The sequence below is a fragment of the Hemitrygon akajei genome, chromosome 4 (assembly GCF_048418815.1).
Source record: "Hemitrygon akajei chromosome 4, sHemAka1.3, whole genome shotgun sequence".
NCBI classification, from domain to species: Eukaryota; Metazoa; Chordata; class Chondrichthyes; order Myliobatiformes; family Dasyatidae; genus Hemitrygon; species Hemitrygon akajei.
Genome location: NC_133127.1, coordinates 28,640,359 through 28,758,207, shown reverse-complemented (window position 1 = coordinate 28,758,207; position 117,849 = coordinate 28,640,359). Strand labels below are relative to the sequence as shown.

At 41.3% G+C, this 117,849-nt stretch overlaps 1 protein-coding gene across 3 annotated transcripts; it reads left to right on the top strand.

Moving 5' to 3' along the window:
- Nucleotides 1-16,733: 16,733 nt before the first annotated feature.
- LOC140726180 (E3 ubiquitin-protein ligase RMND5A) lies at nt 16,734-91,093 on the top strand. 3 transcript variants are annotated; one of them, XM_073042191.1, is made up of 10 exons: nt 16,738-17,102; nt 36,173-36,315; nt 53,726-53,821; nt 57,737-57,871; nt 66,788-66,888; nt 67,336-67,502; nt 69,920-70,085; nt 78,058-78,160; nt 79,095-79,249; nt 90,264-91,093. In XM_073042191.1, the coding sequence occupies exons 1-10, from the start codon at nt 16,961-16,963 to the stop codon at nt 90,325-90,327; spliced, it is 1,272 nt and encodes a 423-aa protein (XP_072898292.1). In that variant the 5' UTR covers nt 16,738-16,960; the 3' UTR covers nt 90,328-91,093. The 3 variants fall into 3 exon arrangements, with proteins under 3 accessions (XP_072898294.1, XP_072898292.1, XP_072898293.1); XM_073042192.1 differs by lacking the exon at nt 53,726-53,821; XM_073042193.1 differs by lacking the exons at nt 78,058-78,160; nt 79,095-79,249; nt 90,264-91,093 and adding an exon at nt 77,574-78,017 and having other exon boundaries at nt 16,734-17,102.
- The last annotated feature ends 26,756 nt before the right edge of the window (nt 91,094-117,849 follow it).

The window sequence follows — 117,849 nt, the reverse complement described above, 5'->3', positions numbered from 1 at the left end:
ACCGGTAGTAGCTGGGGGCCGAAGGAGGTCGTATCTTTTGCTGATCACTGAATTCCACTTAGCTTACACTTCAATACGCTTAAATGTTATCGCTTCAAGATTGTACATTTGCTAATTGCTAATAAAGGATCGGAATACACATCCATGACTTTTGGAGCAATCATTACAGGAGTGAGGGTGCGTCATGCACGTATAACAAATCCATAGGGTCGCTGGTAGGGCAATTGTTTTGGCTTGGTTTTGTCACTAAATTCCATCAGCAAACCTTTTCAACAGTTATACGAAAAGAACATCAGCAAATGGAGTGTCTGTGAAACTAAAAGCACTGTAGCCTAGAGCAGCTGTGACAAGTAACAACTTTTTGTTGTTCATGCTGTGTGTTTGGGTTAGAAACTCAGTTTTAAATGGCCGGCACTGCCTGTCTAACTGGGTACTGAAAGCTGTATTTGTGTTTGCCTGAGTAGTTCAACCCTTGGTTCTGTTGAAATGCTGAATTGAAAAAATGTGGAAGGTGCGGAATAGCTGCAGACCAAAAACAAAGAAATACTCAGATAGCAAAATAGTTCAATCGTGGCTGACAAGGGAAGTCAAAGCTATTGTAAAAGCAAGAGAGGGCATACAACAAAGCAAAATTTAGCAGGAAGACAGGGGATTGGGAAGCTTTAAAAAAAACTTACAGAGAGCAACTAATCATTAGAAGGGAAAAGATGAAATATGAAAGCTGAATCAAAATCAGAATCAGGTTTATTATCACCAGTATGTGACATGAAATTTGTTAACTTAGCAGTAGCAGTTCAATGCAATACATAATCTAGCAAACAACATCAAAGTAGATAGCAAAGCTTTTTCAAGTTTTTGCTGACATTGGTTAGGGTTTAGAGGAGGTCCACAAGGATGATTCTGGGAATGAGAGGGTTATTTTATGAGGAACGTTTGATAGCTCTGGGTCTGTACTCGCTGGAATTTAGAAGGATGGGGGGGGGATTGTGGTGAACTACATATACCTGTCTGGACACGCCCCCCCCCCCCCCCGCTGACTGCTCCTGTGGCTCCTCCCACAGACCCCTGTATAAAGGCGATTGGAGGCACTGCTCCTCCCTCAGTCTCCAGGATGTTGTGTGGTGGTCTCTTGCTGCTGACGGTGCTTTCTTCCAGCCAATAAAAGCCTACCTTGACTCACATCTCCGAGAGTTATTGATGGTGCATCAGGGATCTCATTGAAACCTTTTGAATATTGAAAGGCCTAGACAGGTAGATATGGAAAGGATGTTTCCCATGGTGGGTGAGTCTAGGACAAGAGGACACAGCCTCAGGATAGAGGGGCGTCCATTTAAAGATGAAGAGAAATTTCTTTAGCCTGAGTGTGATGAACTTGTGGAATTTATTACTATAGGCAGCTGTTGAGGCCAGATCATTGGGTGTATTTATGGCAGAAATTGACAGGTTCTTGATTGGATATGGCATCAAAGGTTACAGGGAGAAGGCTGGGGAGTGGGGCTGAGGAGGGGGGAAAGGATCAGCTATGATGGTATGGTGGAACAGACTTGATGGGCCAAATGGCCTAATTCTGCTCATTATCATGCAATATTGAAGGTCAAATTGCTGGAGGAAATTAAAATATTTATTAAGCCACAGAACAGGCTTGTTTAGCATGCGTGGAGCATGTTCTATTGCTAACAGAGTGACCCATACATTAGAATGAAGGCTGATTCAGCTGAATTATATGCAAGACAACAAACATTGAGGGAGAAACACGCATTGGAAGAACAGGAAGAGCAACTTTGGAGGAAGATGGAGGAAGAAATTGCAGCCAAGATGACCAAAGTTAAAGTGCAGTGGTTGCTAAACTTGCTCCAGCTGAATGGTTCTCTGGTGAGAGTTCCTATGTTGAGATGGAACATAAAAAGTACAGTGTACTCATTGTCAATGTGGATACATTTGAGGAACAAATGTCTATGAGCTATGAGTCTGAACCCCAAGGGGTAGTTCAGCATGTTCACACCCAGCCTGCACCATGGAGGTACTCTGAACTTATGCCTCATCCAATAGCACAAGGTGCTTCTAAGTATATATGATGACACTCGTGTTTCAGATAAGATGTAAATACAGCATTGGAGGCACATAAGGACATGAAAGGAAGTAACAAGCATAGTGATACAACACCAACATCTCTGCCAAAAAGAGATTTTCAAATATTCAATGGCGATCCATTGCAGTATCATTCATTTATGAATGCTTTCAAGAATAGCATTGAAGGCAGACTGATAATTTGCTTTACTTTACTTTACTTTGTTGTCACCAAACAATTGATACTAGAGCGTACAATCATCACTGCGATATTTGATTCTGTGCTTCGCGCTCCCTGAAATACAAATCGAAGTAAATATAATAAAAATTTTAATTATAAATCATAATTAGAAAATAGAAAAGGGAAAGTAAAGTAGTGCAAGTCAGGTCCGGATATTTGGAAGGTACGGCTCAGATCCAGGTCAGGATCCGTTCAGCAGTCTTATCACAGTTGGAAAGAAGCTGTTCCCAAATCTGGCCGTACGAATCTTCAAACTCCTGAACCTTCTCCCGGAAGGAAGAGGGTCAAAAAGTGTGTTGGCTGGGTGAGTCATGTCCTTGATTATCCTGGCAACACTGCTCCGACAGCATGCGGTGTAAAGTGAGTCCAAGGATGGAAGATTGGTTTGTGTGATGTGCTGGGCTATGTTCACAATCTTCTGCAGCTTCTTCCGGTCTTGGACAGAACAACTTCCATACCAGGTTGTGATGCACCCTAGAAGAATGCTTTCTATGGTGCATCTATAAAAATTAGTGAGGATTTTAGGAGACAGGCCAAATTTCTTCAGCTTTCTCAGGAAGTAAAGGTGCTGGTGGGCCTTCTTGGCAGTGGACTCTGCTTGGTTAGACAAAGTCAGGTCATTTGTGATATTCACCCTGAGGAACTTAAAGCTTTTGACCTGTTCCACCTGCGCACCACTGATGTAGATGGGGTCGTGCGGTCTGCTACTCCTTCTGAAGTCAACAACCAATTCCTTCGTCTTGCTGACGTTGAGGGATAGGTTATTGTCTTCGCACCATGCCACCAGGTTCTTAATTTCCTCTCTGTACTCAGACATATAATTATGGTGACTGTCTCTATTTTCTTGAACAGTTCACTGGAGGTTACCCTAAAGAGCTTGTCAAAAGTTGCCTGCGGGCCAGCCGAGAGCAAGGTTATCTAAAGGCCCAAGCTTTGCTACAGGAACATTTTGGTGATGAGCACCAAACTGTTGCAGCCTAAATGGTGAAGGCTCTTTCTTAGCCACACATTAAATCTTTGAGATTACAGTCTTTTTCTTAGAGGCTGTTGAAGACATGGAAAACATACAGGATGTGTGTGAGTTGGACATGCCAGCTAATATGAGGATTGTCGTAAATAAATTGCCTGATAAACTTTGGGAAAATGGAGATCAGTGTTCTATAAACTGCAAAAAAAGGCACAAGTGTAAGGTTACTTTCACTGTCATTGATTTTATTGAAAGGCAAGTAAAGATTGCTACACACCCAGTGTTTGGAAAGAAAAATACAGTGCTACAACACCAACAGTAAGTAAAGGTATGAACACTACTGGATCACAAATTTGTCTTCAAGCTAAAGGAAGCAGCTTTGCCACTGCTGTGGCTACTGTGGAAAGAGAAGCTAAAACTGAGACCAGAACTGATGAAAAGAGTGCAGATTCGAAACCAACCATGAGTGAAGCAAATGAGTACTTCTTTCTTTCATAGATCAAGGCTTTACAGCAGTATTCTGCATTGTGAGCCTCATGAACAAGCTCAACATGCAAGATAAGGAACATGCATTCTCTCATGCATGATGGTTCATGACAAGGTTGTGAGTAGCTATGTTGCTTCAGGATTGTAAGTGGCTAGCTTAGATAGTGAAAACTATTGTGAACTGCCAAACATCTATATGCAGGAGAGTAAACCTGTCTACAAAAGGAACATTCCTTGTCAAAGATTTTTAGGAATGGTCACACCTGAAGCATCTTCATTTGCCAGAAATCGAGCTGCTGATCGGGGTGAATGTGTCTAAGGCCTTGGGGCCATTGCAAGTGATTTGCAGTGTTAATGATAGACCCTAAGCGATCAGAACAGTGCTGGGTTGGACTGTCATTGGACCATTGAAAGGAGACCATGATGGTGGAAGAGACAATGCTCAGCCAGAGCTGACAGTTAATGGGACTTCAGTTTTGTGCTTGGATGAGCTTTGGCTGCAGCAATTCAAGGCAGATTTTCATGAATGCAGTGAAGAGGAACCATGTGATTTGTCAGGAGAGGATCACAATCTAGGATAGACCGCTTACCAGAAGAGGACATTTGTGTAGTTGTTGAGATTTCATGTCTCCTGTGTCCTGTAAGCATGTAATTGTAATTATTCTAGTATAATAATTAGGTACTTGTTCCCTATCTACATTAAATTCCGTGTTGCACGTTTATTATATTAATTAGTCATGAGTGGGGACGTGGTAAAAGCAAAGGAAATATGTTACGTCTTCATGCTTTGTTCATGGCAGTTTGTAGTAGCTGGGGACCGGTGGATATTATATCTTTTGCTGACCACTCAGTAATGCTCAATTATGCTTAGCTTACACTTGAGTATGCTTAATTTTCATCACCTCAAGATTGTACGTTTGCTAATTCCTAATAAAGGATCAGAATCGTTACAGGAGTGAGGCTGTGTCTTACACGTATAAGAAATCCGCCAGCAGTGGCAAATATTTTGGCTTGGTTTTGGTCTGGCTTTGCTGCTACACAGCACCATCTGGCACAAAATGGCTATCAGATGTTGTTGAATTCTGTGCTGAGCCTAGAGGGCTGTTAATATGCCTGCCCAAAAAAGACAAGTGCTGCTTATTGAGCTTATGTTGGACTTTGCTGAAATGATGTAAAAGGCCAAAGACAAATTGGTCAGAGTGGAGTAGGATACAGAATGAAAATGACAGAGAATTATGCTCAGGATAACTCTGCAGACAGAATGACAGTGTTCTGTAAGGCAGTCACCTAATTTGCATCGGTTTCTCCAATGCAGAAGCCACAATGGCAGCACTGAATGGAGTACACTAAAATGAATCACTGCTGAGTGTTTGGTGGGAAGGGAAGAGGTCTGTGCAATGGGGAGTGGGTGATAGTTGAAAAAGAGTCAAAGAGTCTTGGAAGGGATAGGTGCTTTGGAATGCTGAAATGGGAGAGGAGGGTAAAATATGGTGGCATCATATTGAAGGGTGCAGAAATTTACAAGGATTGTAAAGGCCACTGGGATAGAAGTTGAGGGCAAGGAGAACCCTATATTTGCTCTGAGTGGGGAGAAGATGGGCAAGAGCAGGTGTGTGAAATAGAGATAGTTCAGAACCCCGTCAACTATAGAAGAGAGAAACCTGTAAAAGAAAATGAAAGTCATCTCAGAAGTACTGTTCTGAGAAGTGTCATCATCAAAACAAAGGACTCTTAGCAAGTGGCAGTCCTTTACAGGAAGCAGGGAGGAACGAAAAATAGTTCATATAACTGTGAGAAACTAGGGGGTGATAATAAATATTTTATGCATTTACATAGTGGCTTTCACTGCTTCCAGATGCACCATAGCATTTAAAACCAGCTTTTGAAGTGCTTTTTAAAATTGGGGGACAGATATAGTAAAAATTATCCTGCTACCTTAGGACTACTCCAATTAGTACTCCAACATATTTTAAGGTGTTATATAAGTTTTACAAAATAAATCAAATCTGGTAAATTTAAAGGGAGACAGAGAAATAGAATCAGGCAGGTTTGAACTTAGAGGAGAAAATCTGCAGATGCTGGAAATCCAAGCACCACACACAAAATGCTAACAGTTCAGCAGGCCAGGCAGCATCTATGGAAAAGAGAAAACAGTTGATGTTTCAGCCCAAGACCCTTCATCAGGACTGGAAAAAAAAGATGATAACTTATAAGTTTAAAGAGTGCAGGAACCAGGTGTTGAGGCATCAGCATTGGGTGAGTCAAATGCCAAACCTTCACGATTTCTGAGCATTTGGACATCAGAATTATCAGAATTTCACCTACCTTTACATAAACTTAGTAAGACCCCACAGCACTGAGCTAATGGCTAAATAATATGATTCTGTGGTGTTTGCTCTGAGATATATATTATTCAGGATACAATAGAAACTTCCATGCATTTCTTCCAAAAGTATAATGAGATCTTTTACACCCATTTGAAACAATGACACCTTATCTGTTCATTGTTTAGATAGATAGATAGATACTTTATTCATCCCCATGGGGAAATTCAACTTTTTTTCCAATGTCCCATACACTTATTGTAGCAAAACTAATTACACACAATACTTAACTCAGTAAAAAATATGATATGCATCTAAATCACTATCTCAAAAAGCATTAATAATAGCTTTTAAAAAGTTCTTAAGTCCTGGCGGTAGAATTGTAAAGCCTAATGGCATTGGGGAGTATTGACCTCTTCATCCTGTCTGAGGAGCATTGCATCGATAGTAACCTGTCGCTGAAACTGAAAAAATAGATTATCTTGTTATTCTCTGGTAGTGCTTAAATGTGTGCAAATTATCAAAATGTTTTCTACATTTAAAGGGGGAGAAGACAATACATGGAGTAAATGAAAATCAGAAAACCTGCAGATACTGGAAATGTTAGAAACACGTCAGGTCAGGCAGTGGGATTGTATATTCGTGGTGAAGATTAATGGTTTGGAACTTGCTGAATGTTTCCAATATTTTCTGTTCTTATATTATTATTGTACAGAATTATCTTTCTCCTGTGTTATAACATTAATTTATTTTGAATGTGCCAATATTGTTGCTGGCTGCTCATAGTGCAGAACCTACTGTCTCCCGGACATTATGGGGCCTGCAAAGAAAAGAGCTATCAGGATTGTCACAGAGGCTGCTGAGCAAGCTATGGATCAAGAGGCGTGACCCATGGAGCAGTGCTGCTGGGACACAAGCCAGGGCCTGATGGGAATTGTTGCAGAGGGCAAGATTTCAGATTTCTGGATCATTAGGATCTCTTCTGGGGAAGGTATAAACTAAACAAAAATTATGGGTTACACCTGAGAACAAAAGGGGCCCAATATCCTTTTGGATATGTTTCCTAGAGCTGTTGGGGAGGGTTTAAACTAATTTGACAGGGGATGGGAACCAGAGTGATAGAGCTAAAGATGAGGAGTTGGAATACAACAAGATGCAGTATGTAGTGAGACTCTGAGGAAGGACAGGCAGATAGGTTTCAGTGAAATCCCCCTCATTTTGCCCAATCGAACATTGAAAGGCCTCGATAGAGTGGATTTAGACAGGATGTTTCCTTTGATGAGGGAGTCTAGGACCAGAGGATACAGCCTCAAAATATAGGGATGTCCATTTATAATGGTGATGAGGAGGAATTTCGTTAGCCAGAGAGTGGTGAATCTGTGGAATTCATTGCTACAGGCAGCTGTGGAGGCCAAGTCATTTGGTGCATTTAAGGCAGAGGTTGATAGATTCTTGATTAGTCAGGGCAAGAAGGGATATGGGAGAGAAGGCAGGGGATTGGGGCTGAAAGGGGAAAGGGATTCGGCAATGATGAAATGGCAGAGCAGACTCAATGTGCCAAATGGAGTTAGTAGGATGAGTTAAAGTGTAACAGTGGGCCAAAATTGAAAGGGTGATGAATACAGGACTGGAAGAATAACGAAATGAGGGAAAAGATAAAGGGTGAATAAAGATTGCAAGGTGTAACTAAGAGTTGACATGTTAAGATTTCTAAGAAGTGCCATAATTTATATTGGTTATGTCATAAATGTAATGTTTGAGAAGTTACTATAGAAGGGAAAAATGCAATGAAATGGAGCACATCAGATGATTACAGAATAAATGCAAGAAAATCACAAAGTTTTATATATTAATCTTTTTTAAGGTTTAAGTGAGGATGGCTATGGAGTAAAATGTAGGACAGTTCAAAGTAAATTTACTATCAAAGTACATATATGCCACCATTTATAACCGAGATTCACCTTCTTGCAGGTATCATCAATAAATCCAATAAGCGTAATAATCAATGAAAGAATGCACCAACAGGGCAAATAATCAGTATGCAAAGACAACACGAAAGACCAAAAAGATAGAACCAAGCTAATTTCATACCTCATAGTAGGGAAGACTTCAGAAACCTTAATTAACTTGAAATTATCAAGTGATTGATGGAGAAAGAGCACTGAAAATATCCTGATGCTGATAGGTGGGCTTGTTTTAATTAGCACTGAGAACTTGTAATATGAGGGACAAAGCTTTGGAAAATATAAGAGTGGGACTAAATGCAGTTAAGTTGCCACCCAACAGCTGGTACCCAAGGGTTTTACAAGACATGAATCCCTTAGTTAAAAGTTCAAGTTGAATTGTCATTTGACCATTCACATGTATACAGCTAAATGTAAGTGTTCCTCCAGGGCCAAGCTGCAAAACACAGTACATACAGTCACACATAGCACAGAGAGTTACCATAGCACAGATAATCAGAAATAACATTAGTACAAGACCCTGAGTGGCATGGCCTGAAGATTGATGGTGCATGGGATGTTGTCCTGGAGCCACGTTTCTGCAAGAACAAGCACGTAGCAGTTGCTCTTGGCCTGCAGCCACAAATGAAGGCAATCCAGTTTATCTTTCAGGGAGTGAACACTAGAAAGCAGAACCAATGGGAGAGCCAGCCTGCAGAGGCTAGTCCCCAAAGCAGTATGGATCAAAGATAGTAAAGCCATTAATTGAAGTTTTTCTGAATTCATCAAGCTCTAGGAGGGTATCTTCAGACTGGAAAATTGCAAATCATGACTCCTTGTTCAAGAGAAAGATAGACAATAGGTGGGAAATTGCAGGCACCCGGCTTAATGTCAGTTAATGGCAAGAATCAAGTGCATATAATCAAGGAAGAAATAGCTAGTCATTCATAGAAACTTTATGTAATTGAACTGTCAACATGGCTGGAATTCTTCAAGGTTTTAACACATAGCTTTGATAGAGGGAACATGTAGATGAAATGCATTTAAACTTTTAAAAGGCATTTGACAAGCTGCAGCAAAATAGCTAGTATGCAACAGCTCACTGTAAGGCGCTGGGATGTGTGGTTGTATGAAAACAGAAGTAAAGAAAAGAAGTAAAGAAGTAAAGTAAAGGTAAAGAAGGAAAATGACATGCTTGTCTCAAAGGTCAGGGTATAACAGTCAAAAAGTTATGTTGCAACTTTAGTTAGGCTGCAGTTGGAGTGCTGTGTGCAGTTTTGGTCACCCATTTACAGGAAGAATGTAGAGGCGATGCAGAAGGTACAGAGGTTCACCAGGATGCTGCACCTTACGCACGAATTCAACTGTTAAGGAGAGACTGGAGATAAAATATTTCCTCTGAAGTGTCATAAGCTGAGGTCAAAATGTTCAAAATTAAGGGTAAGATCAGGAAAGTTCAAAGATCCGCAGATCAGGTTTTTTTTATACAGAGGGACATAGGCTCCTCAAAAACACTGCCAGCAGTGGTGATGGAGGCAGATACAATAGTGGAATTTAGGAGGCATTTAGCTAGGCATGAAAATGCAAGAAATGATGGAATAAGGTTCATGTGAAGGAAGATGGGATTAGTTTGGCTATACTGTTGTATGTTCTATGGACTGCTTTCCATAAAGATATAGTCTGAATACAGGGGTCTTTTTCAGGCTGAAAGAATGTAATGAATGGGTTGTCCAAATAATATTATAGGGCCCCAAACAGTCTTTCTAGGTGAGGCAACACTTCATCTGAGAGTCTGTTGGGATCATCTACTGTATCCAGTGCATCCAGTGTAGCCTCCTGTATATTAGTGAGACCCCATGTAGATTGGGAGATCACTTAGTTGAGCACCTTCACTCCGTCCACCACAAAAAACAGGATTTCCTGGAGGCCACCCATTTCAATTCATCTTCCCATTCCCATATGTCAGTCCATGGCCTCCTTTTCAGCCATGATGAGGCCATACTCAGGTTGGAGGAACATCTTATATTCTATCTGGGAAGCCTCCAATCTGATGGCAAAAACATTCATTTCTCAAACTTCTGGTAATTGCCCCCCTCCTCTCCATCATTCCCCATTTTTGCTTCCTTCTCACACCTTCTCTTTTTACCTGCCCATGACCTCCCTCTGTTGCTCCACCCCTTCCCTTTCTTCCATGGTCTTATCAGATTTCCCCATCTCCAGTCCTTCATCTCTTCCACCAATCAACTTTCCAGCTCTGTACTTCACCCTTCCCCATTTCACCAATCTCCTACCACCATGTTTTTATTCCTCTGCTCCCCCCCCCACCTTCTTATTGACTTCTTCCTCTTTCCTTTCCAGTCCTGATGAAGGGTCTCAGCCCAAAACGTCAACTGCTTATTCCCATTCATAGATGCTGCCTGACCTGCTGAGCTCCTCCAGCACATTGTGTGTATTGCTCTAGATTTCCAGCATTCACAGTACCTTGTGTCTATGATTCACTGTTCCACTGTGGTCTCTTCGAGGTATACCTACCCTTAAAGAAGTTTAAATCTTCTCTTTAATGGGAGTTCAGTAAGACACTTTCTCATTGCTACCTCACTGTGATCTCTGCTGCTGACTCCTCAACCGTTTGCTCACTCAGACTTGCTATCACAGCTACATACCCTTTCTGGGGACTTATCTCCACCACCATCTTATATCATGTGGCTTCTAGCTCTGTTTCCAAGCTTCCCAGTTTGAACCCAATGAGGATCCAAGGTACCTGCATTTGATTGACTTTCTCCTGTCACTGCACCCTCCAGATTTACACATCACCCTTGCTGCGATGCGAAGATACCTGCAAACACTGTCTCATTCTTTACCACAGCTCCGAGCCTCACTCTTTACCATCATCCACTGCATCTGTCCTCAGGATGTGGCTTTTTATTCCAGAATAACTGAGATGTCCTCCTTCTTCAAAGGAAGGGGCTTCCCTTCCTTCACCATCAACACTGCCCTCACCCGCATCTCTTCCATTTTGTACATATATGCCCTCATCCCATCTTCCCACCACACCAGGCATAGGGTTCTTCTTGTCCTCAACTACCACCCCACAAGCCTCAGCATCCAGAATGAGAATCAGGTTTATTATCACTGGCATGTGACATGAAATAATTCTCCACCACTTCCACCATCTCCAATGGGATCCCACCACCAAGCACATCTTCCCTTCCCCCCAACTTTTTGCTTTCCGCAGGGATCACTCCCTACACGACTCCCTTGTCCACTTATCCTTCCCCAGTGATCTTCTTCCCGGCAGTTGCAAGCGGAACAAGTGCCACACCTGCCTCTACACCCCCTCCCTCACTACCATTTAGTGCCCCAAACAGTCCTTCCAGGTGAGGCAACACTTCACCAGTGAGCATGTTGGGGTCATCTACTGTGTTCCTAGTGTGGCATCCTGTACATCAGTGAGACCCGTCATAAATTGGGAGACTGCTGCAGTATTAAGCACCTTCGCTCAGTCCGCCACAGAAACAGGACTTCCCGGTGGCCACCCCACTTCAGTTCTACTTCCCGGTGGCCACCCCACTTCAGTTCTACTTCCCATTCCCATTCTGACATGCCATACTTGCCCATCACCTTCCTCTAGTGCTTCTCCCCTTTCCTTTCTTCCATGGTCTTCTGTCCTTTTCTATCAGATTACCCCTCCTCAAGCCCATTAGCTCTTCCACCTATCAATTTCTCAGCTCTTTACTTCACCCCTCCCCCAGCTTCACCTATCACCTGCCACTTCGTACTTCTTCCTCCCTCCCACATCCTATTATTCTCACTTCTACACCCCCCCCTTCCTTTCCAGTCCTGATAAAGGGTCTCAGCCCGAAACGACAAATGCTTATTCCTGTACAAAACTGCTGCCTGACCTACTGAGCCGCTCCAGCACGTTCTGTGTACTGTTCTGGATTTTCAGCATCTGCATTAGGTCTTGAGTCCATTATTTGTTTATACAACTGACCAACTGTATCCAAGAGTGCCAGCAATAGTAAAATAGGCCAAAAGGCAGTGAGAATAGTTAGATTCCATGGAATAGATCAAAGTTGATTAGGTGGGTGAAAACCTGGCACAAGGGAAATTTTCAAGCTCATGCATTTCAGTCAGTGGAAAAGCTATTATTATTTAAATGTAGATTGATTGTTAAATAATGGAGTACAGAGGGACCTAGGCGGTCTTGTGCCAGTATCACAAAACGATAGCAAGTGGGTGAGTAAGTAGTTTGGATTGCGAGGGGAATCAAGTTTAAATATAGAGAAATATTGTTACAATTGCATAGCCTGTTGCTGAAGCTATACCTACCTGGAGTACTGGATACAGTTTTATTTGAGAAACTATTAGCAGCATTGCAGGAAATCTAGAAGAGATTCACCAGGCCATTTTCCTTACAATGAGAGGGGTGGTCTTGTTACTAACAGCTAAATTGGATTTCTACTGTTTGGAGATTAAAACAATGTGTGTGATCTTAATGAAATATACGAGACTTTAAGGGGGTATGACAGGCAAATCTCACTAGTGGCAGAGTCTTGAATAAGAGAACATAGTTACAAAAGAAGGAAACAGTCATTTACAGTTGATATATGTGGGAATTTCTTAACCTAGTGCACAGAGAAAATCTACTATTCTCTACCCTGGGTGGTATTGGAGGCTAGATAAAGAGGTAAACTTTTGAAAGATTAGGGAATTGAGGGCTAATGAGGAAGTAGCACAGTAAGTTTAGGGCTGGGGCTGGTTATACTGAATGGTGGGGGCAGGCTTGGGGGTTCAGCTTTAAAACGGCATATATAAAAACTGGCATTTAGACCGTTAGATAATAGGAGCAGAATTAGGCATTTGGCTCATTGAGCTTGCTCCACTATTTCATCATGGCTAATCCAATTTTCCTCTTAGCCCCCATGTCCTGCTTCTTTCCCTGACCTCTGCCTTAAATATACATAAAGACTTGGCCCCCACAGCTACCTGTGGCACAGAATTCCAGATTCATCATTATCTGGCTAAAGAAATTTCTCCTCCTCTCCATTCTCAAAGGATGCCCCTCTATTCTGAGGCTCTGTCCTCTGGTCTTAGACTCTCCCAGAATAGGAAACATCGTCTCTACATCCACTCTACCAAGGCTTTTCACCATTCGATAGGTTTCAAGAAGTCACCCCTCATTCTTCTGACTTCCAGTCAATATAGGGCTAGAGCCACCTGACTTTAGGTTCTCCTTCTCGAATTTCAGAGTGAATTCAATCATATTATGATCACTTGGCCCTAAGGGTTCTTTTACCTTAAGCTCTCTAATCCATGCTGGTTCATTGCACAACACCCAATCCAGAATAGTTGATCCTCTAGTGGGCTCAACATTAGCTCCTCCAAAAATCTATCTCTTAGGCACTCTTGAAATTTCTCCTCTTGGAATCTAGCACCTTATTTTCCCAATCTACCTGCATATTGAAGTCCCTCATAACTATTGTAACATTGCCCTTATTTAGCATGCGTTTCCTATCTCCTATTGTAATTTGTAGGCCACATCCTACAAAGGATGTTTGAGGGTCTGTATGCAACTCCCATCAGGGTCTTTTTACCCTTGCAGTTGCTTACCTCTATCCACAATGATTCAACAACTTCCAACCTCATGTCACCCCTTTCTAATGATTTGATTTCGTTTCTTTTCACTAACAGAGCAATGCCATCCCCTCTGCCTTCCTGCCTATCCTTTCGATAGAATGTGTATCCTTGGACATTAAGCTCCCAGCTATAAACTTTCAGCCATGATTATGGGATGCTCACAACATCATACCTGTCAATCTGCAACTGTGCTGTAAGTTTGTCTACCTTATTCAGTATACTGTGTGCATTCAGATACATCCTGTATTCACCCTTTTTGATTTTGTCCACCTTTTACGTTGGAACTCATCCTGTTGTCTTTAATTTTGCCTTATCAACAGCCTCTCCACATTACACATTGTCTCTATTTGTAAACCAGCTACCTCATCTTCAGCACTATTATCCACCTTTCCTACAATACTTCTCGCATTTAAACATAGGCAGCTCAGGACACTAGTCACACCACGATCAACCTTTTGATTCCTAACTTTGTCTGAAGTCTTACCAACATCTGCCTCCACAATCTCTCTACTCACTGTTCTGACACTCCAGTTTCCATCCCCCTGTAACTCTAGTTTAAATCCCACTGTGCAGCATTAACAAACCTTCCCACTAGGATATTAGTCCCCCTCCAGTTCAGGTGTAAACCAGTCCAGCTTCCCTGGAAGAGAGCCCACTGATCAAAAAATTTTATGCCCTCCCTCTTACACCAACTCCTTGATCACGTATTAAACTGTATAATCTGCAGTTCTGGCCTCACTAGCATGTGGCAAGGGTAGCAATCCTGAGATCACAACCCTGGAGGTTCTGCCTTTTAACTTAGCACCTAACTCCCTACGTAGAACCTTGTCACTCATCCTACCCTTGTCATGGTTACCTACGTGGACCACCACTTCTGGCTGTTCACACTACCACGCAAGAATGTCGAGGACTCATTCCGAGATATCCTGGACCCTTGCACCCAGAAGGCAACATACCATCCGGGAATCTCGTTCTTGCCCACAGAACCTCCTGTCCTTTCCCCCAACCAATGAATCCCTTATCATCATAGCGTGCCTCTTCTCCCGCTTCCCTTCTGAGTCACAGAGGCAGACTCAATGCCAGAGACCCGACCGCTGTGACTTTATTCAAAGTGATATACCTGTTGTTGAGGGGGATGCCACAGGGGTAATCTGCACTGGCTCCTTTTGTCACCTGTTTTCCTGTGTCCTGCTCCTTAGGTCTAAGTACCTCTCTATATGTCCTATCTATCATCACTTCAGCCTCCAGTTTCAGCACATCCTTTCTAAGGGGCCCAAAACTGCTCACAAGAATCCAAGCGAGGCTTCACCAGTGCTTTATTACGGCTCAATATTACATCACTGCTTTTATATTTTAGTCCTTTTGAAATGAATGCTAACATCGCATTTGCCTTCCTCACCACAGACACAACCTGCAAATTAATCTTTAGGGAATCCTGCACAAGGACTCCCAGGTCCCTTTGTGATTCAGATGTTTGCATTTTCTCTCTATTTAGTACAAAGTCAACCCTTTCATTTCTTCTGCCAAAATGCATGACCATACATTAAATACAGCTGTGTATAAGAAAACCACATGGACATAACAGGAGAATTGGATAATCACTGACCATGCCAGGACTAACACAAAATCATCTACCTAGTTGGTGGATTTAAAAGGCAAACACGAGGAAATCTGCAGATGCTGGAAATTTAAGCAACACACACAAAATGCTGATGGAACGCAGCAGGTCAGGCAGCATCTACAGGGAGAAGCGCCGTCGACGTTTCGGGCCTGGCCTGCTGCATTCCACCAGCATTTTGTGTGTGTTGCCTAGTTGGTGGACCAGGATTGGTAAAATTTAATATTTAAAATGCTGGCATCTTTCTATGAAAGAAACTGAATTACAGATTGCAAAACAATAATTGATAAACTGCATCTATCTTCTACCACACTGCAAAATTAATCATAAATTAATTAATGAAATTAATGAAAATGGAGCTGTTATCGATTAATACAATTACATAGTCAAATTTTATTAAATAAAGGCTTTGACAGACTTGCTTCTAATGCTTGCTATTTACATTTTTCTTTCTCACAAGCTGTAAAGAAGCACGTGAACTAGCACCTGTAGTTTTGGACTACTGATTTTGATAAACGAGCTTGAAACCCATTGTAGCAGCTGAGGAACTAAAATGCAAATATACTGGGGATTTTAAAAGTACCGCTTTTTAAACAGCAACTACGAAACCAGCACTGATGCAGAACTTTTACTAGTTCACTAATGACCTATACGGAGGGACACCTGCCACGTTTATCTAGTTAACGAGAGGCTTATCACTCGTACATTCACTACCAGCCTCTATTCCAAATACCCCCCACCCCTTACACAGCTATATCCTGGCAAACTTTCGTTTACCCTTTCAGCCCTTTTGTCTCCACGAATGCCGACTAACCCGCTGACCTCTTCCAGTGATCTGTATTTTTGTCTGACCTCCCAATGTGGTTCACTAACTGACCTCTTTAGTTCAGGGACACTCTTAGCATTGCCAATCCGAACGTGAAGGAATAATTAAAAACATTTGAGACAAAATTTAAAATAGCACCAGACTCCAAGAGCACTGACCAAAGCTGCAACGCCCCTACAGAGATAAATCTGCGAAACCAGGTCAAAGGTTAAAGGAGGCCTGCCATCTAAACAAGCGCAACTGCTGCTTTAAACGAATATTCCAAAATCTATAACAGACTAAAACGATCTAATCGACCCTCGGTTCGCTGTTAATTTAATGTTTTATCGTCCCTTCAATAAACCTAATCACTGACCAATGTCGTGCGCAATTTCCGGTCCTATCCACTAGTGGAGGGGAAAACTAGGGGGAAGGTTCGGTGGGCGGTTATAAATTGAAACGTGTCATTAGGTCTACATAGTTCCTTCATATGTTATCCACACATAGAAAAATAGTTGAAACAAGGGTTGTTGTTAACCTGTCCGATATTCAGTGGAGTTTAGGGGTTTGTTTCGTTCCTTGCATGTATACCCACCCCTCCGGTTTGGTGCCGTTGCTGGGTTCCACCTGTTGCGCGAGGTCGCCGCTGCCGCTTCGAGAAAAACAAAAACAGTCGCGAGCGTCGGGGCGCGCGGCGCCGCTCGGACCGGATCGCGGTAACGGCGCAGGCGCAGCCAGGCTGGTCCGGGCCGGGGGAGGGGGTGTAGTCAGGGCCGGGACCCAGTGACCGGTCAGCCATCGAGCTTCGGTTGCCTCTCGTTTCCTCTCCCTTACTCCTCCCTCCTCCCTTCCCTTTCGCTCGCCTTATAATGGAGCAATGTCTCAACGTGGAGAGGGAGCTCGATAAAGTTCTGCAGAAATTCACCTCGTACGGGCAGCATTGCGACCGGACTCTGGAGGAGCTGATCGAATACACGAGCGGTCTGAGGCAAGAGCTGAGCCAGACCGGTGGTGAGTCAACGTCGCCACGGCGGTAACCTCACTGAGCACGGGCCTGTACATGTAACATGTATATACTGTCTGTTTACTTTGCTATTACTCTGAGGAACATAGTGCTGGGACCGATCTGTTTGTCACCTCGACTCCACGATGTATACTTGACCCCAGTGCATTACCGCTGGCAGCCCTGGGTTCTCATCAGAGCTTCACTCAGTGTGTGAACTTTACACTACGTGATATGTATTGCACTACAACACAGTACGAAATTTAATGGCTGGACTAACGACTACAGCTGGAGATAACTGCGTGATGTTATAAAATACAAACATCAGACCTTTACGCGCCGGTGTTTTTTTACTGGGCACTATCCGCAGATCAAATAGCACAGAGTGTTATACAGCTGCTTTACATCATATTCCATTGAAGTGATACTGTAGTTTTGGAGATATTACCATGCACATTATCTGATCTAAAATTTCACTCGTGCGAGGGTGAGTGTGGTCCCATGTATGCACACTGATTATACGTTGGCGCACCTATTGGAAAAGGTGTGTTTATTACAAGATGGCTTTTACAGGCTTGGCAAGTCATCTGTTTCAGTGTGCAGACTAGTCTACAGGTTGTAAAAACTTGAATTGTAACTTTAATCTCTGCAATAACAGTATTAAGATCTTCATAGGAAGTATAACAGATTAGAATTTTTCATACCAGCTAAAATGTTTTCACTTTGAAATAGCACACTGAATGAATTTTTTAGTAGTATGTAGTTAACTTTATATTAACTTTTTTTTGACATTTTGATTTTAGACACCAGAGTCAGGGTTATTATCACTGTCATATTTTGCAAAATTTGATGATTTGCAGCAGCAGTACTGTGCCAGGTATACAATTACTGTAAATTACAAGAATAAATTAGTTCAGAAATCAAATAATGAAATAGTGTGAATAGACCACTTCAAAATCTGATGGCGGAGGGAAAGAAGCTGTTGAGAAGAGGATATGCCCCAGATGATGACGTTCTTTAATAATTATTGCCACCTTCTTGATACAAAGTCTAGTGATTTGAGTTAAGGTTTTGCAATAATATTGCACTATGTTTTCAAAACTGTGTTATAAGAAAGCTCCCACTGCCTATTAAATGTTGCAAATGGTATGTGTCTCAAGTAGCCTCTGACAACCAAGTTCAGTTCTTGGTCTTTACATGTGCGTTAGCTACTAAGCCTGGTGGAACCATTTCTACTGACAGAAGGGGAAAGGCAGGTTACTGGCACCTTTGAGCAGATGGATCTCGTCAGCTGTGGTTTTCACCTCATCTAGGAGAAGGAAAACCTCTGCTGCCTTGGGGCTATACCCTCTCGTGGTGAAGGCCTTGGGAGTAAAACCTGAGGAAAAATCTGGAGCTGGAGTCCCTAAGACAGTCCTACATTGAGTTCAATGTTGACTGACAACTCCTGTGACGCTGCTGATACCAAACTGTATTGGTCTCTGCCATTCCTTTGGATTTATCAGCTGCATGGGAAGCCTGCTACATGGGCAATATTATAAACGGGAAGAAAGTTGTACTGAAGAGAAATGGAACTGATCAAAGAATAAAAGGGAAGCTTATTCATGGCGACTGAGATTCTCAATGAGTACTTTATATCAAGAAAGAAAATGCTTCTGGAGTGTCAGCAAAATATATAATCGATAAAGAATGCATTAGTAAGATTTACTGCATCTTAAGTGGACCTTGTTATTTTAACTTTGCCTTCTGTTTTCCCTTTATTTCATTCTTTGCTGATCCTAAAATGCTTTTGTAAGATAGATTTACACTCAGTGGCCACTTTATTGGGTATACCTGTACTCCTTGTTAATGCAAGTATTCAGTCAGCCAATCATGTGGCAGCATCTCAATGAATAAAGCATGTAGACATAGTTGTTGTTCAGACCAAGCATCAGAATGTAGAAGAATATGATCCAAGTGATTTTGACTGTGGAATGAATGCCAGATGGGGTGATTTGAGTACTTCAGAAACTGCTGATCTCCTGGCATTTTCATGCACAACAGTCTCTAGAGTTTACAGAGAATGGTGCGAGATTCAAAAAAAATTCCAGTGGGAGAAAACGTCTTGTTAATGAGAGAGGTCAGAGAAGAATGGCCAGGCTGGCTCAAACTGACAGGAAGGCAACAGTAACTCATTATAACAGTGGTATGCAAAAGAGCGTCTCTGAACACACAACACATCAAACCTCGAAGTGGATTGGTTATAGCAACAGATGATCATACTGGGTTCCTCTGCTGCATCCAATAAGGTGGCTACTGAGTGTATATGACAGATGCCAAAGCACTGGGACACTTGAAGTGGAGGATTCCAAATATTCTTTATTAATTGGCATACAATCTGTGTGACAGACTTGTGGAGAATTTCTAAGTTGCAATCAGAAGAATTGTTTTAGCCAATATGTACCAAGGAATGAGGCTGGGGTGGGGGGTAATTCTGGTATTAATTTTGGTGAATAAAGCAGATGGAAGGAGCATCACTGAATGAGCATTTTTGTGGTAGTGATTATAATTCAATTCATATAACATTATAGAATCAGTTAAGGAAGGATATACTGGCTTTGGAGGCGATGCAGAGGAGGTTCACCAGGTTGATTCCAGAGATGAGGGAGTTAGACTATGAGGAGAGATTGAGCCACCTGGGGCTATACTTGCTGGAATTCAGAAGAATGAGAGGAGATCTTGTAGAAACATATAAAATTATGAAGGGGATAGATATGATAGAGGCAGGACAGTTGTTTCCACTGGTAGGTGAGACTAGAACTAGGGGACGTAGCCTCAAGATACAGGGAGTAGAATTAGGACGAAGATGAGGAGGAACTACTTCCTCCAGAACGTGGTGAATCTGTGGAATATTCTGCTCAATGAAGCAGTGGAGGCTACCTTAGTAAAAATATTTACAACCAGGTTGGATAGATTTTTGCATAGTAGAAGAATTAACTGTTATGGGGAAAAGGCAGGTAGGTGGAGATGAGTCCAGATCAGCCATGATCTTATTGAATGGTGGAGCAGGTTCGACAGGCCAGGTGGCCTACTCCTCCTCCTATTTCTTATGTTCTTATAAAGGTTTTGAAATGGGAAGCTGAAAATAATGTTGAAAACATGACTTAATGTCATTGAGTCTTAAAGCAATGCAGAGTGGTCTTGTCCTCACAGTAATAGAAAAGTGGCATAACTATGTCAGACAAAACCTGATGGCCAACTGCAGATAGTTTTGCTAAGGCAAAAAAAAAATGAAAGACAAGATAAATCTCAAAATATATATAAGGTATATGAGTAAAATTAAATGGTATTTGGAAATTTAAAGGAGTATGAAAAATGTATTGGGTAATAGTTCAAAACCCAAAGATCGTTTTATGTAAATAAAGATAGAGTGGGGAGGGGAAATTGTGAAGGCAAGAGTGGCTCTTGGGGACCTGAACGCAAATTTTAAATGTGGAGATGTAGGATGTTGACAAGTTTCTTTATGAATTAATGCAGAAAAGTCAAATTAATATGGACAATCATGGGGGTCAGAATAAGTGCAGTGGGACAAAGAGTCTATGCTGTACAATTCTATTTTCAACTGACTTTATAATAAAAAAAATTGGGGGCTAATAAATGTTTTTCAGGAGAAAATGTGTGAAATATTAAATAAGGAAAGTTATTAAGTGGTTCAGCATCTTTGAAAATATATAAAACACTCTTGAGAGATGGCTTCTAGAATTTGAAAAGTAATTCATGTTTTTCATGTTCCATTATAGGTCATATGGATTAAATGAGACTCTGACTTGGCCCTTGAGGGTCAGATTTCTATGGCTTAGTTGGGTCTCATGAGCTGTAGGTTTGGCACTTTGGTAGAACATAATTACCAGCAAGAAGTAGAATTAATTTATTTACTAACATGGTCACATTGTTTACAATAGCCATACCCCTTGTATTGTACACACAGTGTACGTGCTTAAGCTCACTACCCCTTCTGGGGCATAGGTCACTGATAGCAGCTCGCAGGAGTCCTCTATGCTGGGCCAGTCTTTCAAGTCATCCCCAGGTACAGCACATCATCTTGCTGTCCTTGGTCTCCCATGTCTTTGGAGCTTCTGTTGGTGTTCCTGTAGCTCTAGGTTTTTATGGGATGGGGTTGCTAGCCTCATGCCCAACTCTCCTCCTTTCACAGCTGGGTCTGGGACCATCTATGGCAGAGTTGCACATAATGTAATGGGTGTAAAATTGTGATGGATAAGTGTCTGACAGCATAGAACATAAAACAATACAAGCCCTTTGGCCCACAATTTTGTGCTGACCTTTTAACCTGCTGCAAGATCCTTCCCTCTATCTTTCTTTAGTCCATGTCCCTAATGCATCTGCTGCTACTACCACCAGCCCGGCAGTGCATGCCATGCCCTTTCCATTCTCTGTGTTCATATATAATATAAATACCTCTGATATTCTTTCACCACCACCCCCCCCATGCTTTCTTCTAATTACCTTAAAAGTATGGTTGCTCACATTAGCCATTCTTTGCTCTGGGAGAAAGATGATGGCTGTCTGCTCTGTCTCTTAACTCATTATCCTCTCTTAAGATGCCTCTCATCATCCTTTGCTCCAAAGAGAAAACCCCAGCTCACTGAACCTATCCTTGTAAATCTCCTCTGCACCCTCTCTAAGGCTTCCACATCCTTCCAATAATGAGGCAAACAGAACTAAACACAATACTCCAAATCTGGTTCATCCAGAGTTTTATAAATCTGCAGAGGATTATAGATTCTGCCAGCTCCTTCTTGGGCAGTAGCCTCCTCATTATCGAGGACATCTTCAAAAGGTGATGCCTCAGAAAGGCAACATCCATCTTTATGGACACTCACCATCTAGGACCTGCCTTCTCATTATTACCTTCAGTGAGGGGGTACAGGAAGGAGCCTGAAGATGCACACATAATATTAGGAACAGCTGCTTCCCCTTCATCACATTTCTGAATGATCTATGAATACTACCTCACAATTTTGCTATCTTTTTTTGCACTATTTATTTTTGATATATTTATTATTAAACTTGTAATAAATTTTTTATGTTTTGCATTCTACTGCTGTAAAACAAATTTCAAAGCACATCAGTGTTAGTAAATCTGATTCTGACATTATTTCATGTCTCTTGTATTCACTCTCCTGACTAATGAATACCGATACCCCATTTGCTTTCTTGATCACCCAAATGAACTTGTGTGGCAACTTTGGGAGAATCTATGGTTTTGCATCTCAAGATCCTTTTGTTCTTCTGCACTGTTAAGAATCCTTCTGTTAACCTTGGACCATAAGACATAGGAGCAGAATTAGGCCATTTCGTCCTTCAAGTTTGCTCTGCCATTTCATTATGGTTGATCCTTTTCTCTGTCAATTCCTTTCTCCTACCTTCTCCCCATAACCTTTCATGCCCAGACTAATAAAGAACCTTTCAACTCCACCTTAAGTACACCCATGTGACCTGGCCTCCACAGCTGCCTAGGGCAGCAAATGCCACAGATTCACCTCCCTCTGACTTTGTACTCGGCCTTCTAGTTTGACCTTCCAAACGTGACTATAGTTGCATTGTAGCACATAAAAATTTGAGGTATATTTGATTGAAAATGTTATAAATGTAAAGAAACCTGTAAACACTTGGTCTTTTAACACATTAGCTTTGGAAATTTCAAAATTTCTCACGGCTGATGAAGCACTTTATAAGTGTTGTCACTGTGATAATGTGGAAAACCCAGGTGGCAATTTTTGCATTCACCACAATATGATTGTGATAATACCCATTTTTAGTAATGTTTCAGGGAGAAACATTTTTCTGAGGAGCAGAACTTCCCAGGTCAACAAAATATTTCATTGTGATCCTTTGTATTCATCTGTGAGATTAGATGGGCTTAATAACTGATGTAACATTGATATATAATACTAAAAAGCAGCCACATAAATGTCTCCTTTTAATAGGATCGATCAGCATTGTAACTTTTTGTGTATCCAAGTCTGGCAGCCCAGGCCTGTACCAGAAAACCAGGTATGATTTGCAGAGGGCTATTTCAAGGGCAAAGAGACAATTTTGATTGAGATTGGAGGCAACATTGGATGCAGAATGACTCTGGCAGGGTCTGCAAGACAATACTTCCTACAAAGCGAAACCCAATAGCGTGAATGACAGTGATGCTTCACTACCAGATGAACTCAATGCCTTCTATGCACACTTTGAAAGGGAGAACACAAGGTGGAAGGTCCTGGTGGAGTACCAGGTAAGGGTCTGAAAACCTGTGCCAACCAACTAGCGGGAGTATTCAAGGACATTTTCAACCTCTCACTGCTACGGGTGGAAGTTCCCACTTGCTTCAAAAAGGCAACAATTATACCAGTGCCTAAGAAGAATAATGTGGGCTGTCTTAATGACTATTGCCCTGTAGCATTAACATCGACAGTGATGAAATACTTTGAGAGGTTGGTGATGACTAGATTGAACTTCTGCCTCAGCAAGATCCTGGACCCATTGCAATTTGCCTATTGCCACAATAGGTCAACGGCAGACGCAATCTCACTGGCTCTCCACACGGCTTTAGACTACCTGGACAACACAAACACCTACATCAGGATGCTGTTCATCAACTGTAGCTCAACATTTAATACCATCATTCCCACAATCCTGATTGAGAAGTTGCAGAACCTGGTCCTCTACCTCCCTCTGCAACTTCCTAACCAGAAGACCACAATCTGTGCAGATTGGTGATAACGTATCCTTGCTAACGATCAACACTGGCGCACCTCAGAGGTGTGTGCTTAGCTGGCTGTTCTACTATCTGTATACACATGACAGTGTGGATAGGTATAGCTCAAATACCATCTATAAATTTGCTGACGATACTACCATTGTTGATAGAATCTCAGGTGGTGACGAGAGGGCGTACAGGAGTGAGATATGCCAACTAGTGGAGTGGTGCCACAGCAACACCTAGCACTCAACCTCAGTAAGATGGAAGAGCTGATTATGGACCAGGAAGGGTAAGATGAAGGAACACATACCAATCCTTATAGAGGGATCAGAAGTGGAGAGAGTGAGCAGCTTCAAGTTCCTGGGTGTCAAGATCTCTGAGGATCTAACCTGGTCCCAACATATCAATGTAGCTATAAAGAAGGCAAGACAGCAGCTATATTTATTAAGAGTTTGAAGAGATTTGGCATGTCAGCAAGTACACTCAAAAACTTCTATAGCTGTACCGTGGAGAGCAGTCTGACAGGCTGCATCACTGTCTGATATGGAGGGGCTACTGCACAGGACTGTAAGAAGCTGCAGAAGGTTGTAAATCTAGGCAGCTCCATCTTGAGTACTAGCCTACAAAATACCCAGGACATCTTTAGGGAGCGGTGTCTCAGAAAGGCAGCGTCCATTATTAAGGACCTCCAGCACCCAGGGCATGGCCTTTTCTCATTGTTGCCATCAGGAAGGAGGTACAGAAGCCTGAAGGCACACACTCAGCGATTCAGGAACAGTTTCTTCCCCTCTGCCATCCAATTCCTAAATGGACATTGAATCTTTGGACACTACCTCACTTTTTAAATATAAAGTAATTCTGTTTTTGCACGTTTTTAAAAATCTATTCCATATACCTAATTGATTTACTTGTTTATTCTTATTATTTTTTTTTTCTCTGCTAGATTATGTATTGCATTGAACTGCTGCTGCTAATTTAAATTTCACGTCACATGCCGGTGATAATAAATCTGATTCTGGAGCTACATATGAAATGCTAGAACTCAGCAAATCAGGCAGCATTTATAGAATGAAATGAACACTCAACAGACTGAAATGTTGACCATTTATTTATTTCCATATAAACTGCCTGACTTGCTGAGCTCCACCAGCATTTTCTGCGTGTCTGTGTGTGTGTGTCTCTCTCTCTCTCTCTCTCTCTAGTTTTGCAACATCTGCAGTCTTTCTTGTCTCCATTGCACTATTCTTTTATTCACTTAACTCTTTTCCTGTCTCACATCCTGCAGAATTAACTTGTATGTATACGTTCACTTCCAAGTTTTGTATGGGTAATTTATGATATTGCTTTGGGTCATCATGTAATTGAAGTTGCTACTAATAATGCTAATTACATTGGAGCTGCAGATTTCTTTACATGGCAGTGGACTAGTGTAACAAATTATCTTTCATGAACTTATTGAATTCAGAGAAATATTCTGTTTCCAGCATTTTAATCCTGGTATCTAGACTACTTTGGTGCAAGTTACATGATCTTATGATTATTAAATGTCCTTTCTGTCCACTAGACCTACAGTGAATTGCTCCTCTTGATTAAAGCTCTGCCTTCAATTTTGTAACTCCAAGTAAATGTATTTCCAGACTCCTAGACCTTGGAGTCAGCACCTTTCTCTGCAACTGGATCCTTTACTTCCTGGCAACAGACAACAGTTAGTAAGAATAGCAATATCTTCGCCATGATTTTCCTCAACACTGTTACCCTGCATGGCTGTGCCCGCACCCCCTTTGTTAACTCCCTATATGCTCATTACTGTGCGATGAGATTCTGTTTTAATTCCATCTATAAATTTGTAGATTACACCAGATCAGTGGGCTGGATTTGAGACACAAAATAGAGTACACTAAGGAGATAGCCTAGTGGTATAGTGTCAAGAAAGCAACCCTTTCCTCACTGTAAGCAAAAAAAATGCTGTTTTTTGGCTGCACGAAGTAGGCTGGAGCACAGGTCCAGTCTCAGTCAATGCTCCTGAGGTGGAGATAATCAAAAGCTTCAAGTTCCTAGAGTAGATATCACCAATAGCTTGTCTTGGTCCAACCACATTGATGCTATGGCCAAGAAAGCACACCAGTCTCTCTTTTTCCTCAGAAGATGAAGGACTAAGGAATTAGCATGTATCTGTTGGCCCTCAGTAAGTTTTATACATGCACCATTAAAAGCATCCTATCCAGATAGGCAACTGCTCTGTCCGAGATAACAAGAAAGTGCAGAAAGTTGTGGACCCAGATTAGTTAATCCACCACAAAAATTAGTCTCCCCTCCATTGACTACACTCCCCACTGCTTCAGGGAAAACAGCCATCATAATCAAAGATCGCTCTCATTTCAACCATTCTCACCATTCTCTCTCTCGCACCCCCCTCCCCCCCATGGCACTGTTTTGACTCTTGAGCAGATTCTGCTTATTCATTTATTTAGAGATACAGTGCAGAATAAGCCTTTCTGGCCCTTCTAGCAACCCCTGACAATCCCGATTTAACCCTAACCTAATCATGGGACAATTTACATTGATTAATTAACCTACCTGTGTTTCTTTGGACCGTGGGAAGAAACTGGAGGATCAGGAGAAACCCATGCATTCCACTGGGAGAATGTACAGAGACTCCTTACAGAGCATGCATGGATTGAACTCCAAACTCCAGTGTCCGGAGCTGTAATAGTATCGCGCTAACCGTGGCGCCTTTTGTACCTGATGAACTCTCATTTGTCAATCAACCTTGTCATTATTTGTTCATCCTTGCTGCACTTTCCCTGTAATGGTAACATTATATTTTCTTTTGCATTACTTTGATGTACTTATGTTTTGGAATGATCTGTATGGATGGTGTGCAACATCAAGTTTTTCCATTGTCTCAGTACAGATGACAATAATGAACCAATTATTACACACAGCCATTGTTCTCGTGTGGGTTCAATAAGAGTGAGCATGAACCATAGGGCAACCCTTAATTAAGCTTGCAAGATATTGTGGTTCTGTATTTGCTGACTTAACTACTGTCAGATCCTACAGAATGATAGCTGACTTGATTAGCAAGGAATAAATAAGTTTATTATTTTTGGAGCATCCCTGTATTTAATCCTTGTAATGACCATTTTTAAAAACTTTTTTTTCTGAATCTGTTTCTACTCTATTTTTCTACTCTTATCAAGGAGGGTAATCTCTTTTTCCCACTATATGTTTAATGGTTGGGAAATGCTGCTCATTTGTTATATACAGTGACAGCTCTAAAAGTAAGATGTTCTTCATTGTTTTCCTTTATATGTCTTTTGGAACTTAAGTCTGATAACATTGGGCAAGTGTAACATTTTTTAATCAAAGTATTTTATAAAGAAAAATAACAGAACATATGTTACAATACAACCAACCATTTTATACCAGTTACAAAAAGAACCCGCCCACCCCTCAATAACCAAGAACAAACAGAACCAGCCAGACCAGTCAAAAATAGATACCTAGTGTACATATAAAGATAGAGCACCTTACACATTCAAATATTTTTTTCAGCATCCATATTTTTGACAAAACTTAAAGGTTGCCATTTGGTGTTAAATCTTGCAGACTGCCCCCCTGACCGAATAACAGATCTTCTCCAGGCAAGTGTAACTTTTGAAGTCCAATGTAAGCTATAATTTCAGTTAAAAAAAAATACAACTGAAGGAGGAAGTAGAATCCGAGTGTAATCCAATGAGAACATAAAATTAGGCTTGGACAGCACCTCCCTTGACTTCCTGGCCAAGAGATCAATACAGATAAGCAGCAACACTTCCGCCATGATGTATCCTCAACACAGGCACCTTAACATTACCTAAATTTTCCTTTTTAATATGTTTTTTTAAGTTAATGTTAGCTGCTTATTGGCTGAACTGGGATAAATTATAACAAGAAGTTAGAGAGAAATTAAACAATCTTATTATTAGTCTTCACAGGTGAAAACCTGCTGTAAATAGTGAAGAATATCTGGTCTGATAAGAAATTAGCATTAGAAATTGGTGCTATTTAATATTTAAGAATATTGGAGAAAATCATGGAACTAAAAAATGATTAACCTCCAGGAGCTGCTAACTTTGCATAATAGGGCTTTTAAGATGATGGCAATGTAGACAGTGGCTATTACCAACCAAAAGTTTTTTAGATTCTAGAACAGTTCCCCCAGGTTGGAAGGTTATGAATGTAATGACATTATTTCAAATGGAGACAACACCATAGCTCAGTGTAGCATATACAATATGCTGGAAGAACTCAGCAGATCAGGCAACATCTATGTTTGTTAGGTATGTTGGTACAGTGTATTTATCAGAATAAGTCCTTAATCACAGTTGTGCAGTCAGCTAGAAGGAAGCTTCACCAGTCGTCTTGAAGAAAGAAATCTTGAGAATTTGAAAGGATACCTGTTCACAAACTATAGTAGTTTTTCTGTGCATTTCCAGTCTACAGCAGAAAAGACAAAGATTGTCTGATTTTATAATAATCCTTCTTGGGATGCATTTTAATTGCTATCTCTGTATTTTTAAGCACAGACAAATAGTTCTATAAAGGAATAAGTTTTGAAATACTCTTAAAGTATACATGTATACATAAAGTGCTGAAGGAACTCAGCAAATCATGCAGCATCTGTGGAAGGGAATAAACTGTTGACATTTTGGGCTAAGACCCTTAAATCAGGATTGGAGAAGAATCCAGAATAACAAAGTGGAGGGAGGGGAAGGAGTACAAGCTGGCAAGTGGTAAGTGAAGCCTTGTGGGGGGAGGGTGGATGGGTGGAGGAAGGGGAGGGGGTGAAGTGAGAAACTTGGAATGTACGATGGAAGAGGAAAAGGGCTGAAAAAGAAGGAATCTGATAGGAGAGGACAGTGGATCATGGAAGAAATGGAAGGAGGGGCACCAGAGGGAGGTGATGGGCTAGAGAGAAGAGCAGGGGTTGAGAGAGGAGCCAGAATGTGTTTCTGGTTTGTCTTGTGCTTAGGTGGTCGGAATCAGGTTTACTATTATCACTGACAAACAACATTCTGGCTTGGAGCAGGTAAGTGGCAAATAAAATTCATTTAAGCTTATCAAGCAAAACCGCCTTCTAGCAAGAGGGAGTTTAACCATTCTCTCCTTGACTTAATAAGCCAGCCATTCAATATATCATAATTTAGTTTATCTAAGTTTGGTATTTATGTATTGTACTGTACAGCCACAATACAGTGGCTACAGCTATATTACTAGAGGATATGGAGAGTTGGTCACAGGAACACTATCACTTTCAAGATCCTCTGCAAGTTGCACACTAGTTGAACAAGTTGGACATGAGTCCTGAAGAAGAGTCTCGGCCAGAAACGTTGACTGTTTCTTCTTTTCCATAGATGCTGCCTGACCTGCTCAGTTCCTCCAGCATTTTGTGTGTGTTGCATAATTACTGTTGCCTTGATGATGAGCTTCTACCAAACAATTTGTAGGAACATTTACTTCAACATTTTCACAGACTGCTGTGGTTCAGGAAAGCTACTGTGCTTAATGCCACATTGAGCAACTGGGATCATAGAATTATAACAGCAAAGGAGGAAATAGTCAACTCATTAGGCTTGTTGTGGCTATGTATAAGAGGCATCCAGTTAGCCTTCACTCCAGTTACCTTTTTGAAGGGCTTAATTTAAATCTGCCCTTCCAACATTGTTTTCCAGATAACTATTTAACTATGTTTTAAAAATAAATCCTTGTATTGTCTTTGCTACCAGTACTTTATTACTTTAAACTTATGTTCAATGGTTCTTTGAGGCAGAGGTTTATAATTGACAAGTAAGTAATAGCTTTGTTGCCAACATTCACATTTTGAGAATTAACTGATGTGCACGTTGAGTTAGTTAATTTGGACATAATTGTTAAACCATAATTTGCACTAGATATAATAATTAATCACTAACTTCCAGAAGTTGTTCAGAAGATAAACATATGTTTATCTTTATCATATGAGGCCCATTGGGTAAGAGTGACTATAATATGGTGGAATTCTTCATTAAGATGGAGAGTGACATAGTTAATTCAGAAACAAAGGTTCTGAACTTAAAGAAGGGTAACTTTGAAGGTATGAGACGTGAATTAGCTAAGATAGACTGGCAAATGATACTTAAAGGGTTGACGGTGGATATGCAATGGCAAGTATTTAAAGATCGCATGGATGAACGACAACAATTGTTCATCCCAGTTTGGCAAAAGAATAAACCAGGTGAAAACAGATATAGCTTTTGTACAAGAAACACATTTAACAGACATAGAACATCAGAAATTAAAAAGAGACTGGGTTGGAAATGTTATTGCAGCTTCATTTAATTCAAAGGCGAGAGGAGTTGCAATTTTGGTTAATAAAAATTTACCAATTAAAATACAAAATGTATTAATTGATTCGGCGGGGAGATATGTAATTATACATTGTCAATTTTTTTCAGAACTATGGACTCTTATGAATATTTATGCACCAAATGAAAATGATGTAAAATTTATACAAGAGGTCTTTTTGAATTTGGCTAACGCACATGACAAAATATTAATAGGTGGAGATTTTAACTTTTGTCTAGATCCAGTTTTAGATAGATCAACAAAGGTTGTCACAAAATCAAAAGTAGTAAAATTAACTCTATCATTGATGAAAGACTTAAATTTGATTGATATATGGAGAAGAATTAATCCAAAAGAAAGAGATTATTCATTTTATTCAAATAGACATAAAACATATTCAAGGATAGATTTTTTCCTATTATCAACGAATATTCAAGATAGAGTGAAAAATATGGAATATAAAGTGAGAATATTGTCAGATCATTTTCCTTTGATAATGACAATGATAAATGATAGATAAAGAGGAATCAATTTATAGATGGAGATTTAATTCAATATTACTAAAACGTCAAGATTTTTGTGATTTTATGAAAAAGCAGATTCAGTTCTTTTTGGCTACAAATTCACATTCAGTTGATGATAAATTTATATTGTGGGAAGCAATGAAGGCATATTTGAGAGGTCAGATAATGTTATACTTCTAAAATTAAGAAGGAATATATGATAGAAATAGATCAATTGGAAAAAGAGATTACAAAATTAGAAAAAGAATCTCAAAGAAATATGACAGAAGAAAAATGAAGACAACTTATTAATAAGAAGTTACAATATAATACACTTCAGACATATCGAACAGAAAAAGCAATTATGAGAACTAAACAGAAATATTATGAACTAGGTGAAAGATCACATAAGGTCCTTGCATGGCAGTTAAAAACAGACCAGACTTCTAAAACAATAAATGCAATTCGAACAAGAGTAAATAAAATTACTTATAGACCTTTAGAAATTAATGAAATTTTTAAGAATTTTTATTCTGAGTTGTATAAATCAGAATCACAAAATGATAATGTCAAGATAGAAAGGTTTTTATCACAAATAACTCTTCCAAAATTACATACGGAAGAACAGAAGGGATTAGATATGCTTTTTACATTGAAAGAGGTCGAAGAAGCCCTAGGATCACTTCAAAGTAATAAATCTTCAGGAGAAGATGGTTTTCCGCCTGAATTTTATAAAAAGTTTAAAGATTTATTAATTCCTCCTTTTATGGAGTTAATACATCAAGCGGAAAGAACGCATAAACTTCCAGAATCTTTTTCGACAGCTATTTTAATAGTATTGCCAAAAAAAGATAGAGATCTTTTAAAGCCAGCATCATATAGACCTATTTCTTTATTAAACACTGATTATAAAATAATAGCAAAAATCTTATCTAACAGATTATCTAAATACTTACTAAAATTAGTACATATGGATCAAACAGGATTTATTAAAAATAGACAATTGGCAGATAATGTAACTCGGTTGTTTAGTGTAATTCATTTGGCGCAAAAGAGGGAGGAAATGAGTGTGGCAGTTGCTTTAGATGCAGAAAAAGCATTTGATAGATTGGAATGGGATTTTTTATTTAAGGTATTGGAAAAATATGGATTAGGAGTATCTTTTATAAAATGGATTAAAACCTTAAATACTAATCCCAAAGCTAAAGTAGTGACAAATGGTCAAATTTCAACACCATTTCAGTTAACAAGGTCAACTAGGCAAGGTTGTCCATTATCACCTGCTTTATTCGTGTTGGCGATAGAACCATTAGCTGAATTAATTAGAATGGACCCAGATATTAAGGGTTTCAGAGTTAATCAGGAAGAATACAAGATTAACTTATTTGCTGATGATGTTCTGCTTTATTTAACAAACCCATTGCACTCGTTGCATAAATTATCCTATAGATTAGAAGAATATGGGAAAATATCAGGTTATAAAATAAATTGGGATAAAAGTGAAATTTTACCTCTTACTAAAGGAGATTATAGTCAATGTCGATCAATAACTCAATTTAGATGGCCGGCAAATGGTATAAAATATTTAGGTATAAGAGTTGATAATGATATAAAGAACTTATATAAATTAAATTACTTACCATTATTGAAACAAATTCAAGAAGATCTTGATAAATGGATGGTATTACCAATAACATTAGTAGATAGAGTAAATACCATAAAAATGAATATATTCCCTAGACTACAATACTTATTTCAATCACTACCAATACAACTACCCCAGAAGTTTTTTCAAGAGTTAAATAAATATGTGAGGAAGTTTCTTTGGAAAGGTAAGATGTCAAGAATATCGTTGGAAAATTTGACATGGAAATTTGATCTAGGAGGGTTACAACTTCCAAATTTTAAGAATTATTATAAAGCAAATCAACTTAGATTTATTGCATCTTTTTTTGAGAAAGATAGACCGGCATGGATTAGAATAGAACTAGATAAAATAGGAGAAAATACACCAGAAGATTTTATATATAAATGGGAATCTAAATGGATACGGGAAAAGAAAGAATCTCCTATATTAAAACATTTGATTGACTTATGGAATAAGATAAATGTTGATGATGAGACAAAGAAATCTTTATTAGCAAAGAGATCTTTAATTCAAAATAGACTTATTCCTTTTACAATGGATAATCAACTTTTATATAATTGGTTTCAAAAAGGGATTAGATATATAGGAGATTGTTTTGAAGGAGGTATATTAATGTCATTTGATCAATTAAAGAATAAATATAAAGTATCAAACAACACTCTTTTTTGTTACTTCCAATTAAGGGCTTATTTAAGAGAAAAATTAGGTCAAACAATGTTATTGCCGAAATCTAATGAAATAGAAACTTTAATTCAAAAAGGAAAGATTAAAAAATTTATTTCTTGTATGTATAGCTTGATTCAAAAACAGGCAATTCAACAAGGAGTTCATAAGTCAAGACAAAAATGGGGAAGTGACTTGAATATTAAAATTGAAGAAACAAATTGGTCAAGACTATGTCTTGATAGTATGACAAATACAATAAATGTCCGGTTAAGATTAGTGCAATATAATTTTTTACATCAATTATATATTACACCACAAAAAATAAATAAATTAAACCCAAATTTATCCGATCAGTGTTTCCGATGTAACCAAGAAATCGGTACTTTTTTACATTCTACTTGGTCTTGTTCTAAAATTCAACCTTTTTGGACAAATTTAAGAGTTTTATTGGAACACAACTTCCACATAATCCAATATTATTTTTACTAGGCGATATTGAAGGGATAAAACCGAAACCCAAATTGAATAAATATCAGAAAGAATTTATAAAAATTGCACTGGCAGTAGCCAAAGCGCTATTGCAGTTACTTGGAAATCGGATGCATACTTAAGTATAGATTGTTGGAAGAATGAAATTTATAGCTGTATTCCACTTGAAAAAATTGCTTATAATTTAAGAGATAAATATGAAACATTTTTGAAAATTTGGCGCCCTTATTTACAAAAGACAGGATTAAATATATAGGTGCTCCGAAGACAAAATAATTGGTTATTTGGGGAAAGAAAGAAATATATATACTAAAGTTATTACGAACTCCATGGAGCATGTGGGGATCTTCTGATATCCAGGCACTCTTTTTTTCTTTCTTTCTTTCTTTCTTTCTGGGGGGAGGGGGAAGGGTATATATATATTTTTAATATATTTTCTTTCTGTAATTATTTGAAAACTCAATAAAAAAAGTTTAAAAAAAAGAATAAACCAGGGAAGGTAGTGCACCCGTGGCTGACAAGGGAAATTAGGGATAGTATCAAGTCCAAAGAAGAAACATATAAATTAGCGAAAAAAAGCGGCACACCTGAGGACTGGGAGAAATTCAGAGACCAGCAGAGGAGGACAAAAGGCTTAATTAGGAAAGGGAAAAAAGATTATGAGAGAAAGCTGGCAGGGAACATAAAAACTGACTGTAAAAGCTTTTATAGATACGTGAAAAGAAAAAGATTGGTCAAGACAAATGTAGGTCCTTTACAGTCAGAAACAGGTGAATTGATCATAGGGAACAAAGACATGACAGACCAATTAAATAACTACTTTGGTTCTGTCTTCACTAAGGAGGACATAAATAATCTTCTGGAAATAGTAAGGGACCGAGGGTCTAGTCAGATGGAGGAACTGATGGAAATACATGTTAGTAGGGAAGTGGTGTTAGGTAAATTGAAGGGATTAAAGGCAGATAAATCCCCAGGGCCAGATGGTCTGCATCCCAGAGTGCTTAAGGAAGTAGTCCAAGAAATAGTGGATGCATTAGTGATAATTTTTCAAAACTCCTTAGATTCTGGATTAGTTCCTGAGGATTGGAGGGTGGCTAATGTAACCCCACTTTTTAAAAAAGGAGGGAGAGAGAAACCGGGGAATTATAGACCGGTTAGTCTGACATCGGTGGTGGGGAAAATGCTAGAGTTGGTTATCAAAGATGTGATAACAGCACATTTGGAAAGAGGTGAAATCATTGGACAAAGTCAGCATGGATTTGTGAAAGGAAAATCATGTCTGACGAATCTTATAGAATTTTTTGAAGATGTAACTAGTAGAGTGGATAGGGGAGAACCAGTGGATGTGGTATATTTAGATTTTCAAAAGGCTTTTGACAAGGTCCCACGCAGGAGATTAGTGTGCAAACTTAAAGCACACGGTATTGGGGGTATGGTATTGATGTGGATAGAGAATTGGCAGACAGGAAGCAAAGAGTGGGAGTAACCGGGACCTTTTCAGAATGGCAGGCAGTGACTAGTGGGGTACCGCAAGGCTCAGTGCTGGGACCCCAGTTGTTTACAATATATATTAATGATTTAGATGAGGGAATTAAATGCAGCATCTCCAAGTTTGCGGATGACACGAAGCTGGGCGGCGGTGTTAGCTGTGAGGAGGATGCTAAGAGGATGCAGGGTGACTTGGATAGGTTAGGTGAGTGGGCAAATTCATGGCAGATGCAATTTAATGTGGATAAATGTGAGGTTATCCACTTTGGTTGCAAGAACAGGAAAACAGATTATTATCTGAACGGTGGCCGATTAGGAAAAGGGGAGATGCAACGAGACCTGGGTGTCATTGTACACCAGTCATTGAAGGTGGGCATGCAGGTACAGCAGGCGGTGAAAAAGGCAAATGGTATGTTGGCATTCATAGCAAAAAGGATTTGAGTACAGGAGCAGGGTGGTTCTACTGCAGTTGTACAAGGCCTTGGTGAGACCGCACCTAGAATATTGTGTGCAGTTTTGGTCCCCTAATCTGAGGAAAGACATTCTTGCCATAGAGGGAGTACAGAGAAGGTTCACCAGATTGATTCCCGGGATGGCAGGACTTTCATATGAAGAAAGACTGGATTGACTAGGCTTATACTCACTGGAATTTAGAAGATTGAGGGGGGATCTTATTGAAGCGTATAAAATTCTAAAGGGATTGGACAGGCTAGATGCAGGAAGATTGTTTCTGATGTTGGGGAAGTCCAGAATGAGGGGTCACAGTTTAAGGATAAAGGGGGAAGCCTTTTAGGACAGATGAGGAAAAACGTCTTCACACAGAGAATGGTGAATCTGTGGAATTCTCTGCCACAGGAAACAGTTGAGGCCGGTTCATTGGCTATATTTAAGAGGAAGTTAGATATGGCCCTTGCGGCTAAAGGGATCAGGGGGTATAGAGAGAAAGCAGGTACAGGGTTCTGAGTTGGATGATCAGCCATGATCATACTGAATGGCAGTGCAGGCTCGAAGGGCCGAATGGCCTACTGCTGTACCTGTTTTCTATGTTTCTATGTAGAGCAAGTATATGAGTGCTAAATTACAAATAATATAGGAATAATGGATGAGTTTACCAGTTTATAAAAATGAAATGCCTGTTTCTTTTTTATTTTCCTTATGGTATAGGTCAAGATGTTGAATTGTCGGGGACCTTGTCGCTTGTTTTGTCACAGTGTTGCAAAAGAATAAAGGACACAGTTCAAAAACTGGCCTCTGACCACAAGGACATTCACTGCAGTGTTTCACGTGTCGGGAAAGCCATTGACCGGGTAAGTTCATGGTTTGTGAGGATTGTCCACTGTTTTGTCATAGAAATTTCAGTTAAAATTTAGTTTACCTACCAGAAATTGTCTGTATGAATAGTTTATAAGAACAGCTGAGTTTGTGTTCTGATTTTTACATTCTCATCATTATTCTAATGTTTTTGGTATTTACTTCCTGGCAATGTTCTTTCCTATAAGACTTCTTTCTTGGCTCAGTCTCTTATATTGCTTTATTGAGCAGATATCATATTTATGCAGAATTCTGTATTACATGCAGATAATTTTAATAAAAAATTAGAAGAAATTGTATTCATAAAACACAAATGTGCTGAATTCGTTTTCATCACCATCTAGCTTCTACATCTGGAACTGGGGGTGAGCAGGGCCTTTCTTGGGAATGTGTGTGACTGCTGATAATGATTGCTTGAAGTGCATTTCAAGATTCCCAGCACGGTGCTGCTCACCATGGCCCCATTATAGGTTGCTATTCCCTACTTTTGAGCATAATACAGTGGATTCTGTTTAATTGCATCATTGGTTAATTGGGGCAGCCGCTTATTTGGGACAACTCTTATAGAACAAAAAACTAATTGAGAAAATAGCTGGGATTTCCTTTGTTGGAATACAATGCTGTTTAATTGAGACAGGAGATTGTTGCCAAACAGTTGCTAACTAACGTCAATCATGCGTACTTGTGTTGCCATTAAACACTACACTGTATATAGAACAAAGTTTTTAAGTAGCTTCAGTTGCGTGTGCTTCTGTTCAAAAAGCAATTACTTTTTGTCATTGACAGTTGGTGAGAAGTATGCAGTAAGACAATTCAGAACTGCTTTGTTCACTGCAGCTTCAAGCATTCAGGCTTGGAGATGCTTCACGTGAAAATGAAACTTTCACTACTTCATTTAGGAACTACGAAGAATTTGAAAGTATCAACAATTATCTTAAATGTTGCAGTAAAAATGAAGATTTGAAGGATGGAATCATCAAAACCCTGTTTGAAGGCAGTCCATTATTTACACTAGGTGTATGCAATGATTTTGTTCATTTACAATAAATCAAAAGAATGAGCTAGCATACACTGGATGAATTCCTCTGCTGATAACTACAGGTCCATAATCCCTTATCTGAAATTCTGAAATCCAAAAAGCTCCAAAAACCAGTTTTTTTTTCACCAACAGCTGACATCACTCAGGTGTGACGTGGCAGCACTAGCAGAGGCTGCCAGACGTCAGTTGTGGCTCAGCACTTGTACTGGTTACACGTGCATTTGCTGTTCGCTGATATTTTGTGTTCACTGTTGACGTTGTGTTTAATTTCACTGTGAAAATGTCAAAAAGAGCTGCAGATACCCCATGGGTAACAATGAGAAAAAGAGAAGGAAGCATCTATCATTATCAACAACACAGAAAGTGGAGTTATTGCAGAAGCTTGATTGTGGTGTGTCTGTGTGGCATCTTACTGAAGAATATGGTGTTGGAACTACCACTGTATTAGTAATTAATACACAGCTTTATAGTATTGATAGTGTTCTAATTTGTTCTGCATTTCATTTAAATATTTAATTTCTTATTCAGTTAAATGGTAGTTTGTGTTTTTGTACCATTTTAACCATTTCCATGAAACTTTGCCTAACTGAGACAGCTACTTAATTGGGCCAGAGTGCACTGGTCCACACAGTGTGGAGTGAAATTTGCAATCTTCCACTCCTCTGGGACCATGCCAGAATCCCACTCACTTTTGCTACCTTATATGCCCTTTCCTTGGCTATTATACAGTCCTTAACTGCCTTTGTCAACCACAGTTGCCTACCCCTGCCATTTGAGAACTTTTTCCTCTGTGGGACATATCTATCATGCGCTTTGTGAACTATTTCCAGAAACTTCAGCCATCTCTGTTGTGCCATCATCCCTGCCAGTATCCCTCTCCAATCCACCTAGGCAAGCTCCTCTCTCATGCCTCTATAATTCCCTTTATTCCATTGCGATACTGATACATCTGATTTATGCCTTCTAGCCCTTTGAGGTGTGCCTCCCAGCAATCCTCCAATTTAATCTTGGCCTAATCCCAGGAGAATTTACAATGACCAATTAACCAACCAACTAATACATCTTTGGAATGTGGGAGGAAACCATAGCACCCAGAGAAAACCCACACTGTTAATGGGAGAACATACAATCTCCTTACAGGCAGCAGCAGGAATTGAACCTGGCTCACCTATATTGTAAAGCGTGCTAGTTGCTATGCTATCATTATGTGGCAGCAGTACATTGCAATACATAAAAACTATAAATTACAGTAAGAAATAAATATTTAAAATAGTTACACATGTACTGCAAAAAGAAAAAAGTTGAGGTAGTATTCATGGTTTCAATATCCATTCGGTCATTTGAACGCAGAAGGGAGGAAGCTATTTCTGAATTGTTCAGTGTATGCCTTCAGGCTCTTGTACCTCCTTGCTGATGGTAGCAATGAGAACAGTGATGGGGGTCCTTTTTGAGACATCATTCCTTTACAATGTCCTGAACACTGGGGAGTCTAGTGCCCATGATGATGTGAATGAGTTTACAATTTTCTGCAGCTTATTTCGATCCTGTGCAGTGGTTTTCCCCTCCACCACCCCTGTACCAGGCGGTGATGCAGCCAATCAGAATACTCTCCACATCTTTGGAAATTTGTGAGTGTCTTTGGTGACTTTGGTCACTTCAGTTTGAACTGTTCATTATTTTTTAAATTTGTCTGCATTCCTGCTTGGAGCTTAATATAGACAAGTGTGAGTGAGGTATTGCACTTTGGAAGGAAAAACCAAGGTAGAACATACAAGGTAAATGGTAGGGCACTGAGGGGTGCAGTAGAACAGAAGGATCTGGGAATACAGATACAAAATTCCCTAAAAGTGGTGTCACAGATAGATAGGGTTGTAAAGAGAGCTTGTGGTACATTGGCCTGTGGCAACCCACTTTCTACGCAGGCGAACTGGCTCACAAAATGGCGCGCACGTCGGTGGAGAGGCCAGCCCCAAAATGACGCTGGGCCGCCTTCTTCACCAGCAAGGGGAGAGACTTTTGTAATGCACCTCTGACGTCATTTCTGCCTGGAGAGGGCGGGAACGGAACTGCGTAAAAGCCAGTGCCACGAAGTTTGAATAAACTAGTCTGGAGTGCAATTTACAGACTGTGTGTCATTATTTCTAGCTCTGTGTGTAGCACGTCGCTACATTGGTGACCCTGACAGTCCAAACGGGATTTGGACCAAAGATGATCTACTCTTCATCTGTTTACGCAATTTCACTAAAACTGCCAACTTTCTGGATGCTGTGACCACGTGTGGTTTGACCAAGCAGAAGCCCAGTTCCAGATTTGGCAAATATCTTCTGATTCCACGCGTTAGTATTACGTGGTGAGCTCCCTTGACCAGGAGACAGCCACCCAGGTTGAGGATTTCATACAGTCACTCGCAGAAGAAGGCAAATATGCAGCATTCAAAGCGCTGCTCATAGGGGCTTTTGGCCTCTCACGGCATGAGTGAGGTGCCCGCTTGCTGCTCCTGGACGGTTTGGGAGACAGGCCGCCATCAGCATTAATGAACGAGATGCTGACCCTGGCTGAAGGGCACAAGCCCTGCCTCATGTTTGAGCAGGCGCTCCTAGAGCAACTGCCCGAGAACATACATCTGCTACTGGCCGACGCAGATTTCAGTGACCCCAGAAGTTGGTGGCCCGGGCAGACGTGCTGTGAAAAGCCAAGAGGGAGAGCGGGGCGTCCATCGGACGGATTACCAGGCCACGCGCCCAACAGCAGGCCAGACCAGGCCCGGCAGCAGAGCGCACACAACCCAGAGGCAGGAGTGAGGAGGCCAATGAACAGTGGTGTTTTTACCATCAGCGATGGGGCACAGAAGCCTGCCGTTGTCGCCCGCCCTGCAAGTTCCTGGGAAACGCCAGGGGCAGCCGCTGCTAATGGCTACGGTGGCTGGCCACCAGGACAGCCTCTTGTATGTCTGGGACAAACAGTCAGGACGCTGCTTCTTGGTTGACACCGGAGCGGAAATCAGTGTCTTACCCCTGATGAGGTAGGACACTCGCAACAGGAAGCCAGGACCTACCCTGAGGGCCGCAAATGACAGCACAATATGGACCTACGGCACCCACACAGTGCAGCTGCAGTTTGGCGTCAGCCGGTTCACGTGGGACTTCACACTGGCCGCCGTGGCCCAACCACTCCTGGGGGCGGACTTCTTGCGAGCTCACAGCCTGCTGGTTGACTTTCAAGGGAAAAGACTGGTCCATGCCAAGACTTTTCAGACGTTCTCCCTGGGTGAAGCCAAGTTCCTGACCCCACACATGGAATCCATCAAGCTGTCTGACAATGAATTCACCAGAATCCTGGCGTTCTTCCCATCACAGTTCACGGCAGCCATGCCCAGACAAGGAGTACAGCACCACATTCTGACCCAGGGACCCCCCCCTCCACGCCCGCACACGAAGGCTCCCCCCAGACAAGCTGCGCCTGGCGAAGGAGGAGTTCAAGAGGATGGAGGAATTGGGGATCGTACGGCAGTCCAACAGCCCATGGGCCTCCCCCCTGCAAATGATGCCCAAAGCAGCCGGGGGCTGGAGACCATGCAGCGACTACCGCAAACTGAACAAGGCTACAACTCCAGACCATTACCCCGTGCCACACATACAGGACTTTGCAGCAAACCTGCACAGGGCAAGCATCTTTTCCAAAGTAGACCTTGTGCAGGGATACCATCAAATCCCGGTACACCCTGAAGACATCCCCAAAATAGCACTTATCACCCCTTTCGGCCTGTTCAAATTCCTCCGAATGTCGATCTGCCTGAAGAATACTGCACAGACGTTCCGCTAATGCATGCGGTGGGACGACGCGACCTGGATTTTGCATTCATCTATTTGGATGACATCCTCATAGCCAGCAGTAGTCATCAGGAGCATCCGTCCCACCTCCGCCAGCTCTACTCCTGCCTGAGTGATTTCGGCCTCACAATCAACCTGGCCAAATGCCAGTTCAGACTCGACACCAGTGACTTCCTGGGCCACAGGATTACCAAAGACAGGGCAGCACCTCTGCCCGCCAAGGTAGACGCGATCCGCCACTTCGCCCGGCCCAACACAGTCAAACGCCTGCAGGAGTTCGTTGGTATAGTGAACTTCTACCACCGTTTCCTCCCCTCAGCAGCCCGTTTCGTGCGCCCTTTGTTCACCCTGATGTCGGGTAAAGGCAAGGACATTACTTGGGACGAAGAGGCCGCAGCTGCTTTCGTTAAAGCCAAGGAAGCCTTGGCAGACGCCGTGATGCTGGTGCACCCCAGAACGAATGTTCCAACCACCCTCACAGTGGAAGCATCCAACACAGCAGTCGGTGAGGTGTAGGAGCAACTCATCGAGGGGCGCTGACGACCCCTGGCATTCTTCAGCAGGCACCTACAGCCACCCGAACCCAAGTACAGTGACTTTGACCGGGAGTTGTTGGCACTATATCTGGCAATCCGGCATTTCAGGTACTTCTTAGAAGGCAGGCTGTTCACTGAGTTCATGGACCACAGACTGTTGACCTTCACATTCACGAAGGTGTCTGATCCCTGGTCGGCCCGCCAGCAGCAATATCTGTCCTACATCTACATGACGGACATCCAGCATGTCTCGGGAAAGGACAACGTCATGGCGGACACACTCTCCAGACCAGCTATCCAGGTCCTGTCCCTGGGGGTGGACTATTCAGCACTGGCGGAAGTGCAGCAGGCAGACGACGAGATGCCCAGCTACAGGACCACAGTCTTGGGTTTGCAGCTGCAAGACTTCCTCGTAGGCCCAGGTGAGAGGACTCTCCTGTGTGACGTGGCTACCGGCCAACCTCGCCCCATCGTCCTGGCAGCCTGGCAGCGGTGAGTTTTCAACTCCATACACAGCTTGGCGCACCCATCTATCAGGACAACCGTCTGGATGGTCTCCAGCAAGTTCGTGTGGCACGGACTTCGCAAACAGGTCAGCGAATGGGCCAAAACATGCACACAGTGCCAAACAACCAAGGTGCAGTGGCACACCAAAGCCCCGCCGCAGCAGTTGGAACCCACCCACCGGAGGTTCGACCACATTCATGTGGATATCGTGGGACCCCTGCCAGTGTCGCAAGGAGCATGGTACCTCCTAACTATGGTAGACCGGTTCACAAGATGGCCAGAGGCGGTCCCGCTCACCGACACCACCACTGATTCCTTCGCCCGAATGCTGATTGCAACCTGGGTAGCACACTTTGGGATACTGGCCCACATTACCTCCGACAGAGACGCCCAGTTCAGCTCCGACAGAGGCGCCCAGTTCACCTCCAGCCTGTGGACGGCTGTGGCCAGCCTGTTGGGAACACAGCTACACCACACAACTGCCTACCACCCACAGTCGAATGGACTAGTGGAACACTTACACCGTCACTTGAAGTCGGCTCTCACGACCTGCCTGAAAGGGCCTAACTGTGTGGACAAGCTTCCCTGAGTCCTACTTGGAATCCACACAGTGCCCAAAGAGGATCTGCACACCTCGTCAGCCAAGCTGGTGTACGGCGGGCCCCTGATCATCCCAGGAGAGGTCATGCCAGCCCAAAAGGGGCAAGAAGAAGAACCCACAGCAGTCCTGGACAGACTACGCGAAAGGATTGGCAACCTGGCCCCCATACCGACTTCACAGCACGGACAGATCCCAATCTGCGTACCCAAAGACCTGCAGAACTGTAAGTTTGTATTTGTATGAAGGGGCGCACACTGGGCACCACTACAGCGACCGTTCAAGGTGATCAGGAACAATGGGTCCACGTACGTTCTGGACATTGGGGGGGGTAAGAGGAGGTTTTCACGGTGGACCGACTCAAACCGGCCCATGTGCACTTGGTGCAGCCGGTCGAGGTTCAGGCACCGCGGCACAGAGGCAGACTGCCCAAACAGAGACTGATCCAGACTGTGGACATTGTGGGGGTGTATCGCAGGTTCTGGGGGGGGGGAGTTATGTGGCGACCCACTTTCTACGCAGGCGAACTGGCTCATAAAATGGCGTGCATGTTGGCAGAGAGGCCAACCCCAAAATGGCACTGGGCCGCCTTCACCATCAAAGGGAGAAACCCCGTGCGCTGAAAGAGACTTTTGTAATGCACCTCTGACGTCATTTCCGCCCGGAGAGGGTGGGAACGGAATTGCGTAAAAGCCAGTGCTGCGAAGTTTGAATAAACTAGTCTGGAGTGCAACTTATAGACTGCATGTCGTTATTTCTAGTTCTGTGTGTAGCACATCGCTACAGGCCTTTATAAATCAAAGTATTGAGTATAAGAATTGGAGTGTTATGGTGAGGTTGTATAAGGTATTGGTGAGGCCGAATTTGCAATATTGTGTGCAGTTTTGGTCACCCAATTACAGGAAGAATATTAATAAGGTTGAAAGAGTGCAGAGAAGGTTTACAAGGATGTTGCCGGGACTTGAGAAACTGAGTTACAGAGAAAGGTTGAATAGGTTAGGACTTTATTCTCTGGAGCGTAGAAGAATGAGGGGACATTTGATAGAGGTATATAAAATTGTGATGGGTATGGATAGAGTGAATGCAAGCAGGCTTTTTCCACTGTGGCTAGGGGAGGAAAAAAAACAGAGGAAATGGGTGAAGGGGGAAAAGTTTAAAGGGAACATTAGGGGGGCTTCTTCACACAGAGAGTGGTGGGAGTGTGGAATGAGCTGCCAGATGAAGTGGTAAATGTGGGCTCACTTTTAACATATAAGAAACACTTGGACAGGCACATGGATGAGAGGTGTATGGAGGGATATGGTCCAGGTTCAGGTCAGTGGGACTAGGCAGAAAAATGATTCAGCACAGTCAAGAAGGGCCAAAAGGCCTGTTTCTGTGCTGTAATATTCTATGGTTCTAAACTGGGGCTATTAGTTTTAAATATTAGGCAGGATCTTTCTGGATAAATAATAGCTTTCAAGACCTGACTTGATATTAAAGTAAAATTGGACTATTAGGTTAATATTGGAAGAAATGTATCATGAGTTCCAAATGTTTATAAATTGTTGGATTACTTTCATTTTCCTTGTACAAGCAGCTCTTCACTACTGACCTTACACTCATTTTAAAGAACTTGCTGATTGTGGTATAATTTTTGTCAGAAATGTTTTCCAAAATATGTTAGAACATTGAACATCTAAGGAATGTTAACAGTTTTAATGTATAAACACAAAATTCCTTTGCCCACTGCTGTAACAAATTTTAAACTGCTTCTAACTTGTTTTACGTAAGCAAAGGAATGCCATATTAATGTATAATTGGCCACACTGAATGACCTTTTTGTTGCTTTCTGATGGCATTCTTTATTAAGGTACAATTCCAGAGGCACTGAATTATTTTCTGGTGCTTTCCCTAAAAGGAAGCTTTGAAGTTTTATGAGCATCAAGCTTTCATTCTCTTTTTGGATTCATTTTATTTTAAAATATTTTAAGAAGTGTGTGAGTGGCTGACAAATCCAACAAGAATTTCCCATCTATAAATGCCTGCCAGAAAGGTGGGATGTGCCACTGTTCCAAACTAGTAAAGGAAGCATTCAGGTGAAGGAACTCTCAGTGTAGTCAGAGGGAGATCGGAGAATTGGACTGAAAAGTTAAAAGAATGGCAATGTACTTCCAAGTCATTATGGTGTGTAACTTGGATTAGAACAATCAGGTAGTGATATTCCCATGCACTGCTGCCCATTCACAGGTTTGAAAGTGGTCTTGGTGAGTGGCTATAAACTGTACACACTGCAGCTTGTGTGCTTGTGTATAGGGAGTCGATATTCCAGGTACTGGGTGAAATGCCACTGAGTTCATCAGTTTTATCCTGGATTATGTGGGCTGTTAATTGGATTATGATAGTTGCAACAAATTGATGGGTTGAGAATATTCTGACACAATTTTATATCTGTAAGTCAAGTCACTTTTTATTGTCATTTTGACCATAACTACTGGTACAGTACACAGTAAAAATGAGACACTTCTTCAGGACCATGGTGCTACATGAAACAATAAAAAAAACTACACTGAACTACGTAAAAACAACACAGAAAAAATGACACTAGACTACAGACCTACCCAGGACTGCATAAAGTACACAAAACAGTGCAGACAGTACAATAAATAAACAAGACAATAGGCACAGTAGAGGGCAGTAAGTTGGTGTCAGTCCAGACTCTGGGTATTGAGGAGTCTGATGGCTTGGGGGAAGAAACTGTTACATAGTCTGGTCGTGAGAGCCCAAATGCCTCGGTGCCTTTTCCCAGATGGCAGGAGGGAGAAGAGTTTGTATGAGGGGTGCGTGGGGTCCTTCATAATTCTGTTTGCTTTGCGGATGTAGCGTGTAGTGTAACTGTCTGTAATGGTGGGAAGAGAGACCCCGATGATCTTCTCAGCTGACCTCACTATCCGCTGCAGGGTCTTGCGAACAAGATGGTGCAATTTCCGAACCAGGCAGTGATGCAGCTGCTCAGGATGCTCTCAATATAACCCCTGTAGAATTTGATGAGGATGGGTAGTGGGAGATGGACTTTCCACAGCCTTTGCAGAAAGTAGAGACACTGCTGGGCTTTCTTTGCTATGGAGCTGGTGTTGAGGGACTAGGTGAGATTTTCCGCCAGGTGAACACCAAGCAATTTGGTGCGCTTAACGATCTCTACCGGGGAGCCATCGATGTTTTGCGGAGAGTGGTCGCTCTGTGCCCTCCTGAAGTCAACAACCATCTCTTTGTTCACATTCAGAGACAGGTTGTTGGCTCTGCATCAGTCCATTAGCTGCTGCACCTCCTCTCTGTATGCTGACTCGTTGTTCTTGCTGATGAGACCCACCAAGGTCGTGTCATCGGTGAACTTGATGAAATGGTTCGAGCTGGGTTGCAGCACAGTCGTGGGTCGGCAGAGTGAACAGCAGTGGACTGAGCACACAGCTCTGGGGGGGCCCCCGTGCTCAGTGTGATGGTGTTGGAGATGCTGCTTCTGATCCAGACTGACTGAGGTCTCCCAGTCAGGAAGTCTAGTATCCAGTTGCAGAGGGAGGTGCTCAGGCCCAGTAGGCTCAGTTTTCCAATCAGTTTCTGAAGAATGATTGTGTTGAATGCTGAAGTCTATGAACAGCATCCGAACGTATGTGTCTTTTTTGTCCAGGTGGGTTAGGGCCAGGTGGAGGGTGATGGCAATAGCTTCATCTGTTGAACAGTTGGGACGGTATGCGAACTGCAGGGGGTCCAGTGAGGGGGGCAGCAGGGTCTTGATGTTGTTAGGGCTGCCTTGTCGCCTGCTCTGAAGGTGGAGTCGTGGGTCCTCAGCAGCGCATGCACCTCTGCTGTCATCCATGGCTTCTGGTTAGCGTGTGTAGTGTTGGTCTTGGACACAGTGATGTCATCGATGCACTTGCTGATGTAGCTAGTCACTGATGCCTAAGTTGGTAGAGTTGCCATCGGTTGCAGCCTCCCTGAACATGTGCCAGTCAGTGTGCTCAAAGCAGTCTTGAAGAGCAGAGATGGCTGCTGCTGGCCAGGTTTTCACCTGCTTCTGAACTGGTCTGGAGCGTCTGACGAGTGGTCTGTATGCTCAGATTGGCATAACAGAGATGTGGTCTGAGTAACCAATGTGGGGGCAGGGCTTCAGCTGGTACGTGTTGGGGATGTTTGTGTAAACAAGGTCCAACGTATTCTTCCCTCTCGTTGCAAAGTCCACGTTCTGATGGAATCTGGGGAACACTGACTTAAGGTTCGCGTGGTTAAAATCTCCGGCAACAATAAACAATCCATCAGGGTGTGCGTTCTGCAGTTCGCTAATGATAGTCAGGAGGTAGTTGGAAATGGAATACTGCATGATAGACTGCATGGCAGCACTGGAGCTGCGCATGGACTTACTTTGGAGCATCCAAGATGCTGAGAATATTGTGGATAGCTCATTTAGTGAGTTGGTTATACTGCAGTTTAAAGATCTAAGGAAAGATAGGAAATGGGTGACCAACAGGAAGAGTAGTTAGCAGGAGGGTAGTACAGGAGTCCCCTGCGGTCATCTCCCTCCAAAACAGATATACCACTTTGGAGTCTGTTGGGTGGAGATGGCTCATCAGGTGAAGGCAGCAGTAGCCAGGATCATGGCACCATGGGTGGCTGTGCTGCGCATGAGGGCAAGAAAAAGAGTGACGGAGCTGTTGTGGTAGCGGGTTCCATGGTAAGGGGAATAGAGAGGAGCTTCTGTGGCCGCAAATAGGACTCCTGTATGGTGTGTTGCCTCCTGGGTCAGAGATGTCTTGGAGAGGCTGCAGGGCAATCTGAAGGAGGAGGGTGAGCAGCCGGCTGTTATGGTGCATGTAGTTATTAATGATATAGGAAGAAAGCGGGATGAGGTCCTACAAGCTGAATTTAGGGAGCTAGGAGATAACTTAAAGAGTAGGACTTCAAAGGTAATCATCTCAGGGTTATTACTGGCGCCACGTGATAGCCAGAGTTGTAATAGGATAGCTAGAATCAATATGCAGCTTGAGCGGTGGTGCAGGAGGGAGGGTCTCAGATTCTTGGAGCATTGGAACCGCTTCTGAGGGAGGTGGGACCAGTACCGTACGGACGGTCTACATCTGGACAGGGCCGGGATCAATGTCCTAGGAAGATTGTTTGCTAGTGCTGTTGGGAGGCTTTAAACTAATATGGCAGGGGGATGGGAGCCCACACAGAAAAGAAGAGGGAAGTGGTGCAGAGACCAAAGCTAGAGTTAGTGAAGAAAAAAGTAAGAGTAGAGTGCATAAAAGTAAAAAGGAAAAATCACATAGGTCATTAGATTCTATAAGGACAATGAGTATAAGGGCACTTTATCTAAATGCCCATAGTATTAGAAGCAAGGTTAGTGAACTTATGGCACAGATCAGTACCAAGGCATATGATTTAGTGGCCATTACAGAAACCTGGTTACAAGGTGGAGATGACTGGGAATTAAATATCCAAGGGTATCAGGTAATACGGAAAGATAGGCGGGAAGGCAGAGGAGGTGGGGAGACACTCTTGATTAGGGATGAGATCAGGGCGATTGTGAGAGAAAATATAAGATCTACAGAGCAGGATGTTGAGTCCATCTTGGTAGAGATTAAGAATAGTAAAGGGAAAAAAATCACTGGTGGGTGTTGTCTATAAGCCACCTAATAAAAATGTTGCAGTGGCAGAGGTGATTAACCAAGAAATAACTGAGGCTTGTAAGAACGGAACGGCAGTTGTCATGGGGGATTTTAACTTCCACATAGATTGGGTGAATCGGGTTGGTCAAGGAAGTCTTGAGGAGGACTTCATAGGATGCATCTGTGATGGCTTTCTTGAGCAGCATGTTAGTGAACCTACAAGGGAAAATACTATCTTAGTTCTAGTCCTGTGCAATGAGACAGGTAAGATTAACGATCTTGTAGTCAGGGATCCTCTTGGAAAGAGTGATCATAGTATGATTGAATTTCGCATTCAGATGGAGGATGAAATAGTTAGATCTAAAACTAGTGTATTATGCTTGAACAAGGGTGACTACAACGGGATGAGGGAGGAGTTGGCTAATGTGGATTGGGAGCACAAGCTATTTGGTAGGACAGTTGAGGAACAGTGGAATACTTTCAAAGAGATTTTTCACAGTGCTCAACAAAAGTATGTCCCAGTCAAAAGTAAGGACAGTAAGTGTGGGGAGAGCCAGTCTTGGATAACTAAGGAAATAAAAGATAGTATTAAATTAAAAGCACATGTGTACAAAGTCGCAAAGAGTAGTGGGAGACTGGAGGATTGGGAAAACTTTAAAAAGCAACAGAGAACAACTAAACAAGAAATAAAGGAAAGGGAAAATAGAGTATGAAAGTAAATTAGCACAAAATATAATAACAGATAGCAAAAGATTTTATAAATATATAAAGCGGAAGAGGGTGGCTAAAGTCAACGTAGGTCCCTTGGAAGACAAGAAGGGGAAATTGATATTGGGTGATAAGGAAATGGCTGAGGCATTGAACAACTATTTTGTGTCGGTCTTCATGGTGGAGGACACGTCTAATATGCCAAAGGAGGATGTTATGGACGAAATGGGAGGTGAGGACCTTGATAAAATCACTGTCACTAAAGAGATAGTGTTGAGCAAACTGGAAGGCCCAAAGGTAGGTAAGTCCCTTTGTCCTGATGGGATGCATCCAAGGGTGCTGAGGGAATTGGCAGAGGTTCTTGTAGACACATTGGTAATCATTTATCTAAACTCTATACTCTGGACAGATCCCGGCGGATTGGAAGACAGCAAATGTCATGCCACTTTTTCAAAAAGGATGTAGGCAAAAGACGGGCAACTATAGGCTAACATTTGTAGTTGGGAAAATGCTTGAAGCTGTCATTGAGGAAGAAATAGCAAAAAATTTAGAAAGGAGTGGTTCCATTAGATAGACACAGCATGGATTCAGAAAATGCAGGTCTTGTTTGACAAACTTACTGGAGTTCTTTGAGGACATAATGAGTGCAGTGGATGGAGGGGAACAGGTGGATGTCGTATATGTGGATTTCCAGAAGGCGTTCGATAAGGTGCTGGACAAGAGACTTATAAATAAGATACGGATGCATGGAGTCAGAGGAAGTGTATTGGCATGGATAGTGGATTGCTTAACTGATAGAAGGCAGAGAGTTGGTATAAATGGGTGTTCCTCTGGTTGGCAGTCAATGGTGAGTGGGGTGCCGCAGAGGTTGGTGCTGGGCCCACAGCTGTTTACCATTTACATTGATGTTTTGGAAGAGGGGACTGAGTGTAATGTAGCAAAATTTGCTGATGACACTAAAATGAGTGGAAAAGCAAATTGTACAAAGGATGTGGAGAGTCTGAAGAGGGATATAGATAGGTTAAGTGAGTGGGCTAAGGTCTGGCAGATGGAATACAACGTTGGTAAATGGGAGATCATCCACTTTGGAAGGAATAATAGAAGAGCAGATTATTATTTAAATGGTGAAAGATTGCAGCATGCTTTTGTGCAGAGGGACTTGGGACTGCTTGTTTATGAATCGCAAAAAGTTGGCTTGCAGGTACAACAGGTTAATAAGAAGGCTACAGAATGTTGGCCTTCATTGCTAGAGGGATTGAATTCAAGAGCAGGGAAGTCATGCTGCAACTATAAAGGGTACTGGTGAGGCCACCTCTGGAGTACTATGTGCAGTTCTGGTCTCCATACTAGAGGAAGGATATACTGGCTTTGGAGGCAGTGCAGAGGAGGTTCACCAGGTTGATTCCAGGGATGAAGGGGTTAACCTATGAGGAGAGATTGAGTCACCTGGGACTATACTCTCTGGAGTTCAGAAGAATGAGAAGGGATCTTATAGAAACATACAAAATTTTGAAAGGGATAGTTAAGATAAAAGTAGAAAAGTTGTTTCCATTGGTAGATGAGACTAGAGTAGGGGACATTGCCTCAAGATTCAGGGGAGAAGATTTAGGATGGAGATGAGGAGAAATTGTTTTTCCCAGAGAGTGGTGAATCATTGGAATTCTCTCCCCAGGGAAGCAGTTGAGGCTTCCTCACTAAATATATTTAAGCAACAGTTAGATACGTTTTTACATAGTAAGGGAATTAAGAATTATGGCGAAAAGGCAGGTAGATGGAGCTGAGTTTACGGACAGATCAGCCATGATCTTATTGAATGACGGGGCAGGCTCGATGGGCTGGATGGCCTACTCCTGCTATTTCTTATGTTCTTATGAAATCTGTTTATTATTGTCACATGTACAAATTACAGTGAAAAGCTTGTTTTGCATACTGTTCATACATCTTTGCATAGTGCTTCGACGTACAACAAGGTAAAACAGTAGCGATGCAGAATAAAGTATAACAGCAACAGAGAATGCAGTGCAGGAAAATGATAAGATAAAAGATCATAGTAGTGTAGATTATGAGGTTGAGAATCTAACTTGTCACACTGGGGAACTATATAACAGTGGGATAGAAACTCTCCCTAGGTATCAGACTTCTGTATCTTCTGTCCGATGGGGGAGGGGAGAAGAGCGAATGTCTGGGATGGGAAGTGTCTTTGATTATGCTGGCTAATTTGAGGCAATGAGAAGTATGGACAGAGTCCATCAAGGGGAGGCTGGTTTTTGTCATGTTACAACTCAGCACAACTCTCTGCAGTTTTTTTGCGGTCTTGTGTAGAGTATTTGTCATATCAACCCATTAAGCATCTGGATGAGATGCTTTCTGTGATGCATTTATACAAATTGGTAAGGATCAACAGAGACATGTACATTTCTTTAGTTTCCCGAGGAAAGTAGAGGCACTGATGAGCTTTCCTGGCAATGACATCTACGTGGGTTGCACTGGGGCAGGCAGTTAATGTTCACTTTAGGAACTTGAAGTTCTCTACCTCAGCATTGTTGATGTATGCAGACTACTGGGGCTTATTATGCTGAAAAAAGTTCACAGTATTTTTTCCTTACTTGGAGGGCTTGAGATTGGATAGACTGAGACTATTTTCTCTGGAGCAAATGAGGTTTAGTGTGAGTGTAAATGAGGTATAGTATAGAGACCGTATTAGAAATAATATGAGGCATAAATGTAAGGTGATAGGGAAAAGATTAGAGGATCTGAGGGGTGAGTTTTCCATATAAATGGAGGTGCTATAAAGAATGAGCTGCTATAGAGGTGATAGAGATAGATACATATACAACATTTAAAAGACACTTGGGCAGGTACATGGATAGGAATGGTTTAGATGGATGTAGGCAAATGGGATTAGCGACAAGAGCACCTTAGCCTAAGAGCCTATTTCCATGTCTTGTAACTCTGAATTTATGCCATTTACTACATGGAGTTTAGAGAGCCAGTGTTCAGGAGTCCTAAGTGTAATTTGCTCGTATCTATCTTTGTGTTATGACCTCTGAATGGTCTCCTGCAAGTGGGTCAGAATGTACCTGATTCTGTATTTTGACTGTAAGTTATGATTCTGTGTCTGGCTGTTTCTTTGACTATCCATGGGATAGTTTTACTAATCTTGACCCAAATGTCCAGATGTTAATGAGAAAGTTGTTTGATTGATTGCTCTGGTGGTAACTTTACTATGGCTGTATCTAGTGAATAGGTCAGTAGCAGTTGATGTGTCCATGATTTTCACGTGATTGTGCATGTTGCTGAAGTGAAGTGCAAGTCAACTGGATTATTGTGGGTCTTCCATTTTATGCCCAAGTAAATTTGGCAGCTTTCTCATCAGGTAGGACATTAGTGAATTAGCTTTTGAAACTCATTTTCTCACTTTCAATTCTGATGACGAATCTTTGACCGGAAGTATTAACTCTGTTACTCTTTCCACAGATGCTGTTTGAGCTGATAAGTGTTTTCATCATTTTCCATTTCAGATTTTCTGCACCTGCGGATTTGATTTCAATGTCAGGAATACCAATTTTGAAGAAGTTCTGCTCCTTCCTCTGGAGGGATTTCAAAGTTGCTTTTTTTGTCTTGTTCATCCTCAATGGATTCTGTTTCCGTCTAGTGTTCAGTAATCAAAGCTTACACCTTGGCAACCTGGCCTTGCTCTAACGGGAATGTCCATTTCCCTCTCTGCAACATAAAACAGCTTACTTTCTCTTTCCCATTTCTGATGAAGAGTCATATCTGTTTCTCATTCCACAAATGTTCTCTGAGCTGCTGCATGTTTACAGCATTTTCTGTATTTGAATTGAATCTTTTAACAACGATCTATTGTTAGTCTGTCACTGTTATAGAAAATAAAATAACTGGCATTAGTGTTATTTGGTATTTGACGCTCAGCATTGGTTCAGTGGGCCAAAAGGCCTGTTTTTGTGTTGTATGTCTCCTTGACTCTTTTTATTTAAATCCCAGATTATTTAAATAACTGGAATTTTATTTGCCCCATAGCTATTGTGTTAGTAAGGTGGGCTGACTGTCCTTTTATACAGTCCCCTTACTTTCTTGTCAGTGGGAAAGTCAATATTAAAATATTGATAGGCCTTGATCTTAATTCAGTCTTAATTTTAGGGACTGGCAGTTAACATCAGCTTTGTCAGTAATGTCCGCATCCCATCTACGTTTACATCTGTCTGATATTTGTTACTTGTGCAACTAGTATCAGCCAATTTAGAACAGTATTTTGTGTAGGTTATCCATTTAGGCTCTTTACTTTACCAACATCTCGGAGGAACTGGATTTTGGTAAAAAGAATGGATAGTTGTTTATATAGTGCAAGGCTATATAGAGTTCTGCTAATACAATCTTCAAGGAAGAATTTAATTTGTACATAATTTGAAAAACTAAATGCAAAATGAATGTTTATTTTGATTTTTTTTTGCTACTACCACGCTCTGCCCACTCAAAGAACCCTACTTAAATCATTTTATTGGTCTCTTTTACTTTTGTCTAATTCCAGGTCTTTCGGCATGTTTCTCCATTCTTTATACTTACAGTTGATGCCAAATACTGCTCCTTTTATCCACGAATGGGACAGAATTTTGCTACTAATCAGGTAAATTGGTTATCCACAGCCCATCCAAAATGTTTTATTTCTGTAGGAGTGTTTGTAAAATCTTATTTTGTCATTGGTTTGTTTGGCATTTTGCTAAAGCCCAATGAATTCATTTAACTATCTTTCAGTTCAAACTGCTTAACTGTACAATTACTATATATTAATAGATTGTAATACACTAGGTTAGTAGGTGATGCAGACATAATGTATCCTTTATTGCTGACATATTTTTCAGTCCAGAATCTTGTTGGTTTTTTTTACAGTACTGAACTGCTTTACATGTCCCTGTGAAGTTTCTGGGGGGTTAGATGCTCGGAACAAGTGTGAGATCTAAATATATTTCTTACTGCATCCAGTGCAATGCAAGCCAACTCATCTCATTTGGAAAAAAATAGCACTTTTGACAGTGTTTGTATTTTGCAGCAATTAAGATACAAGTAATTTTGACTGGTGCCAAAGCTGTCAATGTTGCATTGACAAACAAAACTGTACATTCTGGATATAGTCTGATCAATTAAACTTTATCCTTTCTGGTATTGCTGTCTGCTAAAGAAGGCAATTCAGGCAAGTTTTTAAGTGATAAATATTAACATGTAAAATGTAAAAATGCTGGAGTAGCAAAGCTGGTTTTGAAAGAGATTTTCCTCCTAGCATTTAGGAATGACTAGGAAAAATCTGCCCTTAATGATCTTTGTTTTGCTAAGTGGCTTTTTTTGTGTTGACCTCCAGCATTCCAATTTATTTAGTCACTGCGTTTGTTTGAAGTATGTTGTTGACCTATTGACCATGGAGCTGATTATTGACTTATTTTGGAGGAAACTGGAGGGCTATGAGCCAGTCCTCATCAGAGGTGAAGGTCAGCAACTTTAAATTTCTCAATGTTATAAGAGAGGACTTGCCCTGGGCCCAGCATACAAGTGCAATTACAAAGGAAACACCGCAGCGCCTCTACTTCCTTAGAAGTTTGTGAAGATTTGGCACAATACCTAAAACTTTGATAAACTGGAGGTGTGTGGTAGAGAGTTTATTGACTGGCTACATCACAGCCTGGTATGGAAACACCAATGCCCTCGAATGGAAAAGTCAACAAAAAGTAGCAGATACAGCTGAGTCCATCATGCGTAAAGCCCTCCCCACCATTGAGCACATCTGCATGGAGTATTGTTAGAGGAAAGCAGCATCCATCATCAGGAATCTCCACCACATAAGTGATGCTCTCTTCTCACTGGGCCCTGTAGGAAGAAGGTACAGGAGCCACAGGACTCTCACAGCCAGGTTCAAGGACAGTTATTACCCCTCAACCATCGGGGTTTTGAACCAATGGGGATGACTTCACTTGCCCCACAACTAATTGTTCCCACAACCAATGGACTCACTTTCAGGGACTCTTCACCTTATGTTCTTGATCTTTATTGATTATTTATTAATCTCTTTTATTCTTTTATATTTGCACAGTTGGTTGTCTTGCACACTGGTTGTCTGCCCTATTGCGTGCGGTCTCTCATTGATTCTATTACGGCTATTGGATATATTGAGTATGCCTGTAAGAAAACTTATCTTAGTATTGTATATGGTGATATATATATACTTTGATAATTTACTTTGAATTTTGAAGACAGTTCAACTTTCTCTTGTAGAATACTTTATATATTGGGAAGTAGTTTGCGGTTATGGCTATAATAAATACAATTATAGCTTCTCCTCAAACATAACTCATTAATTTTAATTACCAATGTGATTGGGCTGGAGAAGGTGCAGAGGAGGTTCAAAGGAATGTTGCCAAGACTGAAGGCATTGAGTTGTAGGAAGCAACAAGATTGGCTGGGGTTATTTTCCTTTGTGCAAAATACGGTGAGCAGTGAGTGACCTTGTATAAGTATAGAAAATCATGAGTGGTGTGCATAAGGTGGATGGTTATAATCTTCATCTCAGGGTAGGGAAAACTGGAGGTAGGAGGACAAAAATTTAGAGACAACCTGGGGGGCATGTTTTTTAGTAGATGGTGGGTATGTGGAATGAGCTCATGATGAAGCAGGTGCATTTAAAAGACATTAAATATGTTTGTGTATAGGACAGATTTTGAAGGATATGGGCTAAATGGTGTCCAGTAAATGGAATAGCTCAGGTAGACACCTTAGTTGGCATGGACGTGATGGGTCAAAGGAACTATTTCTCTACTTTCTGACTGTAAACGACTCAATGGCTTGTTTCATTTTTCCGTGGGTGAGGATACACTGGTGCCTCGGAACGCTGCTGTTTAATAATTTACTAAGTCTCTCTACTTTTAATGAAAGTGGATTGCTTCATGCTTCCCACATTATACTTCATTTACCCAATTCATTCTATATCCTTTTGCAGACTTTGTTTCCTCTTCATATCTTGTTTTCTCACCAGTCTTTGAATTGTCAATATATGACTGCATTGTTTTCTTGTAGGAATTGTTTTTGTTTGAACAAGATTTCTGTTCCATCTACATCCTTTGGCAGACCTCTTCATATCTTGTTTTCACACTAATCTTTGAATTGTCAACATATGACTGCATTGTTTTGTAGGAATTGTTTTTATTTGATCAGGATTTTTGTTCCATCTTTCTCAAATTTAACAGTAGTATTAACCAAAATATTTCTCTCCAGAACAATGGCAACTAGGAGAGAAATATATTGAGCTAGTTTTATTCAATTTTGAAAGCTGGATTTTCCTACATTGTCTGGTTGTAGCGATTTTGAGAATATTTTGACTTTCAAGATATTCTGCTACTCTCTCTAGTATTTATTATCGCTTTGGGGGAGCCTACGTTTTGGACATCTTCAGTGTTGACTGCTGGAAGTTGCGAAAAAAAGCAAGGCTGTTTATTTTAGCTTTATTACTTAATGCTTTTGGCACTAATCAAAATAACACATAATATGCTTGAAGCATGTACAAACATGTTAGCTGTTTGTTTATTGACTAACACACTATATCTCACAATTAAATCATCCTTTAAAGGTGGAAGGCATGATGAGAAAGTAGTCTCTAATACATTGCATTGAAGAACAGAAGGTCTTTATTAGCCCATAACTGGAGAATTGTGTTCATATTTGATTGCACTGCTGCAGGGAGATGTGGCTATCCTAAACACAAAGTACACTGCAGATGCTGTGGTCAAAGCAACACATACAACATGCTGGAGGAACTCAGCAGGTCGGGCATCATCCGTGGAAATGTTGACTGCTCGTTTCCACGGATGCTGCCCGACCCGCTGAGTTCCTCCAGCATGTTGTGACTATCCTAAAGTGTGTAGAGAACATGTATTAGAATATTTCTAGTCATGATTTCATTTACAAGCATATGCTAGAAATTCTGTTGTTGAGCAGAGAAAAGTGATTGAAGATGTAATGGAGCAGCAAAATCTTGATTGGTTTAGATATGATAAATGGAAAGAGAATTGTTCCTATTAATGGAGTAATAAAAGACCTGAGGACACAGACATAAAATTGGCAAAAGATCAAGGGTTTTTGTGAAGAAAAATGTATTTTGCACTGAGTACCATCTGAAAGGATTTCAAAGGGAAATTGTATAAGTGAAGACACTGAGTTGGGTTGTCTATGTATATATTTATATAAAAAGAAACAAGGATACACAATAGTTGAATAGCTGTTGCCTGTAATATAACAATACTGTAATTTGATTTGGAGACGTTCATAAAATGTTCTTTCTTACACTGTCCTGTAGAAATGAATATTGGAGTTTTGTCTTAAAAGTGAAACAACTACATTTATTTACTGTAATTTCAGCTACCATTGAGCCACACAGCACAGAAACTAGCCTTTTGGCCCACTTGCCCTTTGGAACTTATGTTTACTGACAATTGCAAAATTACTAAAGTAACAATTTCTCTTTGAAAGCTAATTTTCCCACTTGCACTTTTTTAAACAGAATTTTGATGCTGATATCAGTGGAGTGGCAATAGATGGATGCTGGCAAACTGATAGCCAGCGACTTCTCAGTGAAGTGATGGTGGAACATTTCTTCAGACAAGGGATGCTTGATGTGGCAGAGGAACTCTGTCAGGTAAGGTAATTGGTACTGTTGTAATTTGCATTTGTGTGTAATTTAGGGTCTGTTCCTAAATTGGCTCTTTTGAATTCAATTATTTCAAAATGGATTGAACTTTATGCTTGCCAATTTCTTTTTCTCCACAATCATCTGAAAATCAGCTAATGCACAACTATGCACTTTGTTCCTTCACATTACGTGCTAAATATACTATCGTGCTGTGCTTCCCCCAAGCAGTAAGGCTAACCAGCTGCTCCACCCACTGTCCACCGCTACTTTATGATTTCCTCTCAGTCACCTTATGTACTGATGCTCCTGTGCTTTCTGGACATAGAATTATGTACATAGCTTATGTATATATTACATATTTATATTGTGTTCCATGCCTCTTATATGTTTTTTATGTGCTGCATCAGATCCAGAGTAACAATTATTTCTTCTCCTTTATACTTGTGTACTGGAAATGATATTATACAATGTTGAATCTAGAAACATTTGCATCAATCAATTCAGTCTGTTCACACTTCTAGATCCTCAGCTGCCTCATATAAAAAATGCACTGTGAAAAGATGTGGGGTATTACGCCAGTTTTTTCTGTGACCTCCTGGCGATACTATTCTATTGGACACAAGCCCCAAATCACTGAGTGAAAGAAATATACTGTAGGACACAGCAGATTGGTGGAAGTAAATTTCTGTGAACTACAAAATAAAGGTAGGGATCATTGAGAAAGGTTTAAGAGTGAGGTGGTAACAGCAGGATGGTTGGACTTTGCTTAAAGAGGAGTTCAGGGTTGTGGGTAGATTAATGCTTTGAGAATGGAAATCAGATTCAAAGACCTAGAGTTGCCAGGTCTAGAGGGTGGAAAGCATTGAGAATATTTTGGTGAGAATTCTCATTGTGTTTAAATGGGAGGTGGAATATATGGATTTTAAATGATGGGCAAGGTGGCTGAGATGCCCAAATAAATAGTAAGTGTTAGTGGAGTAGAGCGCACAGATAAGATGCACAGTAATTCAGTGATGTCCACGTTCCCTCCAAAATAATTTGAATTAAAATTAGTAGAAGTCTTCTTTGCAAAGCACAGCTCCCACCTAAAACATTACTACTTAAAATCCTGCCCATCCAATCTTCTATCTTTTTCTCTCTTCATAAAAAGAAAAGGTAAAACTTAAATGGTTATTTTCATAAGAACATAAGATGTATGTGCAGAATTAGGCCATTCAGTCTGTTGAGTCTGCTCCATCATTTCATCCTGGCTGATTTATTTTCCTTCTTACCTGCATTCCCTTGCCTTCTCCCTGTAACTTTGCCCTCACTAACAACAACACACACAAAATGCTGGTGGAACACAGCAGGCCAGGCAGCATCTACAGGGAGAAGCGCTGTCGACGTTTCGGGCCGACACCCTCGTCAGGGTCTCGGCCCGAAACGTCGACAGCGCTTCTCCCTATAGATGCTGCCTGGCCTGTTGTGTTCCACCAGCATTTTGTGTGTGTTGTTTGAATTTCCAGCATCTGCAGATTTCCTCGCGTTTGCCCTTACTAATCAGGAACCTATCAACTTCTCGTTTAAATATACCAGGTGGCTTGATCTCCACAGCCATCTGTGACAATAAATTCCACAGATTCGCTACCCTCTGGCTAAAGAAGTTCTTCCATATCTCTGTCATTCTCATTTGAGGGTGTGCCCCCTTTGGTCCTAGACTCATCCACTATTTGAAATATCCTCTGCACATTCATTCTATCCAGATTTTTCAATGTTCTTTTGCAGAATCATTCTTGTGAACCTCCTCTGGGCCCTCTCCATTGTCAGTAAATCTCTTCTTGTTATAAAGAGCCTAAAACTACTCACAATACTGCACGTGCAGTCTGACCAATGCTTAAAGCCTCAGCATTACATCCTTGTTTTTATATTCTAGTCTTCTTGAAAGAGTTCATTTCTTCTAGCAAAGTGCATTACCATATACAGGTCGACCTTCACTAATCCGGCACCACTGGGTATTGGATTACAAGGAACCGGATTACAGGTAGTTGGATTAGTGAAGGTCAACTGTAGTTTCCTACACTGTCTCCCACCTGCGACTTCTTTACCTATTCTCCCAACCTGTCTTAGTCCTTCTGCAGATTCCCTGCTTCGTCAACGCTGCCTAATCCTTCACCTATCTTTGTATCATCTGCATATTAGGCCACAAAACAATTAATTTCATCATCCAAATCATTGATGGATTAAGTAAAAAGAAGTAGTTCCAACATTGACCCTATAAAACACCACTGCACTCTGGCAGGTGGCAAAGTGGGAATAAAGAGGGCCTTTTTTGGTTGACTGCCAATCTTCTATCCATGCTAGTATCTTCCCTGTAATATCATGGGCTCTTGTTAAGCAGCCTCATGTGCAGGACTTGTCAAAGACCTTTTGAAAATGTAAGTATGCAACATCCGCCGATTGTCCTTTGTCTGTCCTGCTTGTTATTTCCTCAAAGAATTCCAAAAGCTTTGTCAGGCTAGATATCCCCTTAAAGGAAGCCATGCTGACTTTGGCTTATTTTATCATGTGCCTCCAAGTACCCCAAAATCTCATCCTAAATAATGGACTTCAAACATCTTCCCAACCGTTGAAGTCTGGCTAACTGACCTTTAATTTCCCTTCTTCTACTGCCCTCCCTTTTTAAGAGTCGAGTGACATTCACAATTTTTCAGTCTACCAGAACAATTCCAGAATCTAGTAATTCTTACAAGATCATTACTAATGCCTGTGCAATCTCTTCAACTACCTCTTTCAGAACCCTGAGGTGTAGTCCATCTGGCCCAGGTAATTTGTCTACCTTCAGGCTTTTCAGCTTCCCAGGCCCTTCTCCTTAGTAATAGCAATTACACTCACTTCTGCCCCTTGACACTCTCAATTCTGACACACTGCTGGTGTCTTCCACTGTAAATCCTGACATAAAATACTCATTAAGTACATCTACCATTTCTTTGTTCCCCCATTACTGCCTCTCCAGTGTCATTTTCCAGCAGTCCAATATCCATTTACTCTTTTACTCCTTATATATCTGAAATTTTTGGTGTCCTCATATTAGTAGCTAACTTGCCCTCATGTTTCATCTTTTCTTATGGTTTTATTAGTTGTCTTCTGTTTTAAAAGCTTCCCAATCCTCTACCTTCCCACTAATTTTTGCTCTTTATATACACTCTCTTTTGCTTTTATGCTGTCTTTGACTTCCCTTGTCAGCCATGGTTACATCATCCTCCATTTAAAATACTTCTTCATCTTTGTGATTTATCTGTACTGCGACCTCTGAATTGTTCCCAGAATCTCCAGCCATTGCTGTTTTGCCATCATCCTTGCTAGTGACCCCTTCTAATCAACTTTGGCCAAGTCCTCTCTTATGCTTCTGTCATTCATTTTACTCCACAGTAATACTGATACATCTGACTTTTATCTTTTCCCTCTCAAACTGCAGGGTGAATTCTAACGTATTATGATCACTGTCTCTTAAGGGTTCCTTTACCTTAAGCTCCCTATTCAAATCTGATTCATTACACAACAGCCAATCCAGAATAGCTGATACTCTAGTGGGCTCAACCACAAGCTGCTCTAAAAAGCTATTTTATAGGCATTCTATAAATACTCTCTCTGGGGATCCAGCATGAACTTGATTTTTCCAAATTTATCTGCATGTTGAAATCCCCTATGACTATCATAACATTACCTTTTTTGCATGCCTTTCCCATTGTAATTTGTATCTCACACCCTGGCTGCTGTTTGGAGACCTGTATATAACTCCCATCAGGGTCTTTTTACCCTTGCAGTGTCTTAACTTTCATGCCTAACTGTGCTTTCAATACAAAATATATCCTTGGATGTTAAGCTTCCAACTGATCATCTTTCAGCCATGACTCAACTGATGCCACAATGTCATACCTGCGCTGCAAGATCATTTACTTTATTCTGTATACTGTGTGCATTCATATATAACACCTTCAGTCCTGTATTCATTACCCTTTTTGATTTTTGCCTCATTTCAACTTATTCCACTGACTGAAGTTTTGCCCAATCATCTGCTTGCCCTTCCATACAGTCGCCCTACACAATGCGTCAACTTGTATATAAATTATCCCCACGCCCCCGGCCAAATTTGTTTAAACCCTTTCCAATAGGTATAGCAAACCTGTGTAACTTGTCCTTTTTGTACAGGTCATACCTTTTCCAGAATAGATCCCAATGATCCAGTAATCTGAAACGTTGCCATCTGCACCAGTTCCTCAGCCACACATTCTTCTGTCAAATCATCATATTCTCACCCTCACTGATGTGTAGCACAGGCAGCAATCCAGCGATTACTAAACTGGAGGTCCTGCTTTTCAGCTTTCTATCCAACTCCCTATATTCTTTCTTCAGGACCTTCTCCCTTTTTCTACCCATGTCATTGATACTGACATGAACCATGATTTCTGGCTCCACTTTAGAATGCTGTGGAACTTATTTGAGACATCCATGACTCTGGTCCCTGGGGAGGCAGCATACTATCCAATTGTCTCTTTCACATCCACAGAATCTCCTGTTTGCTCCTCTAACTGTGGAATCACCTATCATTAATGTACTCATCTTCCTTCCCTTTCCTACTCAGCCACAGAACCAGAGACCTGGTTGCTACATTTCCCCCAGTAGGTTGTAACTACTCTCATTAGTATCCAAATCAGTATACTATCTCTCACTTCTCACACAAAGGAATTGTCCCTTTTTATACCCTTCAAACCCCTTTCACTAACGCATTCCCATACATTTGTTACTTGCACAATGATCTCACCTTCCCCAAACAAACATGTTTTTTTTTTACCATTTTCCACTATTATGGCTGTAGGCTTATACTCCCTTAAATTTCTCAAAACATTGCTGTGGACTGGTTCAGTTGTATCTTCTCAAAACAGCCCCACTCCAAGCTAACACCATTTTGTCTTACAGGCTTCCGTTTTATTATGGCATATACCAAGGAGGAATCACATTTAACTCTATTCTATATTTAAAGTGTAGATTGATAGGTTCTTGATTAGTAAGGGTATTAAAGGCAGGAGAATGTGGTTAAGAAGGATAATAAATCAGCCATCAGAAGAATCAATATCAAGTTTATTATCACCAGCATGTGATGTGAAATTTGTTAATTTAGCAGCATCAACAGTTCAATGCAATACATAATCTAGCAGAGAGTAAAAAATAATAAATAAAATAAAACATAATAAATAAACAAGTAAATCATTTACATATATTGAATAGATTATTAAAAAATGTGTAAAAACAGAAATACTGTATATTAAAAAAGTGAGGTAGTGTTCAAAGCTTCAAAGTCCATTTAGGAAATCGGATAGCAGAGAGGAAGAAGCTGTTCCTGAATCGCTGAGTGCGCCTTTGGGCTTCTGTATCTCCTACCTGATAGTAACAGTGAGAAAAGTGCATGCCCTGGGTGCTGGAGGTCTTTAATAATGGATGCTGTCTTTCTGAGAAACCACTTCCTAAAGATGTCCTGGGTACTCTGTAGGCTAGTGCCCAAGATGGTGCTGACTAGATTTACAATCTTCTGCAGCTTCTTTCGATCCTGTACAGTAGCCCCTCTAAACCAGACAGTGATGCAGCCTGTCAGAATGCTCTCCACGGTACCACTATGGAAGTTTTTGAGCATATTTGTTGACATGCCAAATTGCTTCAAACTCCTAATAAAGTATAGCCACTGTCTTGCCGTCTTTATGACAACATCAATATGTTGGGACCAGGTTAGATCCTCAGAAATCTTGACACCCAGGAACTTGAAGCTGCTCACTCTCTCCACTTCTGATCCCTCTATGAGGATTGGTATGTGTTCCTTCATCTTGCCCTTCCTGAAGTCCACAATCAGCTCTTTCATCTTATTGACGTTGAGTGCCAGGTTGTTCCTGTGGCACCATTCCACTAGTTGGCATATCTCACTCCTGTACGCCCTCTCGTCACCACCTGAGATTCTACCAACAATGGTTGTATCATCAGCAAATTTGTAGATTGAATGGCAGGGCAGTCTCTGGGTTGAATGGCCTAATTTTGTCCCTATGCTTTATGGTCTTGTGTTTCAAATTGTTTTACCGACTTCGTGTAGTCATTATGGAAATTTCAATTTGTTCACTCAGCACAGTGTAATAAACTAATTGCTCTCTTATTATTTCTTTCTCAGGGAATAAAAACACCAGGAAACAAATTTATTTGCTTATCTTTCTCAAGAACATTTGTTTTAAGCAACACCTTCTCAGATCAAATAAAGTATAAATAACCTAAACTTTTATTTAGTGATACAACACAGAGTAGGTCCTTCTGGCCATTCAAGCTATTCCGCCCTGGCAATCCCACAAACCTGCCTGATTAACTCTGTCTTAATCAGGAGACTATTTACAATGGCCCGTTAACCTACTCAGTATGTGGGACAAAACTGGAGCACCCGAGGGGAAAATGTACAGGGACTCCTTGCAGCACAGCATCAGAATTGAACTCAGGAACACCCTGAGCTGTAATAGTGTTGCACTAACCACTATGCTTCTGTGGTGCCCCTTTGGGACATCCCATCAGTCTCTGCAGCCAATTAAATGCTTTACAAATGTACTGTCTTGAATTCCCTTGCAGTTTGAACACTTTTTTCCTTGAAGCAGTAGTGAGATGAAAACCAGGAAACTGGGAATATTTATTCTGCTGCTTAAAATTCCAACAGGCTTTCTTGAATACATTTAAGAGATGAAAGGCAACCTTGGCTTTAAAATCTAAAATAGCCCAAATGGTCTTCATCTATATTTTCATGTTCCTGGCATGGGATGTTGAAGATTGGGTCAAAAATGCAGTTCCTATCTAGCCAGAATAAAAAAATCACAATTTTGAAAGTACAGTACTATTGAAGGTATTGGAATTAGCATGTGGTAACAAAAAGTAATTATGAAAGCTCAACCTTTGTGGTCTTTAAGAAAATAGCAATGCAGGTCCTGTCTTTCAAGATATTGTTCCGGAGTACAATAGGGCAGTAGAGTCTGAAAACTAACTAATAATTGTTTATATATTTATTTTTCACACATTCATTTTTATAATAGTGTGGAGTTCAAGGTACAAAAGTTGCCATGCTGTTCAAATAAAATTAGATGCTGTGAAGGATACTTTAGGATGCTAAAATAATGAGCATCAATGGATTTTGTTGCTTTCACTTATCGTTAACACTATTACTTTTAAGTTGGATAAGTCGCTGGTCCCAGATGAGATGTACCCCAGGGTACAGTGGGAGGTGAGGGAACAGATTGCTAAGTCTCTGGCGAGCTTTGTATCATCAATAGGGACAGGAGAGGTTCCAGAGGATTGGAGGGTTGCGAATGTTGTTCCTTTATTCAAGAAAGGGAGTAGAGATAGAGCAGGAAATTATAGACCAGTGAGTCTTACTTCAGTGGTTAGTAAGTTGATGGAGAAGATCCTGAGAAGCAGGATTTATGAACATTTGGAGAGGTATAATATGATTAGGAATAGTCAGCATGGCTTTATCAAGGGCAGGTCATGCCTTACGAGCCTGATTGAATTTTTTTGAGGATGTGACTAAACATATTGATGAAGGAAGAGCAGTAGATCTAGCGTATATAGATTTCAGCAAGGCATTTGATAAGGTACCCCATGCAAGGCTTATTGAGAAAGTAAGGAGGCATGGGATCCAAGGGGACATTGTTTTGTGGATCCAGAACTGGCTTGTCCACAGAAGGCAAAGAGTGGTTGTAGATGGGTCGTATTCTGATGGAGGTCGGTCACCAGTGGAGTGCCTCAGGGATCTGTTCTGAGACCCCTACTCTTTGTGATTTTTATAAATGACCTGGCTCACTATAGGAAGGATGTGGAAGCCATAGAAAGAGTGCAGAGGAGATTTACAAGGATGTTGCCTGGATTGGGGAGCATGCCTAATGAGAATAGGTTGAGTGAACTCAGCCTTTTCTCCTTGGAGCGACAGAGGATGAGAGGTGACCTGATAGAGTTGTATGAGATGTTGAGAGGTTCCCCAGGCTGAAATGGTTGCCACAAGAGGACACAGGTTTAAGGTGCTGGGGAGAAGGTACAGAGGAAATGTTAGGGGTAAGATTTTTTACTGAGAGTGGTGAGTGCGTGGAATGGGCTGCCGGCAAAGGTGGTGGAGGTGGTTATGATAAGGTCTTTTAAGAGACTTTTGGACAGGTACATGGAGCTTAGAAAAATAGAGGGCTATAGGTAAGCCTAGTAATTTCTAGGGTAGGGACATGTTCGGCAGAACCTTGTGGGTTGAAGGGCCTGTATTGTGCTGTAGGGTTTCTATGTTTTTATGTTTCTACTTGTATCTTTTTACTAAGTAGTTGGTAAATGTAGGATAAATTTATCTTTTTTTTAAGATCGGGATGGAGGTTCTCAGCCTGATATGTTGACTCTTTATTCCTCTCTATTAGCACTGTCTGACTTGCTGAGTTCCTCATTGATTCTGTGTGTGCCACTCTGGATTTCCAGCATTTGTAGAATTTCTAGTGTTCTTAAATCTTTTCATAACAAATTCATTGCTTGATTTTATTTGTTGATTTTGTTCACTTAGCATCAATTTCATTGCTTTCAATACTATTGATCAAGCAATTTGTGCAGAACTTTTTGGCAAGTTCAAGTTCAACTTTATTGTCATCTGACTGTGCATGTATAGCATCAAATGAAACATTATTTCTCTGGACCACAGTATGCCCACAAAGCATATATCACACACAGCACATAAAATGAAGTATTACCATAAGAAGGTGAATGAAATATTCAAAATGCATGATGTGTGCAACATAGGTAAGCAGTACAGTAAACAGCTTTCTGTCTTAGTGACAAGACCTCAGTGGTGGCAGGGTAGTCATTCTACCTCCTAAGTAACATTGTTTATTTGCCCATTAGGAAGCTGGCTTGTGTATAGAAGGAAACCAAAAGGAACCTTTTGTGGAATTAAATCGAATTCTGGAGGCACTCAGAATAAGAGATCTAAGGCCTGCACTAGAGTAAGCTTCATTTTATTTCATAATTATTAAATAGATGGTGAACACAAGCAAGTCTTTAGAATTGGCTGTCTCCTTTTAGTGGAGGGCTGCATTCCTAGAATGCAGTAAGGTTTTGATTGTGACCATGATTTCAAATTGTCAAGTGTCTTTGGTAACTGAGTCAAACACAGCAAATTGAGAGATTATAAAAGCTGAATGTGTTCTTCAAAATGGAAATACAAATTTAATCAAATTGGGGGATATTTGAGATCTTTTTAGTGTTTTTTTTCTGGAAAGCTCTTCTGATTTTGTTTTATGTGATTCTTTTTAGAATTAAAATGGAAATCTTTCCTAAACTATTGAATTAAAAACAACTTGTTAGCTTATCATTTATTTATCGCAATACTAAAATTTTATGGTTATCTACAGGATTTTTAATGAACATAATAAATTTATTTTGCTTTAAAGATGGGCAGTTTCAAACCGTGAGATGTTGATGGCACAGAATAGTTCTCTAGAGTTCAAACTGCACAGACTATTTTTTATAAGTCTGTTAATGGGCGGTACAGAAAATCAGAGAGAAGCACTTCAATATGCAAAGAACTTTCAGCCATTTGCTTTAAATCACCAGAAAGGTAAGCAAGTTAGACTGAAAATATTATTGCGGGAATCCTGTTTTACTGTTTGGCATTGAGAATACAGTTTTTTACGCTTTCTTTATGCCTCGAATTGCCCGAAGTAACAATATTTGGAAACAATAGCTTGCATTTATTTAAAACCTGTTATAACCAAGTTACTTTATTGAGGTATTCACAGATAATCATTTACATTGAGGGATGATTTAAGTGTACATTTGCAGAGATACCAGACACTTAGAAATGGTTTTAAGGGGGGTGGTGGGAGGTAGTGAGTCAAAGTGTATGGTGGGAATTCTAGTGAACCATGGCATAGAAGGTGTGATTGCCAGAATTAGAACACAGATGCCAAAGAAACAAGGCATTAAAAGTTGGTACTTGTGGGCTGGAAGATTGGAAATAGGGAGGAGCTAGAAAATGGAGGTGTTTGAACAAAATGGGAATTATTTAAAAAACAACCAATTGCCTGAACCGGAGCCAAGGTAAATAAATCAGGATTTGGAGATAGGCTTAGTGTCTCTTAAAATAAAAGTAGCATAGTCTTAATTAATTTGAAGCTTAAAGTCTAGAAGATTTAAGATTGACAAAAGAACGTTGGAACTATTAAATGATTATAGTTGAGATAGAAACATTTAAATATGTGTTAAGTATGTTCCTGCAAGCTCTTTAACTTGAAATGGGCAAAAAAAACTGCTGATGTGGAAACCTGAAAGAAAAGCAAAATGCTGGGAGCAGCCAGCAAGTTAACTATTATCAGCAGAGGAGAAGCAGTCTTGACATTTTGGGTCTCAAGAGTCCTTCAAAACTGCAAAATTGATGTGTTTTAAGTTGTAGAAGAGGAGGTTTGGAGGAAACGGGATATTTGTGACAGGATGCACACCAAAGTTATCAAATGAACAATTGCTTTATAAAAGTGGACGTTTAGAGACAAAGACATATTGAAAGAATAAAGCATATCTAGAAAGAGAGAGAAAAAGAGAGATATATACACTGATCCGGTGGTAATCCATCAATCCAAGCAGTCTTAACAGGCAGAGCAGGCAGGATCTCTTTCAGATTTGTGTGTCGCATTCAGGACTCAATTCAGACTCATCTACATTGGTGAAGCCAAACACAGATTATTGATTGTTGTGCCGGTCACTTTATGTTCAGTTTGCAAGAGTGATCCTGAACTTGATCTGTTATTTTAAACCATATATGTCAAACTCAAGGCCCGCGGGCCAAATCCGGCCCGCGGTGGAATTATCTTTGGCCCGCGAGATAATATCTAATTACTATTAAAGCTGGCCCCAGTAATCGAAGCGCCTATGGTGTATGATATGGCTAATGCTGAGTTTATTCAGGTACCAGGTTTTCAGGGTTTTTAGTGTTTATTCGGCAGTCTTGCTCGGCAGTCTTCTTCATAAGAAACGGAATTTGTAAAGTGAAACACTTTGTAGTTATAGCAGAGACTGAGACACATGAGAGCAGGCTGAAAAAACGGAGGCAACGAAAGCTGCGTTCGCACGCGTCCGACTGATCCGGCCCGCATGAAGCTGCATTTTGCTCAATCCGGCCCGTGACCTAAAATGAGTTTGACACCCCTGTTTTAAACCTTCACCCTACTCCCACTCCAATGCCTCTTACGTTCAATATACTACGATGCTCAATAGAAAGTCAAGGAGCAGAACTTCATATTCTGCTGGTGCATATTTCAATAGACTTACCGTAATATTCAATTCAACAATTTCAGATAATCTTACCAAGCTTTACCATCTTCACTGTCATTGCTCTGACTTTCTATCACAAGTTTACTGTTGTATCCTCTCAAGTGCTGTGCAGTGGCTGCCGTGACTTTTTCTCCATCCCCTCCCTCATAATTCCACTTAATCAATGTGTTTTCTCACCTTTTCAGTTCCAATTATGTATTTGTCTTCATACAGCATCTCTTTCACTCCCTCACCCCCTTAGTCAATGCTTACAGCATTTTCTGTTTTTATTTCACACAATGCAATTTTTTCTAAGCAGTAGGAAATGTAGTTAATTTTGTCTTCCCCATCTTAAAACAAAGGAAACAATGGTGTTTCACTGTTCTTGACAAAATCTATTAATTTAGCAAGAATTGAGAATTGAACTGCAGATGAGTATAATGCATCTTTAAAAAAATCAAAAGAAAAACTGACACCTGATTTTTTTTTTGTTAATGCTAGAAATCTGAGGATATAGTTAATTGCCAATGTACATTCAAGTCATGGTGTATACCTCAATCAAAATGATTGGAGTAGTGAGAAGAAATGAGGAAAGAGTCTTCACAAAATTGCAATCAAATGATTTAATTTCAAGTTTAATTAGAATCAAAGTTGAAAAAGTATTCTTGATTTTGATCTATGCCCTTTTATTTAAGAAATATATTTTGATATTTTTCTTTTTTTTTACAGATATCCAAGTGTTAATGGGAAGCCTTGTCTACTTGAGGCAGGGAATAGCAAACTCTCCCTATGTGCACCTCTTAGATTCTAACCAGTGGGCTGATATCTGTGATATCTTCACCAGGGATGCCTGTTCTCTACTTGGTCTTTCAGTAGAATCGCCTCTGAGTGTCAGGTATGAATGAACATTGTAAAAACTGATTATTCCTAAAAAAAAAAAAGACAGAACCCTAATTTAGAATCTCCTTCATCCATTTATACATGTATATGTTTATATATGTTGAACTTTGGATGGAATCCTCCATGTATTAGTAGTTTCCAGGTCTTGATGTCAGCAGCTTCCAGTTCATTCCTTGGCCAATACACTATTGCGGCTGGGTATCTTGTGACTGGTAGGACGAATATGTTGATAGCTCTGATGTTGTTCCTCACATTCAGTTGGCTTTTTAGGACCTGTCTCAATCTTTGGAGATGTTGCAAACTTCCTTGTGTCATCATTGTGGCTTCCATGCACCTGCAGGATCCCCAGGTATTTGTAGCTGTCCTATGTGGCCTTCAGGTAACTTGACTCCTTCAGTTTTGATGAGTTTGCCTCTTTTCACTACCATCCGGTTGCACTTTTCCCATGCAAATGACATCCCAATGTCTCTGCTGTACACCCTTGTCAGGTGGATTAGTGAGTCAATGTCTCTCTCATTTCTGGCATACATCTTGATGTCATCCATGTGCAGGAGGTGGCTGATGGTCACTCTACTCTTGAACCTGTACCCATATCCACTCTTTGAAATTCAAGCCTATGCAGAACAGCAGTGGGGATAGAGCATCACCCTGGTATATTCCACATCTGATGGTCACTTGTGCTATTGGCTTTGAGTTAACTTTGAACATTGTCCTCCAATGGCCCATTGAATTCTTGATGAAGGTCCTTGGCTTCTTGCAGACCTTGTACCGAGACAGGCATACATGAGTGGGGCATGAAGTCTTGTGCTTTCTGTTTGTTGATCCAGTCTGAGCTCAGGTTGGTTTGTCTGGTCTTGGAGTTTCGCATGGACTCCAGTAGTTGGTGCTTGGAGCCTCTGGTTCCATTACCAATCCCCCTCTGAGCAGGGCTCAGGAATTTATACACATGTTGTTTCAGTTTGGTGACTATGATGCCTGATAGGAGCTTCCATGTTATTGACAGGCAGGTTACAGGCCAGTAGTTTGATGGTGTTGCTCCTTTGTGAGAATCCTTCATTATGAATATTGTCCTTATTTGTGTTAGCCATTCAAGGTGTGAGCCTGCTTCAAGTAGCTGGCTCATTTGAACTGCCAGCCGTCTATGTAATGCTGTTAGTTTCTTCAGCCAATAGGCGTTGATCATGTCAATTCTTTATACTTGCTACCCAATGCTGGACATCTACTGCTATGATTGTGACTGGTTTTTCCTCCGGGTGATTGCAGAGGCTTATAGGTCTTTCAGCCATTGGACAATGGTGTTATGTGATGCTTTTTTTTCCCCATAATTCTCTTCCAGTACTCCTCATTTGCTGTTTTGGCTGGTTCAGGTACTGACATGTTGTTACTCTGGAACTGTGTGAGTACTTTTCTTGGTTCTTTGGAGAAGAGTACATTTATTCGCCTGGCCTCTGTGTCCTTAGTGTACCTCTGTTGTTTTGTAGCTAGAGGTGTTAGCCATTGCTTGGCAGTTTCCAAGGCTCCGGCTCTGTACTTCCTCGGTAGCCGAGATGAGTCTTTGGTCTTCCCATTTTTCTGCAGCTCAGTTAGTCTGCTGACCTCTGTCCTTGAGGTTTTCATCTTGGCTTCCAATCTCCAGAGGTTATAATAATACTCTCCACTGTTTTTAATTTTGTAGCCCAGCATTTCTAGGACTGCTGCTGACGCATATATCAGATCATCGGTCACAGTTATGTTGGAGATTACAATTGTGAGTAGTGCTTCATTGGCTGCTTCGAGCATGCTGTTTGATGCAATTTTATCACTATGTCTGGGGAGCCTGGTTCTTTGATTGAAGGTCACCAGTTTAGCTATGATTGTCTCTCTGATTGCAGCAGGCAGCATCGATACGTCCTGATATGAGGTTTGAACTTGCATTTCCCGTGTGCAAGATGATGCTATTATCTTTGCACCATCTGTGAGTTGTGGAGGTGGGTTTGAAATCATTTTTTCTGATCGGCTCGGTTCTACAGTGATGTTGATGTGGTGCATTGTAATTGTATGTCTTCCAATTCAAGATGTGATAGCAATCCTCTTACATGCTTCAAGGCCGCCACCATCGTCCCTGTGCCGAAGAAGTCTTCAGTGTCCTGCCTCAACGACTACTGTCCCGTTGCATTCACATCCATTGTCATGAAGTGTTTCAAGAGGCTCATCATGAGGCACATCAAGACCCCGCTACCCCCTTCACTGGACCCCCTGCAATTCATGTATCATCCCAACCACTCAACAGACGACGCCATCGCCACCACCCTCCACCTGGCCCTCACCCACCAGGACAAAAAAAGACACATATGTTCAAATGCTGTTCATAGACTTCATTTCATCATTCAACACAGTCATTCCACAGCACCTGATTGGAAAGCTGAAACTGCTGGGCCTGAACACCTCCCTCTGCAACTGGATCCTAGACTTCCTGACTGGGAGACCTCAGTCAGTCCAGATTGGGAACAGCATCTCTAACACCATCACACTGGGGGCCCCCCCCCAAGGCTGTGTGCTCAGTCCACTGCTGTTCACTTTGCTGACCCATGACTGTGCAGCAATACACAGCTTGAATCACATCAAGTTCGCCGATGACACGACCGTAGTGGGTCTCATCAGCAAGAACGATGAGTCAGCATACAGAGAGGAGGTGCAGTGGCTAACGGACTGGTGCAGAGCCAACAACTTGTCTCTGAATGTGAACAAAACAAAAGAGACGATTGTTGACTTCAGGAGAGCATGGAGGGACCACTCTCCGCTGAACATCGACGGCTCCTCCGTTGAGATCGTTAAGAGCACCAAATTGCTTGGTGTTCACCTGGCGGAGAATCTCACCGGGTCCCTCAACACCAACTCCATAGCCAAGAAAGCCCAGCAGCATCTCTGCTTTCTGTGAAGGCTGAGAAAAGTCCATCTCCCACTCCCCATCCTCACCACATTCTACAGAGGGTGTATCGAGAGCATCCCGAGCAGCTGCATCACTGCCTGGTTCGGGAATTGCACCGTCTCAGATCGCAAGACCCTGCAGCGGATAGTGAGGTCAGCTGAGAAGATCATTGGGGTCTCTGTTCCTGCCATTACAGACATTTACACCACACGCTGCACCCGCAAAGCTAACAGCATTGTGAAGGAACCCACACACCCCTCATACAAATTCTTCTCCCTCCTACCATCTGGCAAAAGGTACCGAAGCATTCAGGCTCTCACGACCAGACTATGCAACAATTTCTTCCCCCAAGCCTTCAGATTCCTCGATATCCAGAGTCCAGACTTACAGCTACATCATTTATTATTATATTGAAATTTGCCCTCAATTGTGCCTATTGTCTTGTTTATTAATTATTGTGCACTGGTTTCTGCACTTTATGTAGTCCTGTGTAGGTCTGTAGTCTAGTGTAGTTTTGTATTGTTTTACGTTGTCTAGTGTAGCCCTGAGTTGTCTCACGTAGTCTTGTGTAGTTTTGTGTTGTTTCATGTAGCACCATGATCCTGGAGGAATGTTGTTTCATTTTTACTGTGTACTGTACCAGCAGTTTATGGTCGTAATGACAATAAAAAGCGACTTGACTTGACAACGTTTGATTGTTGGGTAACCAGTTGTTTTTCTGTGCATGTGGACGATGGTCTTCATTGTTGCCAGTGTCCCTAAATGTGCTTGATGTATCCTCTTTCACTTGGGTTGCTGTTAAAGTAGCATTCCGTTAATTCCATGTTGTCCTGTCTCATACCCTTATGGTTTGTTGTGATAGTCAGTTTCTCAGCAGATGCTCCTGATTCCCCAGCCATTGGCACGGACCTTGTTAATTTGAGCAACCTCTGAGCCAGCATAACTTTTCTTGTTCTTGTCACTCTCATCTGAAGGTTTCTGTGGGCAGCTGTAGTGTAAGCGTGAGGGGTCCAGCCCAAGACCCCTACCAGGCCACCACCACCGGGAACTGAACCCCAGAGACCTGGATGGTTCCTAGTGTCAGCCTCAGAAGTGTGTGTTTGTGTGTGTGCGCGCACGTGTGTCTATATGTGTATATGTATATATGTATGTATGTATGTATGTGTGTATATATTAATGTATATGAAACACTCAGGTTTCCTTGGCTGCATAAGTCTAGGGAAGACAATCTCCGGCCCCACCAAACAGTGGTTGCAGGGCGAACCCACCCCAAAACCCTGTTTGTGTGGATGCTGTGCAATTCATTACCCTGTTACAAATGAGTGCCATGAACTATCAGACAGTACACTGCATACAATTAAAAGATTTAACTTTATAATTCTTAATTTGACTAAAGGGTTAGGAAAGAAAAGAATGAAAAAAAGAAAAGGGCCCAATTTAATGAAACAGCCTAATGTGCACAAGTTGGAGCTCACGGTTTCCCCAAATCACTGATCCTTAATTGATCTCATCCTGGGATTCTTTGAATCACGGTCCCGCTCTGGGTCGAATCCTACAACCTCTTCTCTTCAGCATCTTCTCCCTTCATCTCTCCCGAACCAAAAAAAAACCCAAGCCCAACCTTGGTGTCTCTTAGCAGAGAAATCTCCCCTTCACTTTGACCATCCTAATTGGATGGCAGACGTGTTTCCTCATCTCTTATCTTCACCAATAACCCAAAAATAAGCTGAAAACTAGCAGTTTGCATAGAACAGCACTAAATAAAATACATACAGCATAACAGTAAAAAATATGATCCAGGGCATTACATGTATATGTGTAATTAATGTTATCAAGACAGTGGAAATGAGGATTGACTGCTGCCGACAACCCCTTACCTGTCCCCCTCCTCCCTGGAAATTAATGTTCAGGCTGTCTGGTTGAGTCATTCAAATTTCTGGAGACTACTATTGAAGTGAACAAGCACATTATGCTCATCACTAGGAAAGCCCAGCAGAGATGGTTCTTCCTTTAATTATGGAATCCCCTATCTCTACTGCACTCCTTCCCCTGTGAACCACAGAGCCAGATGCAGTGCTGGACGCCCAGTTGCTGCAGATTCCTTCTGGTAGGTGTCTTCTCCCCACCACCCCACCCGAAACCAACAATATCAACAGTCGGCAGTCATGATTGACAATGGAAGTTAAAGACTGCATAAAAGCCAAGTAAAAGGCGCATAAGGTAGCAAAAGTAAGTTGGAAGCTGGGAAGCTTTTAAAATCCAACAAAAGGCTATAAGAAGGGAAAAGATGAAATATGAGGACAAATTAGCCAATCGCATAAAGCAGGATACTAAAAGTTTTTCAGTTATATGAAGAGTAAAAGGGGAGTGCGAGTTGATGTTGGACCACTGGAAGCTGATGCTGGTGAGGCAGTAATGGGGACAAAGAAATGGCAGATGAACTTAATGGGTACTTTGCATCAGTCTTCACTGTGGAAGACGCTAGCAGTGTGAGAGAGGTCTGTGAGTGTCAGGGAGCAGGAGTCAGTGCCATTGCTATTACAGAGAAAAAAATGCTAGGCAAACTGTATGGTCTTAAGCGGATAAGTCTCCTGAACCAGATGAACAACATCCCAGAGATCTGAGAGACATTGCTGAAGAGATAATGGATGCATTGATCATGATCTTTCAAGAATGTCTTGATTCTGGTATGGTCTTGGAAGACTGGAAGATTGCAAATGTCACTTCACTCTTTAAGTAGGGAGGAAGGCAAAAGAAAGGAAATTATAAGGCAGTTAGCCTAACCTCAGTGGTTGGGAAAGTGTTGGAGTCTATTATTAAGGATGAGGTTTTGAGGTACTTGGAGACTAATGAAAAATTAAGGCAAAGTCAGCATGGTTTCTGTAAAGGGAAATCTTGCCTGTCAAGTCTGTTAAGAGTTCTTCAAGGAAGTAACAAGCAGGGTAGACAAAGGAGAGGCAGTGGATGTCATTTACTTGGATTTTCAGAAGGCATTTGATAAGGTGCCACACATGAGGCTGCTTAATAAGATAAAATCCTATGGCATTACAGGAAAGATACTGGCGTGGTTAGAGGAATGGCTGACGGGCAGGAGACAGTGAGTGGGAATAAAAGGGGCCTTTCTGTTTGGCTGCAAGTGACTAGTGGTCAGTATTGGGATTGCTAATTTTCACGTTGTTTGTCAGTGATTTGTATAATGGAATTGATGGCTTTGTGGCAAAGTTTGTGGATGATACAAAGATAGGTGGTGCTGAGGAAGCAATCCAATTGCAGCAGGTTTTAGACAAATTGGAAGAAAGGGCGAAAAAGTGGCAGATGGAATGCAGTGTTGGGAAATGTACGATAATGCATTTTGGTAAAAGGAACAATAGTGCGGACTATTATCTCTAAATGGGGAGAAGATACAAACAGAGGTGCAGAGAGACTTGTGAGTCCTTGTGTAAGACTCCCAGAAGATTAATTTACAGGTTGAGAATGCAGTAAAGTAGATAAATGCAATGTTGGCATTGAATTCAAGGGGATTATAAAAGCAAGGAGATAATGCTTTGGGGGCTTTACTCACTGGAATTTAGAAGAATGCGAGGGGATCTCATTGAAACCTACCCCAAATATTGATAGGACTAGACATGGTGGATATGGAGAGGATGTTTCCTATGGAACCTGAAGGCACAGCCTCAAAATTGAGGGGCAACGTTTGAGAACAGAAGTAAGAGGAATTTTTTTACTCAGAGTAGTGAATCTATGGAATGCTCTGCCACAGACTGCGGTGGAAGCCAAGTCTGTGGGTATATTTAAGGTGGAAGTTGATCGTTTCCTGATCAGACAGGGCATCAAAGGATTTGGCGAGAAGCCAGGTATATGGGGTTGAGTGGGATCCAGATTAGCCATGATGGAATGGCGGAACAGACTCAATAGGTTGAATGGCCTAATCCTGCTCCTATGTGTTATGGTTTGATATCCAAAGTGATATACTTGCTATTGAGGGGAATGGCCACAGGGGTACTCTGCACTGGCTGCCAATTTCCTTTCCCTCTCCTGACAGTCATCCAGGTACCTGCCTCCTACAACTTAGGGGTGACCACCTCTCTGTATCTATCACCTCCCTATTTTCCCTTATGAGGTGAAGGTCATCAAAGTGTAGTTCGATGCACTTTATGCAGATGTGGATTTCAGGGTGATTGGTGGTCTCCTGGAGTTCCGACACACCACACAAAGAGCATACCATTACCTCCAACCCATTCTCCACTAACTTGGTATCTAATAACAGAAAAAAAAACTTAGTAAGAACTTACATAGAACCTCCACGTGTGCTTTTCCAAGCCTGCTCTTGCCTAAGACTTTTGAGCCAAAGCCGTATACTCTAATACTGCCCCACACCAACAATGGCTACTTTGCTTACACTTCCTTGTTTTTAAATTGGCCTTGTATTGTTTGCAGTCTGCCAAGATAAAAAGCAACCCAGCTCTTTTTAAACCTTGCACCGCCTATTGCAGCCCGCTGAAAAATACTGTTTGTTTCTCCATGTATGCTACCTGATCTATCGAGTATTTCCACCATTTTCTGTTTTCATTTCAGATTTCCAGCACCTGCAGTTCTTGGCTTTTTGACTCCTAGATTGAGTCTGACTGGATTATCCACTAAATGCAGATTGATGTTAATGCTCAAAAAATGAATTAGTTCATATGTGTGAAATTTTCAGTAACATCCATATAAAACTTGTTTTAAATGTATTTTCAATATTTGTTGTTCCATGTCTTATGATTAGTAAAGCTTGTAATGTTGGAAATGCAAACTTTATCTACCTACTTTCAGAACCTGGACCCCAAATACTTCTATTTACTTGAGGGTTGTGTCATTAATTCAGATTCTCTCACAACTAATTTGTCCTGAGAAGTATTATTATATTTTATCCACTCTCATATAAAGAAGTTGCTTCTGAATTCACTATTGAATTTATCAATGATATGCGCTTTTTTCAGCGGTAATGAACAAGGTAAACTGTACATTTTAAATGTTTGTATTAAATTGTATCCTTATCTTTTAAAAATCATTTATTTAGTTTTTCAGCAGGGTGTATTGCTTTGCCAGCTCTCATAAACATTAAGGCAGTCATTGAGCAGAGACAGTGTACTGGAGTATGGAACCAGAAAGATGAGTTGCCAGTAAGTACACCTAATATTTGTTTTTACTTTGTGTGTAAACCCATGATATACACAAGCTTTTAACAAATAATCATTTCATCATAAGTCTTTGACTTTAGTGTCAAATGCCAAAATGATATCCAGAAACAAGGAGAGTTTCCTGATAATGTGACCCCTTTTAATCCTGTTTTCAAATATTATCTTAACATTTTCTTTGATCATGCCCACTCCTCACATCCCCTCCGCCCCTCCATGCTCCCAATTACTCTGGTGATTTTCTCTTATTTACTTTTATTGTTTCTTATATTTATCCATTCATGGGATGCGTATGTCACTGGCAAGTCTGGATCTATTTTCCATTCCCTTTTTTCCTTAGAATGGAGTTGCTTGCTGGGCTATTTCAGAGAACATCGATAAGAGAAATAAGAGGGTGCACTTGTCATTTTATTCGGTACTCGAGGGAATCTAAGTAATACAATACTTTATCTAACCTGGCGCTCACGTGCCTTGTATCTACTACAGAGCTCCTTAGTTTCTCTTCCTGTCCCTAACACTGCTTACAACATGATCTGGTGGTGAAGCCCCTCTTAAGTTGTGGAGTGGTTGAGTTTGCCCCCAGTTATACTTCTTGGGGTGGTTCTTACCCTCAGGTTGCCACTGCAATCATGCCCCAGCAGGGTTCAGCTTGAGTTCAGGAGACAAGTGAGTTCTTGTGGGAGGAAGTGATACCTTACCCCTTGCACAGATAAGTTTTCCTTCCCCACAGGTTGCCACTACAACGGTGCCCCAGTAGAGTTCAGGTGCCGTTCACTCAGTTTAGCATGAAGGTTGCTTCGAACGTTTGCCCAGTGTGTGGCTTTACATTTTATCCTACCAAACACTCTAAATTATTCTGACATTTTTTTCTTTTGTGTAGTGTCATATTAGTTAATGGTTTTTCTGTTTCTGATTATAGATTGAAGTCGACCTTGGTAAAAAATGTTGGTATCACTCAATATTTGCCTGCCCAATTCTTCGACAACAGACTACAGAATCCAATCCACCAATGAAACTTGTATGTGGCCACATAATCTCCCGAGATGCTCTAAACAAAATGATCAATGGAAGCAAGTGAGTGCTGGTAGAAATCCCATTAAACTGTTTTGTTTAACCTTTAAAGTAAAATGAATGAATGAATAAATGATCTTTATTGTCATAGATACAATGAAACTCTGTTTGGCTTCCTCTCAGACAATTAAATAAAGCGGTAGATAAAAACAAGACAGTAATAGAAACAACACACACAAAATGCTGGTGGAACACAGCAGGCCAGGCAGCATCTATAGGAGAAGCACTGTCGACGTTTTGGGCCGAGACCCTTCGTCCTGACCTGGACGAATGACTATAGATGCTGCCTGGCCTGCTGTGTTCCACCAGCATTTTGTGTGTGTTGTTTGTATTTCCAGCATCTGCAGATTTCCTCGTGTTTGCACAGTAATAGAAAAACAGTATTAAATAGATAAGTAGCAGAAAATAAGTTGCAGTAGCACCAGAATATCACAGTAATGCACAAAGTCCGTTAGTGCAAGTATTTAAGTCCTTGTGTGTGCATGTGTATGCTCACAGTTTCAGTCATTGTTCTGTGGGAGTGGTGTGATGGAGGCCACAGCTCTGGGGTAGGAGCTGTTCCTTAATCTATTTGTTCTGGCTTTTAATGTCTTGAACCTTTTGCTGGACGGCAGCGGGTCAAACAAGGAGTGGCCGGGGTGTGTGATGTCTCTGGTTATGCTGATTGCTTTCCTCCTGCGTCTGCTGGAATAGATGAGTCCAGTCCTGGGACCTCCATCCTGACAATTCGCTGGACACCCAAAACAAATTGTTATCAAGGCATCTCTGCTGTAAAGGAGTGAAGCATTTAAAGTCCCTTATTTTGATTATCTCTGTTTATCTGGGTTAATTTATAATGTTTAATAATTTTATTGAACAAAACTATATTAAACACAAGTTTTAAAAAAATCTGTAATCAAGCCTTCTCAGACATTTGGTTGAAAGTTTGATTTTTCTGGAAAATAGAAAATCCTGATTTTACTAAATGGCCTAGCTGCAAAGTTAAGATCAGATGTGAATCCCACACTGGAGAAATATTTGTATTCATGCTATTGATACCTATTAATTTTTTTAAACATTTATGTGCAATTTATATTTCTCCACTTTGGAATATTTGCATGTTAGTTGCGGCTTCCTCCATCTTATCAGTTGACTATTTTTTGGTTCTGACGTTGGACAGGTAATTGTTTATAGTCATCTCAAGAACAGCAGAAAGAATAGCAATTCTGTGAGGAAACTTACATTGTGTTCTAGCAATAACTTGCATTAATTAATGTAACAACATTTAAAATGGTAAAGCTTTCAAAGATGTTTTTTTAAATAATGAACCTCACTTGAAGATATTAGTGCATTGATTGCAAACTTGATTTTAAGGGTATTCTTAAAGAAGGACATGGATAGCAACACATTTTGGAAGGAAAGTTTAACATCGAAAGGTTCTTCCACCAACAATGGAGTAATTAAATTTGGGAATGATCTTGAGTCTAGAGTTGGAGTGCAGAAATTTCGGAGGTTGTAGAGCTGGAGAAGATAAGGCCATAGAATAATTTGAAAGAAATGTTTAAAAGTTTTTAAAAACTTGAAATTTAACCAGGACCTTAGGAAGACCATTAAGCTCAGATTTGATGAATGACTGTAACTTAAATGCAGTTTTCAATACTGGAAGAAGCATTTTAGATAGAATTTTATTGAGGTTAGATGTACACCATAGTAGCTTATTAGTTAGTGCCACACTATTTTAGCTCAGCGCTCCAGAGTTCAATTCAGGCACAGTTCTATAAGGAGTCTCTGTGTAGCCTCCACATGAAATGTGTGGGTTTTCTCCGGATCATCGGGTTTCCTCCCACAGTCCAAAGATGTACTGGGTAGGTTAACTGGTCATTGTAAATTGTCACTGTTTAGGTTAGGATTAATTGGTTTGTCAGTGGTTGCTGGGGTGGCATGGCTTGAAGGGCCTACTTTGCACTGAATTGCTAAATATATAAAAACGTGTAAGGGTGCCAGAAGAATGTTAATATTGTGGTTAAGAGAGCATATGGTGCATTGGCCTTTATCGACCATGGGATTGAGGAGCCAAGAGGTAATGTTGCAGCTATATAGGACCCTGGTCAGACTCCACTGGAGTACTGTGCTCAGTTCTGGTCACCTCACTATAGGAAGTATGTGGAAACCATAGAATGGGTGCAGAGGAGATTTACAAGGATGTTGCCTGGATTGGGGAGCATGCCTTATGAGAATAGGTTGAGTGAACACAGCCTTTCTTCCTTGGAGTGACGGAAGATGAGAGGTGACCTGACAGAGGTGTATAAGATGAGAGGCATTGATCGTGTGGATAGTCAGGGCTGAAATGGTCTGCACAAGAGGGCACAGTTTTAAGGTGTTTGGAAGTAGGTAACATCGGTAGCTGAGCGAAGGGCGCTGAGTAGGCTACGGTCAATTATGGAAAACTCTGAACATCCTCTACATAGCACCATCCAGAGACAGAGAAGCAGTTTCAGCGACAGGTTACTATCGATGCAATGCTCCTCAGACAGGATGAAGAAGTCAATACTCCCCAATGCCATTAGGCTTTACAATTCAACCGCCAGGACTTAAGAACTTTTTAAAAGCTATTATTAATGCTTTTTGAGATAGTGATTTAGATGCATATCATATTTTTTACTGAGTTAAGTATTGTATGTAATTAGTTTTGCTACAACAAGTGTATGGGACATTGGAAAAAAAAAGTTGAATTTCCCCATGGGGATGAATAAAGTATCTATCTATCTATCTATCTACAAAGGAGATGTCAGGGGTAAGTTTTTTTTAACGCAGAGTGGTGAGTGTGTGGAATGGGCTGCCGGCGTCGGTGGTGGAGGCGGGATATGATAGGGCCTTTTAAGAGACTCCTGGACAGATATATGGAGCTCAGAAAAACGGAGGGCTATGGGTAACCCTATGTAATTTCTAAGGTAAGGACATGTTCAGCACAGCTTTGTGGGCTGAAGGGCCTGTATTGTACTGTAGGTTTTCTGTTTCTTCTGACCCATTTCTACAGGATTAATGATGTGAGTTTTATCACCAATATGGGATCTCAGCTATTGAGAGGGTGGGTCCTTTGGAAAGTAGTGCATTATATGTGTTGCTTCGGACTGCTGGAAAATGACAGGAGTGTTAGTAATGTGGGACAGAGAAATGGTGGAAGAACTTTAGTATTTTGCATAGCTGTGGAAGACATTAGCAGTATACCAGAAATTCAAGAGTGTCAGGGTGCAGTAGTGAGTGTAGTTGCTATTATTAATGAGAAGGTGCTTGGGAAGCTGAAAGGTCTGAAGATACAAATGTAGATGTCACCCTGGACCAGATGGACTACACCCTAGGGTTCTGAAAGAGGTAGTTCAAGAGATCGCGGAGGCATTTCTAATGATCTTCAAGAATCACTTGATTCTTGAATGGGTCCAGAAGAGTGAAAAAATGCAAAAGTCACTTTCAAGTATGAGATTTCAGGGTACTTGAAGGCACATAATAGAATAGGCCAAAGTCGGCATGGTTTCCTTAAGGGGAAATCTTGGATGACAGATCTGTTGGAATGCTTTGAAATAGCAGGCAGATAGACAAGGAAAGTCAGTGGATATTGTTTATGTGCATTTGCAGAAGGTCTTTAACGAAGTGCCACACATGAGGCTATTTAACAAGATAAGAGCCCACAGTATTACAGGAAAAATACTAGCAACATAGAAAAAATGTTAGAACAACTCAGCAGATCAGGCAGCTTTGATGGAAGAGTAAACAGTTGACATTTCAGGCCTTTTTCAGGAGTTCTGAAGAAGGGTCTTAGCCTGAAATATTGACTGTTTACTCTTTTCCATGGATGCTGCCTGACCAGCTAGTTCTTACAGCATTTTGTATGTGTGTTGCTTTGCATTTCCAGCATCCACAGATTTTCTTGTATTCAGGAAAAATATTAGCATGGACAGAAGATTGGCTGACTAGCAGGAGGCAGAGTGTAGAAATACAGGACGCCTTTCCGCAGGGTTCGGTGTTGGGACCATTTCTTTTCAAGTTGTATGTCAATGATTTTGGTGACGGAATTTATGGCTTTGTGGCCAAGTTTGCAGATGATGCAAAGATAGGTGGAGGGGCAGATAGTGTTAAGGAAGCAGAATGACTTGTACAGATTGGGAGAATGTGCAAAGAAGTAGCAGATGGGAATATAGGAGAGTGTATGATCATGCACTTTGGTAGAGGAATAAAGGCATAGACTATTTTCTAAATGGGGAAAAAATTCAAAAAACCCAGAAGTGCAAAGGGACTTGGGAGTTCTCTCGCAGGATTTCTAAAAGGATAAATTGCAGGTTGAATTGGTGGAAAAGAAAGTAAATGCAAGAGAGGAGTAGAATATTAAACACAAAGATGTAATACTGATGCTTTTTAAGGGATTGGTCAGACTGCACTTGGAGTATTGTGAGCTGTTTTGGGCCTCTTATCTAAGAAGAGATGTGCTGGCATTAAAGGAGGTTCACAAGAATAATTCTGGAAATGAAAGGGTTAATGTGTGAGTTGCTCTTGATGGTTCCTAGCCTGCACTTGCTGGAATTTAGAAGAATGGGTGGGGGTAATCTAATTGAAACTGGGAAATTTGGTAAACTAGACTTTCGAGGATGTAGGTACGGACGCTGGGGATACACGCTGTGTTGAGGCCTGTTGGTGGAAGACAACCAGTGGTCAGCTCTATTACTTCGTGTCGATTAAAGCATCAGGCATGATTAAAATCATCGAGGATGAAAGTGGAAAAAGAACAGGTGTTCAGTGCTGTCTGCCTATGTTTGATCGGTCTCCCTCTCTGCTCACTACTACCATCAATGGGAGACACAGGAGTCTGGGATCCCACAATACTAGATTTGGGAACAGTTGTTGCCCTGCAGCCATTGGGCTCCCGGACAGGCTTCACTCACCTTAGCGCTGAAAGGGCTCTATAGCTCTGGACTCACTTTCAGGGACTCTGCAGTTCATATTTTGTATACTATTTGTAATAATTTTCCGATTTGATAAAAGCATCAAGGCTGAGAGGGAGGGATGAACTGGTGTTTAGCTCACTACTCCATGAGGTTTACTTGCTTCAGTGCTGAACTAACTCTGCAGATGTGGCCTGCAGCCTTTGGGCTTCTGGACTGGCTTCACTCATCTCATCACTATCAGGCTCCGTGGATGTGAGCTAATTTTTGGGGACTCTTGTGACTAATGTTATTTGTTTACCTTCTTTATTGTTTGAGCAATTTGTTCTTTTTTCGCACATTTGGTGTTTGACTGTCTTTGTTGTGAGTTTTTAAAAAAATGGGTTCTATTGTTTGTTTTGGCTGCCTGCAAAAAGACAAATCTCAAGGTTGTGTATATATTGATTATTGAGTTTAGAAGACTGAGCGGGATGGGGCGGATCTCATTGAAACCTATTGAATATTGAAAGGCTTAGAGTGGATCTGGAGAGGGCGTTTCCTATAGTGAGGGAGTCTTGGACTAGAGGGCACAGCCTCAGAATAGAGAGATGTCCATTTAGACCAGAGATGAGAAGGAATTTCTTTAGCCAGAAGGTAATGATCTATGGAATTCATTGCCACAGACGCCTGTGGAGACCAAGTCATTGGGTATATTTAGAGCGGTGGTTGATTAGTTCATGATTAGTCAGGGTGTGAGAGAAAGCAGGAGTATGGGGTTGAGATGGATAATAAATTAGCTATGATAGAGTGGCAGATTAGACTCGATGGCTAAATGCACTAATTCTACTCCTGTGTTTTGTATGCTTATGGTCTGAGGCTTTCCATATGTTATCATAGTTATTATACTGGTGACAAGAGACTGCAGATGCTAGAGTGTTGTGCAAAAAGCAAATTGCTGGAGGAACTCAGCTAGTTGAGCAGCATCCATGAAGGTGAACTGGCAGTCTATATTTCAGGTGATGACCCTGCATCTGAAGTTGCAGTATTTGGAGAGGTTTACCTTATAAGAAATAGGAGCAGGATTTGGCCATCTGACCCATCAAGCCTGCTTTACCAGTCAATTAGATTGGGACTAATCAGCTTTACCTTCCTTTTTCCCGTAACCCTTAATATCCCTATTATGCAAAAATCTACCCAACTGTATTTTAAATATACTTAATGAGGTGGACTCTATTGCTTCCCTGGGCAAAGAATTCCATATATTCACTGCACTCTGAAAATAGATGTTCCTGCTCATCTTCAGCCAATGTCTACTCCTCTGAAGCTTGGTACTATGTCCCCTAGTTCTAGTTTCATTTACCGGTGGAAACAACTTTTCTGCCTCTAAGAGGTTCTCTGTGTATCCTTGAATAGTTTCCAGGTCTATCTTGTAATATTGTGGAGCTTGAAATAGTGTCTTTTCTAAAGTCTGATGATGGGGATACAAGCAATGCAGCCTATGCTCTGGAGCCAACTGAGTGAAATTAGGGCTTCATTGCTGCAGATGTTGGCCTTGGAGTGGAGTTGGAGAATTTTGATGAGCCAGGGTTAGTGGAAACTCTCCAATTTTTTTGCTGCTGTAGATCATTTTAGAAATGCATAGAAGGTATTCCTGCCTAGAAGAAATGAGCTTTGTGTTCGGTTTAGGTCTTTATCTTCATAAATCATGGAATTGAATTTAGGAGCCGAGAGGTAATGTTGCAGTTATATAGGACCCTGGTCAGACCCCACTTGGAGTACTGTGCTCAGTTCTGGTCGCCTCACTACAGTAAGGATGTGGGAGCCATAGAAAGGGTGCAGAGGAGATTTACAAGGATGTTGTCTGGATTGGGGAGCATGCCTTATGAGAATAGATTGAGTGAACTCGGCCTTTTCTCCTTAGAGTGAAGGAGGATGAGAGGTGATCTGATAGAGATGTATAAGATGTTGAGAGGCATTGATCGTGTGGATAGTCCCACACAACATTTTCCCAGGCTTTTTCCCAGGGCTGAAATGGTTGCCACGAGGACACAGGTTTAAGGTACTGGGGATTAGGTATAGAAGAGATGTCAGGGGTAAGTTTTTTACTCAGAGGGTGGTGAGTGCGTAGAAGATACCACAGAGTCTTTTAAGAGACTTTTAGATAGCTACATGGAGCTTTGTAAAATAGAGGGCTATAGGTAAGCCTAGTAATTTCCAAGGTAGGGACATGTTTGACACAACTTTGTGGGCTGAAGGGCCTGTATTGTGCAGTAGGCTTTCTATGTTTCTATGTAAATTCTTTTGCTCAGATGATCAAAGGCTAGAGGTAACAAAAGCATGAATGAGGGCTTAGATGGTACAGAGATAGAAATGGGCTAGTTTAGTGATTGCATGGTCAACCATTTGGCTCATATTCAGATATATGGTACCAAGGTCATGTAGAGACTGTTCACTTTTATACAAGGGATCAAGGTATTGGGATGGAGTTTGTCCCAGTGCTCTCTTAAAGGAGTTTGTATCTATTGCCTAACCACACAGTCTAGAGATTGAGGTCTGATGCCATGTTGTTTTGTGAAAATGTATATTGTGTTTTCAATTGATATCAGATAGGTGGCAGCATGTAATAGGAGGAAAGGTCATTGTAGGTATTACTCTGGCTGTGACTATATAGACAAAAATGGAACCAGCAGGCATCTAAGAAGAATGATGGTGTAGAGAAGTTGCAGGGGATGTAATAGTCAACTGTGTTAGACTGCGTGGTCAAGAAGGAAAAGGAAGAAATTAAGGGAAAATTGTAGACCATACATGTTGATAAATTATTTTTCATAAAAATTTGAGTTAACTCTTAAAATAACTTTTTTTTATTAGTTTTTCAAAACATTTTACAAAATTAAAAACCCCAAATCCCAGTGAGGAGCATTAATACAGAGCAAGGTTAAGCATACAATAACAATATGCTACAAAGGAAGAGAATTTAACAAAAAAGCACCTAAACTAAAGACAAGTGAGCTTAGTGTCCTCCCCAAACCCCACAACACAAGAAAAAAAAACAACAATTCCAGACCAACCACCACACAATATAGAGAGTATAAGTCCGGACAGTCAAACTCCCAGACTGTGAATACACTTAGCAACAGAGGATAATAATGCCTACTACCAGAAAAAAAAAAGGGAGCTGAAAGCAAGGGACCGAAAAGAAAAAAAACCCTAGTCAAGAGGAAGGTTATGAAAGTACTCGATAAAAAGCCCCCAGACCTTATGGAACTTTAAATCCGAATTGAGAACTGAATAATGAATTTTTTCGAGGTCCAAGCAGGCCATAATGTCGTTAAGCCATTGCGCATGAGTGGGCGGGGCAACATCTCTCCATCTAAGGAGGATCAAGCGTCTCGCCAGGAGAGAGGCAAAGGATAGTATTCGGCATTTGGTCGGACCCAGACATAAATCTGTCTCGCCCCAAAAACCAAACAGAGCAATTAAGGGGTTAGGTTCTAGGTGCTGATTCAGAATACCCGATAGTGTAGTGAAGACATCTTTCCAGAATTTCTCCAAGCTAGGACAGAGCCAGTACATATGGATGAGAGAGGCCACGCCCCTCTTGCATTTATCACAGAGCGGACTAATGCCAGGGTAGAATCGAGATAGTTTAGATTTAGACATATGGGCTCTATGAACAATCTTAAACTGTAAGAGACAATGGCGAGCACCAAGAGAGGTTGAGTTAACCGACTTGAGAACTGAGTCCCAGCTCTCCTCGGATAAGGTGATATTTAAATCCTGCTCCCAGGAAAATAACTCTTAAAACTCTTTAAAAACTCTTAAAATAAACCAGGATAAACCAAGATGCAGATATATGCAAAAAGAGAATGAGGTAATATTTTAGATCATAGACCCTTCATCAGATCTGAGAAAGTGACAAAACTAATTGAAGTATGGATGTGGAAGGAATAGACGAGACAAAAAGTCTGTGTCTGAGCTTAGGACAGGCCACCATGATGTATTGTAACAATCTATGGTTTCATGGGAGTTGTTAGTGAGAGAGATAGAAAATGAACAAAAGAAGACTCCAGAAAGGCAGACGCAGCTCAGCGCATCATGGAAACTGTTCTCCCCTCTGTGAGTTTCTTGCTGTCTTGGTAAAGCAGCCAACAGAAACAAAGATCTAATAACCCAACCCATACATTCTCCCTCTTCTTCCCTCCCTTCAGGCAGAAGATACAAAAACTAAAAACATATACTGACAGGCTCCAAGGAAGCTTCTGTTCCGCAGTTATAAGGCTATTAAATGGTCCCTAGTACGATAACATGGACTCTTGACCTCACAATCTATCTCATCATGGCCTTGCACCTTATTATCTTCCTGCAATGTACTTTCTCTGTAACTATAACACTCTATTTTGCATTGTTATTGTTTTCCCTTGTACTACCTCAATGCACTGATGTAATAAAATGATCAGTATGGATAGCATGGAGAAGTCCTTCGTCAGGACTTCTTCAACTTATAAATCAACCATGATCATTCTGAATGGTGGACTGGTCTACTTGTCTTGTTTTCTTGTGTTCTTGTAAAATCAAGGGACATCAAAAAGAAGACACAATATTTTGCATATGCTGAAAATTTTGGGGAACACACAAAATGCTAGAGGCTGTCTGACCTGCAAGTTCCTCCACCATTATGTGGACATTGGAATGAAAATGCCATTGGGTCTAAATCCTGTAACTCTACCCAGAAGCACTGAGAGATGACCTTCAGAAGAGCTACAATGGTTCAAGAATGCATCTCACTGCCCTGTGATCTCTCTCAGAGGCCGATGTTAGGCTGTTTTTAAAGAGAGTGAACCCTCGCAAGATGGAATGTCCTGATGGGAGTAGCTGGTAACGCTCTGAAAACCTGTGCCAACCAACTAGCAGGAATATTCAAGGACAATTTCAGCCTCTCGCTGCTACAGGCAGAAGTTCCCACTTCAAAAAGGCAACAATTATACCAGTGCTTACGAATAATGTGAGCTGCCTTAATGATTATCACCCGGTAGCACTCACATCTGTAGTGATGAAATGCTCAGCAAGGACCTGGACCCACTGCAGTTTGCCTATCACCATAATAGGTCAATGGCAGATGCAATCTCAATGCCTCTTCCCACAGCTTTAGACCACCTGGACAACACAAACATCTATGTCAGGATGCTGTTAATTGACTATAGCTCAGCATTTAATACCATCATTCCCACAATCCTGATTGAGAAGTTGCAGAACCTGGGCCTCTGTACCTCCCCCTGCAATTGGGTCCTCGACTTCTACCCCTCTGCCATACGATTCCTAAATGGACATTGAACCCTTGGACACTACCTCACTTTTTTAATATACAGTATTTCTGTTTTTTACATGTTTTTTAATCTATTCAATATACGTATACTGTAATTGATTTACTTATTTATTATTATTTTTTCCCTCTTCTATATTATGAATTGCGTTGAACTGCTGCTGCTAAGTTAACAAATCGTCACATGCCGATGATAATAAACCTGATTCTGATTTAACAACAATTGGGGATGGACAATAACACTTCTTTTACTAGTGATTCCAGATCTCAAAATGAATAATGAAAAGGATCTTTGATTGCTTTAATCTTTGTTTCATTTCATGTTAAGTGACAGCTTTGTGCTCTGATGATCGAGTATTATGCTTTGTTAAGCATGTAATAGGATTAAACTAGAGACTAAGGGCTAAAATTGCATCCTATTTTTCAGCATTATTCTGGAAATGGAATAACATTGAAGCAATCAGTCTTTTGCAGCAAGATCAAAATTTTGTAGAGCACTGACTAAGTCAATAGATGAGAGCATTGCTTACTGCTATTCCTTGATCCTGACTGAATTTGGGCCATAGATATGATGGAAGGCAATGCATATGATAAACCATGGTGCACAGTTCCCCAAATTTTTCAATGTTTAGTGTGAAAATGAAATATTACTCTATAAACAATATTACATTTCAGAGTGAATTTGTTACAATATGAATGAGGTTGTGAGATCAAATTTTTGCTTTTTGGGTTATTGCATGTTAATTTGATTGACATTTTCTTCAACTGATTTTACTAATGAACTGTCAATGTGTTTACTTCATAGGTTAAAATGCCCATACTGTCCGATGGAGCAAGCACCAGCAGATGCCAAGCAGATTTTCTTTTAAAGATACTGTGATTTGAGAAGTGGCTTCGGAATTTCGGGCAGTGCAAACTGCAGCAGTTTATTGTTCTGTTGGACTAATGCTTACTAAATTGTAGAGCGGTGTTTACATGCCGGTGTGTTTTTGAGAAGGAGAAAAAAGGAAAACTACTGGATATAAATTAGTTGCAATAGGGCTTTTGAACTTGGTCTTGATATTTGATCAAGTGGATACACCAGCAGTCACCATTTCATGCAATTATTTTATATTGAGAATACTAGCAGAGCATTTTTTTAACTTAAAAGAATATAATCACAAATGAGCAATGCATTTGATATGACTCTTCATAATATTATTGTCATTATGAGTTAAATTTGATTTTTTTTTAAAGTTATCAATGTGATCTTTTATTCTTTAAAAATATAGAAAAACTGACTGAGTAGACAATAACTACTGGTAACGTTTGCATACCTTTCTATGTTGGTTTGATTAGGTAGCTTTGATATATTTTCACTTTTTTTGGTCAAAATTTGACATAAAGCTCAGCTCAAATGTTGACTGAGCATATATTAAGCTCCCAGGGTTTATTTAAGGTTTTTTTGTAAATTTAAACAGCATTTGCATAGAATGTGGATTAGTAAAGTATTGGCATGGGGGAAGAATCTGTGCATGAAGGATAGGCGTGTATGATTTTTGCTTCATGTAGATAATTTAGTTACATGTATGGTACCATGTCCAATACATAATTATAAAATTGAAAAATCTTATTAAACGCAAATTGTATACCAAATGTTTATTTATTTTGTCACTGAGTTGAAGAGTTGTCTAATTTGTGTTGTATTATATGAAGAGTGAAATTTAATTTTAATTACTACAGGTCCTGTTAAATATATTCATTCTGCTTCATTATATAAAGTAATACTAAAGAATGCACTTTGGAAAGGAGTTCTGAAATGCTTGTATAATTCTGATACTTGTGAAATTTAACATTTTTTCCTGATCCATCATCCTTGTTGCAGATCACTGCTGTTATTCAAGTTGTATATTGTCATTATGCATTAAATGCCAAATATCTCAGATGCAAAAATAGCATTTTGAGTTTAGATCACTAATTTTCTCAATAATAGAATTTACGTAATTTTAATATTAGTAAGGGAACACAACTTAATAATACTGGTGCAATTTTAATTAAAACTACTTTTGTCCAGTCTTCCTGGATAAATTTCAAGTTAACTAGGAATTAGCTTATGAGCAAAGTTCATCTAACTCCAAGAATTTTGTTTCATTTCTGTTCCTTGAACTTCCAGAATATCAGCTTGCCAGCATTCAGGATAAATAACTAGTACAAGATTCTCAAATCTAATCTTTGATTTAAAAGAAATGATTATTGTATCCTTCCCAGATAAATTTTGAAGGGCTAAAAATGCACTTAATTTGGTGGAAATGGGTTCATTAAAGCAAGCCTTTCTCTTGATGACCTTAAGATGATGGTGATCTAGCTTGAACTACTGGTGACTTTCAGTCAAGATGGCACCTGTGTATAATGCTCCTTTAGTTTATATTTTCTGAATAGATCATGAAAACATGTATTTCACTTATTTTATGTTGATTTTCATTTTGAATGTGATCGTAGAACTGTTGGAGCCTGTGAATTGCAGTTTGGAGATTGTTCAGGTGTTTTAGCGCTCTGCAGTCTCTGAGAGGATTCCAGCAGGCAGAGGCAGTGGCAGCTTGCAGCAGTCTTATAGCGAGAAGGCTGCAGGGCGGGATGCAAACCAACGTTCAACTCCATTTTGTCAATTAAAGCGACAAGGGAGATTGAAACTTTGAGGCGAATGTGGAAGGTCAGCACTGACTGCCTGCCTTTTTAATCACGGAGGGATATCACTCTGCTGCCAGAGAGGGGGAGACTGCTTTTTGATTGCTGGTGGGATCGCTCACTGTGGAGAGGGAAAGACCTGCTGCTGTGCCCGGAAAATGTTACCCAGCTTTTCTGCATTTCAGATATAGACTTGAACTATAGATTTTTTTTCCAGTCTTATAGTTTTTTTTATATTCTGCATTTTTCGCCTGATATTTCTCAGCTTTTTTGTGTGTGGGGGTGGGGGAATTTGGGAGTATACGTGCCTGTTACATTTTTGGTTTTTGTGAAGGGAAGAGGGATTAAGGGGCTGATGATAGGGTTACTGTTTTTTCGTGGTTTCATGGCTATCTGGAGAAGAATTTCAGAGTTGTATACTTTGATGATAAATGAACCTTTGAACTACTATGGGTATTAGACACAGCCATGATGAAAGAATGATGATATGTTTCCAAGTCAGGATGGTGTATCTGAAGGGTGATGAGATGCTGGTGATGGTTTCATGCATCTGGTGGTAGTTTTACATTTGGAAGTAGCCTTGGTGAATAACTGCAGTTTATTTTGTGGATGGAATACAGTAAATACTATGATGCTCCAAGAGGTCAAGATCATCATTTGTTTGACTGTAACAATGGTTCTAATTTGTGGTTCTTTGCTCCTGTTTCCATTTACTATTTTTGGATAGCTGCACAAAGCTGAAAAAAACATTTATGTAATACACTCCCCAAAAGATCAGTAATTTAAAAGTTCAAGAGGGGAAAAGACATTTTACCACATTTACACTTAGTCAAGTCAAGTCACTTTTTATTGTCATTTCGACCATAACTGCTGGTACAGTACACAGTAAAAACGAGACAATGTTTTTCAGGACCATGGTGCTACATGAAACAGTACAAAAACTACACTGAACTACATGAAAACAACACAGAAAAAAAGAAACTACACTAGACTACACACCTACCCAGGCCTGCATAAAGTGCACAAAACAAAACAATAGGCACAGTTGAGGGCAGTAAGTTGGTGTTCATTAGGCTTACTAAATGCCCAGGTGATTGAATGGGCTAAGGGGGTATTGTCTCCAATTTTACCACATTGCTTTTTACCTGATTTTACAATGCATTTACACTTATTTCAGATTCTGTGTGAAATTACAGATTTTTATTGATCAAAGCTATTAAAGAACCTGGAGGAAAAGGCAATTACATGTTGATGTTATGTATCAACTGTCAACTTATTGAATACTTGGAGTAAGTGTTCCGCTTATGTTCCTCAATTCCTCAGTACAAATTGTTTTCATAACAGCTCCACAATTACAATGTAAATGCAGTGTTAATAATGCAGCCAGCTGAAACTAGTAAGTTTTCAATTTTGGTGGACCTAATTTTCCCAGTGTCTTATTGTTTAAGCACTGTACTATGCCGAACTAAAACCTCCTGACAAAATTCTCAGAAGAAACTATTGAGTTTGTTTTGTATTCTGAAGTTCATCATTGACTTCTTTGAAATGCTTAAATAATGTTACTTGTTGATAGAGTATTCGCAGACAGTTTCTGTACCAGGCAAAATGAAAGTGGAAATTTAACAAAGATATGCAAAGAAGCAATGTAACCATACAACAATTACAGCATGGAAACAGGCCATCTCAGTCCTTCTGGTCTGTGCCGAACACTTTCTTTCACCTAGTCCCACCGACCTGCACTCAGCCCATAACCCTCCATTCTTTTCCTATCCAATTTTTTTTAAAAAATGATAAAATTGAACCTGCCTCTACCACTCCTACTGGAAGCTCGTTCTACACAGCTACCACTCTCTGAGTAAACAAGTTCCCCCTCATGTTACCCCTAAACTTTTGCCACCTAACTCTCAACTTATGTCCTCTTGTTTGAATTTCCCCTACTCTCAATGGAAAAAGCCTATCCACGTCAACTCTATCTATCCCCCTCATAATTTTAAATACCTCTATCAAGTCCCCCGTCAACCTTCTACGCTCCAAAGAATAAAGACCTAACTTGTTCAACCTTTCTCTGTAACTTAGGTGCTGAAACCCAGGTAACATTCTAGTAAATCTTCTCTGTACTCTATTTTGTTGACATCTTTCCTATAATTTGGTGACCAGAACTGTACACAATTCTCCAAATTTGGCCTCACCAATGCCTTGTACAATTTTAACATTACATCCCAACTCCTATACTCAATGCTCTGATTTATAAAGGCCAGCATACCAAAAGCTTTCTTCACCACCCTATCCACATGAGATTCCACCTTCAGGGAGCTATGCACCATTATTCCTAGATCACCCTGTTCTACTGCATTCCTCAATGCCTTACCATTTACCATATTTAAAATGCTCACTTAGCAGAAGTGAGCATTTCTGTTGAAATAATATCCAGTGAGTGAGTACCAAATCTCACCTGCTTATAAATATCAGAAGGGTTTGGTTTTCAATTTATCAAGAAAGGTATCTTAAAAAGATCACATTTTCTGTTGGCTTCTATAAAGCTGAGGAGGTTTGTGTGCAACATTCTCTAATTTTTTTTCACAGCTGCGCAGACCAACCATTTCTCTGAGCAGGAAATACAGTACCTGAAAACTGCGTAGCACTTCAAATGTTTTTTTTGTTATGCACATACTATGAATATTTAGAATGAAAACTGGAAAAATCACACTTCTGATTATATTAATTGAAAGGTGTAATGAAATACAGTACAAAGAAAATATTTCACTTTTGTAAACTTTTTCCTCGTCTGTCTTTATTACAAATCCATTGTCTTAACACTGTCCATATTAATTTTGCATCCAGATGAAGATTTAATCCTTGTTAGATCATCCAAATGTTCCACTTCTAGTCTATTTTGGATTTATATATTATTGCATGAAGGAGGTGTGGGATGGGATGAAGATCATCACCGGATGCGGTGCAAAGCGGGGGGCGAACATAGGTGGAGATGTGGAGAAAGCGAACCAGCTGAACAACTTCTTCAACAGGTTCGACAGCTCAATCTCATCCTCACCGCAGAAATCCACACCAGGCTTACTTCCCTCACAGGAAAATAGCCACTCACAGGAGACCTTGCCCATGCCCAGGATTACGGCTGCACAGGTGGAAGGTCAACTGAGGAAGATCTGTACTAGCAAGGCGGCTGGACCGGATGGAGTTTCCCCACGATTACTGAGGGCCTGTGCGACTGAGCTGGGAGAACCACTACAGTGCATCTTCAACATGAGCCTGGAGCAGAGAAGAGTACCCAGACAGTGGAAAACATCCTGTATTGTCCCGGTACCGAAGAAACCACAACCAAAGGAGTTGAATGACTTCAGACCTGTTGCCTTGACGTCGCACGTGATGAAGACCATGGAGCGGCTGATAATACAGAATCTGAGGCCACAAACCAGGCACGCCCAGGATCCTCTTCAGTTTGCGTATAAGGAGAAGGTGGGAGTGGAGGATGCTATCACGTATTTGCTGCACAAATCACTCTCTCACCTAGAGGGGGTAAGTTGTGCAGTGAGGATTACATTCCTTGACTTCTCTAGTGCCTTTAACACCATCCAGCCCAAGATCTTAAGCCACAAACTAACGGAGATGGGAGTAGACTCTGACGTGGTGGATTGGATAGTGGACTACTTGACAGAGAGACCTCAGTATGTGCGGTTGGGAGACTGTAGGTCTGACACGGTGGTCAGCAGCACAGGGGCGCCGCAGGGAACCGTACTCTCTCCGGTCCTGTTCACCCTGTACACATCAGACTTCCAATATAACTTGGAGTCCTGCCATGTGCAGAAGTTCGCTGATGACACGGCCATAGTGGGGTGTGTCAGGAATGGACAGGAGGAGGAGTATAGGAAACTGATACAGGACTTTGTGATATGGTGCAACTCAAACTACCTGTGTCTCAATATCACCAAGACCAAGGAGATGGTGGTGGACTTTAGGAGATCTAGGCCTCATATGGAGCCAGTGATCATTAATGGAGAATGTGTGGAGCAGGTTAAGACCTACAAGTATCTGGGAGTACAGTTAGACGAGAAGCTAGACTGGACTGCCAACACAGATGCCTTGTGCAGGAAGGCACAGAGTCGACTGTACTTCCTAAGAAGGTTGGCGTCATTCAATGTCTGTAGTGAGATGCTGAAGATGTTCTATAGGTCAGTTGTGGAGAGCGCCCTCTTCTTTGTGGTGGCGTGTTGGGGAGGAAGCATTAAGAAGAGGGACGCCTCACGTCTTAATAAGCTGGTAAGGAAGGCGGGCTCTGTCGTGGGCAAAGTACTGGAGAGTTTAACATCGGTAGCTGAGCGAAGGGCGCTGAGTAGGCTACGGTCAATTATGGATAACTCTGAACATCCTCTACATAGCACCATCCAGAGACAGAGAAGCAGTTTCAGCGACAGGTTACTATCGATGCAATGCTCCTCAGACAGGATGAAGAGGTCAATACTCCCCAATGCCATTAGGCTTTACAATTCTACCGCCAGGACTTAAGAACTTTTTAAAAGCTATTATTAATGCTTTTTGAGATAGTGATTTAGATGTATATCATATTTTTTTACTGAGTTAAGTATTGTATGTAATTAGTTTTGCTACAACAAGTGTATGGGACATTGGAAAAAAGTTGAATTTCCCCATGGGGATGAATAAAGTATCTATCTATCTATCTATCTATCTATCTATCTATTGAATTCATAAGAATGAATCCACATTCACAGTCAGCACTAGAAACATTCCAACGCTGTCAACCAGAATTGACAGTTTTTTCAATTTCTTAATTTCCGAGCATGTAGTTAAGTATATCAGTGAATGTCTTAATTGAACCAGTCCTAACTTTCTCAGAAACGACAAATTTGAATTCACAGTATTGCTGCAATATTTGAGGCAACGCTTTTGTCATAGTTCATTATAGTAGCTGAGTACTTTTTTGGTCATATGCCATTCTCTTTTCCAAATTCAAAACTGGTTGCATTTGCAATAACAACAGGGTCAAAAACGTGTCATTCTCTTAACTTATCAACAGGAAATTTATTATCCATGTGATTACACATGTTGAATGAATTGAATAACAGGCACAGTATCAATGTCAGAGCTTGTATGTACATAGATGAAGCAGATCTTTCATTTTGTCACTCCAATAAATGGTGTCACCAGGATAACTGTAACTTGTTAATTTTTGCTTTTGCATACTGCAGTGCTTCAATTGTATTCAGCAAACACGAGGAAATCTGCAGATGCTGGAAATTGAAGCAACACACACAAAATGCTGGTGGAATGCAGCAGGCCAGGCAGCATCTATAGGGAGAAGCACTGTGGACGTTTTGGGCCAAGACCCTTTGTCAGGACTGGCGACAGGAGTCCTGATGAAGGGTCTCGGCCCGAAACATTGACAGTGCTCTCTCTATAGATGCTGCCTGGCCTGCTGCGTTCCACCAGCATTTTGTGTGTGTTGCTTCAATTGTATTCAAACAGCTTTTCTAAAAGAATTCACAAAGAGATGCCAGATCTTATAAAATATTAAGGACAGTTAATGCGACTCTAAGTTGTAGATTGATCACAATCTATATTAGCTATATGCAAATTGATAGCTCCACAGGAAAATGTGACAAGTTCATCCAAGCAGTGGTATACTAATCATCTTGGTGCAGAATTGGTAATTAACGTTAAAGATGCAGAATTATAACCAGGGGCATATTTAGTAAGGTGTGACCATTCCACTTAGAGTGCAACTAGATAGTGACAAACTTAGTTCTTTGCCATTGACGATGACTTTTTCCTATTCTGGTTTTGTGTCTTCTGAGGTAGCTAACAAAGCCTAATTGGAATAGCAGGCTCTTCTCACAGATGGGACAGGAAGTAACTGAAGGGTCGGGTGATGAACAGTTTTCAAAATGGGGTGCTCCTTCCTCTGTTACATGGGACTTTTATGGTGGCCTTGATTCCCAAAACCATTTCCACTCTAAGCTTTCAGAGACCAGCGGTTCCCAGGAGTTGGAAATTCGTGGTAGGGACCTTTGCTGTTTGTTTTGCTTAAGCTAGCAATTTTGATGTGAATATAGAAGGCATGATGAATAAGTTTGCATATGACATAACAATTGGTGTTGATAGTTTGGTCTTAAAATACAGGAAATTATTGTAAATATGTGAAGGTAGATCAATGCAAGATCTAATTTACTCCTGATAAAATGCACTTTGAGTGGACTAGGTTAAAGGTAGGGCATACACAATGAATGTTGCAGCTTGATGGAACACAGTGGAAAGGAGATACTTCGGTGTATAAATATAATTATTCCTGAAGGTGGCAGCACAGATAGATAAGTTGATTAATCATTGTCTTATAGCTGGAGCATAGAGCAAGGAGATTATGGTACAAGTATACAAATTATTGATCCAGGTCACATCTGAAGTAGTGTGTATAGTTCCGATTGACACATATAAGGGTGTTATAGCACTGGAGAAGGTGCAGAGCAAATTCACCATGATGTTTCCAGGAACAAACAATTTATAAGGAGAGACTTGATAGGCTGGATTTGTTTTCCTTGAAGTGGAGGACAATGAGCAATCGTGATAAAGGTATACATGATGCCAGAAGAACATAATACTCTATACCTCCCATATACTTCCCTTTTTCTTAGCCAGGTCTTCCATGTCATAGATTTGCATATTTTTCTTAACGATTCTAGTATTAATTCTAGTTGTTTTCAGATTGATGTGGTTAAATTAGCAGAATCAAATGCAGAGGACTTCAATTAACAGTTCAGATATTAGAGTTCAAATTTCATCAGGACGGATGCAGTACTTAAATTCACTTACTATTCAGTCATATAACACGAAAACAGTCTTATCAGGCCACCATATCTATATTTACTATCAAGTACCGAATGTTAATCCCTTTTTCTTGCATTGGTCCATAGTCTATACCAAGGCAATTAAGGTACTTATCCATATATTTCTTCAATTCTGTGAGAATACTTGCCTACATTACCCCTTCAGGCAATGTGCTCCAGATTCCATCTGCCCTGTGGGTGAAAAATATCTTTGGATCACCTTTAAACTATTACTCTTGCTATGGGAACATTTGTAGTAGAGGGAAGGCAAATTAAGAGGTTAAAGAGGGGCCATGAAATATCATTTGCAGATCAAATTAAGAAAATCAAACCCAAATTCACCATTTCCACTGGCAGCTTGTTCCACCTTCTTACCACCCTGAGTGAAGAAGTTCCATCTCATGTTCTTCTTAAACTTTCATCTTTCATGATTAACCCATGACCTCTAGTAGTAGCCAGCTTGTAATTACCCTATCTATACTCAACTTAATTTTGTATACCTCTATCAAATCTCCCCTCATTCTCCTATACTTCAGGGAATAAAGTCCTAATCTATTCACCTTTCCCTATAACTCATCCTCAAGTCCAGGTATTATCCTTGTAAATTGTACTTTTTCAATCTCATTGATATCTTTCCTGTAGGTAGGTGACCAGAACTGCTCACAATACTCCAAATCAGGCCCCACCAATGTCTTATAGAACTTCAACATAACATCCCTTTGATTTATGAAGACCATTGTGCCCAATGCTTCAGTCAGAGAAGTAACTATCTACTCCCACTCTCTTGACTTCTCCAGTGAAGCCAATGCCTAATCCAATTTACTACCTCAACCTGATACTAAGCAATTGAACCTTCTTGACCAACCTACCCCTTGCTCCATGTGGGACCTTGACAAAGTCCATATAGTCAACATCTATTGCCTTCTTTCGTCAACTTTCCTGGTATCCTCCTTGAAAAATTATATATTGGTTAGAAATGACCTATCACGCACAAGGCCATATTAACTATTCCTAATGAGACCCTGTCTATCCAAATACTTGCATATCCAGTTCGTTAAAATACCTTCCAATAACTTGTTCATATCTGATGTCAGGCTCACTGATCTATAATTTTCTGGCTTATCTTTAGACCCTTTCTTAAAAAAACATATCAACATTAGCTACTGTATCCTCCAATCTTCCTTCACTTCACCTATTGCTAAGGGCATTTTAAATATCCCTGCTAGGGCCCATGCAATTTCTGCACTAGCTTCCCACAAGGGCCAAGGGAACACTTTGTCAGGCTCTGAAGATTTATTCACCCTAATTTGCCTTCAAGACAGCAAACAACACCTCTGTAATCTGTACATGATCCATGACCTCTCTACTGTATTGCTTCACTTCTATGGACTCTGTGTCCATCTCCCAAGTAAAACAGATGCAAGAAGTCCATTAAAATCTCTCCCATCTCCTTGAACTCCATGCATAGATGACCACTCTAATCTTCATGACCAATTTTGTCCTTTCCTCTTAATATATCTGTAGAAGCCCTTAAGATTCTTTCACCTTGTCTGCTAGAGCAACTTCATGCCTTCCTTTAGCCCTCCTAATTTCCTTATTGAGTGTTCTCCTGTATTTCTTGTACTCCACAAATACCCCATTTGTTCCTTCCTGTCTACACCTGATATGTACCTCCTTCTTAACCTGTGCCTCAATATCTTAAAAGCCAAAATTCCCTAAACCTGTTATCCTTGCCTTCTGTTAGGAAAGTACAAACCCTGTACTCTCAAAATTTCAATTTTGAAGACGTCTCACTTACCAAGTACACCTTTTCCTGAAACCAATCTGTCCCAATTCACACTTGCCAGATCCATCAGAATTGCTCTTTCTTCATCTCGAATCCCAACCTGAGGACCAGACCTATTATTCTCCATAATTTTATTGATTAATGGCATTATGATCACTAGATTCAAAGTGTTCCTTTTTGTTGCCAGCTGAGTCTCATTCCCCAATAATAGATTTAGTTCTGAATTTACTCATGTTAGTTCTGATGCCATGAGTCTACATGAGGTGCAGAATCAATGATCATCAGGGGATCTGAGGTGGAGAGGGTCAGTAATTTTAAATTCTTTGGTGTTATGATTCCAGAGAATCTCTCCTGGGACCAGCATGTAAGTGCCATTATAAAGAAGGCATAGCAATGCCTCTACTTTCTTAGAAGTTCATGCAGATTCAGCAAGCAATTTAAAAGTTAGAGAAATGTATATAAATGCACAATGAAGAGTATCCTAACTAATTGCTTTGGTATGGAAACAACAATGCATAAAAATGGAAAAGGCTACAAAAAATAGTAGATACAGCCTGAGATATCATGGGGAAAGCTCTTCCCACCTACAAGGAGCACTCTTAAAGGAAAGCAGCATCCATTATCAAAGAATCCCACCATCCACACCTTGCTCTTTTTGCATGGCTGCCATTGGGAAAGAGATATTGAAGCCTTTGGTCCTATACCCCCCAGGTTCAGGAACAGGTACAATGCCTGTTTTTAAAAAGAAGTGTTCACCCCCTTGGAAGTTTTCATGTTTTATTGTTTTACATTTCTTCTCAGTGGATTTAATTTGCTTTTTGACACTAATCAATAGACTGACTCCATTGCGTCAAAGTGAAAAATTTCTACAAATTGTTCTAAATTTATTACAATTATTAAACACAATAATTGATTGCATAATTACTCACTCCTTCCAAGTGGATGCACCTTTGGCAGCAATTACAGCCTTGTGTCTGTGTGGATAGGTCTCTATCAGCTTTGCACATCTGAATACCGCAATTTCCCCCCCATTCTTCTTTACAAAACTGCTCAAGCTCTGTCAGAATGCATGGGGATCATGAGCAAACAGCTCTTTTCAAGTCCAGCCACAAATTCTCAATTGGATTGAGGTCTGGACTCTGACTTGGTCACTCCAGGACATTAACTTTGTTGTAGTTAAGCCATTCCTGTGTAGCTTTGGCTTCATGCTTGGGGTTATTGTCTTGCTGGAAAATAAATCTCCCAAATTGCAGTTCTCTTGAGGACTGCATCATTTTCTTTCAGGATTTCCCTGTGTTTTGCTGCATTCATTTTACCCTCTACCTTCACATTTCAGGGCCTACTGGAATGAAGCATCCCCATAACACCATGCTTCACAGTAGCGATGGTGTGTTTTTGATGATGTGCAATGTTTGGCTTATGCCAAACATAGCATTTAGACTGATGGCCAAATAGCTCAAGAACCACCTTCCAGCTGACTTCAGAGACTCCCACATGCCTTCTGGCAAACTCTAGCCCAGATTTCATGTGAGTTTTTTTTTCTTCAACAATGGCTTTCTCTTTGCCACTCTCCCATAAAGCTACAACTGGTGAAGCACTCGGGCAACAATTGTTGTATGCTCAGTCTCCCCATCTCAGTCACTGAAGCTTGTAACTCCTTCAGAGTTGTCATCTGTCTCTTGATGGCCTCCCTCACACATCCCCTTCTTGCGCAATTACTCAGTACTTGAGGACAGCCTGCTCTAGGCTGATTTACAGATGTGCCATATTCTTTCCATTTCTTGATGATTGACTTAGCTGTACTCCAAGGGATATTCAGTGATTTGGAAACTTTCTTGTATCCATTTTTGAATTTGTGCTTTTCAATAACCTTTCTGCAGAGTTGCTTGGAGTGCTTGTTTGTCTTCATGATGTAGTTTTTGCCAGGAAAGTTTTTCAGCTTTCACTGACCTTGTCTGCAAGAAACCCAAGGACCCTTTAAACTTCAACATGACTTAATCTCTCACCATTTAGAAATAATTAATTTTGCATTTTCACACTACTTCTGCCATGTTCTTACCGTTCATTTAGTGACCTACTCCTGCTGACATTCTTTTGTTTGTGTGATCACAGAGCACAGGAACTATATAACCATGTTTGAACCAATTTCTTTGTTTCAATGCAGCACACTGAATGATAAGGGACAGTGCAACCTGTTTATGAACTAAGTTGGGGACGCCAGTATGTGGGTTTCCGACAAGTCAGAAAGATCAAGCTTGAAAGATGTTGCATCTAAAAAAGGCCAGACATCAGCTTCTGCGGTCAGATCTGAGCCTTGATAAAGCTGATCTGTAACATAATCTAGGGGTGAAGGACTGCAAAGAAAATCCAGCAGCAAGAAATATTTATACTCCTGTCATTGGCTTTTCAAAGATTTTTTTTAATAGAAGGAATCAAATAGCTTTCACAGACAACATGTTTCACTTGCAGCTGCAGGGAGCCGACAAAACAGGCCAAGATGGAAAGTCCCAGTCTACCTTCTGACTATTAACTGCTAATACATCCTGTACTTTAATAATATGTCCTGTGTAATCTAGAGGGACAGCTCCTCATATGGACACATTGCAGCCTTCCAGACTCAATATCAAATTCTCCTACTTCAGGTAACACACTTTCTGTGTGTGTACCAAAGTTGCTCATTCCTGCTGTAAGTCAGCTATCTATAATGTTGGCTCCTTTTATCTCCTTTCACTTCCACAGTCAGACCTGCTGGGTATGTTGATAACCCTACACTTCATGTTCCTTTGTCTATATAGTTCACTCTCTAACTACCCTCATCTCATTGTTTTTATTCCAATTTTCCCTCCAACTGTCCACATTAGTCCATGGGTTGATGACCTCTATCCCCATGGTAACCTGAGTCTCACCCTATCACTGATATTCCTTTTGTCAGAACCAGAATCAAATTTATTATCACAGGCAAAAGCAGCTCTGCCGATGCCAGATAATCAGAACAACACACACAAAATGCTGGAGGATCTCAGCTGGTCAGGCAGGCGAGGAATAAACGGGCGACATTTCAGGCCGACTCGTCACGACTTATCATCACAGACGTAGGTCATGAAGTTTGTTGTTTGGTCGCAGCAGTACAGTGAATGAATAAAAAATACAGTAAGTTACAAAAAAAAGCAAATAGTGCAAAAGCGAAATAGGATGATAGAGTTTGAGTTCATGGACTATTTAGAAACCTGCTGGTGGGGGGAAGGCAGTGGTCCTAAAACACTGAGTGTGATGCTTGGACTCCTGTATCTTCTTGATGATAATGAGGACCCGTATGATGTGGGTCCTCATTAACCCTTCCCTTTTCATTCCTTCCACATCTCCGCAAATTAAAACTAAACTTATTTTCTCTCATTTCCAGTTCTGAAAAATGGTCCTTGATTTGAAACATTATTTGACAAGAATTTGACTCTCCTTTTCCACAGGTGCTGCCTGGCCTGTCGAGTGTCTCTTCATACTTTGTAACCACAATTATTTGCTTTTCAATCTCTAACGTCTGCAAGTTTTTAAATATCATTCTCTGTCATAGATCTTGCCTGGCCTGCTGTGCATGTTCAGCAATAAATGTTTAAATGTAAGCAAACAAAAAACATTTCACCAAAGCTGAAGCAGAATGAGACCTTTATTATAATCATCAATTTAGTTACACACCTCCAGTTACCTGGACAAACTGAACAAAGCAGATTACTTCTCAGTCATCAAGTCACACAATATGGAAACAGGCCATTAGTTCCACTGCAGTGTAAGCCTCTGTTAGTCTCGATAGACCATGAATTTGTGCCTTGGAAAGTTTCCAGGGCGCAAGCCTGGGCAAGGTTTTTTTATGGAGGACCGACAGTTGCCCAAGCTGCAAGTCTCCCCACTCCACGTCACCGATGTTGTCCAAGGGAAGGGCATTAGGACCCATACAGCTTGGCACTGGTGTTGTCACAGACCAATGTGTGGTTAAGTGCTTGCTCAAGGACACACACGCAGCCTCAGCCAAGGCTCGAACTAGCGACCTTCAGATCACTAGACAAACGTCTTAACCACTTGGCCACGGGCCATCCACTATATCTACACCAATCCACCTTTCAGCAGAGGGCCCTTAGCCTTTAATGCTTCAATGATTCAAGTGCTCTTCTTCACATCTCACTCAAATGCTATCAGTGACTCTGCTTCTAAACCATCACTGGCTAAGCACTCTCCCCAATAATAACTAGAACTAGGGACATTGCCTGAAGATTTGGGGGAATAGATTTAGGACAGAGATGAGGAGGAACTGCTTTTCCCAGAGAGGGGTGAAACTGTGGAATTCTCTGCCTGATGAAGTAGTGGAGGCTACCTCAGTAAATATATTTTAGACAAGGTTGGATAGATTTTTGCATAGAAGGGGAATTAAGGGTTATGGGGAAGAAATGGCAGGTAGGTGGAGATGAGTCCATGTCCAGATCAGCCATGATCTTATTAAATAGCAAAGCAGGCCTGATGGCCTACACCTGCTCCTATTTCTTATTATAAGTTATTGTGCTCCCAGTATATTGAAACAACCCACTAGAGGATCATAACCTTGTCCTGGTTTGCAGGCTTACAGGCCTCAAAGAGCCAGAGAGCAGCGTTTGTGGGAGTCAGGGCTTTATGCCTTGGTAGGGTTGCCCATGCCAAACAGGTTAAAGAGTAGAGGCCAGACTAAGAGTGGTCCACCGGTCCTCCAGGTTGGGGGGAACAACTCTGATTGGTAAATCAAAATTGTTATGATAACAGCAATGAAGAATCCTTCTACATCTGAGTGCGATGGTGTTCCTGAGTCTCCACCCGGGACTTACATTGCTGACAGTAGTGAAAACTGAGAGGAAGTTACTGGCACGATGAAGGAAACCCTGAACACCATCAAAGATGGAGGACCTTCATTGCTGCCCTAAAAGCCAGAGGCATAATGGGCAGTAGGTAAGTACAATGAAGTAAGCATTCCTGAAGAAGGGTCTCGGCCTAAAACGCTTATTCATGTGTTCATATTCATATGTTTATTCATTTCCATAGATGCTTATTGACCAGCTGAGCTCCTCCAGAATTATGTGTGGGTTGCTCTGGATTTCCAGCATCTGCAGAATTTCTTGTGTTTATGACTGCTACACCCAGTTCTTAGGAAGGCAATGTGTCAAGAAAATGCATTGGTAAGATTAGGTTTTAGCTTTGAGACAGTAGAATTCAGAGCAAAATAAATAACTTAGGCAGGCTAAGTTAAACAATAAATAAACCATAACATAAAAAAGGCAGATTTTGAAAATATTAGTCGTTCAAATCAGTAGCCATTTTCCTCTGACCTCTCTCATTAGCAAGGTGATTTTGTCCACAGAACAGCCACTCACAGGATGTTTCTTTCTTGCACCATTCTCTGTAAATTCCACAGACTGTGGTGGAGGCCAAGTCCATTAGTATATTTAAAGTGGAAGTTGATAGTTTCCTGATTGAATAGGACATCAAAGGATATTGCGGGAAGGCAGGTATATGGGGTTGAGTGGGATCTGGGATCAGCCATGGTGGAATGGCAGAGCAGACTCGATGGACTGAATGGCCTAATTCTGCTCCTATGCCTCATGGCCTTATGGTCTATAATCAATGGAAGACTGCACCAACTTGGGCATTCAACCAGTGAGCAAATGAGAACAAGCTGCGTAAGTACAAAAAGAAAGGAAGAATAATAATAAATAAATAATAAATATCGAGAACTGGGATGAAGAGAACTGTCCTTGAAAGTGAGTCCATGGGTTGTGGGAACATTTCAATGATGGGCAAGTGAAGTTGAATGTAGTTATCTCCTTTGGTTCAAGAGCCTGATGGTTGAGGGGTGATAATTGTTCCAAAACTCGGTGGTGTGAGTCCTGCGAGAAGAGAGCATGACCTGGATGATGGGGGTCACTGATAATGGATGCAGCTTTCCTACGGCAATGTTTCATGTAGATGCGCTCAATGGTGGGGAGGGACTTACCCATGATGGACGGGGCCAGATCCACAATTTTTGTAGGATTTTCCATTCAAGAGCGTTGGTGTTTCCATACTAGACTGTGATGCATCCAGTCAATATACTCTCCACCACAGATTTATAGAAGTTTGTCGAGGTTTAGATCTCATGCAAATTCTTATGAAACTTCTAAGAAAGCTGCTGTGCTTTCTTCTTAATTCCCTTACGTGTTGGGCCCAGGAAAGGTCCTCTGAAATAATTAGACCAAGGAATTTTAAATCTCCAGCTCTGATCCTCCGATGAGGACTGGCTTCCTCCTCCTCCTGAAGTCAATAATCAGCTCCTTGGACTTGCTGACAGTGAGTAAGAGGTTGTTGTTACGATACCACTCAGCCAGATTTTCAGTCGCCCTTCTATATACTGATACGTCATCACCATTGATTTGGCCTATGATGACGCTGTTGTCAGCAAACTTGATGGTAATGGAGCTGTGCTTACTCACACAATCAGAAGTGTAAAGTGAGTAGAGCTGGGGGCTTAGCACACAGCTTGTGGTATAACTGTGCTGAAGGAGATTGTGGATGATATGTTGTTGCCAATCCGAACAGACTGGAGCCTGCAAATGAAGAAATCGAGGATCAAATTGCACAAGGTCTTGGAGCTTATTGATTAATTTTGAGGGGATGATGGTATTGAATGCTGAGCTGTAGTCAATAAAGAGCATCCTGATGTATGCATCTTTGCTGGCCAGCTCTTCCAGGATTGAGCGAAGAGGCAATGAAATGATATCTGCTGTGGACCTTTTGCTCTGGTAGGCAAATTGGAGTAGATCCAAGTCATTTCTCAGGCAGAAGTCAACATGTTTCATCACCAACCTCTGAAAACACTTCAGTACTGTAGATACAAGTCCAACTGGATGATAGTCATTGAGGCAAGTTACTACATTTTTCTTAGGCAGCAGTGTGAGTGAAGTCTGCTTAAAACAGGTGGATACCTCAGACTACTGAAGCAAGAGGTTAAAGATCTCAGTGAACACTGCAGCCAGTTGATCAGCACAGGTCTTTAAAACTTGGCCAAGTATCCCATCTGGGCTGAATGCTTTTCTTGGGTTATCCCTTCTGAAGGCTGCTCACATGTTAACCTCAGAAAGTGAAATTGCAGGATCATCAGGGGCTATGGGAGTCCATGTTTTGATGTCAAAGCAAGCTTACCGGTGGTTCCCAAAGCAAGAAATACAACTAAGTATTTTATTGATAACACTTTTTCTGTAAATAAAAATTATGGTAGACAATCACCGCAAAGAGGTAGGCAAAGGCAAGGCTGACTTGAGGGTCGAGGGGTTGCGGGTGCCATGCAAAGTCAGAGTGAGGTCGAGGCTTGGGCTGAGACAGAGTCGGGACATGCAAAGCAGAGGAAAGTGAGAGTGCAGGAGTTTCAGAGCCCATCCACCTACACTGAGAGCAAGGTCTGGTTGACCTAAGCGCAGGGCTGGGCCGATTTGGAAAGGTTGGGTCTGGGCTGGAACGTGATGATGGGGCACCAGGCCCAGAGCATATTGATGCTATAGGGATGACCTGATGTTTGGACGATTTAAGTGCCAGGCCAGGTAGATTGAAAAGGCGGAATGTCGGGACTGGAACTGAGGGTTGAGCCGGTTCTGCCTGCTGCTCTGTGATGTTTGCTCTGCTCTTCACTACGCTAAGGCTGACGCTGTGGGCCCGCTCCGGCTGCTCCAGGCTTCATTACTGCGAGCTCTGTGATGTTTTGCTCTGCTGAGTGATAAACTGAGGCTGAGGCTGCGGGCCTTCTCCAGCCGCTCTGGGCTTCGTGTCTACAGACTCACTTCCGTTCTGAATGTAGTTGCTTGCTTTTATTGTTTGCGTCAGTTGTGTTTTTATCTCTCTCTCTCTTTCTCCGAGTGTTTGTTGGTCTCCTTTTGTTGGGTTCTTTTGGGCTTCTTGTTTTGTGACTCAAAGGTTTATTTTATTTTCAAAGTATGCATACCTCTCCAGGTACTACCACCACCTTGTGGTGGTGGAGAGGCTCGTGTGATTCCAAGCGCGATGCTGTCTGGTGCTTAGCTCCTGGTAGGGTCACCCGTGGCAGTAAGGTCAAGGGGGAGGTTCCAGACGAAGTCAGTCCAACAAAGAACTCAATGGCAGAGCAGTGGAAGAGGGTGGTAAATTAGAGTGTCTGGAATCTGGGAACTATGAGGACCAAACAGTGGCTGCGAAGGCAGAGGAAGGCTGCAGCAGAAGAGGGCCCCCAGTCACCTTGATCTCTTTTCTCTGTCACGGACCGTGTAGTGGCTGCTCGTGCATCAGTCTCCCCATGTTAATAGACCTCATGCACAGGTATTTCTCCTGGTTTGCTACTGCAATCAACCAACTTGGACAAAGCCCTGCGACAGTCGGGAAGTAGTGACAGTAGCAGGACGGTGACGTCCGTGAGCTCCTAGCCACAACCTGACTGAGGCAAATGGAGTTTTTCGGCAGCTGCCCCCATGACTGTGCAGCCTTATTCAGGACTCGCACTGCTCACCCCACATGGGGAAGGGACTAGAAAAGGTGTCCTAAAAACAGACTGCCTCCTCACTCCTGACTGGATTACTGCATCCAATGGAATCACTAAACTGTGGTCTGAAACAGAAGCATATGAATTTTGGAGCCTGCAATGTGTGGACGCTTATGGACACTGAAACCAGTGATCGTCACAAAGACATACTGCTGTCATCTCAAGAAAGCTGAGATTCCAAATTGCTCTTGCCACCTTCTCTGAAACGCGATTGGCCAAGGAAGGACAACTGAAGGAGGAGAGAGGTGGATACACCTTTCTCTGGAAAGGAAATCAACAGATGAATCCAGAATCCATGGAGTTGAATTCACCATAAAGAACAGTATCATCAGTCACCTCTCCAAATTGCCATTTGGCATCAATAAATACCTCATGACTATATGCCTTCAGTTCGCTAACAATTGAATGGCTACAGCCGTGAGTACCTACGTTGCAACCCGAGACTCACCAGACGATGTTAAGGAAAGATTCTACACTGACCTAGACCGCATACTATCAGATATTCCCAAGGAAGATAGGATCATTCTTCTTGGAGGCTTTAATGCTAGAGTTAACAGGGACAGCGATTCCTGGAAAGGCACAATTGGGAAGGAAGGTGTTGTCAACATCAACTCCAGTGGAGTGCTCATACTGTCCAAGTGTGCTTAACATGGTCAGACCATCCCCAACACCCCGTTCTGTCAGAAACATAAGGCAAAAACTTCATGGATGCATCCCTGTTCAAAGACTTGGCATCTAAGAGATTATGTCATTGTTCGGAGGAGGGATCGGAGAGACATAAAGAATACAAGAGCCGTGATCAGTGCTGGTGATGGCTGGACAGACCATCGGCTTATTCACTCACAAATGACCATCAAAATTACGTAGAAGAGTAGAGTGCATAAGAAGCTGAGACGTCCCAGGTTCAACATCAAGAGCCTGAAAGACACAGTGAAGGTACAACATCTCAAGGCTGCCCTTTCTGAAAGACTCTCAACTCCAATGCACTATATGGAGGACACTGACACTAGCTGGACCAAACTGAAGACCATCATCCTTGATACCGGTAAAAACATCATTGGATACAAGACCAGGAAAAACAAAGATTGGTTTGATGAAAATGATAATGAAATAGAAGAGCTAATCAACAACAAAAGGAAAGCTTTCTGTGCCTGGCAGAAGAACATCAATTGTAAGGCAAAAGGAGAAGCCCACTCCAAAGCTAAGGCCGTTGTCCAGCGTAGAGTAAGGGAAATAAAGAATCAGTGATGGACTGAGAGACCCCTGGAAATAGGGCAGCTTTCTGACTCTGGTGATATCTTTATTGCCACCAAGGCAGTGCATAGCCCAGCCATTGTGGCCTAAACCCCCTTCGCTCCAAAGATGGACAAAGGCTGCTAAAGAACAATGGTGCCATTAATTCTCAATGGAAGGAACACTTTCAGGAGCTACTTAATTGTAACACCACTTGTTGACATTGAAGTCATCAATCAGCTCCCACAACGACCCATGAAGGAGGACATGACTAAGCCTCTTATTATCAAAGAGGTGCAGATGGCTTGCAAGAAATTGAGGAACAACAAGGCCAATGGTCCTGATGGAATTCCAGCAAGGACGGTGGCACAGAACTCTTAGATCATATTCATGACCTGCTTGTCAATATCTGGGACCAGGAGAAAATTCCAGATAAACTTAGGGATTCCCTGATTGTCACACTCTTCAAAAAGGATGATAAAGCTGACTGTGGAAATTATAGAGGCATCTCCCTCCTCTCTATAACGGGAAAGGTACTCACCTGAATTTTATGTGACCAGCTTTCACCTTTAGCAGAAGATCTCCTGCCTGAATCTCAGTATGGCTTCCGTCCAGACAAAGGAACATCTGACATGACTTTTACAGCAAGAGAAAGCCCGGGAACAAAATCTCCCACTTCATGTGGCTTTCATAGACCTTACAAAAGCTATGGACTCTGTAAATCATCCTGCCCTTTGGCAGGTACTGTCCAAAATCAGGAGCTCGGAGAAATACCTCAAGAACCTGCAGTTCTTAGACAATGATATGAGTGCAACAGTCATCAGCAACAGTGGCTCTGTCACAGCACCTTTTAAGGTTGAGACCAGGGTCAAACAGGGGTGCATCATTGCCCCAACTGTGTTTGCCATTTTCATTGCAACCATTTTTCACTTCACAGGCCAAGACCTCCCACAAGGAGTCCAGCTTCTCTACAGGACAGATTGGGGTGGGGGATGGTGGGGGGTCTTTCACCTTAGTAAGTAGTAAGGTGTAAAAAGTAGTAAGGTGAAAAGTAAAAGTGGCAGGCAGGCAAATCCGGGGCAAAAAGCAAAAAGAGCCACTTTTCAACATAATTGTATAAGGGCTAAGAGTGTTGTAAAAACAAGCCTGAAGGCTTTGTGTGTCAATGCGAGGAGCATTCGTAACAAGGTGGATGAATTGAATGTGCAGATAGTTATTAATGAATATGATATAGTTGGGATCACAGAGACATGGCTCCAGGGTGACCAAGGATGGGAGCTCAACATCCAGGGATATTCAATAATCAGGAGGGATAGACAGGAAAGAAAAGGAGGTGGGGTAGCATTGCTGGTTAGAGAGGAGATTAATGCAATAGAAAGGAAGGACATTAGCCTGGAGGATGTGGAATCGATATGGGTAGAGCTGCATAACACTAAGGGGCAGAAAACGCTGGTGGGAGTTGTGTACAGGCCACCTAACAGTAGTAGTGAGGTTGGGGATGGCATTAAGCAGGAAATTAGAAATGCGTGAAATAAAGGAACAGTAGTTATAATGGGTGACTTCAAGCTACATATAGATTGGGTGAACCAAATTGGTAAGGGTGCTGAGGAAGAGGATTTCTTGGAACGTATGCGGGATGGTTTTCTAAACCAACATGTCGAGGAACCAACTAGAGAGCAGGCCATTCTAGATTGGGTATTGAGCAATGAGGAAGGGTTAGTTAGCAATCTTGTCGTGCGAGGCCCCTTGGGTAAGAGTGACCATAATATGGTGGAATTCTTCATTAAGATGGAGAGTGACATAGTTAATTCAGAAACAAAGGTTCTGAACTTAAAGAAGGGTAACTTTGAAGGTATGAGACGTGAATTAGCTAAGATAGACTGGCAAGTGATACTTAAAGGGTTGACGGTGGATATGCAATGGCAAGTATTTAAAGATTGCATGGATGAACTACAACAATTGTTCATCCCAGTTTGGCAAAAGAATAAACCAGGGAAGGTAGTGCACCCGTGGCTGACAAGGGAAATTAGGGATAGTATCAAGTCCAAAGAAGAAACATATAAATTAGCAAAAAAAAGCGGCACACCTGAGGACTGGGAGAAATTCAGAGACCAGCAGAGGAGGACAAAGAGCTTAATTAGGAAAGGGAGAAAAGATTATGAGAGAAAGCTGGCAGGGAACATAAAAACTGACTGTAAAAGCTTTTATAGATACGTGAAAAGAAAAAGACTAGTCAAGACAAATGTAGGTCCTTTACAGTCAGAAACAGGTGAATTGATCATAGGGAACAAAGACATGGCAGACCAATTGAATAACTACTTTGGTTCTGTCTTCACTAAGGAGGACATAAATAATCTTCCGGAAATAGTAAGGGACTGAGGGTCTAGTGAGATGGAGGAACTGAGGGAAATGCATGTTAGTAGGGAAGTGGTGTTAGGTAAATTGAAGGGATTAAAGGCAGATAAATCCCCAGGGCCAGATGGTCTGCATCCCAGAGTGCTTAAGGAAGTAGTCCAAGAAATAGTGGATGCATTAGTGATAATTTTTCAAAACTCCTTAGATTCTGGATTAGTTCCTGAGGATTGGAGAGTGGCTAATGTAACCCCACTTTTTAAAAAAAGAGGGAGAGAGAAACCGGGGAATTATAGACCTGTTAGTCTGACATCGGTGGTGGGGAAAATGCTAGAGTCGGTTATCAAAGATGTGATAACAGCACATTTGGAAAGAGGTGAAATCATTGGACAAAGTCAGCATGGATTTGTGAAAGGAAAATCATGTCTGACGAATCTTATAGAATTTTTTGAAGATGTAACTAGTAGAGTGGATAGGGGAGAGCCAGTAGATGTGATATATTTAGATTTTCAAAAGGCTTTTGACAAGGTCCCACACAGGAGATTAGTGTGCAAACTTAAAGCACACGGTATTGGGGGTATGGTATTGAGGTAGATAGAGAATTGGTTGGCAGACAGGAAGCAAAGAGTGGGAGTAAACAGGACCTTTTCAGAATGGCAGGCAGTGACTAGTGGGGTACCGCAAGGCTCAGTGCTGGGACCCCAGTTGTTTACAATATATATTAATGATTTAGATGAGGGAATTAAATGCAGCATCTCCAAGTTTGCGGATGACATGAAGCTGGGCGGCGGTGTTAGCTGTGAGGAGGATGCTAAGAGGATGCAGGGTGACTTGGATAGGTTAGGTGAGTGGGCAAATTCATGGCAGATGCAATTTAATGTGGATAAATGTGAGGTTATCCACTTTGGTTGCAAGAACAGGAAAACAGATTATTATCTGAACGGTGGCCGATTAGGAAAAGGGGAGATGCAACGAGACCTGGGTGTCATTGTACACCAGTCATTGAAGGTGGGTATGCAGGTACAGCAGGCGGTGAAAAAGGCAAATGGTATGTTGGCATTCATAGCAAAAAGAATTTGAGTCCAGGAGCAGGGAGGTTCTACTTCAGTTGTACAAGGCCTTGGTGAGACTGCACCTAGAATATTGTGTGCAGTTTTGATCCCCTAATCTGAGGAAAGACATTCTTGCCATAGAGGGAGTACAGAGAAGGTTCACCTGATTGATTCCTGGGATGGCAGGACTTTCATATGAAGAAAGACTGGATCGACTGGGCTTATACTCACTGGAATTTAGAAGATTGAGGGGGGATCTTATTGAAATGTATAAAATTCTAAAGGGATTGGACAGGCTAGATGCAGGAAGATTGTTTCTGATGTTGGGGAAGTCCAGAACAAGGGGTCACAGCTTAAGGATAATGGGGAAGCCTTTTAGGACCGAGATGAGGAAAAACTTCTTCACACAGAGAGTGGTGAATCTGTGGAATTCTCTGCCACAGGAAACAGTTGAGGCCGGTTCATTGGCTATATTTAAGAGGAAGTTAGATATGGCCCTTGTGGCTAAAGGGATCAGGGGGTATAGAGAGAAAGCAGGTACAGGGTTCTGAGTTGGATGATCAGCCATGATCATACTGAATGGCTATGCAGGCTTGAAGGGCCGAATGGCCTACTCCTGCACCTATTTTCTAAGTTTCTATGTTTAACAGGTTCAAGGCAAAGAGAAAGGTGTCAACTACTTCCATCGTGGAGCTCCAATATGCAGATGACAATGCCATCATAGCTCACTCTGAGGAGCATCAGCAGTGCACAACAGACACTTTTCCCAGAGCATACAAGCTCCTGGGACTTGATGTAAACAAGTCCTGCACCAACCTGCTCCAGATCAAGCTCCAACCATTCAAGTTGACAACATCCCTCTGGAGAACACTGATCATTTCCCACATCTTGGCAGCCTTCGTTCTTCAAAAGCTTACATTGCCCTTGAAATAAATTGCAGAACAGGCTGTGCGAGTGGAGCTTTTGCCAGGCTAGCACAGGGGGATTTTGAAGACCAGGATATGAAGACCAACACTAAGCTTCTGTTCTATGAAGCTATTGTCCTCCCTATCCTTCCTATATGGAGCGGAGTCATGGAGAACATACAGCAGGCACATAAAATCCTAGAAACTTCCCATCAAAGATGCCTCTGAAAGATTCTGAAAGTTAGCTGGAAGAACAGGCGTACTAACTCCAGCATCCTGGAGGAAGCTATCATTAACTCCATAGCCACAATGGTGACTCAGCACCAATTCTGATGGGTTGGACACATCATCCACATGCCTGATTCCCGCCTCCCTAATCAACTCCTACTTAGCCAACTCAAGGATGCAAAGAGCACTCCTGGAGGGCAGGAAAAGCGGTTCAAGGACAATATCAAGACCCACCGGAGGAAGCACTGAAACAACCTGAGTGAATGGGGGAAATTAGCACAGGACGGGGAAAGCTGGAGAGAGACTGTCTCTGAGGGGACCACACAGCTCGAAGGATACCTCCACACTGCCGCTGAGACTGAGTGGCTTCAACATGAGAAAAGACCGGGAAAGGCCCAACCAGCTACATGCACCTTGGCCTACACCTGCCAGTACTGCAACAGGACTTGTGGATCACGAATCGGCCTCTCCAGTCATCTCAAGACCCACAAGTGACCAGATCAACCACCAGGAGAAGAATCAAACTTGACTACCAGTGATCACCGAAGATGATGATGATGGCGGAGTACGCAGAATACAACTCTGATGTTTGTCGTCTCCAGATAGCCATAAATTACAGAAAACCACAGAGATAGTTCACAAAAAGACATCAATCCCTCCCTTCCCCGTATGAAAAGAAAAATAAACAAAAACTTGCAAACTCCAAAAACCCCCAACAACCCCCCCCCTCACACGCAAAAACTAACAGACCACCCACATGGAGAAACAACAAGAACATCAAACCCCAAATCCCCAGCCCACCAGTTGGCAACAAGAAAGAATGGACGAGAAAAAAAAACAGAACTGAAAGAGGCCAATATGATCTACAGTTTAATCCATTAACCTCAGAACTTCGATAACATCCCTGAGAGCATCGGAACCCAGCAGCCCATCCAAGGGCAGTGATTCATGATCCAGTGGCCCCTCTGAGGGCAACGACTCAAACCCAGCGGCCCCTCCGAAAACCGCTCGCCCTCCTCTGCATTTCCATCAATGTTTCGATTTTCCTCAGTGCTTTAACCTGCAAAAAATGTATCCGAATGTTGCCCCTTGTCTCATCTCTGAGCTTCTCTACATGGAAGCCCGTGCTTGCATTTCTCATCTGGAGTTTTCTTAGGGACAGCAGAGTGCTAGCTCACTCGCTCAAACTGCAAACTGCAAGTCACGGGCTCCACCAGTTCCACAATCAAAATTCTGATAAAAAAGAATAAGTAGAAGGCATAGAAAAACTGAAATGATTGACCTTCCGGAAGATGTTGCCTGAGGAATCTCTGATGGTAATTGGGCAGCATTTTCTTCAAACAAGCCAGGCCGAAGACCCCAACTGTGATTTGAAATGCACCTGGATGGACTGTTCCTTGTTTGGAGACAGCGTCATGCAGTATTTCAAGCACTTGATTATGGTCTGCCACTGGTGATATGTGAACTGTGGTCAGGATTATGGAGGAGAACTCCCTAACTAACTAGAATGGACAGCATTCGACCGTTAGATATTCAAGGTCAGGGGAACACAAGTTCGACAAAACCACCACATTGGAGGGCCACTGAGGTTTTCATGAAACACACACCTCCACCTATTGCCTTTTCTGAATCAGCAGTGCGGTCCATCTGAGACCGTAGGGTCTGATCATTGTATCTGGCATGCTGGGAATAAGCACAACAATCTTTCATTTCCCTCCGATGTGCAACATGGGTGCACTCCCATGAAAAGGGAAAGAAACCCAATCATCATTTTTGCTTCCTATGTGGTGGAAGAGATTACAAGTATGGCAATGCAGAAGGGGAAGACAGATGCTAAAAGTTGGAGTTAAAATCAGACACAATGATTTGGAGCCAGTTTGGATCATCTGTGTTAATTTTGTGTTTGTTTAACAGTCTTGTGAAGAAACATGGTGGGATAATTCTGTAGCATTAATATGTTAGAGGACATATAAGATTTATTGTTCATGTGCATCTATTTGAGATATAAAGACAACATCTCAAACATGAACACCAAGTCCTGTTGTCCACCCCATCAATGCCGACTATCCAGTACTCATTTCTACTAATGCCATTTACCAGTATTTGGTCCACCGTATTCTACATGTTGGCAATTCAAATGCTGATCTAGCTATTTTTTAGAAATGGAGTCTCTGTGTACACTACCTTCTTAAGCAGCGCAATCAAATCTTCTGAATGACAGAATTCTTCCTCACAAACAAGAGAAACTCTGCAGATGCTGGAAATCCCAGCGACACACACAAAATGCTGGAGGAACTCAGCAGGCCAGGCAGCATCAATGGAAAAAAAGTACAGTCGACGTTTCAGGTCGAAACCCTTCAGCAGGACTGGAGAAAAAAAGCTGAGGAGTAGATTTAAAAGGTGGGGGGAGGGGAGAGAGAAACACCAAGTGAGAGGTGAGACCTGGAGCGGGAGGGATGAAGTAAAGAGCTGGGAAGTTGATTGGCGAAAGAGACAGAAGGCCATGGAAGAGAAAAAAGGGAAGAAGCACCAGAAGGTGGCAATGGGTGGGCAAGGAGATGAAGTGAGAGAGGGAAAAGGGGATGGGAAAAGGAGAAGGGGGGTTGTTGGGGGGCATTACCGGAAGTTTGAGAAATCAATGTTCATGCCATCAGGTTGGAGGCTACCCAAATGGAATATAAGGTGTTGGTCCTCCAACCTAAATGTGGCCTCATCATGACAGTGGAATGGGAATGGGAAGTGGAATTAAAATGGGTGGACTTG

Bases quoted from the DNA above. Each gene is read 5' to 3' on its own strand.
- LOC140726180 (XM_073042191.1), top strand. From the start codon at position 16,961: ATGGAGCAATGTCTCAACGTGGAGAGGGAGCTCGATAAAGTTCTGCAG. The intron at 67,503-69,919 runs GTAAGCAAGTTA...TTTTTTTTACAG, and splicing joins TGCTTTAAATCACCAGAAAG to ATATCCAAGTGTTAATGGGA. The intron at 70,086-78,057 runs GTATGAATGAAC...TCATTTATTTAG, and splicing joins GAATCGCCTCTGAGTGTCAG to TTTTTCAGCAGGGTGTATTG.